The sequence below is a fragment of the Coturnix japonica genome, unplaced genomic scaffold, assembly GCF_054131305.1.
Source record: "Coturnix japonica strain WE unplaced genomic scaffold, WE-NBRP24 Scf039, whole genome shotgun sequence".
NCBI lineage: Eukaryota > Metazoa > Chordata > Aves > Galliformes > Phasianidae > Coturnix > Coturnix japonica.
Genome location: NW_028188942.1, coordinates 3,479,064 through 3,619,188, shown reverse-complemented (window position 1 = coordinate 3,619,188; position 140,125 = coordinate 3,479,064). Strand labels below are relative to the sequence as shown.

Below are 140,125 nucleotides of genomic sequence, written 5' to 3'. Positions count from 1 at the left end.
GGGGGGTTAATGACGGGGGGGGGCAGCTATAGGGAACGCAACGCAACTAATCTAAGCCCCCCCCCCCCCCACATTAACACCCCATTGTGTGTGGGGGTGGTGGGGGTGGGGCACACAATAACCCCCCCAAAGGCCAAACAGCCCCAACCCCCCCCTCAAAGCCGCTGCCTTACGCTGTGCCCCCCCTGCATGAAGGGGCCCCCCCCATTGATACAGCCCCCCCCAATCCCATCTATAGTTGAGAGCTATGCTTTTTGTAACCCCCCCCTTTTAAAGCCCCCCCCCCCCCAAAGTTGTGCACGTTGTGCTGCCCCCCATGAGCCCCCGACCCCCCCCCTTAAAAGATGGGGTGTGGGGGGGTGGTCTCGGACCCCCCCTCCTTTAAACGATGGGGGGGGGGGGGATTGTCACTGCCCCCCCCCACCAAAATGGACACCCCCCTTTTAAGGGATGGGGGGGGGGTGAAGGTGGTCTCGGCCCCCCCCCCATTAAAACGGACCCCCCACCCCTTTAAAGAATGGGTGGGGGTCAGTTACGGGCCCCCCCCCGGCGCTGTGTGTGTATGTGGCCCCCTCCCCGTTTTGCCCCCCCCCGTGTCGGAGTGTGCTGGGAAAGGATCTCTGTGTGGAGATTGCTTCTACTAGAGGTAGTTCTATAAGACTGTTCTATAGAGCTGTGCAGGGGCTGTAAATCTGTCTGCAGAGGCTGATGATCAGTTCCAAGTGTCTGCAGTCAATGCGCGTGGACAGAGCCCGTCTCTGGAATTCCCAGGGAGCGTGCACCTTGGTAAGCACAAAAACCCCATGAGCAGCTGTGTTGGTTCCCTGAAGATGCTTCCTTTGACTTTAAGGATAGCAGTGCATTAACACACCAAAGGCTTTCCTTTATTCCTAGTTCTCCTATCTCCTATCAACCTCCAGCTACCACTAAAGTGATACAAGTTCTGTTTCTGTGACAGAGACATGAATATCCTTATCTTTTGATATCTCACATGTGCAAGAGGCAGAACTTTCTGTAACAGATCTTAAGCATAGAAGTGCTTCTTCCAGCACTCATGCAAAGGGAGAAGTAGAAATGTCCCTATGATTTAATCTTCCATTTCTAATTGAGATACCAGACTTGCATCTCAAGAGCATTAAGACATCCATGTTGTTCTTCCTCAGAACCAGTCCTGGCTGTGAAATCCCCCCTAACAACTGGTGAACCTGGAGGGGATGCCATGTTTACTATTGACCTTACAACAATGTGTTGCGGCACTTGGTACCTCAATGGTAAAGTCTTACAGGAAAGTGAGACCTGCATCATCAAGAGAACCCAAACTACTCCCAGCCTAATCATAAAGTAGGTCACCAAGAACGATGATGGAGCAGAAGTGAAATTTGTTGCCAAAAATGTTGATGTCAGCACCAAGATGAGAGTGAGAGGTATTTGCTTTGATCCTTCTCCTTTCCTCTTACAGTCAAGGCAGAGTTGCTGTGATCTGATGATTAGAACTGGGGCTGCAGGCATTCACTGACTGTACCAAATACCTGAAACTGCATCCCATGGACTGACGTGAGTCCTGGTAATGACCTAAACATGATAGCACTGAGTGTAGGGTAAGCCAGTCTACCCAGCTGCTTGGTATCTGAACCAGATTGCTTCATGCCAGCTGATGAATGTCTGCAGTTCACAGCTACTGGCCAGTGCATTCAGTCACCATGTTTACCACTGCATCACCATAGAGCAGTATTTTCAGCTCCAGGTTCAGATAGCCTTTCTGATTGCACTGGAATAGTTTAGAAGTAGGGGAGCAATCATTCCAATAATATCTCTATCAATCAGCTTTGCATGACAAAATATTACAAATAAACATTCATTATGGGAGGACTTGTTTGTCATTGGGTGGAAACCTCTGCAGAAGCATGTTTAGAGCATTATTAATCAGTAGAAGGAGATGTTTGGTTGATTTTTACTTAGTAAATCCGGCAAGAAGACCAAATGAAATATCTTGAATTGCTCAGCACTGACACAATGATGAGTGCAGGAACAGAAGGTGATACTTTTTTAGAGATCTTGCAGCAAATATTGACCACGTTAGCCTGATATAAATTGAAATAACGAGGCCTTTGCTCCTGACAGGTGCTGCAGTGAGATTTACCAATAAGAGCAAAGATGTAGAAAAGATCTCCGCTCGGCTGCATGTGGAGGCCAAACTGCAGGCTGAGCTTTCAGACACAGGCGCTACTGTGGAGTGGATGAAGGATGGGAAGGAGCTCGAGGCCAGTGAAAAATATGAACTGCACATTGTGGGGAAGAAACACACCCTGAAAATTCACAGCGTCTCAATGGATGATGCTGGAAGTTGTCAGTGCATCTGTGAGGGGGATAAAATGCTCTATCAGCTTTCAGTGAAAGGTATGTGACAGTCTGGGCTGTCCTCTTCCTGCCCAGGGCCAGCAGACTGCATTCACCTGACTCCCCAACAGTCCAGCTGTTGTCAGACAGCATCTGGGGTGTTTTCAGTGGCTGTTTTGACTTGAACTGGCCAATCTGCTTTGTAGAGCCATTTGATTTCTGTGTTCTGTCCTGTGATTCGTCCCTAAGATATAGAGGAAATCAAGGGAAAGATAGGAAAAAGAGCATCCCAGCCTTCCTGCTCTTCTGTCAGGGTGGCCACAAGAGATGATGTCAAGAGCTCTTTTTGTAGCAGTGATCCAAAATGTAGAAAACACCTGTGAAGAGTCACAGGAACTAAATTGATGGAGAGCAGAACTTCCTGCCAAGGCTTGTCAGCTAGTCTTAATTTTGCTTTTCTTCTCTCTCTTTGTCATGTTAGCATGATATTTCATACTGGCAGGTCTGTCCACAGAATTAACTGGCACAGGCTGCCCAGGGAGGTGGTGGGATCCCTGGAGGTGTTCAGGAGCTGTCGAGATGTGGCCCTGATGGATGTTATCAGGGGGCATGGTGGGGTGGGTTGGGGTTGGAATCAAAGGAGGACCCCCATGTATTTCATCAGGAAGCACTACTGGTAATAAGAACTTTGGAGCAAATCCTGGTAGGGCCACACTCAGCTGGTCCAGTCCAGAGGCTGTTTCTCCTTACTGCAGTATCTGCAGTGAAAACCAGCAGCTGCTTTTGTGTGGCTGGGCTCACATCCAGCAGTGGTGAGGGAACTACAATGATAAGAGACAGTTCCTGAAAAAATGAATGAAATTGGACTGTATGATAGGATGGAGTTAAATGTATTGACAGGATCTCAGTCATCCCAGTGTCCATCAGCTGGCTCTCGAGCTCCTAAATACAGGCATTCTGTAGAACGTTGTTGAATTTGTATTATACATGCGTGTTCTTGGAACTGCAGAACAAATGCATGCATAATCCAGACTTTGATTTTAGCAGCTCTGACTGCGCTGTCTCAACAGACCCAACTCAGTTGTGTGCGCTGTTTTGAAATGATATGTTAACAAGAAGTTGGAAAACAAGCTCAATTACCCTCAGTAAAATAGGACCGTGGACTTAGGCTTAAACTTTTGGCTAAGACAGTGGTGAGATTTTGAATCTTTGAAGTCAATTATTCCACTGTGTGTTAATAAGGGCCAGTTTTATCATCTAACTTTTGCACTCCAATTAATTTCCATAAAGGAATTCTGTTTTTCTTTTCAGTCCTAAGTGATATCTCCATCTTTTAGGCTCGATTTGTTTGCCAGGGGGTTACAGTGCAGTAATAGATACCCCCTCCATTGATTTCCTTCTAGTTTGCTTGTTCCAATTCTTTCCTCAGTTTTCCTATTTTAGACATTTTCTTGAAGCCTTGGGCTTCTTCCTTTGGCTCTGTCCCCTGTACAGTGTATGTCCTTCAACTTGTGGAGATAAGGTAATCTGGTACATGGTTTATAAAAGCTGCCAATTTGCCAGCTTCTGAATTAGAATCTAGCAATTAGAACTAGGACTAAACGTACACGTTTGATCTTATGATAAATGAATGCCTCATGGTCACCAATGTCCCTGCAGTTCTTTACCATCATATGTATTTTGAGTGTCCATATTTTGTTTCAGCACTGGCAGACTTCATAATCAAAGAGACAACTGGAGGAGTAATCAGGGCCGTTGCTGGAAAACAAGCTGAATTTGTTTCTGAGACCTCTGAAGCCAGTGTCATGGTGAAGTGGTACAAAAATGGCAAAGAAATCACGACCAGTAAGAAATTCACAATGGAAGATAAAGGGAAATTGCATAAGCTCGTGGCTTCAGCTGTAACGAAAGAAGACGAGGGAACATCTGCAAAATTGGAGATGACACTCTGATTTTTGATTGGAAAGTCTCAGGTAAGTTTGTGAGGCAAACATGGGATCACAATCCATGTAAAGCACTTCAGACTTAATTCATTTTATTTGTCCAGCCCTGTGGGTTTCCAGTATTTAGGACAAAGATTGCATAGCTCTATTGAAGCAATTCTGATCTTACTGTTGTCCCTATGCAAATCCACAGGATGAGCAAATAATGTAACTGTGTTGTGATGAATTCAGGACAGCCTTAGCTCCAACTGACGCTGGAGTCACGACTTGAGCCCTCACATCTGGGCTTCATTCTTCCAGTTCATGAATTGCCTCAGCGCTTACATCATCTTTAAACCTCTGACTGAAATGGTCTTAAGTTCTTAGCATTGGAATCCTGTCTCCTCTTTAGACAAATTAAACTCCATATTTGGAGAGTTCAGTGTCTCCTGCTGTACCCGAAGGATGCTGTGATCTCTGAGGTGTCTCCCTGAGGTGCTGTAGGCACAGCCATTAGCTCATAGTACAAGTAAAGCACTGTCAGGTCAAGCCTGGAGGAGTAATGCTTGTCACTGACCTGTTCCTGTTCAGGGTGGAGCTGGAGGGTAAAATAACACAAGAAATTGTCATTGAAATTCAATATCAGTGAAATTCAGCTGGCTGCATTCACAGAACCTGGCATTGAGATCTGTTTTCTGTTTTATATCTTGAGCCTATTTTCCATAACCCAGTCCTCATTTATGAACTGAAGCTCTACTGAAAGCCTTTCGCTGTGTATGCTCATGCTGCAGTACAGCGCTTGTGACCTCTAACAGCATATTCACGTTCCTCTGATCACAGGATCCTTAAGGTTGATTAAGACCCTCTAGTCCGACTGCTCACCCATCACCACCATGATGCTCACCATCAGCTTAGCTAAAAACTCAGCAGAGATGATAGATCAAGCACAACACTGGATTTGGGATGGCTAGAGATTCCTAAGATATTGAAGGATTGCTTGCAGGTGGTATTGGCTCAGGTATTCACCCTGCATCCCACCTCCTGTTCTGTTTGGTTGAGAATCATGCATTCTGCAATTTCACTTTGTAATTCAAAGACCCTGGCTTTATCTGTTGAAAAACTGATCTAAAACAAGCCAAGAAGACTCCGTTGGAACTGGTTGATGCAGAACAAAGGCATCCCCAAAGGACAAGTTGCACTGTTTGATGAACATTATCGGATAAGAGCTAAGCTAAGATTTAAAAAGTTCTGGGGCTGTCTCTGAGCATCAAATACAGAGGAAGCCTGCATGATTCCCTGAGAATGGATACCTCCTACTTTGGTGTAGGGTTAAGGGAACACTAGCAGTAACTCCTATCACAAAATGTCACATGGCTCAGACAAAAAAGCCATCAAGAGGGCTTAATTAGGAGCACCAAATGGTCGCAAGATGGTCTTAGGGCAGGGAAGTAATCTATCTATGTGACATTGATTGGTGCTATTACTTCTTCACAGCTTGACTCTAGAGGGACTGTTCTTCTTTGGTCACCTAGTTTTAAAACAATAGATGTCTCCTGTCTATTACAATTTTTAACGAATTATTTGTTCACTGATGCCATAAATGTGCCTGGCATAGCAATTGGCCTTGTTATATTCAGCGACTGAAAGCAACAGTTGTTGCTGTAAGAAATGCAATGCTAAGCTAGGTCTGCCTGTAGCTGACAGCCATCAGCTTGCTCCTCAGGCAGGTTCTGTCTGGATGGAATGAAGGGCATGAAATACTGATGTGCTCATCAAACGCTGCTTGTTAGCTTAGAGATAAAGTGTTGAATAGGTTTGTTCATGTATTGCAAACACGTTACTTAGCTACCTTCATTTTAGATTCAGAAGAACATGTGCAGAATACAGAATTGATAAAAAGAAATAAGAACTGTCTGCATAGAACTTACTCTTTCCTTACACAGGAGAATCAAGCAGATGTTTGTATGTGAGTACCTCCAGAGGTGAAACTCGATCACCCAAATGTAATGAGCAGAGACATTACAATCAGTTCTAACTTCATGTATCTTAATGCTGTGCTGAATAAGCCTGAGTCAGGATGTAAACCACTTTCTCTTTTTTTCTTCAGATGAAGCCATTAATTCTGTCAACAAGCCCAAAACGACTCCAGAAATATCAGTCAGTCCTTCTGAAGACCTGGAGCTGGTGTGTGAGGTGTCAGCTGCAAGCGGAGCTGTCGTATGGAAGAAAGATCAAACAGAGGTGAAGCAGGACCAGAGGACAACCATCATCTCCCAGGGGACGCACCTCAAGCTCATGATCAAAAATGTGACCCTGAAAGACCAAGGGAGCTACAGCTGTGAAACAAAAGATGACAAAGCAACATTCCAAGGGAAAGTCAGAGGTGAGAAAATGTTTGGAATCCTGGAGATAAAGGAATGCTTCATTTGGTGTGTCTTGCATTTGGAGGATCAACTTACAGCCTCTCTGGTGCAAAACACTTTGGCTATAGGACTTTCTTTGTCATCTAGTGTTATAGCAACACTTTTCTACATGTGCTTTTCCATCGAGGAATGAATTACTGCAACAAACCATAGGCAAGGAGGGTAACTTGTGCAGCTCTTGTAGTCAGCTGGTGTCTGCAGGGTTACAGTGCAAGAGCACACCAGGCATGCAAGGAGTGAGAAAAGGGGAGGTGTTTGAAGAGATCTGGTTACAAAATTTGAGTGACACAATTAGGTGGAAAATGCCACTAATCAGACTCATAAATGGCCTGGGTTGCAAAGCCCCACAGTGCTCATCCAGTTCCAACCCCCTTCTTCCTATGTGCAGGGTTGCCAAGCAGCAGCCCAGGCTGCCCAGAACCACATCCAGCCTGGCCTTGAATGCCTGCAGGGATGGAGCATCCACAGTCTCCTTGGGCAACCTGTTCTAGAGGGCCGTTCCCTTCTGATTTACTGGAAATGTAGAGAGACATGAGAAGAAAAAAAGATAAGGGAGGAGGTTCAGCAGTGCATGCAGGTGTTCTAAATCTCATGTCCAAATCTGCTATCAGACTGCGAAATGTTTAGCTTTGTGATATGATGTGATATGATATGATATGATATGATATGAAATGATATGCTTATCATTTCCCAAGGCAAAATAGAGGGGAAAGTATTTTCTTGTCTTAATGAGGCATCATGATGGTCCCTGTGAAGGGCAAGTATAGTGAAAATGGGGAACTGGAGTTAGCTCTGCAGCAGACTACAGCAAAATGGTGTGACTGTTGTGATGTCCCTGCAGAGAAAGAAGACGTGTTTACAAACAAGGACAAGGTACAAAAGGAGGTGAAGGCTGTACTGACTCAAAATGCCACGCTGAGCTGCGAGGTGGCCCAGGAGAAGACGGAGGTGAAGTGGTACAAGGAGGGGAAACTGATCACCTCGAGCAAGAAGTTCAAGGTGGAGTCAGAGGGCAAACAGCGTCGGCTGGTGGTGAGCCAGGTGGAGAAGAAAGATGCAGGGGAGTACAGCTGCGAGGCTGCTGGCCAGAAACTCACCTTCAAGATTCATGTAACTGGTAGGAAACACATTTTGGTTGATATTCTTTGATTATTCCATAGTCTGGCTGTGGAAACGTCTGTGTGAATGTGTCCTCTTGATTCTGCCATGAAACTGTTTTGGGGAGGATGAAAAGAAATGCTTACAAACGTGCAGCTAAAATGATTATTTGTTTTTAATAGTGTTTCATCCAGCTCTTCCCCTACGACTACTTTTAGAATGAGCTGTCCATAGATGTCCAACTGTGATTTGTACAATGTGCAACACTGCTCTACCAGTTGATATTTCAACAGTAGTAGTTACAGATCTCTACTGTGGCTGCACTGAGAAGGTTTGGTTGTCGGTGTCCTAAGAACTTTTAGTCAGAGGCATTGCACTTGCCTTTGGTTTGTTGAATCCCACGTTGACGACCATTCGTTCCATGTTCTGTAAATGTAATGATCAGTCGTGAATCCATTGATACCTTTCTAATTGTACATTTCTCATTAGTCTGAGAGTTTAGCACGGAGGCAGATCTCTCAGTCCAACTGCAGTAGAGATTGCTCTGGTGTCAGTATATTTTGCACAAGATCTGGTAAATTTTAACTTAGACTCCAGATAGCCATGGGCACATCAGCTGCATTCTGAGTGACCATTAGTGAGCTGGCTGATGACGAGGGTTTGTCTTCTGTTTTATTTGTAGCTGCACTCTACAGGTTTTTGCTCATAAGTCATCTTGTTCTCTGTTAACTTTACAGTTCTCATCTTGTATTCTGAGCTGATTAGGACAGGGAATCTGTTTTCTCCTCTTCTTTCTTATGGCAGTGAACACATTGGAGCTTAATCCTGGTCAAGGTTTGGCATTTGATCAGCTATGTGGAGGAGCAACTGTACTGGGAGTCTACTGCCTTTCTGCTCACACAGACCTGGTGTCCTTGCAGGGCATAGCTTGCGTTCTGTTCCCTTGTAAAGGTCACAGTCTTTGCTTTCTCCGTCTTGGGGCATTCTGCTCCTTCAGTCCCTGGTGTGCAATATATCTCTGCTCCTGTAGTAGACAGTTTTGCTGCTGCCTGTGGTGTAGACTCTAAACTATTAGCTCTTACTGTTCCCACACCACGTGGATGTGATTCTGGGGCCTTTGGATCTGTTCCGTGAGTTGTGTCGCTCATGCTTTTGGCTCAGGAAACTGGCAGTTTCAGCAAATAGTGGATTACAGAAAGGGTAGATTTGGGAGGTATCTGTCAGAGCAAATGAAACATGAACGTTGACAGAAAGACTATGGCAACAGCTGGAATCAACCAAGTTAATCCTCAGCAGCCAAAGCCAGCCCACGTCTTATTGCAGAGGTGTAGGGAGAAAACCCAGAAATGTAGTGCTTTTACACTTGAATTTTGCTAGCTGAGGGCTATTATTAGCTGTTTGCCTCAGAAACCAAAGGTTTTCTGTTCTCTTTCAGACCGGATGAGCTCATGGCTGCACAGGGTAATGTAATACCTCCTCCTCTGCCATACATGGAGAGTGCTTGCTTAGCTACCGTTTCTCACGTGTACCACTGTAACATGACGTGCAGGTCCAGCCCTCACTGCAGAATGATGTGGTGTGAAAGTCAGGAGGGATTATGAGTACTCTTGGAGTGGTTGGCTCTTTCACTACAGAAATCCTCATCTTACTAGCTTCTCCCAAAGTGCAATGGCTTTCTGAGTCTTAATTTGTCCTCTTACCATTGCACTCAGAAAGCTTTTCAGGGTTCCTCTACCCCAGGGTTCCACTGGTAGCACAGAACAATCCCATTTTAAGGACATGTTGAATGTTAGGTGCTGAGTGTTGAGCATTATGGGATGCAGATTAAACCTTCTTGCTTAAAAGAAACAAGTGCTGCACACCTTGGAAACCTATAGAAAACTAGAGTAAAAAGGGCTGATTCTGCCATCTAATTATCTCAGTATTTGTGGTGCATGCTGAAATCCTTATTTGAAGTGGGCCAAAGCTCCATTGCATTTGTGAGAAGTTTTGCATCACCTGGTTGGTCTAGGCCATGTTTGTTGTCTTGCTAATAAGCAAGCCTTCTGATCTTCATCAAATCATTGTGGTTGGAAAAGACCACAAAGATCCCCACATCCAGCCTCACCCCATCCCACCATGCACACTGCCCACGTCCCTCAGTGCCACATCTCCATGGTTATTGAACACTCCCAGGGATGGTGACCCCACCACCTCCCTGCAAAGCTGTGCCACCACATCACCATTCCTCTTCAGAAGAAGTTTTTCTTAACATCCAACTTGAACCTTCTCTGAAAATCATCAGTCAAAACAGGGGCTGTTGAAGATGGGCGGAGAGAATGATGCTTCTGCAGTCAATACAAGCAGGGAGGTCAAATGTAGAGTGTATCAACTGCATTCTTGCATTGGCTTGCTGCCCTGCTCCCTCGCCTTCAGTGGACTGCAGTGCTGGTGGTAGAGCTGTGGTGTGAATCCTGGGATTGCACATACTGCAACGGTCAGCAGCACAGGAACTTGAGCTGAACTTACCCTCCTGGGCAGCTGCTGCCACTCAGAATTCAGACAGCATGCAGAGGAGAAAGTCATGAAGGAAGGGAAAGGGATGGCAGCAGAAGGCTTCACAGAGTGACAGCGGGGAGGAAGGAGATAGGGGACAGGTCCTGGAAGGGTTTGCCATGACTGCTGGGGAGCAGGAGCCTTCCCGGTCACCTGAGCTGGGTATGCCTGAATATGCTTGCATGAATGATCTGAATGAGTGGTCTTCCATGTCTCCACTGCAAATAAAAGGCAATGTCAATGGAAGCCCATTTATTTAGGGTTTATCTGTTCTCCCACGCCTCAAATAGGAACTAGCATGAATGCTCTCAGCAACCAGTTGTTGGTAAAAGGAGAATCAGATAAAACAGTCATTAAAGTAATCAATAAAAGATTCAATGTATCAATCGATCCCACTTAGCAAAGCGATTAACTGAATCACCTTAACTGAAGTGTGTATGCCTAACTAATTATACTTGCTATCTTTCTGATGCTAACTCCATTTGTTGACACAAAGGGTAAGGTGGGCTTTAAACACTTTATTCTATATGTGTTAGGTATTAAGAGGAGATGACCTCAGCCAGTTCTCTGAAGAATCAGAGGTTGCTGAGAGTAGAAAACCATGCTTTATGCATAAAACCGAGCTACAAAACCTAATGTAGGCCAAATATTCACCATATTAAGGGCTATATCATTACCATAGTGTAGAGTCAAAAGATGGTTTTCTGCTCTTAAATTTCTATGGTTTCCTGATTTTGAGGTCTTCATAACTGAGCTGTACTTGGCTGATATCCAGTGTAGAGTGCAGCAATATCAAAAAGACACACAGATGAAGATCTGTCATTGTCTTCATTAGAAGAAAACTGAAAATTAGGAGTCCTAGCTGATAGTAAAGACTACCCAGAGGGATGGGATGACCACAGGGACTGTGCTGAGGATGCATTATAATGTGTGATAAACACTGTGAAGCAGTGTTGCTCCAGGAAATGGTCCAATACAACATAGAAGCAACTTTTAATGTCTTCTAGTCACAAGCTGTTCATATCTAATATATATTTTACCCAATGTTTTCCAGTTCCAGAAGCAGAGGATGCCTTTATCAACAAGCAGAAGGTGCAGAAGGAGGTGAAGGCTGCACCAACAGAAAATGCCACGCTGAGCTGCGAGGTGGCCCAGGAGAAGACGGAGGTGAAGTGGTACAAGGAGGGGAAACTGATCACCTCGAGCAAGAAGTTCAGGGTGGAGTCAGAGGGCAAACAGCGTCGGCTGGTGGTGAGCCAGGTGGAGAAGAAAGATGCAGGGGAGTACAGCTGCGAGGCTGCTGGCCAGAAACTCACCTTCAAGATTCATGTCACAGGTGAGAGAAATTGTTTCGACTGTATTGAAGCCCCCAACAAAGAAGGAAGGGAAGGTTAAGTGGTTTGACACATTCAACCCCAGCATTCAGTGATGTAGACGGTGCTTAAATTCTGTTTAATTCGTGTACTTTCTGTTTGCCTTCCGAAGCTATGAACACAGAGGACTTGGGTAGCCTCAGCTTAAGACAGGCTGGAAATAATTTGGGAATTTCCCTGGGGATCTCAAGTAGATGCAATGATAGCAAAATGAGAAGTCAATAATTACAGGGGAAATTAAAGGTTATTAAAGATATCTTCAGGGCACAAGCACACCCCTGCAAATGCTTCTTCCTAAATAGTCTCAGAGACAGCATTTGGTCACAATGCTAGACGGCGGCACTGGTGGTTTCTATTAAATTAAAGAAACCTTCAACTAAAAAGGTTTTCCCGTATTTTCTTTTGTTTTCTTCTCTATAGCAGGTACAAAAGAAATGCTTAAAAATAGAAAGCCTTCAAGCTGGTGCTTTTCTTTCCAGAAATGGAGGAAGACAGGTGTTCATTTATTAGGAGAGTCTGATAAGAAAGTGGAACAAGGCTTTTTACCAGGGTCTATAGCAACATAAGAAGGGGCAATGGTTTCAAAAGTGAAGAGGGTAGACTCAGTTTGGACATGAGAAAAGTTCTTTATGATGAGGGTGGTGATACACTGGAACAGATTGTCCAGTGAAGGTTGTGGGTGAGTCATCATTGGAGTGTCCAAGGCCAGGCTGGATGGGGACCCTGGGCAGCCTCATTTAGTGAATGATGTCCCTGACCACGGCAAGAGGTTGGACTGGATGATCTTTAAAGCTTCCTTCTATACCCAAACCGTTCTATGATTCCATAGGGGAAACCATTTTATTACTGCCTCTGAAAACTCAGGAGATATTAGAACTGTTTTCAGAAATAAGTAGGTGAGAAAAATACATTTCCTCACTATGACTTAATCACAAACAGAATTTAACCTTGACCCTCACCTGGCTTTTGCTGGCAAAGCAACTTACAGCTGTCAGCTTGTTTGGACAATTTAATGCCTGTCCCCTTGTATGAAACAGACTTTTCAATGACTGCGTATGCTGGTGTGCTGCTGGACAGTGGGGAAAGGGGTGTTTTTTAATTTTTGAAGATTTTGGAACATGATACTGGTGGAAATGAAAACAAGTTTAGGGCTATCTAAGCTGTTTTGGTCTGGCAGGGAGGAAGTTCTTCACTGGCAATTGATATAGTTCAGATGTTGGCATTCAGTTCTGGATGGGAGATCACAATGTGAACCACTGATTGATCAGCTGAGGCAAGTGTGGGGTCAGCTGTGGGAGCACAGGTGAAAGTTATGTAGCTGTGCTCCCTGGAGGGGTGGAGTTCAACTCCACCTCCTCTGAGACCTCATTTAAGGGCTGACCCTCACTGAGGCAGCATCTCTTGGAGATCGCTCACCAGGGAGGATCACCTCAGCTCTGGTGAGTTCCCTTTTCCTTATATCTTCTGTATTTCTACCATTTTGCTTGTAATTGTTATCCTTGTTAGTACCAGCATAGTTACTGCCAATACATTTGGCGAGCCAGCCAGGAGCCACTGACTGGTGGCTCCTGGTAAGGGGTGTCTGGTAAGACAGGTGTTGTCTGAAATACAGCAGAGATCACTAAGGTAAAATCTAGTCTCTATTATACTGTGATCCAGGTGCAGTAGTCTGTGCTGAGGTTTTTCCCCTATACTTGATTGCCTGGGTTTGTAGCAAGTATGTGGTTTTAGTATGGCACAAAGACCTGTTTCAGTCTGTCTGTAGAATAATAATTACTGATATATGTACAGTGGAAGCAATATTCAAGATATTATTCAAATCTCTCCTGTGCCTGAGATCCCAAACTGTAATTCTTGTTCACCGAAACATTTGACTAAGATAAGTATGTGCAGTGAGGCTGGAGTGCATGTTCTACGTGCAACCTTTCATGGCAGGAGAAGCAGGAACTTCTCCTAGTAGTACACTGCCTGTTTACTATGCCTTTATGTTGGAGGCTGCATCTGGATAGGTGAGTCTGCTACTCACAGTAAGAGACCTGGTAGAGCTGACTATTGCCAGAGCTCAAAGTAAGATAGATATCTGCAAATCACACACAAAGAACAAAGGACTGCGTTGGTGAGCATATTTCCTTTGTGCCTTTGACAGTCACAGTTGTGGCAATGGTAGAGGCCATGAGGAGTCTGTTCAGGAAGCCAGGAGTACTGTTCTGGGTCATGAAAAGGCAGCCAGTGGTTTGACTATCACATGTTTATGTGTTTTGATGTTTCACAGTGGGTCTTAAGCAAAAGGAACTCAGGTTTTGGTTGCCTGCAGGTCAGATGTTCTTTAGGGTTCAGTATGTTTGCATAGTGACTTGCAACCATGGGACTGGTGTTCAAGGACCCTCTTGGTTCCTTCAGTTCCTAGGTTCTTTCTTGCCTAGATTTGACACTTAGTTTCAACAGAAGAGCTGATATTCTCTAGTGAAGGCTATTAGTTTGGGCACAAGTGGTAACCTAAACCTGTTCCAACCTGTACATACAAACCTGCAAGATGGTCTCATTTCAGTCCTTCTGTTTTTCTTTTCTTCCCTCAGAGCTAAAACCTGTGTTTATAAACCAGGAGAAGGTGCAGAAAGAGGTGAGTGCTGCCCTGGCAGCAAGTGCCTCCCTCAGCTGTGAAGTAGCACAGGATCCAACCGAAGTAAAATGGTACAAGGATGGAAGACTGCTTGCCTCCTCCAGAAAGTTCAGAATGGAATCTGTGGGCAAAACACGGCGTCTGGTTGTGGAGCAGCTGGAGAAGAAAGATGGTGGAGAATACATCTGCGAGGCTGCTGGCCAGAAGATGACCTTCGAGCTGGAAACAACTGGTGAGCATTCAGAAATTCTCAGCCAGGATTTTGTAGCCTTGTTGTGAACTGGGTTTTAGGGTGAAATCTCAGTTTTCTTTGCACCTGACAGTGTGAGAATTTGCTCTGGCCCTTTGTGTACCTCCCCGGTGCTCAGCTGTTCCTTCCCTTACTTGGGGATAACATCATTTATTCAAGGTGATGTCCAAACGGGCTTGTTAACAGTCCTCCACAGTGCTTTAAGCTGTCATATGTCAGCCAGAATTTATGCATGTTCTATAGCCATTCCTACATGTTGAAAACACTGCACTGTGCTTAAGCTTCAGCATATGTTCCAGTAAGTACAGTTCCATTAATTCTAGGAAATTGGGTGAATTAAGCATAGATCTGAAGGCTGCCTTTGCCCAGTGCAGAGATGGAAGGACTAATGTAGTTTTGACTTGATATTTTCCCTTCTAGGATGGGAAGGAGCTCTGTCAAAGTAAAAAGGTGGGCATTACTTCCCAGGGAAATAAGAGAAGTCTCATTATTCACAGGCGGTGAACTCTCATTTTCTCTCTCAGTCTGCAACCAGGCTGGGTTGCTGTTTCAGTACTGGCTGTTTTATGCAGGAACTCTGCTCCTGAGGTTAATCCAAGTTGTATCCAGGCCCTTCAGAAGGAAAGGGAAATAGCAGCACAGAAATATGGTCTGATTCTGACATAAATAAGTGCAGACCTGGAGAGTTAAAAGGGATTGTGTGATGTTCAAGGGACTTTGAAGCAAAGATGTCCCCTAGGTAAGATTTGTGGCTGACAATCCCCATACATTGTGGGCACACAAGCTAAGGAGAGACTAGTGATGAGCATGCAGAGAAGCCAATGGTTCAGACAGGTTTGTAGTGACACGACATTGTAGAGTTCTGTCTAGTTCTCCTTGGCATAGTTTGGAAAATGAAGATGAGGTGATGGTGGTAACCAATATGGCTTCATCAAGGTCAAGCCATGCCTGACAAACTTGGTGGCCTTTCATGATGGAGTAACAGCATCAGTGGATAATGGGAGAGCAACTGACATCATCTACTTGGACTTGTGCAGAGCATTTGATCCCGTCCTGCATGACATCCTGGTCACCAAACTGGAGAAAAATGGTTTTGATGGATGGACCAGTTGCAGGATAGGGAACTGTCTGGATGGTCACACTCAGAGAGCTGCAGTCAATAGCTCAGTGTCCAGATAGAGGGTGGTGTTGGGACCAGTGTTATTTAACATTTTTGTAGGCAACATGGACAGTGGAATCAAATGAAGCCTCAGCAAGTTTGCAGATGACACCAAGCTGAGCGGTGCTGTTGATGTGCTAGAGGGAAGGGATGCTACCCAGAGGGACCTGGACAGGCTGGAGAGGTGGGCCCTTGGCAGCCTCATGAACTTGAGTGTGGCCAAGTACAAGGCCCTGCACCTGGGTCAGGGCAATCCCAAGCACAGGCACAGGCTTAGAGGAGAATGATTTGAGAGAAGCCTTGACCCTGAGGAGAAGAGTTGGTGTGGAGGGAGATGTCCCTGCCTATAGCAGGGGGACTGGAACTAAATGACCTTAAAGATTCAGTCAGTTCTATTGTTTTTCTACCCTTAATTTTGCTTGAAAGGTTTTAGAATAAATGAGGTTCTGGTTTCCATGAAAACTGTTTGCAGGGAGCTCCATTGTAGCTAGTAAGTCTATCTTTAAGTTCAAGGGCAATAATGCATTGACTGTGTTGAAAAGGGAAATGACTCAGGAATGGATGATGGTTTAGAATAAAACATAATCCTACTTATTTTCTATGCAAATATGTGTAAGGAAAAGATGCTGCACTCAGTTCTGGAAATACCCTGACAAATATATCTCTACTGTTTCACAGCTGGAGATATCAAGATTGTTAAACCACTGGAAGATGTGGAAGTGAATGAATATGGGAGTGCATCTTTTGTCTGTGAGATTTCACACGATGAGGTTCAGAGCCAGTGGTACAAAGATGACAACAAGCTGAAGGCTGATGACAACATTAGAATGCAGCAAGATGGTAGGGTGTAAGAGGGGGATCTTTCTCCTGAGTGGGGGGTGGGTTGGAGATCAAGCATATAAGACATCTGAAATGAAGAGGGTTCAGAAGCGAGTTCCCCTTTTGTTTTGGGACTGAGGTTTAGGTGGAACAAGTGACATGGTGGGATGCTTAGTGTGGGAAGTGTGATGCTATCCCACCATCCCACACTGCTGGGAGCAGGTAGGAAATGAGTGCAGTTATTTCCAAAGTGTGGGTGAACAGGGCAGTCAGTTCACCTCTCCAAAGAGGTTTTGTCTGACAGTGAGTGTGATCCTTCTGTATCAGGTACTTTGAAGGTGACGACAGCCACATTCGGTCAGTCCTTGTAGAAGCCATGTTTAGATTACGCTTTGGTGGGGATGTGGACGTGGGGGAATGGGTGGTTTCATTGACATGAGAGAACAGGCAGTGATGCTGTGAAACCAGATGGATGATGCTCAGCCTGGCCATGTGCCTCAGAGCTCTTTGCTCATGGAAGCCAAGTGTAGTTGTGGGTTTGCTCTCAAGAGCACAGTTTGGTAGGGATGAGTTGGTGGCTGGACTAGATGACCTTAGTGGTCTTTTCCAGCCTTAGTGACTCTGTGGTTCTCTGCTTCAGGAAAGAGCTACTCGCTGACTTACACACGTGTCCATGTCAAGGATGCAGCAGAAATAAAATCTGTAGCAGAAAAGGCAGAATCTCGTGCCCATCTTACAGTTAAAGGTAATTATGCTTCTGATGACGATTTTGATTAAATTATCTTATGTTATAAACGAGCTAACATCCTTTGCTTTAATGTCAAGGAAGTTAAACACCACCAGGACCTTTCACAGAAATAAAAACTCCTACCTACCTACCTTTCTGCCCACAAAATATCCAGCTTCTCTTTTGGAATTTACTTTTGCAAAGAAAGACCGATTATTTTCTTAGGAGGTTGATTTTCTATGTTTAGACTTCAGATTTGTGTTTGAACGTTGAGGGATAAAAAACATAGCTTGACCTTTTCTTCATTTTCTCCTGCTGTTTGAAAAGAACACAGGGTTTTGGTTTTTTTTTTAATATATACAATGTTAGGGTATATATATGATGTTAAGTGTGGTAAAGAAAAGGGAGACATTTGAGTTAGCACACTACTCAAGAGTTCAGTCCCCAGCTTTGCCACTGTTACCATTATAAGGGCAAGAAAATCCTGGAAAATGAATTTCTCCTAAGTAGAGTCATTACATTTGAGCTACAGAGACCTTTACTAGGTGAAAACTTGTTGTTCAGAGCTAAGTTGCTGTATTTAACCAAAGTAATTATCAATGTCCGTGTTTCAATGAACCTCTTTTCCATTTCGTAATGCGAGGAGTTTGATATCGGGATGGGAAGGTCATGGTTTGATTTAGATGTTGGACTGGGAATCAGAAGATCTGGGCTCTTTTCAGATTGTCAGTCTTATTGTCTGACTTCTTAACAACATTCTTTTCTTTCTATTATTTTTTAATGATGTTTCAAGGCATTCTGAGCTGATAGGTGTAGTGTTCATGTGCAGTAATGCTGACGTGAGTAAGTGGGGTGATAATGTAAGGGTTTTTTACATTCCTTCTAAATCTCTGCTTTCTCTTGTTCCATCCTTCTTAAAGAGCAATCCATTCATCTAGTAAAGGAGCTGTGTGATGACTATGTGACTGAGACTGAAAAAGCCAAATTTGAATGCGAGATATCCATTCCTTCTGTGAAACCTCCCAAGTGGTATTCCTACGTGGGGAAGTCTTACAGGCTGGCAGAAACTTGATTATGCAGCAAGAAGGCACCATCCACCAGCTGACCATACCGAAAACCACCACTGATATGACAAGCACCATTCAGTTCTCAATTGGCAAATCCAAATCCACAGCCAATCTGCTTGTCAGAGGTAACATATCCAGGCTTGGTTTACATCATGAAGATGAAGAATTAATTAACGTACAGCCTTCCTTCACTGGGGTCTTTGAAATATTGTGTGTGTGTCTGGAGGGTCTGCTCCATTTCCAGTTCAAAGTCGTTGGACACTAAATGAGACAGCTGCATCTCAGTAAAAGATCTGTATGAATAGTTGTGATGTGCTTACTATTCAGATCTACAGAGCTGAGGTTTTGTCCTTGGCTATACCAAAGAAGTCAAATCAGGTGAAATTAATTGTATTTCTGAACTAGACAAGTTTAAGTTTGGTAGCACCTAAATTTGATGCAGTTTGTCATTGATTTCACCTGAAAGAAACTTCCAGGCTTTTTATCTGCTGTTGTCCCCAGCATAAGAGTCTCCATTCACACCCTAAAGTACTTGTTATATTTTCAACTCACTCTTATTTGAATAAAAGCCTCAACAATTGGGAGCAATTTAATAAGCACAGAACAAGAGCTGGACCTTGCATTTGGTAGATAATATACAGTATTACTTTATAGAAATGTAGTCAATGGCATTCCCTATAGACAATCGTTTGTTTTATTTTTAGAGTCGTTCAAAGAACCATTGTGAACTTGACATTAATTGGAGTGGAATACACGCAAGAGACTTTCCTCTTCTTCCAATTGTCCTCATCCTTTCTTCTCTTCCACCCCTGCTTTTCAGATTACCATATAGAAATCACCAGGAAGTTGGAGGACAAGACAGCTTTGGAACATCATTCTGTCATCCTGTCCTGTGACTTCAGGCCTTCTCCAAAGGTTGTGAAATGGTTCAAGGGCCACACACTCATCAAGCCCTCTGAGAAGTACAAGATCAAGAGGGATAAGCATTCAGCAGAGCTCCTGATTCTGAAGCTGAAGCCCGATGATGCTGGTGTGTACAAGTGCAAGGCAGGAATTGCAGAGACTGAGGCCACGCTGACAGCTGAAGGTATGAGCAGGGAGGGTGGCCTCTTCCATGTCCTATTTCACCTCTGATTTCTCTTCTCTTGGTTGATTTCTGCCGTTCTCTCCTGCTAACTTTATAAATGTATTATCTTCACTGAGAAGATTACACAAAGATCATCTAGTCCAACCATTCTACCACATCCCAGTATGATTTATAGTAACAGTGGTAACAGTTCACCTTGTTTCCCCACAGCCCGCAATGTAGAAGTAACGAAGCACCTGCAGGATGTGGAAATTGAAGAAGAGAGCTCTGCTGTCTTCTCCTGCGAGCTGTCCCATAATGACGAGGACGTGGAATGGTTCCTGAATGGCAACCTCCTTTACACCAACAATTACAAGGACATCAAGAACGTTGGCAATTGCTGCACACTGACAATGAAGCAGGTTAAGCCTGAGGATGCTGGCACAGTGACAGTGAAGTCAGACAAGGTGTCAGAAAGCGCACCTGAAGGTGATAGGTGGGTCTGATCACACCCCTCCTGGATGTAAGAGATGCTAAGGAGCTCCAGTTCATTCTATTGTGCAGCAGTCCTGCTTCTAAAGCTCACCTCTCTGGGGTGACAAGTCATCAGAGGCTTTCTTCCAGTGGAAGGTTCCATTGCAGCAGATATCAACGAAGGAGGATGGTTTTGGTGTCCTGCCAAAGCATTCCATTGCTTTTTATCATCATTTTACTTAACACAAGAAGAGTTACAAGAGCAATTTCTTTTACTGCTTCAGTAACATGCAGTGTCAATGCTGTTGTCTCCAAGGATTTATGACTGCAGGGAGAGATCATTCAGTGTGTGTTTTGCCTCTGGGATGACTAATGACCAGGCTGTGAGCAACCTGATCTAGCTGTGAATGTCCCTTTTTATTGCAGGGGAGCTGGGCTAGATGGCCTTTAAGGGTCTCTTCCAATTCTAAGGGTACTGTGATTCTAATCTGCTCTCCCCAGCAATTAAGCTCTTTTACTCTGTGCGCTCAGAGTTTGAAGGATTTCCTCTTTCTCCTTTCTTTTGCATTTGGTGGAAGTTTTTTCCCTAGTATAAACATCTGATGTGTGAAGTAGAAGATAGATAAAAGGAGTCAATAAAACAGGAAAATCAAAAGTGTTCAGCAGCTTATCCTCTTAATCCTGTGGCCTGCTGTATGAGCTCTGCTCCATGTGAGGGCAATGCCAGCTCTCCAGCTTTAGAAGAGCTGCATCCCAATTACTTCATATGATATCAGTCCCACCCACGGCAATGCAGGCTGTCCCTCCTATTCCCTGTATTCTCCTACTGATTAGTTCAGAATTCCATAAAGTGCATTCAGTCAACACACATGAAACCAATTTATGTTCTATATTGGTGTCGTCAGTGCTGGTAAAGATTTATTGATCCCTCTTTAAAAATCTGAAAGCAACTGGAAATGTCTCAACTTCTGTATCACATTGTTCTGTTTTGCCCTTTTAATTGCAGAGAAGTCTGCTGTCTTCGTGAAGTCCTTGGATGATGTTTTTGGTGAGGAGTGGGGTGTGATTAAATTGGAATGCGAAGTCTATAAAGAGAAGGTCAAACCAGTGTGGAAGAAGGACGGTGTTGTGCTCACTTCTGGCAACAAGTATGGGCTGGTACAGTCTGGGAAGACCCTATATCCCCTTATCCATGACTTCGAGAAGTCAGATGCAGGTTTCTATACCTGTGATATTGGCACTGATGTTGCCAAATCAAAGGTCGGCATTCAGGGTAAGTACTGTGGAAAGTAAAGGAGTGCTGAAAGCACATTCAGTGTGGTCACTATGTCTTACACCTATTCCCCCACGAGCCTTAATAGTTTCTACAATAGAAGTGTATTACTGCAATTTAGCACAGTGATGTCTGGAAAATTCCCATTGCTTTTGATGTAAATGTATCTCATTTTGCCATGAAAATCACCAAACACATCAAGAATGTCCTGGAAATATTTCCTTTCTAAACATCCCTAAAATGGAGAAATGGTTTGAACACCAGTAGGGGTAGGATGGTAACAAATTAGCTAATAGAAACATTTAATTTCTTGTCATAGGCAAAACCCTTTTTCTCACGCAGCATCCTAGAGTTGTCCTCTCTGTTAGGTTGTTCCCTCTGTAGCTCATTGAATCTTCATTCTGCTCCATGGACTGAGCTGCTCGCCTTGTAGTTCTTCCAGAGCAAAGACAAGAGATTCACGTCTCTTTTTTTTTTATAGCTTTCTGGTAATTCTGAGTGGAGATGTCTTAGAGAATACATCAGTGAGGAACGCAGCCATGTTCTGCAAATCCTGAGTTAAAACACCAGTACTGCTACTCATGTCAGTCACAAATGCCTTTTCTCCATATAAACCTCATACTAACGTATCTCTTACCTTCCAGAGCTGAATAGTGGCATTACCAAACGGCTGAAAACCTCTGAAATCCAGGAGGGAGAAGATTGTACTTTTGAATGCATTCTGTCCCATGAAAGCATTGATGAGTTCAACTGGACACTGAATGGAAGCAGAGTGGAAAATGGTAGGCGATCTAAAGCTTCTAACGTGAGTCGGAAATATACTCTCATTATCAAAAGTGTGACTCCTACTGACGCTGGGGAAGTCGTTTTTACTGCCCGTGGTCTAACCTCCAAAGCCTCTCTGTCTGTGAAAGGTAATGAGATGGGAGAGATTCTGGGGTCTGATTCCTTCAACTGTCTTCTGATAAGATTGTCGTGAGAGCTAACTCATAATATGGTTAAAGTGAATAGCAACCTTCTACTTGAACCTCGAAGCACTGAGAATTTCTCTTAAAAATAAGTAAAAGGACAAAACATTTTACACAAATGTGAGAACTACCCAAAGCACTGGGGTAGTGTTGGAAATGGGCATCTCACTACAGCTTGTTCCATTAACAGTAAATCAGGAATGATCTGTTGAGGGAACTGTGGGAGCAAATATCCTCTAAGTATAAGCTGAAGGGATGGCCTTCACATCATCTAGCTGTACAACAAATTCCTATCTAGAGCATGTGCATCTGAGAGCATCATCCGAGGCTCCCAGTGTGATGAGTGGAGAGAAGAAAGAGGCAGTTTTCAGACATGGTTCATCATCCTCAATTGGGTAGATTTAAGAGAGAATTAATGGTGCCTGGAATTCTATTGTCTGTACTTTGCAGATTACTGCTGGCTGTAGGATGGCGTCTGTTGCAAGTGCCTCTCTAACTTATCTCCAGCATGTAGATGCATGTATTTTGAGAGAGGCATCCTACCCTAAGTGTATGTTACTCAAAAAGCATGTTTTCTTCCAGGAAAACCTACTGAGGTTTCAAAACAGCTGGAGGATAAGACAGCAGCAGCAGGGCAGGACATCAGCCTGAGCTGTGAGCTGTCAAAACCGGATTTGAACATCAGGTGGTACAAGGATGGCAAAGCAATCAGAAAAAGCCAGAAGTACGACTTGCAGCAGGAGGGAACTGGGGCCATTCTGATCATCCATGACTCTACTGCCAAGGACAGTGGGGAGTACCCCTGTGAGACAGAGGACTCTGAAACAAAAGCCAGGGTCACTGTGCAAGGTGAGTTGAAAAGCACGCTGGGGATGGCATGTAGAGAAGTCAAGGTAAATATCTGCAGCCTGTGGGTGATGTTTTTCTCTTCTGTTTCCTTGAGCAGGATCAATTCTTAGTTTTCAGAAAATACGGTGGATTAAAATCTTTTCCTTAAAATAATCTGGAAACCGAATGATTCTCCAGTGTGATGTGGATCTGGGCAGCCTGGTCTAGTGGTTGGTGGCCCCTTGACAGGGGGTTTAAAACTAGAAGCTCTTTCAGGTCCTTTCCTACTCAGGCCACTCTATGATTCTGTGATCATTCTATGGTTCTATGATCTTGGTTGTTAGTGAGCCAAGAAAAGATGTCAATCTGAATTAGTCTCTATTGAATATGTGTAATCAAAACTATATGCAGTTTATCAGATGATATCCTACCAGCGCATGTATAATGGTATTGAACTTTCCAGATATCTACTGGAATTATCAAACCTATGTAAATGGGTGGACTCTGTGGTCTTCTTAGACTCTTTGCATCTCTATGTGATATTCTGAAATGAGGGCAAAGGAGATTCAGGACACCTCTGTATGCTTGGGACTTGTTGTGGTAACAAATCCCTTTGTCCTACACCCTCATCCTTTTTTTTTTCCTTCCAGAAAAACCTAATTACTTTATCAAGGAACTTTCAGATGTGAAAATTGAAGAAAGTGGAAGTGCACTTTTTACATGTCAGAGCGAGAAAGCCGCATCCTTCGTCATATGGAGGAAAGGCATTGCTGAGCTCAGGCCTGGCAGGAAATACAAGAGGGCACAGAAAGGACGAGACCTGCAGCTGTGCATAAAAAATCTGGAGAAAAGTGACAGTGACGTGTACACCTGTGACATTGGTGATGCCCAGTCCACAGCCAAGCTGGTTGTACAAGGTATGTGTGAGAGCCATATGACTGCGCATCCTGTTTCTCCACTACCAAGACATTATCCTGGTAGAATTTGTACATTTATGGCAGGTCTTTGGGGCTGCAGCTGTCTGGCCTGAATAGCGGTTCACAAGCCATGCACAGAGCAAGCTGCACGGAAAGGGAAAGAACTACCGACTAGAGCAGTGCTATTGAGAACTTTATGTATCATTTAAAAACCAAAAATGCTGATGTACGGTGAGGCTGGTGACCCAGAAATCAGTGTGAACTTTCTATCTCTGACCTTTCTGAGTTAAAAATAGTCCTCCAGAGTTCTAGGCAAAAATTCCCTTATGCTGCATTCTGGGTAGTTGTCACGGTTTAAACAAAAATCTACCTGTGTCCATGACAGGGGGCCACAGGCAAGCGAGGTGCTAGAAGGAGCTGAACCTCTGTCCCAACTACTTCAGAAGCAGCCCAAACCCCCTCGTACATGGCTAAGATCTCCTTCTCAGTTGGAGTGTAGCACTCCTCAGACCCTTTATATGCTCAACTCCAAAGTCCCGGGGGTTGGCCTTGGGTTTCTCCTAAAGCTCTTTGCCACAAACTCCAAGTGGGACCTTTCTCTCCAGCAGCAGTGTAGAGGATGTTCTTTACATCCTGTCCTGTCCGTACTGGCCCCAAGGCCACGGCACGGGCTATCTCTTGTTTTCTCTGCTCAAAAGCCTGCTGCTGCTCAGGACCCCATGAGAAATTATTCTTCTTCCGTGTTACCTGATAGAGGGGCTTACTATGTGGCTGTAGTTTGGGACATGCATTCTCCAAAAGCCCACTACTCCCAGAAAAGATTGGGTCTCTGTCTTGTTGGTGGGAGGAGACATAGCAGTGATTTTTTCAATCACATCTGCTGGGATGTGTCGATGCCCATCTTGCCGTTTTACACTTAAGAACTGGATTTCCTGGGCAGACCCCTTCACCTTGCTGCGCTTAATGGCAAAACCAGCTTGCAAAAGAATTTGGATTATCTGTTTTCTTTTCTTGACAATCTCTGCTGCTGTATGGCCCCATACGACAATGTCATCAATATACTGCAAGTGTTCGGGAGCAGTAAAATTATTCATGCTTTATATGATGTTATGATGTGGAATACTGATAGCAAAATTACAAAATTATTAAACCATGACACCCTGGTATTTTTCTTTTTTTTTTCTTAAATATTTTCCTTTTTACTATTTAAATGTTATGGGCACATCTTGTAGAAACACAAGGCTGTTTACAAAGAAGTGCATGCTGTGTTCCTGTATGATGAGCAAGATACATCTATTCTTCATCTAGCAGGAATAGTTGCTGAGCCTTAAGAACAGTTTCAGAAAGCTTTGGGAATTTGGGCATTTTCCTTGTTTCTGCAACACAAAATGAAAATTTACGCTGTATTACAAAGAAAAGGGGAGTCCGAACTTGTACGTTAAATTTGAAGGAGATCAATCTGGGGTAATATTTAAAAAAAAAAAAAAAAGGGAGCGTGGTCATCAAATACTATAAAATATATTAGCTGTTACTAGAATGCCACTTATCTTCCCCCCATACGAATCACTGTCGTGTTGTATGTGAATTTGTGAGGTGGGTTTTGAAGCTGAAATTAAAAACTTCTTGTATGGCTGTCTTCATAGTGGCTATCCAGACTATCTGTAGAAATAACAGCTATTATGTAGTCAGCTATTCACCAGTTTTAACTGATTATAAATTACGTTTCAGGGTGGAGAACATAGCATAGTGCCTGACACCTGTGTTGATCCTGAGGGCATTCTTGATTCTGTGCATTATGATGTCATGGATATTAAAGAGCAAGCTGAGGCAGCACATAGTTCCATTGTATCCCTGGGGGACCCGAAGGAAGATACTGGCTGGTTTGAAAAGCAGCTGGAGAAAACTAACTTTGAACTGATGGAGACCAATGAAGAGCTAACAGAGAAAAACACCAAACTACTTAAAACTGAAGAAGAGCTGATGCAGAAGAACAAAGGTGAGTTATGCGATGTGAAAGGTAGAAGACAGAAATAGTTCATTAATCTAAAAGAGAAATAACCAGTTTGAGTAGGAATTAGAGGAGATGTTCTACCTTTGGAACCATAGCCTGTAGATAAGTGATAGTTTGTTCCTTGTGTATATTCAGGTTCAGCAATTCCACGGTTTTTGGTTATTTCTTTTCTTTTTTCCCCCCTCTCCTTTAAACTGCAACTAGCAGCTTTACGCTTTCATAAGTATGGGGTTAAATATATCTTATATATCTATATCTTGATTTTTACTTTTATATTGCAATCTCTACTCTTCTTTGTCTTGTTGATGCAATGTTTTCGTTCCAAGAAATATAGAAAACTTTTGAATCACTCCCAATAAGTGAAGACCACATGCAAATTAATTAATCTGTTCAAAAGCTACCTAAACATTAGAATATCTGGAAAAATTGATTACTTAATAAACTATCTATTGGCTACTTATGTAATACAATCTTTTCTGTGTGTTACAGACTTTGAAATGCAGATGATTAAATTGGATGAGTCTGATGAGCAACTTAAAGAAGCAACTGAGGTAACTTTATCAAGAAGATGTTGTGTAAAATTGTTTTAATACCAACTTGTGGTAGATTAAAATGCTATTCCAGTAGGCTCCATTAATAGATTTCTTACCGAGCTTAGCTTAACTGAATTTGCCTTTAATGCATTGTGTAATTCAGCTACTTAACACTCCATTAGAAACTGATGACTGAATTTTTTTTATTTTTTATTTCCAAGAAAATGAATGCACAAAATGAAAGGATTCGAGAGCTAATGGACATCGTGGTGCAGAAAGATGACATTATGACAGAGCTACAAGACTTAAAATCTCATTTAGAGGAAAAAGTAAAAGATTATGTGAGTTTTACACATCTCCATATCCTTATACAAAAAAAGAAAAACACTAATTCTATGCTTGTAATCAACACATTTTTGGAAAACTGATTTTCTGTATGTAGCTGGTACTCTCTTGAAATTGTAAACAATTCAAATTTATCTGAAGGTAGTTGTTGTTAACACAAACAACAAAAATATCAGTGTGTTCCACTAACTCCTGCCTCACACTCCTACATCAGAGGAAGAGCAACAGTAAAAGTATGTTGAGTAGAGTTGGAAGTACGAGTATGAATGGTCAGGATATCTCCACATTCTATGCAGTCCATAAAACTTTATCCTGACTAATGTACTGCGAGCTACTGAATATGTGAAGACTAGCTTGATTAAGTATGTGTGCATACCACTTCTGGTGGTTTTTGTTCATTTTTTGATGTTTGGTAGCCTGAAGTAGCTCTGAAAACATTTATAGTTAATTCTGTCACTCAGATCTCTAACCTTGTAAGCTTAGCAACTTGACCCTTCTTAGTCTTTGACTGTCTGCATCACTACAACTTAGTATTTCCATGGTATTAAAGCTGACTGTGATGAGTAGTCATGTCCTCGCCTATTACTTCTTCCAAGAACAAGGCTCCAACTCTATCTGTGAGATTGTGTGGCCTGAACACTTCTGAGGCTTTTCTTTTCATAAGTTACTAAAGATGAATAATCAGTCCTTGGCAGTGCCAGCATGGCTTAACAATCGTCATCTTGTAAGTAAGGAAGCTTCACTTGTGGTCAAGGACACAATCTAAAATATGCGTGACAGAGCTGACTAAGCTTTAAGGTTGGATTCTATCTGTCACGATGAAAGTGATTTTAGCAGCTTAGCAGAAGTGTGATGTGATGAACTTGTATGAGAGCTGACCATTTGCTCTTTGACCATGTTTGTAATTTTGTTGACTTCTTGGAAACAGGAAATTCTTTGATAAACTGGTAAACGCTTGATTGTGTGCAAGTCTTTTACTTTGTAACCTGCTAGGCTCTTGCTTTCCCTTGTATACTCTACCAAGTATTGCACTTGTCATTATCTGAAGGTGTACTTGTTGTGTCTGCTATTGAAATTTGTAACTGATGTCTATAGAGTCACTGGGTAAATATTTTAGCTGTATGGTTTTGTGTAAATATTTGCCTACAGAAGATTACTGAGACTTAAGTGCTCCTTTTGTTAAGCTTCAATGTAACTGATCTTATATCAATACAGGAAAAGACTGCCTACCATTTAACTACCATTAAAGCAGAACCGGCAGAAGAGAACACTAATAAAGGAACTGAAAGCAGCCAATTTTCAGTGCTTTCAGTTAAAGCACTGAAACAAGAGAAAACTGAGTTGGAAGTGGGAAGAAAGCGCAGTACTGATGAAGATAAGCCTACTGTGGAAGAGCCACCTCCAAAGAAAGGTACAGTTTCTTCCATCGTTGAACAGGGTGTTTTCCAAAACAATAAATTGCTTCCTATTCCGGATAGGAAGCAAAAGGCTGTGAAGCGCGTACCTTATGGTATAAGGAGAAAAGCCACTGTGTTAAACTGTAAATAGAAGTAACTGTTATGTAAATATCCCTTTTTCAGAAGGTCCTATGCTGTTCATTTTTGAATGCTTAAGAATAAAAGTTTTTTGCACTATTTTTTTCCTTTTTGCTGCTTTTTCCTCATCTGTTGATGCACTTGCAGATTTGGTAATAGTTTTAAAGCAGTTTCTTTAGGATTGTTTCAACTGCTGTTGCTGATCTTCTGAGTAGCATCAGTTGTTCAAGTGCTTTTGTTTGTTTGTTTGTTTGTTTTGCTTTTCCTGAAGCAACTATCAAAATTGTTGACGACCTGCTAATTGCTCGCTCATGGACAATATTTGAGCAAAATGGTTTGGATAAGCTCTGATGCATTTAACTTCACTTCTGGGCACAGCTGAGCATCAGTGTTCCTAGAATTACGGAAGGCATATACAATGTAGAAGGGAAAATCTAAAACTTAGCTGTAGTCCCTTCCTTTCTTGTATTCCTCTTGCAAAATATGTGCAAGGGAGAAAGTCAAGGCCTTCTTTGGATGAGATGCTGTTCTTGGATGATTTGTCCCTGCTGCCTTTATTTGGCATAAATATTGAATCCTAATGTGACCACTGAATGGCATCACATATAAGCATCTTACCAGAGACTGAGGGAGGGATGTGGACTCCTCCATACTCCAAATAGTAGTGGGTTTGTTATAATCATATGACCAAAGCTCTCATTTAAAAATTAATGACAGCAATGCTCCACATAGGAATTAAAATGGGTAGCTGATAGTCACAATGTCAGCATGAAGTTTTCTGTTAAGAAGTACTGAGTATTTAATCATGTTAAAATTTTCTTCTATTTGTGAGTATTAATAGCATCCAATTTCAAAAACTGCTTAATATATATTCTTTAGCTGTGTTAAATATACACAGTAGAACAATGAGCACAGGTATGTTGTGCTGGTTCTTTTGTAGAATTAGTTATATAAGTAGCACGAGCAAAAGTGTTTTAGGAGATGCTAGGTTATCTCAGCTTCAAGTTCAGGGTATTTACACCATTCTCTGAGCTTTTAGGTCTTGTTTCCTATGCTCTGTAATAATGCTTTTTCCCTACTTCCTGTGTAAGGAGCTTCTAGACTGAACATTACACATCTTCTCCCTAGTCTTATTTATCTTGCTTTAGTGCTTGCTTGTTGTTTTCAGCATAAAGTGTTTAGATTACTTATAAATCATATTCCCCTCACTAGTGTTGCTGGGAGCAGCAATCAAAACCAAAACCTGGTTTGGGGTGGAATATGCCACTGCTGTTTCTTCAGTATGACTTTTAAATCAGTTGAGGGCTGTATATAAAACTCGTTAGATGAGTTAAGAGGCTGTTTCCATGCAGTACATGTGAATCTGTATGTAATGTAGGCTGCACGTGGGCGCTATAAAATTCTGCATTTCTGTAGTTGTAGTAATAAAAGGACTGTACAAGAATCACCATGGAATATATTGTTGTGGTGACACAATCCCTAGTAAGTCTTGACTTATATTTATTTTTTTTAATACTTAAAGTATGCATATTATGGAATGGACGTAACTGGATTCTAAAGCAATGATGAAATACAGCAGAAGTTGCTTTTGATAGAAAGAAAATGCTTGTGATTTTAGCTAATTGCTCACCAGTTAAAGAAAAAAACAGCCCCAAGCTAATGGAATATTTATGGAAACTTGAATCTGCAAATTTGTACAACTTTATGAGTGAACTTTATATGCAAAAGAGTAAGTGTGGACAGAAGTAGGAATCCTCATATTTTGTTTAGAGATCAACTGAATAAGAGAGACAGATATCAACACTTAAGTGATCAACTTGTCCAGGGTTTTATCTTTCTTTTGAAAGTAAGAGGACTGTGAGTTTGAATGAGATTTCTTAGAGAACTGTTTATCTACCATTTAGATGTAGATGGAGTGATTCCTGGCTGCCTTATAGGGATTGCTGAAGCACGGAAGATAGAAAGAATACAGCTGTGAATTATCTATCTCATTCCCATGTTTCTTAAATCTAATTAGAATTTCTACTGGTGTGGAGTGGAAGGTTTGAGTAGTGCCATGGTAAAAGTGTTCTTCCAGACTGAAAACCTTTTGCTGTTAATTCTGTATAGAAATCTGAGGCACCTGATTACGTGTTCAGAGGACTTTAATTCCTTCACTAGTATCAAATACTATGTGATGTGAGGGCATGGCTTGCATATTACGACAGTGTTTCACTTAGAAGTTGCTACTTGGTGTTGTGAACTGCTATGTAATAATGATTTTAATCAATCTGAGCTACATTCCTTTTCCCTTTTTTTGTTTGTTTGTTTTACAGTAGTTGTAAATGAGAGAAAGAAAAAGAACACTGTAGAGCAAAAGAAAATTGAACACATGAAACAAAAGTGCTCCACGTACCGAAAGGAAGTACTAGCACTGAGGGAAAGAACTGAAATCTTGGAACGTCATTTAGCTGTGCTTGAAGAACAATGCAGAGGAGAAAAAAATAAAAAAGAAGATTTCAGTAAGCAGGTAACAAGCCTGCGTATTGAGCTTTCTTTTTCTGAAGAAACAGCTGATGCCCTCCGTGAACAAATTCTGCAGGGTCAAGCTGACTATCGGGAAATTGCTTCTGAACTGGATGAACAGAAATCTATAAATATGACACTAGAAGACAAAAATGCGCAACTAACTAACAACATAGAAGTTGCCAAAGAATATATAATTGATAAAGTGTCACAAGTAAAAGAAATGCGGACCAAATTAGATGAATTATACAAATGTCACTTAGAGTTTCACGCCATCGGTACTGACTTTGTCAGTGTAAAGGATTCCTCAGACTCTGAAAAAGATGAGACAGGGACATCTCAAATTAGTTCTGCATGCATTCAGTCACAGACTACTTCCATCTCAGATCTTGTGCAGGACCTCTCCTTTAACTATAGTCTTGAAAGGATTTGGGAAGTATGCAGAAGTATTGTTGATGTTTCCTCACAAAAAAGTCAGCACATCAAAGCACTGCTTCAAGACAATGAAAACCTAAAGGCGGGAGTGAATAATGCTGAATATCATAATCATCAACTTGTAATGAAGCTATGTGAGATTACAACTCCCACTAGTCAGGAAGATGATCTTGTGAATCAGTTACATGAGGAAATAGAAAAGAAAACTCAGGAGTTTGAAGAAAAGACTGCAGAAGATCAGAGAGTGATTGCACAATTTCAGGAGGAAGTTGCCAACTGTGAGGTAAAAATAAGAGAGCTTGAATATCGCCTGGAGGCTTCCAAGACAATGGAAGACAATGTGTCAAAACTCAATGAATAACTTAAAGAAAAAGAATCTATTATTGTTAATCTAGAGACAGTTACAGCAACTCTGCAGGAGAAGTCTGCTAATGCAGACAAAAAAGTTGAAGAGTTAAGTAGCAAAGAAGCAAATCTGATTCAAGAAGTTCTGCAGCTTAAAAACAGCTTGGAGCAGATGAAACATTCTCTTCGGGAAAAGGAAAAGAGTGAAATGGAGAAAGTGCAACGTATAGAATCGTAAGTAACCACTGAGTTAACTTAGAGCCCTTTGAGAATGAACTAGAGTTAAAAATAGTTAATGGGAACATCCCTTCGACTTAATGCATTTGCATGCTTATCAATGGCCAAACTACTACTTTAGGATGCTTTGGTATGCTACTTGAGTTCCAAGGGAAAACAGGAGTGTGCAAGGAAATAAAGAATAATATGGGGATTTCTGGTGGTTTTGTTGTACATCCCTCAGAATAGCATCTGAATAATTTATTGCTTCAGCATCTGATTATGAGAAGCAAGCTGAAATTCAAATGTAATTGTTTAAATCTTGTCACTGGTCTAGATAGATTTAAGAGTCTATTTACAAATAGAAACCAACAGGCAGGGCATGGATTAAGCTGTAATTGCTGTTTCCATGAGATGTGTAACAGTAATGTTCTTTGTCTCTTTATTTTTAACATAAGGCTAGAAAATATTCTTTCTGAGAGTTCTGCCCTTGTACTGAATTTGAAAAAAGATTTGCAGAGGAAAGAAGAAGAGTATGCAGATCAAAAAGACAAACATTCTGATGCCGAGAAACAAATTCAGCAACTACAAAGCGAGGTTTGTAGTCAACTGAGATATTTTTTTCTGTAAGATTATGCTTGGCTTTCTGCTGTTAAAACTTCTCAAACTTTAACTATGAAGCTGGAAATTTCACACTAGTGTGGCTAGCAGCAAATCTTAGGTAAAGTTGCCATTGAAGCTCTAGAGGGAACCAGAAGTTAAAACATGGTTTCGCATAGATAATGAACAGAGGAAAGTAAATTTGGTTAGTAGTCTGGAATAAGGTTTGTGAAGAGAATAGCTAATCTGCCTCTGGAGGGGACTTGTTATTATCTCTAAGTTACTGGTGACTTGCCATTGGTATCCGTGGTAACTCCAAAGCCTAAAACCTAAGTCTTGTGAAAAAACGCTGATAACTGGGAAGAAGAATGCTATTTACTTGAAGAGAAATAGACTAATTTCCAGAGGCTCTTTAATATAAGCATGTATATTTTTTTTCTTCAATTTCAGCTTCAGTGATGTTAATAGTTAAAATTTAATTATTAAACAAGAAGATATCTTAAAACCCATTTTGCAGGATCTTAGTCTGAAAGTTTATTGGGTGTGCTTGGGGTGGAAAATTGAAGCTTAAAAATGAATTCATGTCTTCCTTGGTAACCTTGCACTTGCTGTCATTTTCCTACTCAGCACTTGTTTGTGAATTCCTCTTTATTTAACAAAGAAGTATTTGGCCAGGTTGGATTACAGAAGTCTTTTAATGAACCGTGAGCTGTGCTTACATTACAGGTGTCCATGATGCGTTCTGTGGAGGAATCCCTCAGGAACAAGATGGAAGAACTTGAAAGGATTAATAACCAGTTTAAGGATGAGCTGGATTATAAAGACTTCTATATCCAACAACTTAAGCAGGTATTTTTCTTGCTCTTAATTTTTATTAAATGAATGATGCAGGTTTTCCAAGCAACAGGAAAAAGGTCAAAAAAAAAAAAAAAAATTGGAGCAAAATGAAAGTGGCCAACTGAAATTAGCGGTAGACCATGAAAGATATTCAAATAATTAGTCACTACAGAGCACTGGCAGATTGCTTTAAATACAATAATCTGCATAGTAAATACATATGTAATACATGCATGTAACCTGATCTTGTTGAGTGACATCACGATATGTTAATTGAAATGTCTTACCATAAACTCTTTTTATCAGCTTGAGTCCTTATTTATGCTTTATGAAAAGCTTATTAATTCTAGGCTGTCTTAAAGATTCTGCTTGTTTCTACTGTGTATGCTTTTCTTTCAACATGAAATATAGGAGTTGGAGGAAAAGGACCATAATATTCAAAAGTGGCGTGAGGAGAGAGATCAGTTAGTAGAAGCTTTGGAAGAACAGCTCAAAACTTTGGCTTCTATTGCCATACAAAAAGAGACAGAAATAGCAGAACTGAGACAATCTGCCTTAAAGGATTCAAGCAAGGTCAGCTCTCCTTTCCTCCTACCTGATTAGCTACCCATAAATTCTGTAAGACTCCTGTACCTGCTCTTTGTATTTTTGGTGTGCTTCTGTTCTTGAACACTGTCGTATTGACATGTGCAACTAACCAAAAAAAGCACCAGCTTTTATTTTTGTTCTTCAGAAACAGAATTTATGTTAATTACTAAAATTTCAATTTTTTCAGTAGTTCAGATAAGCAGATGTCAGTTTGATGCTTATGATCCTACAATCATACTGGACATCTGTAGCTTTTTCCGATAATTCACAGCATTTCCGGATCCCAAGCTAGGCTCAATACTCAGACAGTAGTTCTGTCTCAGGTTTCTTACTTTCTTTGCTTTCTCTGAGGTAGTATCTACAATGGCATGAAAAGACAGAAGGGGACGTGGAGAGAGATTAAGGGAAGCATCAAAAAGCAGAGGGGGGATGATCTCTGGAAGTTGCATTTCTGATTTCAACATCCAGCTTTTAATCAGGATAGCCAATATAAGCCGTAGCATAGAATTTCAGAAGCTAAACAGAAGACTAAATGAGTTGTGCTCTTTTGAGAATGTTTGGATTCACTTTCTCTGAGAAGAAAGATGTTCTCATAGCAAAACTTCCCCTACAACTGCCGACTTTCTCACAGTACCGAGGATTTGGGAACAAATAAAAGCTCGGGTTATTATATCTTAAGGGAGATGAAGGCTGAAGCACATAAGTAAAATAGAAGAATCAAAATATATTGTATTACAACTTCCCAGGCAATTCTGTGACTACTGCACTTGTAACAGTGACCATACAAATCCGTGAAATGTTACTGTTCTTGAATAGTTAAGTGTTCTAGCCTGCAATTCTAAAACTGATGCTACTAAGTAATTGCAATACTGCTTTGTGTGTGTTAATTCCTTTTGCCAATCCCACAACTCAGCAGTTTTTACTGTTTATTAGGATAATGCAACTGTGATAGAAGAGTTAAGAAAAGAACTGGCTGACAAAGATGACTTTATAAAGGAATTAAAACAACGCATTAACCACAGTAGCCCTCAGACTTTGCCAGAAATACCTTTACTTGAAGAAAGACAAAGTAGAAGGAATGACTCTGTAAATGAAAAGGTATGATTATATTTATAGAAAGTCAGTACTTAACATCTTGTTAACCCCTTTTTGTTCTTCTGTTTTCCTAGGAGATACTGGAGCTGGAATCATTTTTCTTAGCATATAGTCCTTTAACTACATATTCAGTGATGAGTACTTGTTGGTTCTTTTTGTCTTCCACTCAAACATGAGCTCTCATCTTCTCAAAAATATTTTATTTACTAGAACACCATCTCTCTGTGTACATTATGGAACTTTTCCATGCAGTTTTCCATGTATTCGTATGTGGATGCTGAAGATTAGGCAGAGGTTTAGCCTTTGGTGTTCTAACATAGCAGCTGTGAGCGTGCAGAGTATGGGGGGAATGGATGACAAAACGACCAGCATTACAGATTTTGTCCCTAACTAATGTCTCGCTTTCTCTCTTTTGGAGGCAGAATACTGCCTGAGACTTTTAGTGAGACCCAGTAGGGTGTATCTGAAGATCACACAATGAATAGATGTTACTACCTTCCCACACTTGTGCTGTGTTTCAGCTTACGTGTTCATGTGGCGTCTGAGCTTGAGGTTTTACACTGTAACTTTAGAAAACTCGAGATATTTTGGAGGTCTAATGCATAGCCTAATCTTTACTCCTTTTAAATATTTACAGCCTAGGAAACAATAAAGCAAAACAAAAACTGGAGAAAGTATTCCATTAAGATGCAAAGCTGAAGACAATTATTTGTCACGTCGATGTACTAGGAGCCTCACTTCATTAAATGAATCTGAGGTTAGTATGAAACTTCAGATCTGAAAATGTTGTGATTGTATTGCTTTTGATAAGGAATGAGTAGGAAAAGATCTCATGTTCTCTAAACAATTCCCAAGTTTTAATTTATTTATCCCTTTCAAGGTGATCAGATCACCTGTTTTTATAGCCTTTGATAGGAATAAAAGCTGTTGAAACAATTGTGTGATGAATTTTTGTCAGGTGCTGTTGAAAACTCTCCTCATGTTAATGCTTATGAAGTGGCTCATGATTAGATAAGTTACTTGGAAAAAATTCATGGAGCCACTGAAACAGGCGCAGCAAATTGAACTTATTTTCTTCCTCTGCAGGATTTCTGGATATTGTTTTGTTAGCAGATGATGTTAATCATTCCTATATAAGTTTTTAATTGCTAACTTTCATAAAATAGCAGTTACATATATTTTAAAAACAAAGTATTTATTAACCAACTTAATTCTTGGAAATACAGTGGGTGGTGATACTCCATTCAGATTCTTAGCAGAGCCTGATAAAGTGGCTCTGACTACTTTTTGTCTTTCTACAATTAAAAAAAGCATTAAAAACAAGCATTAAAAAATGCTATTTCTACCTCAGTAAAGTAGTTGAAGAATTTAATTAATGAACTGCTTTAATGAACAAAACTAATAGCCAAGCTCAGTGATAATGGTTTAAGAGAAGGGAATTTCTCTTAACTCCATTGTGTATTTTCTTTGAAACCTGTAGACATAAATCAGCTTTTTAGACATCATGAGATGTCTAATACTGATATCTTAATGTCCTGTTTTTATAATTGAATGCTTATTTATTATTTGATTTACAGTGGAATAGTTACCACTAGCAAATACTTCCCTACTATTAGCAAAAGTGTTTAAAGTGTTCACTTTTGTGACATCAGTTGTTCTTTCCAAAAGAATCATGGCTGAAACTTGTCTTATTTTCCCAGGATTTTGTGAAAAGTGAGAACACGAAAAATACAAAATCTGTCATGGCTTTTAATTCACCCTCTGCAAGTGACGAGAAAATGGTTGTTTTTTGTTCTAGTTTTGAAGCTAGCTTGGGACTTCCTGTAATTGTGTGGTCACACGAAAGAAGCAGTGTCTTATCCTTATGTGTATACCTGAATGGGAATCTTACATGCTTATGAGCTCTTCCTATTAAATTCCATAAGCTAACCAAAGGGCAAGTCAGTCTGTCCCCAGAGCGTGTAATGGCTGTACTGTGTAATGATTTGGAGGGAAGGATATTGCACACTGAATAGTTGGGAAGAGAAGCTTTAGTGTATTATCGTGTGCTTTTGTAAGTGAAGCCCTTGTATTAAACTAAGGTTCGTATCATTAATATGCATGGCAGTTATTAAAAACAGATGTTCACATGTGATAGCAGTATCCTTGGCATGGTCAGAGTATGAGTAGTAGATTTTTCCCATCTGTTGTCTTCTGTTTTGTATGTTTGTTTATTTTATGTAATTAGAACAGCTTATGTAAGAAACAACTCCACAGCTTGGGAGCTACTTTTAAAGAAACTACTGCCTTATTAAGAAACTTTAAGAAACGTATGCCTTGAAATAGCTGAGATTTTGACAACTCCCTAAAGGGTATAAAATTTTCTACATTACTTGCCATTGTGGTATCATCAGCATAATGAACAGAGGTGTCAGTAGTAAAGCTCAAAATGTCAACTTAAAATAACGTTGAACTAAAATGAAGTTTAAACAATGCTCTTGTTTCACATGTTCACATCTCTGTTGAACAGAAATCCGGAAAAGACTACTTCCTGAGAAAGCGAGTACGTGCTTCAAGACTGACTAAAAAGAAGGATGAAACACTGCAAAAAGTTGGAGATTTTATTCAAAGCTCTCCTTCTATTATACACTCTAAAGGTTGGTGTAGAATAAGTTTTATTCCATGTTTTCTAGACATTGTAGAATGGCTTGTTTCTGCTGTAGGCTATTAATGTATGTGTTCTTAGACTTGTCTGCCATGTTAAGTTGTCCTTTGATTTATGAAGTAAATGCATTTATTCGTCTCTTCAGAGATTCATTATTACATTTGTGAAAACCTACAAGTATACAGAGAAAGTTGGTTCTGTCTTGTGCTTCTGTCAGCACGAAAGTTAGGCCTGTTGTTTAACTCCTGCTGAAGTTTCTGACTTCCAGCGACTTCTGAGCCATGATTGTCTTTCATACTCCATTTTAATGTGTGGTTAAAGTTGCCGTACCTGAACCTATAAACAGTTTCAGCTATAGAAGCAATAAAGAACCTCGATGAACAAATACAATTTCTGAGTATTTTCACTTAAATTTTACGTGTCATTTATAAACCAAGTTTGTTATGAAGCTTTTTTTGCATTCAGTGATTTAAAGACTCACAAAACCAGTAAGTTGATTGGTTTATGTATCAAAACAAATTTCTTCTAGCCAAGAAGCTGATGTCAGCAGTAAGTTCTCCTAAATCAAACGAACCTGAAAGTCTCGAAGAAGGAGAGACCAAGCCAAAACGATGCAAAAGGAAGCTGTATTCCACTGTCGTTTCTGGCCCTCTAGATATACCTGCTTCTTCGGTAAGTGATTATACTGTAGTCTTAGCTTAAAATAAACTACTAAGGAGTCCAAACAGACTGGAGGTTTCATCTATTTGCAAGAGGAGGTTGAAAGTACTGAGGTATTTCTTTATTCTACCAATTCATTCTTGTTGGTCTTCCTGCTGTTCTGTTTTAGTTTGTCCTCAAAAATCTCTGTGTTTGGCTGGCTTACAGTTTACTAAGTAGGTGATGTAGCAATCACGGAGATGTCTTCTAATTTGGAATCATAGATAATTTCAGTGTGTTGGAGTGGGATTATTCTACTACACGCTTTTCTAGAGCACAACTTAGACAGCTTTTTAGGTATGCTTAAACTATGATCTCCTGTCTAAGACAACTTGCAGAGGATCTGATGTGCCAGTTTCATGACTCTGTCGGCAGCTATTGTGCTAAGAACATTCTTGCTCTGTTGGAACTGCATCTTTTAATTATATTAGAGTCCTTTTTCTGTTCAGCATAGTGATCATTTGCCCATACTGTAATATCCCTCTGAATTTTTTGATGATTTGACGAATGATAGGAGCAGAAACCAAAATGTTATATTTTTTTTGTTAGAGGATGAAGAAGATGAGAATTTCTTTTCTCACTGTAGTTCTGAGAACATGGAACTGAACCGAGAACTGAAATTCTGGGCAAGTCATAGCTACAGGGATTGAGGCTAAAAATGTTTTCTGAACGCTTCATGTTTCACAAAACAAGTACTATAATACTCTTTTGAAAACAAGTATTTCAAGATGAAAGCTGCCTTCAGGCTTTCCTCAGATGTGTGTGCTTTTTTAAGATAAACAGGATTTTGTACATTCTCCATATTTGTTCCTTGTGATTAAGCTGCATTAAAATGATCTCGGTATCCCATAGTTTTCTGAATAAAATATAATAAGCAAATGCCATTCTGAAATCCATTTAGGGGAAGAAATATGTTTGCGTGGGTCAAGAAGAGCTTGTCAGTCTTGTGTGAAAAGATGAGTAACTTTTGAAATGTTTTCTTCAGGAATCTGAGGAACAAAAGAAGGAAAGTGATCATCTGATCATCAAGCGACGGCTGAGATCCAGAACAGCTAAAAAACCTTGAAGAAGCGTGTTTGTTCCCCTTTCTCAGGACATACTTTTATCGTATTATTAAAACTGGTTGTTAATAAACAGTAACAGTTACTCCGTTGTGTTCTTAAATTTGTATATAGGTGTACAGTGTCTCTCTGACAGTTTCAAACTGACTCCATTGAGGCTCAAATAAATACAAGCTTTCTTAAGCTGTGTTTGGATTTTATTGTGGTTAAGGGTTTATTTATTTTTGTCTTGCCTCCCCTGTATAGGAACAGTATCTCTAGGACTGATTGCTATTTACCCATTGTGCAGTAATAACTGTACTTGTTCAGGATGGCCTGGCTTGCTTTTTTCACGTGACTGGTGTACTTAGCAGAACTCTGGCAGAGAGAAGAGCATGAATACACATTAATATTTATGTATACTTAATTTTTGGGCCTTTTTAAAGAATTTTCTTTGGAGAGAAGATGGTACCAATTCCTCTGTGTGGAAGAAAGGTGCTTTCCCTCACTTGTGCAAATTCAGCTTTAAATTAATAAACTTAGAAAAATAAACCCAATACATTTGGGGGGAATTCTAATATCCCAAATACTGTTCTCCCCCTCAGTGAGCTTCAAACCTTTAGATGCTGTTGGATGAATTAGCTGAAAGGTTCTCAGCTGGCAGTATGTCCTTGTGTTGTCTCCTAGTCCAATAGTTCCTATAGATTCAATTGCTCAGGAGGTAAAAACATTGATGAAAGCCAACTTGGGTGAATATTTGAGAGTTTGATGTGAGTGAATTGCCTTAAAAGCAGCTGGTGATAGAACAATATACTGATTGTATTTAAAAAAACCCACAATCGTACTATTTGTTGCTGTGCCGAAAAGCTTTCTCCTTGCTTGTAGGCTTGTGAGATCCAGGTTTGCAGAAAACAATCTGTGAAAAATCGTGGGAATCATGTGGTTTTATGCTCAGCAATCTCATTAAAAACTTGAACTGACTTTTAGAAGCTTTTCTCCATGGTGTTAGCTGGACAAATCTGCATGTGGATGTCAACATGGAGGCTTTTATTGACCTGGAGTAGAAAACAGCATTCGTACCTACCAGGTGAGATGGGCAGCTACTGCACAGGTACACAGAAGAAACTGATGGAAGCATAAGTACTTGAAATCACCCTCCCTCCTATTTATTGACCTATGTATGTGAATGCCGTGCATGAATGCCTCATAGCCAGATGTCAAAATGGAACAATGCTGCCTGAAGTGGTTGGTGACAATATGGAAGACGGTTCTGATTAGCTGCAGTTTGCAAATTACTTGCAAATATTTCATATCCAGAGACTGCAATTTATCAGCCATGCGATATTGGAGGCAAAGTCATTGCAGGGGATGGGAGTGATCTACTTGTTCCAGAAGCTGTTAATAGAGCTCTCGTTGCTACTGGGTACATCATGATATACACTTAATTACACTACTTTTCAAATGGTATTTTTATTATGAGAACAGCCTCATTGCTGCCTGCTGCTGCATGGGAAAAGTAGTTGCACACTTGGTATAATTATATGTGGTTCTCTGCTGCAAAACTGACCTTTTACAAAATGTCACATGTGGTGTTTGGTGAGTCTCAGGCTTGCCTAATTTCTGTGCATTTTCGTAAGGCACAGCAAGTGCAGAAAACAGGTTGCTTTGTTTAGGGAAAAGAAAAACCAACCACAAATGTTTAGCTGACTTGCGGAATCAAACTCTATAATCCAGAGATGGGTTGTAAAGCAGGTATGTTTATTCCAGCGTTGCGCAGCGCCGGGTGCAAGGGGGATAGCTCCTCCAAACCTGCACACTGACTTGTAAAGCCGTGATACAGAAAGCAGGCAGAAGAAACATCCTTCAAATCCAGAAGGTAAACTCCACCTATTCATTCCTTAACTGGGTTAATAAAGTGCATGGATTTGCCACCACTGAGTGTATGCATTCAACAATTCTATTACTTGCCTTCAAGTGTTGTACCAAACTACAGCACTTGCTATCAAAAATTTTTGCAAAATTGGAGTCCAAACTCCAGAAAGTCTTCTATCCTTCTACAGTTATGTATCCTTATAGGGTACCACTTTACCCTGACTGGGCAATCTCTTGCTTTTAACTTCTATTCAGGGCTTCATGTTTGGCCCTGATGCCCACACCCCTAAGTGCATCATGTTTGATATTGCTGTGACTCCTGGGGTACAACATTGTTTTTCCCCATTTGTGCTAATGTCAGACTTAGAGTTTTTAAACAGTCAATATTGTTGGACCCTTAGCTTCAGCTTTATTAAATTCCTTGCCAGAGCAACCTGGCAGGTACAAGAATTTCTGTATTCCTACTTAGTTTATATTTAATTAATCCAAAAAAAACGTAAACCTTTTCTTGTTGGGCAGTAGCTTCTATTACTGTTACAAAACCATCTATGAGTAGTAAGAAGCACCCATATCCACCAGAAAATAAATCTCTTTATCCTGCTTCCCTAGATGCAATTTCCCGTTGCAGTTTGCACACTGCTTTCCTTTCAGTGGGGCGGAGCCCTCCCTGGGCACTTCAAGCCCCCACTCCCCCACCTCTCCCTGAGGGGATCTCTGGGTCCTATGGTCCTATTCTGGCACCACAACAGTAACAGCTGTTATTATCACCAATTCCCTTACTATCTGTTTGTCAATCAGTTTTGTTTTGTTTTCATATCGTTCACCTCTTTTCAGTCCTGACATCCCTGTTATACCTTGCCAGTCCTTCCTCCTCCAGCCTGTGTCTGTCCCAAACTTTCTCACTTTCCAAACTCTCATCATTACATAAACTACTAACATCCTATTTCAGTTTCACCTCCTTCTCTCCAGGTGTCCAGTGCTAACACTGGGATTTCAGGTTTCCTACATCTCTGCACATGAAGGCTATTCTCACTTCCATTGCCCCCTCCTCCCCACCTCCCCCCTTTGCTGCTTACAGCAACAGTCTCTGTACCCGGCTCTCTCTCACTCCAAGAGTTCTTGCAAGGGGGGGGAAACAATACAGGGGGTTGCTCTCATACCAGCACACATAAACTCACTTTCTCTTTAACTCTTTTTCCTTTGTACACGATTTCTCTATTTGTACCTTCAGTTACACTTCCACACACCCTCAATTATACTTCTGTATACCAATAGCAATTACACTTTCTTATACCATCAAAGCAGTTTGTCCCATTCCCTTCAAAACCCACATATCAAACAGTACAATTTTTCAGTTTCCACAAACTAAAATTCCACAATCTTCCACAAACTAAACAATTACCCTTCAGGTATTGAAAGGCTGCAATGAGGTCACCCCGCAACCTTCTCTTCTCCAGGCTGAACAAACCCAACTCCCTCAGCCTGTCCTCATAGGGGAGGTGCTCCAGCCCCATGATCATCTTTGTGGCCCTCCTCTGGACCCTTTCCAAAATCTCCATGTCTTTCTTGTACTGAGGGCTCCACACCTGGACACAGTACAACAGATGGGGCCTCACAAGAGCAGAGTAGAGAGGGACAATCACCTCCGTATCCCTGCTGACCACCCCTCTCCTGATGGAGCCCAGGATCCCATTTGCTTTCCGGGCTGCCAGAGTGCACTGCTGGCTCATGTTGAATCTTTCTTCCATCAGGACTCCCAGGTCCTTCTCTGCCGAGCTGCTCTCCAGGACAACTCCTCCCAGCCTGTACAGGTGCCTGGGGTTCTTCCGGCCCAAGTGCAAAACCTTGCACTTTGCCGTGTTAAACCTCATTAGGTTCACCTGAGCCCAGCTTTCCAGCCTGTCGAGGTCCCTCTGAATGGCATCCCTTCCTTCCACCGTATCAACCGCACCACTCAGATTGGTGTCGTCAGCAAACTTGCTGAGGGTGCACTCAATTCCCTCATCGATGTCATTAATATAGATGTTAAGGAGCACCAGTCCCAAGACAGACCCATGAGGGACACCGCTAGTTAGGGCCTCCACCTGGACATAGAGCCATTGACCACCACCCTCTGTCTGCGGTCTTTCAACCAATTGCTTATCCATCGAGTTGTCCACCCATCAAATCTACTTCCCTCCAATTTGGAGATGAGGATGTGGTGGGAGACCATGTCAAAGGCCTTGCTCAGGTCAGGTAACTGACATCAGTCACCTTCCCTTTGTCCACCAACATTGTCACTCTTTCATAGAAGGCCACAATATTAGGTAAGTATGACCTTCCCCTGCTGAAGCCATGCTGGCTGTCTCGGATCACATGCTCATTCTTTATGTGAATTTTATGTGAATCCATGCATGTTGTCCAGCAGGATCTGTTTCATGATCTTCCCAGGCACAGAGGTGAGACTCACCAGCCTGTAGTTCCTTGGGTCCTCCCTGCTCCCCTTCTTATATATGGGAGTGACGTGACCCATCCAGCTGCAGCTCAGCACAATGCTGCCATGCCATGTGCAGGGTGCCTTCCATCCAGCTGCAGCTCAGCCCAGTGCTGCCATGACTAGTGCAGGGTGCCCTCATTCTGCAGATCAACCCAATGCTGCCTTGCCATTTGCCACGTTCCCACCCTCTGCAGCCCAGCCAATGCTGCCATGCCATGTGCAGGGTGCCCCCCATTCAGCTGCATCTAGACCGAATGCAGCAATAACTTGTGCAAGGTGACTTCGGTCTGCAGCTCAGACAAATGCTGCCATACCATATTCAATGTACCATCCAGATGCAGCTGAACCCAATGCTGCCATGACTTGTGCAGGATGCCCTCCATCCATCTGCATCTCAGTCCAATGCTGTCAAACCATGCGTAGGGCACACTCCAGATGCAGCTCAACTCAATGCTGCCATGCCATGTGCAAGTTGCATTGCAGCTGCAGCTCAACAAAAATGTGCCATGTCATGTGAAGGGTACCCTCCAGATACAGGTCAACCCAATGCTGCCATGCCATGTGTAGGGTGCACTCCAGCTGCAGCTCAAACCAATGCTGCCATGCCATTGGCATGGTGCCCTCCTTCCAGCTGCAGATCAACCCAATAGTGCCATGTCATGTGCAGGGTGATCTCCATCCAGATGCAGCAAAACCCAATGCTGCCATGCCATATGCTAGGTGCCCTCCAGATGCTGCTCAACCCAATATTGTCATGCCATGGGCATTGTGAACTCCATTCAGATGCAGCTCAAACTAAGGCTGCCATGACATGTTCAGGGTGCCCTCCAGATTCAGGTCAACACAATGCTGCCATAAATAGTGCAGGGTGCCATGCACATGCAGCTCAATCCAATGCTGCCATGCCATGCGCAGGGTGCCCTCCATCCAGCTGCAGCTCGGCGTAATGCTACCATGCTGTGTGCAGGGTTCCCGCCCTTTGCAGCTCAACCCAATGCTGCCGTGCCATATGTATGGTGCCATTAAGCTGCAGCTCAATCCAATGCTGCTATGCCATGTGCAGGGTGCCCTCCGGATGTTGCTCAACCTACTGTTACCATGCCATGGACATTATGAACTCCACCCAGATGCAGCTCAAACCAGGGCTTTTATGCCATGTGCAGGGTGCCTTCCATCAAGCTGCAGGTCAGTCCAATGCTGCCATGCCAAGCGAAGGGTGCCCTCCAGATACAGGTCAACACAATGCTGCCGTGACTAGAGCAGGGTGCCCTCCCTTTGAAGCTCAATCCAATGCTGCCATAGCATGTGCAGGGTGCCCTACCTCTGCAGATTAACCCAATACTGCCATGGCATGTACAGGGTGCCCTCCGTCTGCAGCAAAACCAATGATGCCATGTCATTTGCAGGGTGCCCTCCATCCAGCTGCAGCTCAACCAAACGCTCCCATGCCATGTGCAGGGAGCCCTCCAGTGGCAGAACAACCCAATGCTGCCATGCCATGTGCAGGGTGCCTTCCATCCAGCTGCAGCTCAATCCAATGCTTCCATGCCACGTTCAGGGTACCCTCCCTCCTTCTACAGCTCAACTCAATGCTACCAGGCCATGTGCAGGGTGTCCTCCAGATGCAGCTCAATCAAATGCTTCCATGCCATGGGCAGGGAGCCCTCAATTCAGCTGCAGCTCAACCCAATGCTGCAATGACTTGTGCCAGGTGGCCTCCATCCAGCTGCAGCTCTACCCAATGCTGCCATGCCATGTGAAGTGTGCCCTCAAACCAGCTGATGCTCAACCCAATGCTGCTACGCCATGTGAAGGGTGCCCTCCCATTGTAGCTCAACCCAATGCTGCCATGCCTTGTGCCGGGTGACCTCCATCCAGCTGCAGCTCAGCCCAATGCTGCCATGCCATGTGCAGGGTGCTCTCCATCTGCAGCTCAACCCAATGCTTTCATGCCATGTTCAGGGTGCCCTCCCTCCTTCTACAGCTCAACCCAATGCTACCAGGCCATGTGCAGGGTGTCCTCCAGATGCAGCTCAATCAAATGCTGCCATGCCATGTGCAGGGTGCCCTCCCTTTCCAGCTCAGACAAATTCTGCCATGCCATGTGCAGGGCACCCTCCATCCAACTGCAGCTCAATCCAGTGCTGCCATGCCATGGGCAGGGAGCCCTCAATCCAGATGCAGTTCTAACCAATGTTGCCATGCCATGTGCCGAGTGCCCTCCATCCAGCTACAGCTCAACCCAATGATGGAATGCCATGTCTAGGATGCCCTCCATCGAGATGCAGCTCAAACCAATGCTGCCATGCCATGCGTAGGGTGAACTCCAGCTGCAGCTCAACCCAATGCTGCCATGCAATGGGCAGGTAGACCTCAATTCAGGTTCAGCCCAACCCAATGCTGCCATGCCATGCGCAGTGTGCCCTCTAGGTGCAGCTCTTAGCAGTGATGCCATTCCATGTGCAGGATGCCCTCCATCCAGCAGTTCTTCATAAAGCTGCCATGCCATGTTCAGGGTGCCATAGATCCAGCTGATGCTCGACCCAATGCTGTCATGCCATGTGCAGGGTGCCCTCCAGCTGCAGCTCCACCCAATGCTGCTTTGCCATATGCAGGGTGCCACACCCAGGTGCATCTCATCCCAATGCTGCCATGCCATGTGCGGGGTGCCCTCCATCCAGCTTCAGCTCAGCCTAAGGCTGCCATGCCATGTGCACTGTGCCCTCCAGTTGCAGCTCAACCCAATGCTGCCATTTCTTGTGTAGGATTCCCTCCATCAACATGCAGCTCAACCCAATGCTGCCATGCCATGTGCAGGGTGACCTCCCTTTGGAGCTCAACCCAATGCTACTATGCCATGTGCAGGGTGAACTCCATGCAGCTGCTGCTCAGCCTAATACTGCTATGCCATTTGCAGGGTGCCTTCCAGTTGCAGCTCTGCCCAATGATGCCATGCCATGTGCAGGGTGCCCTACCTCTGCACCTCAACCCAATGCTGCCGTGCCATGTGCAGGGTGCTCTCCAGATGCTGCTCAACCTACTGTTTCCATTCCATGGTCATTGTGAACTGCATCCAGATGCAGCTCAAACCAAGGCTATTATGCCATGTGCAAGTTGCCCTCCATCCAGCAGTTCTTCCTAAAGCTGCCATGCCATGTTCAGGGTGCCATCGATGCAGCTCAAGCTCAACCCAATGCTGCCATGTGATGGGCAGGGTGCCCTCCAGGTGCAGCTCAATCCAATGCTGCTATGCCATGTGCAGGGTGCCCTCCATCCAGATGCAGCTCAACCCAATGCTGCCATGCGATGGGCACTGTGCCTTCCAGCTGCAGGTCAACCCAATGCTGCCATAACTAGTGCAGGATGTCATGCACATGCAGCTCAATCCAATGCTGCCATGCCATTGGTAGGGTGCCATCCTTCAAGTGGCAACTCAGCCTAATACTGCCATGCCATGGGCAGGGTGCCCTCCCATTGCAGCTCAACCCAATGCTGCCATGCCATGTGCAGGGTACCCTCCATCCAGCTGCAGCTCGTCATAATGCTGCCATGCCGTGTGCAGGGTGCCTGCCTTCTGCACCTCAACCCAGTGCTGTCATGCCATGTGCAGGTTGCCGTCCATCAACATGCAGCTCAACCCAAAGCTGCCATGCCATGTGCAGGGTGCCCTCCAGATGCTGCTCAACCTACTGTTGCCATGCCATGGACATCATGAACTTCATCCAGATGCAGCTCAAACCAAGGCTTTTATGCCATGTGCAGGGTGCCTTCCATCAAGCTGCAGGTCAGTCTAATGCTGCCATACCATGTGCAGTGTGCCCTCCCTTCTGCAGCTCAACTCAATGTTGCCATGCCATATTCAGGGTGCTTTCCAGCTGCAGCTCAACTCAAAACTGCCATGCTGTGGGTAGGCTGCCCTCCTGAAGCTCAACAAAATGCTGCCATGCCATGTGCAGGGTGCCCTCCATCCAGCTAAATCTCAGCCCAATGATGCTGTTACAGTGTGCTTTAAATAGTGGTAGCTATCTAGTACAAAGACTACTTTGGTCTCTTGTGTGTGTGATAAAAGCAGAGATGAGACAAACGTCCCATTTCTTCTGCAAAGGCTCAAGATAGAAAGGTATAAAAAAAAATTTGTATAAAAATATAACTGCAGATTTCCCCTTCTTAGAAGGACCTCCCACTGACTATATCATTATCCGTCTCATGTAGGATATTGGATTCAGGATCTATAGCAGTGAGCTGTGTTAGTATTGAATCTCATTTGATGTAATAAACCTTCCTTCTCCCTTACCCGCTTGGTCTTTCCAGTCCTTTTCATATGGTTGTAGCCCCCCCATAGTTCTGACCATAGAAGGATGCATAATTCACTGCCCTCTCTGTGGCAACATGGGGACCTACATGTGCTATAGGAAATGCAGATGTTTGTTTTGCAAATACAGCTCCTTCTTCCCCCCCCATTATGCATGTATGTCATATGGCCCATTTTATATGTTTGCTATTTGCTTGCTGTTGTTCTCCATAGGTGGACCCATTTACAGTGAACTTTTTCATCAATAAATATTTCTATTGAGCAGACTTAAGATCTGGAATTATTTCAGGGTTTTTTTAGTGTACGAAATACAGGTTTGGAAATAAGCTCTCTCAAAATGGGAGGGAAGAAAACGGGGGAAAGGATTTAATCTGTAGTGGAAAAGTGCATCACGAATGGTTGTCAGTGGACATTTTCAAGGCTGTAGGAAAAGGAGGACGTTAAAGCAGAGAGTAGAGTTTCAAATCTTGCAGAATTAACTGTGTAGCAAAATCAGTGCTTCAGGAAGAGGGAGCTTTCAGAACCTGTCTTTAATTTTCACATGGGAGCTTTTCTTGCAGGATGCGATGAGGGCTGGCGTGTCTCTTGGAATGTATACGGATAGCAAACTCGGTGTCTATGGGCTCCAATTTCCCCAAAAGAATTTAAATAAACCTTTCTCAAGCCAATCCGAGCTAACAGTACAGTAAGAAAATGTGCTCTGTGTCTATATGGAGCTTGGAAAAAATGGAATTTTTCTCTGATGTGTCAGGCAAAGCTGGCTTCAGTGAGTGTGCATATGTGAGATTTTGCTTCAAGAACTGGAAAAGACTGAGGCTTGACTGCAGGCAGTAGGCAAACCAGCAACCCTTTTCAGTTTGTTTTAAGCATATGATGTGTGTAGGTCTGAAGGATATTAAGTTGATAAGAATTTTATGGCAATGGGGTGCCTGGTGAGTTCTGGGTTCTAGCTGCAGAAAGAGCTGTATTGTGAATGCAACTCCCAGTTTTACAGCAGAGGCTCCATGAGATCAAGCCAAAAGGAATGTCCTCACCAGAAGCCAATTAAAGCCTGTTGTAACGAGGAGATCCAAAGATATTATATTAATCTGTAAAGGATGGTAACTAATGGAGCAACTTGAAGATAATATGCCGTGGCCATGGGAATTAGGGCAGCCAAATCCTCTACATCAATGCCATCAATATACACCAAGAGAGGTTCTAAAATTCACCTGCCTCTGCTGTAGGTTACCGACTCAGAGGAAGCAATGAAAACTTGGATCCCAGTAATTTCCAGCACAGTTTTTCAGACCATTGAAGTACTATTATTCCTACTCGAGGAGGTTTGTGGTCAAAAGCACCAAATCCCATCCCCAAACACAGTAATTGTATTTTGAGTGCCTCCTTCAGTCTCTTATCAATCCCTTTGCCTTCATAAGGGGTGTGCATTTCTTGATCCTGAAAGATGCAGTGTCTCCTAAAGCACTGCCCAGCTGTGCCAGGCAGTGGGAAAGGTGAGAACTGTTGTTTTGAATTGTAAAATCACCCTATTCATAATGCATGAAAGGACCTGTGCCACCGCACAGTGTTTCAGTCCTCCTGCAGCTCTGGAAAATTGGACAACTTCATAGTCTTTTATGAAAATATAATGTATCTTTGCTGCCTTTTGAGTAGTAAATTATGAATTTGAAAGTGACAAATATTAGCAAGCTGCCTTTATTGCTAACAAAACCAAAAGAGAAAAGGAGTCTGCAGAGCCTTTGGCAGAATGTTTAATAACTTTTGTGATTACTGTTTCCCAGAGGTGATGTGTATAATATGTACTTTTCCTCTTTCATTTTATCAAAACACTTATGCTGGAGACCACTGTTGTGTCTCTGCATTCCTGAACTTCTTTGTCAATTAGGGGTTATAGAGGTTTGAGCAAGCACAGTAAAAGCAAAGCTGTGAAGGCTTCAGCATCCTTTAAAAGAGAGTTGCACTACTTCAGCTTGGCCCAAAATTATGTAAATAAGCAGTAAGGTGCTGAAAGTCTGCAGTAGTAGAGCAGCTGTGACAGAAACATTTTGCAGATGGATGGTGAATAATAGTAGATCATGCCAAAACAGACTCCATCTTCGGGGTATTCAGGTAGAAGAAAATTCATTTTCGCTGATGGCTTTGGTATCTTGACATAGAGACATTCATAGGATTTTATATACAAATTGATTGTTGAATAAAATTTCAAGAGATAGCATTCTTAACTTCAAGTATAAAAGCAATATTTTTGGACTTAGCACACAGAGTGCAGTTGTAGTTGATGTGAAGGAAGAACAGAGGATGGGCAGCAGCATGTGTGCTCCTGGGACAAGCACTCAAGGAGCTCGCCAAGGCTGTGGTTCTCAAGTCAGTGATAACAGGATGAGGTTGCAAGATACATTTAGGATGATATCATGCAAACAAGGAACATTTCTTTTGAATGAAAACACCAGAGCTGGAGTGAAAGCTGAGTTCCCACTGAACTAAGGAATGGGTCCCACAGCTTCTAGACTGAATTACATCTATTTCTTTGCATCTGTTTTTGTAAATGCAGAAAGAACTGCTCAGAATGGTTTAACATCAAGGAACCAATGCTGCAGACTGTTATCCATGCTTGGATGAATGCTGGTCAAGGATGCGGATCAAATCACCAGCAACCATCTACTCTGCAAGGCCAAAGCCAACCATAAAGAACAGCTGCGCTATGGAGAAAAGGAGGAGTTTTCATCCTTTCATCAAGCTATCGGTTACAGAACACAAATGCAATTAAAGTAAGTATTAAAAGAGTGATCCTAACTTTTGGCATTGGTAAATAGCTCAGCTAAAGCAGTGCACATTTGCTGTTATTACGTAGGTTTGCCACGAGGTGGGTTCTAGACAGCATCTGGATCCAAAACTGGTTGGTTCCTTGTAACAAAGCTCAAGCTACAGTCAGACAAACGTATTGAAACCTAGTATGAGCTTTGCTGCCTGCAGTTTGGGGTGGGCTGTCTCCAGCTTCACTTCTCTTTAATATATGGAAAAGTATTCAAACTCTGAGTGTTGCTTTGAGGGTAATCTTCACCATTCCTAAAGACATCTCAAGTGCATTGAAGCACCTACACTTCCTGGTCTCCAGCTTGCTCCCTCTTTACTCTCATCCTGGCTTCTCTCCAGTCATGGCTTTGTACTGCACTTCATAGCCCCTCCGAGTGAGAAAATGTATTCTAGCTTCCATCCTAAATCTGACTTCATCACCCTTTTTTTCCCCCTAAACTTCAGTTTTTTTCTGTTTTGGTTCTTGGGTTCCCTTAAACATATAGGAAGATAAGTGGAACATGTTGTCAGTCTAAATGTTTTCTGCTCTTGGGTAGTAAGGTGATACAGTTTTGCCCACTGACAACTTTTCTTATTGGTAACCTCATAGTTTGTGTAATCAGAAAGCATAGTATTAGCTTCACAGACTGAAAGCAGAGAACAGATGCCTGAGAAAGGGAGGTGGAAAGTCACTTGAACTGTTTTTATTACCGGCTGTAGAAAGCCCAGGAAGGTTCCAAATTTGGAGATGGGAAGTAAGACATGATGCTATTTTTATTTGCCTGCTGTCCTGAGAATAGAACAACCAGTGGAATGATGCCCCAAAGTCATTTCTGGTACAGATGTACTTATGTTGTTAAGATCTACTAAAAGCCTGGATTTTCAGTGCTTAAATTCAATTGAAAATATGCCTAGGGACTCAAACTGCACAGACTTGCTGAGAAGTTTGTTTTGAGGGAACTTCTTCGTGGGATGCTCTCTCATGGAGCAACCCCCAAAATATCTCATAATTTTAGGGCAAGGAATTGCTCTAAGTCATCACAGAAGTTCTTCGGCAGCACAGTTTGGTGCTGGTGATAAAATACACGTAGCTTTTTCATCTTGAAATATTTGGTATTTTAAAAAAGAAGACAGTGTTATTTACTTCCCCCTTTGTCCCCCCCAATGGATGGTGTTGCTTATGTGCTGTTGGCAGATGGGATGTGGATCATTTTAATTAGATTTTATTGGACTGTTATACGGCCCATAATTGTGATCATTACTCATTTTCACTGTGGTTCAGACAGATCCTCTATTTAGACATGATGATATTTTGATGAGACAAGCCCCATGTAACTTGTTATGTTCGGGGCCAGTAGCCAAAGCAGTGGAATTGGGTGTTTTCACACCATAAAAATTAGAGTAGATTAATAAAGGACATAATGGTCAATTTGTGTTTCTAATTGTGCTCAGACTGCGTATGCTATGAGCAGAGTGTCTCCTTGGGCTGCTGGGTTCTGCTGCAGGCTTTTGCAGCCAAAGGAAGGGAGATGTGGCAAGGGGACAGGGGTTAGAAGCAAGGTCTGAGCTGCGAATGGATCCATGATCCAACAGATGCTTTTGTGAGGCTGTGTCCTTTTCTCAGATAGGACTGTCTGCTTACCTCCACCCCATGGTCTCCTTATTGCTTGGTGATCAGAATCAGCTTTCATCTCCTGGCTATCCAGAAGCACAACTGGCATTTTGGATGTAATACTTCTGGAGTATGGAGCTGCCTCTCCTTTTGTGCCCTAAGGAACGCTGGTCATACATTGGCAGGGATCATGGTTCAAGGATGTTGCCAGAAATACTTGGAAGAAAGATGTAGGTTTTGACATCTTCTGACCTCAACTACACTGTGTTTGCAGATGTTTGTGTTGGAGAGTTGAAAGTATTGGGGACTGTGGGCTTTGGGGTGCAATATTAGCAGCTGCTGATGCACAGATGTTAACTGAACTGCAAATATCTCCATCCCAGTAACAAAATGGTGAATATAGTTCAGTAAAGCAATCAGCCACCTCCCTCCAGCTGCCTGGTTTGTGTGTAGAGCCTTTCTCTACTTTTACTTTATCTGTCTCCTCCTCCTTTTAAACAGGGGATGAAACAAAGCAGAATATTCCAACAAATGGATACAGCTGACTTAAAGATCACTTTATTAGCCATTATGCTCTTGTTTATGGTCACTGATTGTCTTACGCTTGAAAAATAAGTAGTGCTCCAAATAAAATGCTTCCTGTGAAGAGTCAGTTAGAAACTCAGTCGCTTCGTTCTGCCTAGTGGTAAATATTCTAATTTATTAATAAAATGCCTTTTTTTTCCTTCTTGGAATTGGATGAGCTCACCCTAGAACACTGTTTTTCTCTTTCGTTTAGTTCTAATAGACTCCAAATCAGTGTTACTGCATAGGATGAGAGAACCTTTCCTAACAAGAGAATAATAGTCACTAAATTCTGGTGTGAATTTTCACAGAATGAAAGCGTACTAAAATGGATGAAACATCATGTTTCATTTTCTCATGCTGATTTTTCAAGTGAATAATTGTGAGCCATGATTAATGTCACCCCAGAAATCTGGCATGCTTATTTGTGAACATATTAATGAGTCTAGTTTTATTATTATTCAACCAACTCTAATGCCTCAGTGTGAGCCTTACATTTCCCAGTGTTTCTATCCTTATCCTTACAGAACTTTTTTTCTTCTCATTGGTTTTGCAATCCAGATTTTAAAGGCAGTAACTTTTGGCTTTTCAGGACGTTTAACAGTCCCCTTTGTGCTGATGGTGCTATGGCAGAAACTGCTTTCCTTGTGCCATTTAATCTTAATGTAGATATGTGGGATAGGCAAAATAATTACACTAAGAGCGCTGGATGAATCTTTTATTTGGTTCTTAAATGCTCGGATAAAGAACATTACTCATTAAAACTGAATCTGTTGGGTGGAAAATTCATGCACATTTTCGCTGCAAACCAACCAGGAAGCCTTTCCGAGTTGAATGTTTTAGGGAGTGAAACATGCATTGGTTTTGCCCTTTGGTGTGTATACAGTTTGAATAGACAGTGATGTTTTTGTTCTCTTATCTCAAATACATGTTGGGAATCGGAAAGGTAGAGCAAAGGGGAACAAAGGTGATGTAAAAATACAAAATAATTAGTCACACTCTATGGAGATGCGAACTTTGGATTCTTCAGCTTGGAAAAGGAATCTCTGCTGTGATAGAAGTGAATAAAAGCCTGAGCTGCCAGGAGGAAACATGTAGGGAGAACCTGATCATTGCGTTTCTCACAAGAGAAAATGAAAGATATCATAATGATTTATCAGGTTGCAAATTTAATATAAACAAAAGATGATACTTTTTCATATGACATATGGTTACATTAAGGAGCTGTTTGCCATGCAGTAATGGGAGATGGAAGTTTGCCTGGGTTCCGGTATCCTGATACATGGGAATAATGTTATCACTAGATACTGAATATGTTGTTACGTATCTTGCTAAGGCTGCTTGACTTGCTCCTACTTTTTGTTTTTCCCAGGCTGGCTGCTCGTTGGAGGAAGGTCACAGAATCAGATGGGCTTTTAGCTGCCCCATTTCTGTCATTAATTGTAATGATTTCAGGAGGGATGTGAAAAGGATTCCCCAAGGCCTGACATCTCATTGATTTCCCCATCAGTGTACCAAAGGGTCCAAGAAGCAGTTATCTTGGAGGTTAACACCTTCAGGACTGCACTTCCTGCCATCTGGATGAGTTTGTTCCAGCAAAGCCCCGCTGAGATCTTTGAGAAATACTTGCATGCAAGTTGCTGCAAAATCTGAGTTCATTTCTGCATTGCCAAGGATGAAAAGGGGAGCATGTCTCAGAATGGCAGAGAGGAAGGTAAGGAAGAGGGGACTGTCAGCAGCAAGAAAAGTCCTGCTTTACCTACCGAGAACAAATCGGACTAGGAAATATCTGGCAGAGTTCACAATAATTCAGACATTGTCCCAGACCTTAATTGCTGGCACAGGCAACCGTGTCCCTGGTAGGAGGGAGGTGGATCATGTCTGTGTGCTCCATCTGCTGCCTGCAGAGACGGGAACATTCCAGGCCAGGTGTTGCTGAGCATTGCTCTTGTCTAGCAGCAAGATAAGTTTAATTAAAGGGCTAATTATTCCCATTCTGGAACGGACCTATTCGTTGTACTTCATTCAAGGCTTGCATTAATTAACCACGAAAGGCATCTTCCATTCCTTTTCCTTTCTTTCTTTTCCCTGGTAGCAGTTTTTATCTTAATCATGGAGCCAGGAGAACCATCACTAGGATGGATAAGGATATACACACAGTGTCGGTAACCTGAATATAATCTCTGAATATTCCATGACTCTGTAATGTCTGTCATGCTGGGATTGAGCCCTGGTGCTGATGAACTGCCTGGGGCACTGTGTTGCAAATGCATTCTTTCACAAGCTAAAGCAAAGCAGAGAAAACCATATAATGAATTCCAGTCATGTAACATTATGGACTAAGCAGAAGTGCTACTCCTTTACTAGGATAGTTGTAAGAAGACATTTTTGAAACCACATAGCTCAAATGATAGCAGCCACCAGCCAAAACCCCAAAATATTTCTGCATATGAAACAGGCGCATGTGGAATACATGGAAAAGCTACGGACTGGTTTATAAACTATATTTGTAGAAAGACCATGAAATTGGAAAGTGATAGCATTGCAAAATATACTGCGAATATAGTTTTGTCAGAAAAACTAGAGGGAGGATTTGGATCTGAGTGTTGATCAGAAGAGCCACAGTGTGGGCAATTCTGCACAGCAATCTCTTCTCATATTTAATGCCATGGAAGGGAACAAGGGACATTCAGTGTCCTTTGTGAACAGACAGGATCTGCTCATTGACTCCGCTGTTTGTCCTTTTCCCCTTACACAAGAGGAAAACTTGCAAGTACCCAAATTTTTTGCTAACTACTGAGGACAAAAGGGGATAAAAATAATCTGCAATCTCTTGAAACCTATGCAAGCTATCTAGGATATACAGCACTGTGACAGGGCATAACTAAGCTCTGAGATCTCCTATCTAAGTTTTCAATGTAAATACGTCTAACATGCATCCCATAAGTACAATTGAAGGCTGGAGAGAGATAAAACCCCAAACCACAATTAAACATTTTTGCACCACGGGAAGACTGAAAGATGTAAAATGGTGGCAGTGGGGCTCAGACTTGGCAGTATTTATGTGAGGAGACATTGATTTGTTTCAGCTTGTGTTTTGAAAATACGGTGTTTCAGCAGAGGTTTATTGTTGATGCATTTGTTGTGAAACCAAAGAAAACGTACATGAAGTTCTTGTCAAAACCATCATGGGAAGGAAAAGGGCAGCCAAAAGTGGAGGAATGGGCGTTCAGGGGCTTGTCAGAGAAGTCAGATGTATTTGAATGTATGGGTCCGAGATAATCCACCCAAAGGTGAATTTCAGACCCGTGGGTTTGAAGGAACAAGGTGAGAATCTGAAAAATCAGCATGGGTTTATTAAGGGCAAATCATGCTTGAGCAGCACAGCTGCCTTTGGTTAAGAAATAACTGAATGGGTATAGCACAGGACAAAGCGGCCCATCTTATTTATGGAACTAAAACCATAGCCTAGTGCTGGCAACAGTATGGAGCAGCAGGTGGGATCAGAGGGCCCTTCCAACCATCATTTCCTAGATTTTTTGGGTTGCTGAGCTGAAGCAAACGAGGAGCTGTGAAAACATTTGTATGACTTGGTATGGTACTCAGCTATTCAGTGCCATGAGGAGCTATTAGTTTTGGGAAGAGTTCTAGTATATACATTTCTGTAAGAAGAGAGGTTTGTTCCAAACATTCATAGGAAAAACCAACCTTCTTTAATAGAATGCGGTCAGAGAAAGAGTTTATAATCAGGAAAGAAACCTGGCCTGTCATGGGTCAGCAAGGACCAAAAGCTAGGAACCCAGATTATTTATATTACCAGTGTCTTAAAATAATTTAAACTTCAGTCAGTTTTCAAAGCTTCCAAAAACATTAATCCACAACAATGTAGAACTCAGAGATCTCCAGCTTTCATTTCCACAGCCTGTGCCACTCAGGCTGAGCTGGGTGCAGAGAGGCCAGGGTGTGAGCAGGATGGATAAATGCTGCCCTTATCCACGCATCAGATCCTGCATGTAGAAATCCTTTGTATTCGTTATTCATGAATGCAATATGGCATGAGGATCCATGATCTTTATGGACAATGAATTCTGAACTCCCTGGGAGAGGAGAATATTTGCCTGTAGAAACCCGAGTCCAAGAACTGAACGTGCCCAGCTGGGGAAAGCACACACAGAAATAGTCTCTTGTTTCTGGCTGCAGCTCATACAGGCAGATCGCTTATTTACCTCATCTAAATATTTGACCTTTATGCTTTTTGGAAATTGTATTTTTTTTTCTTTTTCTTCTTAATTATGTGGAAGGAGCACCTCCTTTCAGTGCCCTGATGGACTTCTCTATAAATAGCCCCTCACATCCCAGAACTTCACAATGAAACCTGCAGCAAAGTCAGCATCCTGAGGACTTTTTAAGCCTGAGATGGGAACCACGTGGAGTTTAATCATTAATCACCAGCCTTTAATTAACAGCTCTGGGCTTTGAACAAAAGGTGCTTGCTGCAAGGCTGCTGAGGGGCCCTGAGCTCTTCTGTGCGCTTTCATTTGAGGGACCCAGTGGCATTCCTAAAGGGGGCTGTTGGAGTAACCTTCTCCTTGTGGGAAGGGGTCACGCTTCCCAAGAAGAGCAGATGTTTGTGGCCCAATCTCCATTTTCACAACTGCCCTGCTGGCAGGCTGGAGCTCTGAGATGGCTCAGTGCAGGGATGCTACCAGTTCCCTAAGCCCTACTTTGCTCTGGAAAGGACTTGAGCATCTCCAGAGCCTTGTTGCCTCCATCAGGTGAGGTGGGCTTTAACCAAAGGAAAGAGGAAAGTTGCTCCAGGCTTGGAAAATTTTATAGGGGAGTGTTCAAAATTGAGCACTTGGGAGAGAAAGAAAACATTGCTATAAAAGTTGACTCAGCCAATATTTTCTACATTCTTGCTGCTGTGATTGAAGATATTTGTTTTTAATATAGGTTTCTCCCATTTGTAGTCTGGCTTTCCTGTAGTAAAAACTAAAGGGCAGATCCTCAGCTGATATAAATTGGCTCCACTGAAGTTAATGGAGCCATGCTGGTTTGTACCAGCTGAGGGATCTTGCTTGTGCTGCAGTGCTCCATACCCCCATTATCCTGCCATGATTACGATACTAATTCAGTAAAATGGCTTCACAGTGTAATAAAACCAACCCAGAGCATGGAAGATGAAAGGACTCCCTTCTCCATTTGACCTGGTATTTTTCAACAGAATGTTTTCCCTTATTTTCTCTTTTGTTAGGAAATGCTCTAAACTTTTTTTCTTGCTTTCTTGCTTTTTGGCTTCAGCACGAAGGCTGTGTGTGTGCAGAAAGCATGTGGCACATGCAGTGGTGTGATGGGTCAGGGCACAGTGAGCCTCGTGCAAGGGAACGAATTGGTTCTTCAAAGGGCAGGGCTGATCCTGCAGAGCAGCTAAAGCCCTGAGCTAACCTTGACTCCTGAAAAATGGGAGTTATCATACTCCAGGGCAGAGCATTGATCATTTTACTCATTCTCTGCCCTGTGTAGTTTTTCTTGATCTGCCTGTGGTGGAAGACGCAGCCCAAGAAGCTCAATAAAGCTGCATCCACTTCTGTCACAGGGGAAAAAGACATGTTGGTGGCTTTCCTCCTTGTGATCAGCTCTTCAGCCATAGCAGAAAGGTGAGCAGTGGGGAGCAGGACGAGCTGTGCTATCTGGTTGCTTGGAGCTGTTGAAAACCGAAGGGAATAAAGAGACACAGAGATCTGAATAAAGGCAGACAGATGCATGGCTGGATCCCTAGGATGAAATGTTTTGTTTGCCACAGCGCAGCTGAACTGCACAGAGGTTTTGTTCTGAACCAGGAGGGAGTTTCACAGGGATGTTGCTAAATGGAGGCAGTAAATTTAACTTTAAAGGGCCGTGAATGGAGGCTTTTGGCTAAAAGCTGAAGTGCTGTTACTTTTTACTGGGCCTGTTTAACTCCACTTGGAACAGGACAGTGTGTTTGACTTATAAGGCTCCTGGAAGGCTTGGCCTGTGGGTCCTGCTCCTGGCAGAGTAGCAACGAGCCATAAAGGTGAGTGTGTGCCAGCCTGGCCCTTCTGTGCTAAAGGAAATACAAACAGATCTCACCTGTGGCTTAGGGAGAGCTGTGGGTGTAAGTGCTGGGAGCAGGGCTGTGCCATGGCAGCACAGTTTTAACTGTCTGAATAGCTAAAGGGTTCGAAGGCAGTCAAAATGTCCAATGTCCAGAATTGGCAGGTTTGCTTGAATCCTGCTCCCAGACCTGTGCTAATCCTCTAATATCATCGTAGTAATCCTGATTCAAAGAAGGGTTTTCTTACCAGCTCATCATTTCAAAACAGTCTGAGCCTTCTTGTAGTATTATCCAATTTAAAACTGTTTAAACCTTCTGCTTCTTTTAGGGAAAAACATGCGTTTTGCACCAAAGTCTGCTCAGAAGCAGCAAAACCTCTCATGCTCATATCTACTAGTGTCTCGTTGCAAGCAATTTTAAAACATGCCCCGTGTTTGGATTGTGTTTGAGACTCGGTTATTTGTTGTGGGTTTAGCAGACTGCAATCACCCACTTAAGGTGGAACTTGGCCACCTTCATTCCTTTCCTCCCAATGCTAAGGAAGCATCCAAAATTCTTGTATTTGGCACAGGTTGGCAGTGGATGCTGTCCCAGACTGAGAGGACCATTCCTCATGTTGTGCGGTTGTGGTCTGAGTGTCTTGGCAGTGGGAAGCTCTGTTTACCAAGAGAGATGGACCCAAGCTGCCTGGCTGAGGGGACAGGAGCATGCACACAGGCCTTACCTGTGGGGTAAGTGCACCCTTTTCTTGCATTAATTGGAGAAAAGAATTAATGATCTGGAAAGCTCTGCAGAACACAGGTGTCTGTGTCCTTAACCAAGCATTGGTGGCCAAGTGATGGCTGTGCAGAGCCCAAGGAGCCTCTGTGCCCCCAGTGATTGAGCACTGTTCCTGAGAAGGGGAGGCAGAGCTGGAGCAGTGGGTGCGGGCAGCCATCACTAGACCTAATCAGGCAAGGAAAAGCTTTGGAGCATATGGACCCCAATGTGTGGTCCAAGTACAACAGCTTGGTGAGTGTCCTGCAGGGAGACTTTTACTAGCGCTGCAACAATAATTCATCACTGCCTGAAGGCTTGATGGGTCTGGTACTCCTTGTCTTAATTGACCTTGGCTGGAGACTTGCGTTTCAGTCCAGCTTAGTCACAAAGGACTTGGTCTGTACCTGGGCCTTAAAGAGGATATTTATCAGAAAAATCATATGATTAATGGAACTGAGTGATGTTCGCTTGAGAGTGGATGGGAATTGAATTAACAGAGTAGGGATTTTGGCAGGTGTGAAGTGCTGAGACCGATGATGTCTGGGGGACAGAGCACCCCAAGCCCCACTGTTGTGCAGCCATAGGCTGGGAGCTCAGGGTGGGGGGCTGAGAGAAACACAGTGCCAGAGTCTGGGCTTGTATGTGGGTAACACATGGTGTGCAGCTTGTTAAGCCCTCACACCACAGTGCCCAAATTGCCATTGCTGCCAGCCCTCTCAGAAAGGGCAAGGATAAAAAGGAAGCTGATACCCCCAAGTAAATGGTGATGGAGGGGGAAGAACAAGTGAAGAAATAATCAGAAAACTCCCAAAGCTTACTTTCTTGCCTGCTTCTTTTTCCCCACTCTTCTTTCTTTTTCCCTCCATGTCAACACCAAACAAGACAGGACTAAAATTAATGGGGAAAGCAGCAATTAGCAAATTAGGTTAGCGGTGTGTTGCAGTGTGCCATGGCTGCCAGGTGTGAGGGGCTCTGGCAGTATATTTATTAATGGCTATCAGAAAAGTGACACTTTGATGAATGAAGCTGGGTAATCAGCACCCTCCGACAGCGAGCACTGAGAAGTCTCAACATGCTAAACTGCAAAATCAAACCTTTTTTAACCCCCATACAAAAATACAACAACAGAAATCGCTGCAAGAGGAGTGTGTTTTTCCATCAGGGGCTGGAATTCATGTTCTCCCCTAAATACCTCCTTTCTGTAACTTGCTGGGAGGAGTTGTCAGCATGGAAGGTTTTCCCTTTCCTTCAAATATGGGCCTCAAGAGTTTATAAATGCAGGCAACTTAAAAGTATGTTTTGTTTTGGGTATATATGGCAACCCTATTAAAGGCAAGGGTCCTGTGCTCGTGCTTTTTGGCCTTTGCCCTTTAAACATGATGGTATCAGTAATCTACAGACTGAGATGGTGTGTTAGGTATCGTTTTCTCTTGACTGGTGGTCAGCACTTCTCCTCATTAGTGCCACTGATGTGTGATGTCCAGGAGCCCACGCTGCCTACAGGAAGAGAGAAAATGCAACAATATGTAAGGTTAAATGTGTCTGATGAAACTTCACCTGCAGCACTGTTGCATACTGAAGTTTCCACTCTTGATAACCTCAGCTGTGGGCATCTCCCTTCTGATGAATGTGTGTGTGCTGTGGGACATCAGCTGCCATGCTCCCAAGTGAGCATGGCTATATGGTATAATGGCAGGGTGCATTGCCGGTCACTTGGTGAATGGGAATTCAGAATTACTGGCCAACGAGATGTGAGTTTAGAAGTTCTCTTCAGGAAAAAAAGACCACAACAGAACTGTACTGAAGTTGTTGAGGAGATCAGCCCAGCTGCTGGGATAGCGTCTGGATTAAAGATTGCTCTGCAAAATGCTGCACTATGTGAAATATTTCTTCCAAGTTTTCAGGCTTTGCATTGCACGCCGGAGGTAAGTTCTGTGCACTGCTTTGATAGCTCAGCACAGGGTTGCTCAAATCCCCCAATTCCATAGAGAAATTGAATACCTTTCTACAAAATCTTGGTTCTGGGTTTGGCCAGCTAAAAGGACTGTGTAAGTTTTGATTAAAAACATGAGAATCAATGTAAGTCATATCCCAGGCATTCATCTGGTCTTCTAGTTTTAAATGAAGCTGAGTGATCTGTGTGGAGTTACTTGCCAGGATCCGTGGGCTTGTTAAGTTTGAATTGGCACTTGTAGCAGATCTGAAATTATTCTCTTATGCTTTAATAATTGTATTTAGTTTCCTAATTTGGCCGCTGAGTTCATCAGAAGATAATTGAACTTTTAAAAACATAATCTGATCGGGCTGTAGGAAATACTTTAAAATAAACTTCTTCTGAGACTTTGATCTGTTTTCACGCCCTCTCTCACAAAAGCAGCCTGTCTGCAGGGCTCCAACCTGCTGAGGTGCGTGTTCCTAAACCAGGCAGTTCTTGAGCAGAACCGGGTTGCTCCCTGTATGCAAAGGAAGCCAGCAGCTCCCTGCCAAGACAAACTCTGGCTGCATGGACTGCTCCTGGGTGCAGCCACCTGCCTGCATGCTCTGCCTGGGTGCAAAAATCCCCTTGTAAATGATTCCAGGGAGCAAGAGAAATGGCTCTCAAGTCACTTCAGTTTTTTGATACAACTAAAATTGTTACTTAAAGGTCAGAGTATTGTTTTCTTGTGCACTGAGAAGGGGATCAGTTGCCTTGCATGGAGCTGTGGGCTCAGTTCTCCTGGGCAGTTTGGGTTCCTTGCGAGCTGTGGTTTCAAGTGATGTGAGCTTTCCTGCCTTCTGCTGTTGGCTTCCGTTGAACAGGCATGTTTTCCCTTTTTGGTGAGATTTAACCCAATTCCTGAAGTTCTTATAAGCAGTTCCTGAGTTTTGGGGGTAATGGAGTGTGGTTCTCCAGTTTCAGTGATAGCATGTAGAAGTTTATGGGCCCACTGCAGGCCTGTAAACTCAGGTTTTCCAGGTCCTACATTAGCACATTAACTACTGGGCTGTTTTTCCTGCTCACCTACCTGACTTCCTTCCTGTTTTAAAAAGGATTTGCTGCTTTTCATGTTCTCCATTTTATGAATTTGCAAAGACTTCTGTCATTGTATAAGCATGCACCAAACAGTTTATTTTCACTTACTTCAGTGCTTATGGTTTATATTTACTTCCCATTGACTTGCTCAGGACTCAGCCCAGGGAAGACCTCTGACTTTCCTCTTGGTCTATGACATGGCTGGGAGGCTCCCAGCCCAGCAAGCAATCACTGCACCAAAGCTCAAGGAGTAAGCAAATATGAATGATTGTCCAGGCTGAGCTTGTCTTGGTTTTTAAAGGGGAAACTCTGCTTGAAGTTCCCTCTGTGTGTGCCAGGAGGGTGAAATCACCCACTGCTCACTGTGGCTCTGCTGCACAAATGGTCTCTGGGCACCTGCAGTGCTGCCCCTCACAGCTCTGTCCATCCCCTCCATATAGACACAAAGGTTTGTCCATGACTTGTTCCACCTGCACAAGCTATTTTCTGATTCCTTGTCACTGTCAGCTCAGTAGCGCTGTCATTTTCCAGATACGTGGTGTATAATTAATGAGAATGTCATTTCCAGATTGTTTCAAAAACTAGACTGAGCATCTGAGAAATTATTTCACTCAGTGCCTTAAGATAGCTTGTTCATTCAGAAAGCTATCTTGGCTGCTTGATTTGAGGGGAGTTGTGGAGGGAAGCAGCTGTGCTTATATTATTAAGGACTGCCAGCTTTGAACTCTTCATGCAGATGCAAAGCATGGGTTCACGTGCTGCCAACCAGGCAGCTGGGTGACAGGGCAGGGGAGGGATGTGCCCAAATTGCATCAGCCCTGGCCATGACAGCCTCACGTCTGTGTGTTGTGAGGATGGTCTCCTTGTGGTGGTCTCTGGGGGCAGCAGTTGCATGCTGCAGGGCTGGAGGGATAGGAGGACACATTGTAAGTTGGCTTTGTCCACTCACTGCCCCTGGGGGCTCACCAGGCTGGGCAGAGATGTTGGCCGGGATATAAGTATTTTATTAGATCTATTATTTCTTTCATGGGGGCAATAAGTCTGCTTTATGTGAGACCTCGAGTGACTGTATGGAGCACAGAGATTGGTTTTAGCCACCTTTGCTCCCCAGGACATTGCTGTCCAAAGCACTGGAAGACTGTGCCCAGGTGCAGGCTCCAGTGATGCATGGCATATAGCCATGGCAAGGGCATCTCCCTTGGGTTCTTACTAAGAGCTGCGTTTGGGGCTCATTTAGGGTTATTCTCTGCCATTTTTCTCCTGAGCAAACATCTCCAACTGTCTCCACTGAGGCTTATATTGCTCTATACTTTAATTTTATTTTGCTGTTTGTAAAATGAGGGGTGAAGGGAAGGACTTTGTCAGCAAATGCTTCTTTGCCTCCTTCCTGCCTCAGTGGGTTAAAGCAGCATTCCCCCAGCTGATAATGCCTTCAGGCATTCCAGCAATGCTTTGCTATGAGCTCTGCAATGCCCCTCATGTCCTACAGGCTGGCCAAGGCTTTGCCTCCGTGTGCTGGGGTGGGTTTGTGTTTCTACGTTTTATATGTTTAATTTTTATATATTTGAAAGTAATTATTGGAAAACAATGAAGTGATTGCTTCCATCAATTTTCTGTGGTTATTTTATTCCCAATAATCTTCAGGTGCCTCTTGAATGGGTGAGATTTGCACAGAGCTAAGCGTGTGCATGTGTCCGTGTCTTCTGTGATATACGGAGCTCTGGTGCTGCAGCTGCCATTAGTGTTAATGGGCTAAAAACCCCCCACATCAAGCTGAGAATACACTCCTGCTAATTGTGTACCAGCAGTCCCCTGAGACCTCTGTGAGAATGATGCATCCGAGGATAGGCGCTTCCAATGGTAGGTTGCTTTGGGATAAATAAATAAGGGGCAAAAGTTAGACGCTGGGTCAGTGCCAGCATTATAACACAGGGAAATCGGCTAACGGCCATGCCAACCTTTATCCTCTTGGTCCTGGCCTGGTCCACTGCTGCACGGTACCATCTTCTGAGCCATACATCACTACTCAGCCTCACCTTGATGTATGATGCCCATAGATCCTTATAGCGGGAGTGCACTCTGATGTATTGCGCCAATACATCATGGACAGGGATCGCCCAGGTGATGTATTAGTGCCCTGAGAATGTATTACTCAAACGCTGGTATTGTTCAGGGATAAAGCCAAGCCAAGGAGTGGATTCAATTTAATTACAGCGCAGATGATAGTCCAGAGCCAGCAGCACTTTGATGCTGAGATGCTGGCACCCTGTGGAAATATGAGTTGCGACTCTGGTGCTGTTGAGTCACATCGCAGTGTGCCATGAGAGGAGGTGCCGTATTTTAAGGGAATGGTCATTTTTCAGAGAAATATAGGTGGACCATTTCAAGAACTCCATGGAGAGCAATGTGGCTGCGTGTAAGAACTCCTGAGCAGCAGAGAAGGGACGTGGTGGTGCAGGTGAGACACGGGGACCTTTCTGGAAGGCTCTGAATCCAACCTGCTTGCAAATATTTCTGTTGTTTTTGGCAGAATGACATGATGAGAAATTTGGAGAGATGATTCTGTAGTTTCCTTGGATTGTCTTATATAGATGCCATAAAAAAAACACCTGGAGAAAAAACACTCAGGCCATTAAAAGCAGCCCTGATTATTAAGGGTGGGAAAACCACCTAATGATGCAGTCAAAAAAAGATGGAGAGCCAGGAGGAGCAAGATGGCAGCAGTATTTGGCTCATGTTCATCGTTCTATATCTATAAATGAGTGCATTTTCTAACAAAGGTAAATACAGTTTTGCAGATGAGACGCTTTCAGCACAAACAGATGAAGTGACTTGTGCAAGGTCACATAGTGAGCTGGTGGCAGGGCCTGGAAGAGAATCCAACTGATCTGACTCAGTTCTCCTCCGACATCCCTAATTTTGGATGCAGAATGGAGAAGGCTTAGTCTGCTGCACAGGAACAGTGGATGCTCCCAAGAAAGTGAGTTCCTTGCAGAGCTCCTCAGTTGTCCTTCCCTGCCATAGCCATACCTGCAGGTAAAGCAGCACAAATAGTTTTCTGTTAGTTGGCTGCTTAAAATACAAGAGAGAGGCAGTATTATTCAGGAATTCATACTCCTTCTTGCAGCTCCTGAGCTTTCTGAATTTGGAGAAGAGCATGTGGTGATTCTGAGTGTGTTCACAGAATCACAGAATGGGCTGGGGTTGAAAAGGCCCAAAATGCTCATCTAGTTTTAACCCCCCTGCTATGTGCAGGGTCGCCAAGCACCAGACCAGGCTGCCCAGAGCCACATCCAGCCTGGCCTTGATTGCCACAACCTCCTTGGGTTCCTTCAGGGCTCATCCTTATCGTGCTCCAGGACACACACCAATGTCCCTATCTATGTGTGACCTAGGAAGCTGTTGAGTCCTTCTCTGTTGTGTGGCCTCCTCCTGTGACTGGTTCATCACCACTTGTCAGCAGAGCCTGTGGTTCACAGTCATCCCTATCGCCCTGTGATAACCATAGTAAACATTTCTATAAATAGAATTTTCTCCTGTCCAAGTCATCTTGCTTACTCAGCTGTTTTATTTTTAATAGAAAGGCATGTTGATGCTAAGCAGATTTTTTTTTTCTTCTTCTTCTTCAAATCCCTATTAAACATAAAAAGATGCTGTGTCTGAATAAAAAGAAAAGGTGCCCCTTAGATATTTTTAAAGCTTCCAAAAATAGTCTCAAGTCTGTGACAAAGATTATTGAGTGGGAATATTGCGGACAGTGGTTCTGCAATGGAGACAGTCATGGCTCCATGCGCTTTTGGCTGGGAGCTACAAGGAGGGAGACTCGTAGGACAAAGACCTCAAAAGGAATGAGTTTACTGAGGGGCTGCTCTTTAGATGGTGAAACCACAGCACTGCACAAGTAGTTCTGCTGGTGATCTCATGTCTCTTTTCCCTTCTGGGTTTGCAACTGCCCTTTGAGGCTGGCATCTCATTGCTGGAATTCAGTCTTTGCTGGAGACCTGCAGCCCCACTGCGAGAAGCACCGCTGTGCAGTACAGGGGTGACAAGGGAAGGCAGTGAGTTCTCTGTCTGGAATTTCTGAGTATAAAGGCAGAAGGAAAAGGGACTGCTGATTTTTGCCTTGTAAGCACAATTGATGTTTGACTTGAAAAAAGTATAACTTGGGTTATTGTTTCTGCCGCTGCACCCTCCGGTCAGAGCACTGCCATATAAGCAGTTGGTTCAGAGCAAGAGGGGAGGCTGAAACTTGGAGAAGAAAGAAGCACATGGGAGTGGAGCTGTCCCAGCAGGGTTCCCAATGCTTTCTTTCTCTCCCATCGTGAAGGCTTTTGTTTCCTTACTTGTGGCAAATGCCAAATCTACCGCTTGTGCTTTAATGCCTGGTGAGAGGGGAGAGGTCTCCAGAGAAACCATGAAAATGGGGAAAGATAAACTGGTGATTATTGAAATGACAAAATATTGCATTGGTGAATGCTGAATGGCTTATATGGAGAAGAGAGCGTTGCAGAATGGAGGGAGCTCTTCTATTGTTTGCACTTAGGAAAAAAAAATAAAGGGATAGTTAATATTCGCCTGCGTTGATCACACAGTGAGTAGTTTGCTGTGCCAAAGCAGCCTGCATCAGTGCTCAGGGTTAGTGCTTATTGCAGGTGAACTGCCCATGCAAATGGTGGGTAGTTTGGAGGAGCACAGGTAGTTTTCATCCTGTATGGGCAGACACGAAGGTTGGTTCTGGTGGGCTTTGTTGGCCCTCAAAGCAGAAAAGGAAAAAAATGGGACTGAGCAGTGGATAAGGATTTGAGGCTCAGTTCTTATTTCTCCTGTAAATACCCTGTATCCCCTCAATAAAACTGATTTATGGCTTTTAGCCATGGTTCCTCACCTGTAAAATTGGGAAAAATGCTTCTTTTGTGCCCCATTTATTTACATGGTCATCTCTTCCTATCTAACACCGCGCTTGGTGCAGCGGGGCCTCGTTCCTTTCTCAGCACTCCATGCGGAATTTATATTGCAGCGATCCTTGTAACTATCAGCAAAAGAAAATTACTGCAGACAGGCCTGAGGTGCCGGTGCTTCAACTCTGCTCTGATAGTGCTGCTGGCTTTGGTTTGGTGGCTGTCCCCTGCCCGTGGCTCTCAGCCTGTACCCACAGCTGTCAGTGTGAATGACAGATTAACAAATGCACAGTGGCTTTGTTCCTCACTGTGCTGCCCCAGTGCCACGCTGGGTCTGCAGTGCAGAGGGATGCATGGCATTGTCTCACCCACTAACACTCTGTCTGGCAACTGGCAAAAGCAATGCTTTTCACCCGTTGCAATGGGTGTGCAGTAGAAAATGAAGACCGTAGGGATGTGAGGGTCTTGTTTAATTTGTTTTATTTCTTAATCCAAGAGTAAGAGAATGCAAAACTTCCAAGCTGAAAGGCTTTGTGCTCTGCTTGCTCCAGGAGATATTAGTGAGGGATCAGCTGGGTTCACCAGACTCCACAAGGTACCTTTGTTTATGGATGAGGCCGTGCAGTTGGGGATCAGAGGTTGTGCATAGCTGCTGTAGAGCACGCTGGGCTGCGAAAAGTTGGGCACCAGAGATTAATTTCTTGGTTTCTTAGAGCCAAGGTTTAATAGCAGACCTGGGGAGGACAGTGATTGAGCTCACAACCAGCAGAACCTATAGTTCAGGTCAAGTGAAAGGAAGGAGCTAAGGGACTCAGCATGCTGCTTGCAGGGGGAATTCTAATGGCTTCATGGTATGGGGTCTGCACAAGGCATACAGGAGCTAGTGCCCGGGCTGCCCCATGAAGCCTGCACAGCCCCGACCCCCCGCTCACTGCCCTGCTCACAGCTGAGCATGGCAAGAATAAATCTGGAAGGGAACAAGAAGAGATGGCGGCAGCAGCATGGTGGTGGGTGGGTGGCCGTGTGGTACCCAGAGTGCTGGAAGAGTCGCTGCCCATCACAGCCGAGCAGCGGCTCGAGCGGGAGAGCATGAAGAGGCTGGCCCAGGAGGAGCGGCAGCGGGCGGCCCAGCAGATGAAGATCGGCCCCGTGCAGTTCCTGGTGCAGCGGGAGGTAGACATGGCCATAGCTGACATGTACGGCTACCTGTAACCCTGAGCTCCTCGCCGGCCCCGCAGCACCAGGCAGCAGCAGCAGCATTCCACAGGCACCAGCAGCAGCCCCATCCCTCCCCTCTAGAAAAGAGCCATCCTCCAAAGCCATCATTGCAGTGGGATGGGACACTGTCTGGGCACTCAATTGTTGTGGGATAGCAGTTTTAGGAATAGCGTTGTTTCTGTTACTCATTGTTTTCTATGATTTGTCATTAAATGCTTTGTGTTCCCTTTGCCATATCTCTCTGCCTGCAGTCATTTGTGCCATGTCACAGCCCCCCAGCTCCCATGGAGGGGAGAGGCAGGAGCAGCCGGGCCTGCTGTGCAGTGTACAGATAGCCATAAAGATACCTCACATGGCATCGTGGCTCCTCTGCCTTGTTTGGGGCCAGGCAGTTTTGTCCTCACTCAGCCAAGCCTGGACACCCAGAGCAGCATTTTCTGGCTGGTGGCCAGTCACAAGTGGTGTCCCCAAGGGCTCAGCTCCCATTGAACACCTTGATCAGGGATCTCGGTCAGGGCATTGAGTGCACCTTCAATAAGTTCACGGACAGCACCGAGCTGGGAGGGCGTGCTGATCTGCTGGAGGGGAGAAAGGTGCTGCAGACGGAGCTGGAGAGACTGCGTTGATTCCATGGTTGGGCTGCAGTTGGACTGCAGGACCTCGAAACTATTTTCCAACCTGAGCCATTCTAGGATTCCATGATCCCATGTGCATTCCAAGTCCATTCCATAACCAGACCCTACCTCATATCTAGCCAATTTCCCAAAATCCCATCCCATATCCATCGCATATCCATATCCCCACATCCCAATCCCAAATCTCACAGCCAAATCCCACATCCAACGCCCCAATCCCGCATTTCAATCCCACGTCCTAAGTCCCAATCCCAATTCCAAATCTCACTCCCAATCCCTCATCCCAAATCCATGTCCCACCCGTCAATCTTAATCCCCCATCCCTAATGCCAATCCCAATCCCGATCCCACATCCCATCCCCTGTAACGACAGAACGCACCCGGAGCCCCTCCCACACCGCCGCTCTGCCCCGCCCCCGTCTCTCATTGGTCAGCGGCAGCGCCACCGGGTCCGATTGGCTGAAGTGGGATGGATGTAGGAGTAGATCTTGGGGTATATGGGGTTGTAGTGGGCTGTGTGGGGATACCAAGGGATATGAGGAAATGGGTGGCTGTGAGGGGAATGTGGGTTCTGCCGGTGGCTGTAGGGGGATCTGGGGATGTAGGTAGCTGAACTGGGAATATAGGAAGTTGTAGGGGGGCTATCGGGAGAGAACTGTATTGGACTAGAATATAACTGTTTTGTGGTCTTGGATCTGAACTGTGTTTTCTCCTGGGGTTTCAGGTCCAGGTAATGTTTAGTAACGACTTTGGAGAAGGTTTCAGCATCCAGTCTCCTGCTCAGGAGGAAAGAAGGAGGTTTCTGGAGGACTTCCTGACGAGTGGAGCTGAAGCTCCCCTTCCAAGAAGGCAGCAGGTGAGGCCGTGGTGCATCTCAGCCTTTCCTCAGTGCAAGGTAGCAGCGATTCAGGCTGTGCTTTGCACTGATTCTCCAGCAGCACTTGTGCTTGTATCTGAGCAGCAGGGCCAGGAGGGAACAGAATACCAAGAAGAGCTGGGCCGAACAAGACGTGTCAGCTTCCTCGCTGAAGAAGGAGGAGAAGAGGAAGCCCAGCGTGAGGGTGGAGCTTGCAGCCAAGAGCCACCATCTTCCTCAAGGGCTGCACCCAATGATGCCCGACGCAGACCATCTGGCCTGCGACTTGGTGAAGCTTCTCAGGCAGAGAGTCTGGAAGATCAGGGATGTGCGGGAATAAGCCAAGGAAACAGCAGCAGCAACATCTCGTGTCGAGCCCAGCCTGCCTGAGGAGCCCTCTGTTGTCAGATCTGGGTTGCTGCCACCCATAAAGGAAGGAACGGGGTCTCCCACCGAAGAGATGGCGGCAGCAGCATCTCATGCTGAGTCCAGCCTGCCCAAGGAGTCCCCCACCATCAGATCTCTCCGTGCCTCCGCGCATGGGGAACAGAGGGGACTCACACAGTGTGTAACACCGAAAGTACAAGTTTAATGCCGTGCCACAAACCCTATATACTAGTACATGTGACCACCCCTATCAGATACCCATGACCTCCCTGACTCCACCCCTGGTGCACGCAGGTACCACCTACCCAATACGCAACATCTCCCTTCTCAGAGAAATAGAGGGCCCCATATGCAGACTGGACCTGGGCCATCAGGAAGTCTGCTGCCTTCCTGGCATCGGGTCAGGGACATAACGAGGAAACTCCCAAAGCTGCTTAGGTCCACTGATTATTTTGCACTATTCATAGTTCAGGTGAGCAGTGATGAAATTCCTTAGAGAACCCTACAAACTATGAAAAGAGATTTGAGGAATTTAGGCCATTTAGTTCAAAGAGTGGGAGCTCAAGTGACTGTTTGTTCTATACCTTCAGGGCCGGTGAGGGACGTGGAGCAGTCTTGGAAAGCACAAGCAATGAATAATTGGATCAGAGGCTGGTGTTGAGCCAGAAACTTTGGGTTCTTTGATCACAGGGCAGTTTACTTGGCCACTGGCCTGTTATCCATGAATGGAATCCAACTATCTCAAATGGGGAAACGAATCCTTGCACAGAAGACAGCAGGGCTTATCGAAAGAGCTTTAAACTAGCTATGATGGGGGAGGGGACAAAACAGGGCTCACCAGGGATGAGCCTAGGGGAATGCTGCTTGAGCTGGGAGTGAGGCAGATGCCGCAGCTGAAGTGCGTCTACACCAATGCATACAGCTTGGCTAACAAGCAGGAGGAACTGGAAGCAACTGTGCATCTGGCAAACCATGACCTAGTTGCTATTACTGATCCATGGTGGTACCACTGCCATGACTAGTGTGCTGTGATGGATGGTTACAAGCTCTTCAGAAGGGATAGATGAGGAAGAAAGGGTGGTGGTGTGGCCCTTTATATTAGAGTTTTGATGTTATAGAGCTTGGGTTTCAGAATGATAAAGACGAGTGCATGTGGGTAAGGATCAGGGGGAAGGCCTGTAGGGGTGACATCTTGCTGAAGGTCTGTTATAGACCACCTTATCAGGATGAATCGATGGGTGAGGCGTTCTATGAGCATCTCACTATAGTCACACGATAGCCAGCACTCATTTGCTTGGGAGACTTCAACTTCCCTGATATATGCTGGTGCACATATATATATATATATATATAATATAAGAAAGATCAGAGGAAGCAGTCCAAGAGGTTTCTAGATTGTATGGAAGATAGCTTCCTTACGCAGCTGGTACAAGAGCCTAGCAGGGACAGCAGTGATGCAGACACTCGCTGAGGTCACAACCGTTGCCGGGTGGGAGTGTTTGTGCCACAGCTGGTGAGCAGAGCTGGTGCTCTGGTGTCTGCACGCAGACTGAGCTCTGGGCCCTCCTTGGAGCTGATCACCCTGTGAGAGCCCGTCTGAAGCAGCAGTGTGGCGTGTGCGTGATCTGGTCACAGCTTGGGCTGAGCAGGCCCAGCAGGTGAGCTGGGTTTGGTGCTGGGTGGCTGCCGGGAGGTGTCTCAGCAGAAAAGCTGTGCTGGGGAGGAGTTCCCAGCTCCAGCGGTGCCCCTCAGCACGGCTGTTTGCAGAAATGGGTTCTTGTTGAGATTCCATCCCGTGTTACGGTGAGGATGATGAAATGTCATTCCTCCCCTGGAAAACTGCTGCCGGGACCCCAGCTTCATGTCAGACATGACAAAGGAAGGAGAGCGAGGCCTTCCCCGAGAGCAACTTGTGCCTCACTGCCCCACAGATGGCTGGGTGCAGAAGAAAGCTGGGAAAATGCTTCTTCCTGACAGTTTTTCACTTGTCGCAACTTTCTGCAAGGTTCCTGTCCAAAAGGAGATTTTTGGGGTTCGAGGCAGTCTTAGGAAGAGTGAAGCCAGCTCTTTCCAAGAGCGGGGCACATTCCTGTGGAGAGATCCCCGGGAGCTTCAGCTTCCTCTGAGATTTCACCAGCCATGTCTCAGCCAGGAGATGACTGCTATTTCTATTTCTGCTCTGTGAGTGGAAAGGTATGGCTGGGTTTCTTTGTTTGGTTCTTCTTCCTTTGTCTCACTTTTAAGGGAAGGGACGGAGTGGGAGGAGCCCTACTGGTCCTTTGTGCCCTCAATAAGCGGTGGGGTTCTGTGCTCACTGCTGACAGCCTGGGCTAATGGCAGGAACGTGGCTCAGGCTGTTTTCCCTTAGTGATAAATAATGTCTCAGCACTCTGATATCCCATCTCTGGCACCATCTAGAACCTCTCTGCAAACTGTGGCTGCACGTTCCCTCCAATGTTTCTTCCTTTCTCTCTTCAGAAGCAGCCAGCAGGCTGCCAGAGATCCAGCGTCGCCTTTCAGAGCCCAGAGGGACGTGATGGGGACGGCCCGTCCTTACTGCCAGGCAAAAGTGAGTGTCCTCAGCCCTCTGTCATGAAGTGTGGAGGGATTTGACTGTTACTTCTGGGCGGGGGCAGTGCTGCAGGGGATGTCCTGTGTGCCCCGGTGGCGCAGTGGCAGGAATGCCGCTTTGCAACACGAGGGCCCGGGTTCGAATCCCCCTGGGACTGTTCTCACAGTGTGTTCTTGGGGTCTTAATCCCTGGGCTTGACAGTTACCTTTGCCGTCCTGATCTGTAATGGGAACCCAACGTCCACCAGAGATCTCTTGGTACAGGTTGAACATGATATGGGAGAGCTGGCATTGAGCCTTTGGCATTTTCTTGCTTTTCCCAGCAGTGGTGACAAGCTCGGATGTGCTGGAGGACATCACGGGCAATCCGGGTTTGCTCTCTTGGATCAATGGTGAGTTTGGGAGCTGCAGAACCCACAGGTGTGCGTTTGCACAGAGTGTGTGTGAGAAGTCCCCCAAACGGTGATCATCCTGCATTTTCAGATGTGGCAAGAGCTGCTGAGTTCCCCCACAAGAAGCCCAGCAGCCCTGCCCCAGGACATTTCATCGCTGAGCTCCCTGACAACCCCTGGGAAAGCACAGAGCTCAGCATGGAGGCACAGGCTGCCAGCAGGATCCCCAGCGACCCCTTCTGGGGGCTTCCACCATCCCCTGGGTTCCTGTCTGAGCTGCAGTGTGGGTTGTCACAGTTGCAGCCTGTCGTGCCACCAGCGAGTGCCCAGCTCAGTCCGCTGCCAACCACACTGGCTGTCACCACACCTCCCTCAGCCCAACCCACACAGCCCATCAAGGAGGTGCAGCCAAGGCAGCCCCAGGTGCTTCATGCTCCCTTGCCACCGTCACCAGGCTCTACTATCTGCTGCGTGGCAGATAAGAAAAAGAGGGGCAGCACCAAGCGGGCCAAACACCCTGCGCCTGCTGGCACCCCCGAGAAAGGGGAGAGTTCCCAGAAGGAGCAGCCCACCAGCAGCGCTCCAACCAAGAAAAGGAAGCTGCTGCCGTGCAAGGAAAGGAAAGAAAGAAAAGGCTGTAAACGCCCTCCTCGAGTGAAGCTGCCTGGGACCAGCACAGGAGGCAGCAGCAGCAGGCAAAAGGGCACTGCCAGCGAGCTGCACGCGCACCTGTGTGAATCCATCCAGGCCGTGCACCCGCTGGGGCAGAGAGTGACTGCGGTGGGGCCGGTGCGCCAGCCACCCTCTGTGCAGCCCCAACCCACACCCAGTGGCGGCCCTGCTGCCCTCCAGCTCCAAGACACAGGCCCAGACAAGGCAGTGCCGGAACCTCCAGGCAGCACGGCGCGAAAGGAGGATGCAGCCAAGAAGACAGTGCAGAGCTGCCTGCGCCCATCACCACGGAGGAGCTCATTCCTGCAGAGGGACCCACTGCCACAGCTGCACCAGCAGCAGCCTCGGCCACAGCGCCCCGTGGACTTTGTGCCCTGCGTGGGGCCTTGGGTGGGTGGCCGTGCGGTACCCAGAGTGCTGGAAGAGTCGCTGCCCATCACAGCCGAGCAGCGGCTCGAGCGGGAGAGCATGAAGAGGCTGGCCCAGAAGGAGCGGCAGCGGGCGGCCCAGCAGATGAAGATCGGCCCCGTGCAGTTCCTGGTGCAGCGGGAGGTAGACATGGCCATAGCTGACATGTACGGCTACCTGTAACCCTGAGCTCCTCGCCGGCCCCGCAGCACCAGGCAGCAGCAGCAGCATTCCACGGGCACCAGCAGCAGCCCCATCCCTCCCCTCCAGAAAAGAGCCATCCTCCAAAGCCATCATTGCAGTGGGATGGGACACTGTCTGGGCACTCAATTGTTGTGGGATAGCAGTTTTAGGAATAGCGTTGTTTCTGTTACTCATTGTTTTCTATGATTTGTCATTAAATGCTTTGTGTTCCCTTTGCCATATCTCTCTGCCTGCAGTCATTTGTGCCATGTCACAGCCCCCCAGCTCCCATGGAGGGGAGAGGCAGGAGCAGCCGGGCCTGCTGTGCAGTGTACAGACAGCCATAAAGATACCTCACATGGCATTGTGGCTTCGCTGCCTTGTTTGGGGCCAGGCAGTTTTGTCCTCACTCAGCCAAGCCTGGACACCCAGAGCAGCATTTTCTGGCTTAGTCCAGCCTGCCCAAGGAGTCCCCCACCATCAGATCTGGGCATGGGGTGCCTAGAACAGTCAGAGCTCCACTGGCGGCTGCAAAACAGCTGCTGAGTCTCATTTGGGTCATTGAGACGCATTTGTGTCATTCCTGCATGCCACCTCCTTGAAGAAAAGCAAAGGAACAAGGTGAAAGAGTGAGGACTCTTCGAAAACCCCTTGCCTTGTTAGGAGCAATACCATATAGATGGAAGTGTTTGAGGCAAGGGATAAAGACTGTCATGGCTTAGTAATATTTGCTCTTGCTATTCTACATCACAACATCATACTTAATATAAACATATACATGCAAATAAACTATAAGCAAAACAGAATATGCACACTGGTCTCTATACAAATATATACACAGAATTACATATACACAGAGTTACCGACTGCACTGCCCTAGCATCAAATGCCCTTGCAGTACACAGTGAACATCCCCCCTAACCCTATCCCTATCCCTATCCCTAACCCTAACCAAGCCTAACCCTAACCCTAACCCTAACCCTAACCCTAACCCTAACCCTAACCCTAACCCTAACCCTAACCCTAACCCTAACCCCAACCCTAACCCTAATAAGGGACACATCTTCATTTCCCCAAGGATCCACTCTGATGTCCCTAAGGATCCCTTGGTGTCCCTAAGGGGCTCGATGGCAATTAAGCTTGCGAACTGGGTGGCATTTCCAGGGTCTCACGTGTAGACAGAGGTATTGGCACATGCCAAGATCAGTCCTACACCCTCTGAAAGCAGATGTTGATAGCGGAAATAGATAGATTCCTTTTTAAACGGGACTTGGAGCCTGAGAAAAAGAAATGGACTCATATAGAGAAAGGTATCCAATTTTTGAGAGAAAATGCTCTGGTGGAAATGCTATACAGCCCCCACTTCATCTGTAATGACCCAAACCAATTACATGATCCTGAGACAGTCCGTGTTCCATGACAAATGTGGCGTGACTTTACAAGGGCTGCTCCAGAAAAACATGCCAGTGTACTTGCATTAGTATATGACAAAGAGGAAAGGGGAAACCTTGTGAATGAACTGATTGGTAGACTTCATGAGCTTGAATTATTTATAAGCGCTACAGAAGTTAATCTTTATACTTCAGCCATTGTCAAGATAATTGAAAGGTTAGACAAAGTGGAGGGAACACAAAGTGATATTATAGATAAATTGGCTAACTTGCCTGATGTAGATGAATCCACGGTGGTACCAGATGATGGAGACCAGGATTCCCACGATCGCCTATTGAGAAAGTTAAACAACATGAGTTCCTCCTGATCCATATCATCGAAAATCTCAACCATAAAAAAGGGAAGTCCTCGTATTCAAGCAAATGAGAACAATAAGACCATGCATTTTGTTTTGTTGTATTTCCTGTGTAATCATGGGGAGGATATGAAGAAGTGGTGTAATTCACCCATTTCTGCACTTCAGGCACGAGTGAAAGAATTACAATGCAAAACATCCACCAAGGTGAACTCTTCCAAAAGGGGGAAAGTTCCAGTTGCTGCAAGCCACCAAGGTAACCAATAGAGGGGCCCTGCCCCCTGCCAGGGCGGGGAAAGGGACAATAGAGTATACTGGGCTGTGTGGATTAGATGGCCTGGCACATCTCAACCACAGAAATATAAAGCCTTGATGGACACTGGTGCACAATGCACCCTAATGACCTCAAGTCACCAAGGGACACAACCAATATATATCCATGGAGTGACTGGGGGTTCCCAAGAATTGACTATTTTGGAGGCCGAAATAAGCCTCACGGGTAAAAACTGGCAGAGACACCCTATTGTGACTGGTCCAGAGGCTCCATGTATTTTGGGTATCGATTACCTTAGGATGGGATATTTTAAGGAGCCCAAGGGGTATTGATGGGCCTTTGGGATAGCTGCTGTTAACACAAACGGTGTTAAGCAGCTGTCAGCTTTACCTGATCTGTCAGATGATCCTTCTATTGTGGGGTTGCTCCAGGTAAAAGACCAAGAGGTACCAATTGCCACCAAAGTGGTGCACCGACAGCAGAACTGCACCAATAGGGACACATTGCTTCCCATTCACAAGCTAATTTGCCAGTTAGAGAATCACAGATTGATTAGCAAAACTCACTCGCCTTTTAACAGCCCCATATGGCCAGTGCGTAAAGCCAATGGAGAATGGAGGCTGACAGTGGATTACCGCGGCCTGAATGAAGTCACACCTCCATTGAGTGCTGCTGTGCCAGACATGCTAGAACTCCAGTATGAACTGGAGTCAAAAGAAGCTAGGTGGTATGCCACCATTGACATTGCTAATGCCTTCTTTTCCATCCCTAGTGTGCCCGGTGTGCGTGCCCCGGTGGCGCAGTGGTAGGAATGCCACGTTGTAACACCGGAGGCCCGGGTTCGAATCTCCTGTGGTGCAAGTGGTAGATGTGCCGCTCTGCTACACAGGGGGCTCAGATCCCGGGGGTTGGACTCGATGATCTCTCAGGTCCCTTCCAACTCGCACGAGACTATGATACTATGATCCCAGTGGCTGCAAAATGTTTGCTTTTACCTGGAGAGGAGTTCAGTATACCTGGAACCGTTTTCCCCAAGGGTGGAAGCACAGCCCAACCATTTGCCATGGGTTGATCCAAGCTGTTTTGTAACAGGGTAATGCTCCCGAACACTTGCAGTATATTGATGATATTGTCGTGTGGGGCCATACAGCAGCAGAGGTTTTCAAGAAAGGAAAACAGATAATCCAAATTCTTTTGCAAGCTGGTTTTGCCATTAAGCGCAGCAAGGTGAAGGGGCCTGCCCAGGAAATCCAGTTCTTAGGTGTAAAACGGCAAGATGGGCATCGACACATCCCAGCAGATGTGACTGACAAAATCACTGCTATGTCTCCGCCCACCAACAAGACAGAGACCCAATCTTTTCTGGGAGTAGTGGGCTTTTGGAGAATGCATGTCCCAAACTACAGCCACATAGTGAGCCCCCTCTATCAGGTAACGTGGAAGAAGAATAATTTCTCATGGGGTCCTAAGCAGCAGCAGGCTTTTGAGCAGATAAAACAAGAGATAGCCCATGCCGTGGCCTTGGGGCCAGTACGGACGGGACAGGATGTGAAAAACATAATCTACACTGCTGCTGGAGAAAAAGGTCCCACTTGGAGTTTGTGGCAAAGAGCTTCAGGAGAGACCCAAGGCCGTCCCCTGGGATTTTGGAGTTGAGCATATAAAGGGTCTGAGGAGCGCTATGCTTAAACTGAGAAGGAGATCTTAGCCGTGTATGAGGGGGTTCGGGCTGCTTCTGAAGTAGCTGGGACTGAGGTTCAGCTCCTTCTAGCACCTCGCTTGCCTGTGGCCCCCCTGTCACGAACACAGGTAAATTTTTGTTTAAACCGTGACAACTACCCAGAATGCTGCATCAGGGAATTTTTGCCTAGAACTTTAGAGAACTATTTTTAACTCAGAAAGGTCAGAGATAGAAAGTTCACACTGATTTCTGGGTCACCAGCCTCACCGTACATCAGCATTTTTGGTTTTTAAATGATACATAAAGTTCTCAATGGCACTGCTCTAGTTGGTAGTTCTTTCCCTTTCCATGCAGCTCGCTCTGTGCATGGCTTGTGAACCGCTATTCAGGCCAGACAGCTGCAGCCCCAAAGACCTGCCATAAATGTACAAATTCTACCAGGATAATGTCTTGGGAGTGGAGAAACAGGATGCGCAGTCATATGGCTCTCACACATACCTTGTACAACCAGCTTGGATCTGGACTGGGCATCACCAATGTCACAGGTGTACACGTCACTGTCACTTTTCTCCAGATTTCTTATGCTCAGCTGCAGGTCTCGTCCTTTCTGTGCCATCTCGTATTTCCTGCCAGGCCTGAGCTCAGCAATGCCTTTCCTCCATATGACGGTGTATGAGCATTTCTCGCACTGAAATGAAAAAATTGTAGTTCCGCTTTCTTCAGTTTTCAGATCTGAAAGTTCCTTGATAAAGTAATTAGGTTTTTCTGGAAGGAAAAGAGGGGGATGAGGGTGTGGGACAAAGGGATTTGTTACCCCAACAAGTCTCAAGCATACAGAGGTGTCCTGAATCTCCTTTGCCCTCACTTCTAGAACATCACATAGAGATGCAAAGAGTCTAAGAAGACCACAGAGTCCACCCATTTACATCGGCTTGATCATTCCAGAAGATATCTGGAAAGTTTAATACTATTATACATGCGCTGGTAGGATCTCATCTGATCAACTGCATATAGTTTAGATTACACATATTCAATATAGACTAATTCAGATTGCCATATTTTCTTGGCTCACTAACACCCAAGATCATAGAATCATAGAATGATCACAGAATCATAGAATGGCCTGGGTTGAAAAGGACCTCAAAGATCATCTAGTTTTAAAGCCCCTGCCAAGGGGTCACCAACCACCAGACCAGGCTGCCCAGATCCACATCACACTGGAGAATCATTCAGTTTCCAGATTATTTTAAGGAAAAGATTTTAATCCATCATATTTTCTGAAAACTAAGAACTGATCCCGCTCAAGGAAACAGAAGAGAAAAACATCACCCACAGGCTGCAGATATTTACCTCGACTTCTCTACATGCCATCCCCAGTGTGCTTTTCAACTCACCTTGCAGTAACCCTGGCTTTTGTTTCAGAGTCCTCTGTCTCACAGGTGTACTCCCTGCTGTCCTTGGCAGTAGAGTCATGGATGATCAGAATGGCCCCAGTTCCCTCCTGCTGCAAGTCGTACTTCTGGCTTTTTCTGATTGCTTTGCCATCCTTGTACCAACTGATGTTCACATCTGTTTCGACAGCTCACAGCTTAGGCTGATGTCCTGCCCTGCTGCTGCTGTCGTATCCTCCAGCTGTTTTGTAACCACAGTAGCTTTTTCTGGAAGAAAACATGCTTTTTAAGTAACACACACACGGTAGGATGCCTCTCTCAAAATACACGCATCCACATGCTGGAGATAAGTTAGAGAGGCACTTGCAACAGACGCCATCCTACAGCCAGCAGTAATCTGCAAAGTACAGACAATAGAATTCAAGGCACCATTTATTCTCTCTTAAATCTACCCAATTGAGGATGATGAACCATGACTGAAAACTGCCTCTTTCTTCTCTCCACTCATCACACTGGGAGCCTTGGATGATGCTCTCAGATGCACATGTTCTAGATAGGAATTTGTTGTACAGCTAGATGATGTGAAGGCCATCCCTTCAGCTTATACTTAGAGGATATTTGCTCCCACAGTTCCCTCAACAGATCATTCCTGATTTACTGGTAATGGAACAAGCTGTAGTGAGATGCCCATTTCCAACACTACCCCAGTGCTTTGGGTAGTTCTCACATTTGTGTCAAATGGTTCCTCCTTTTACTTATTTTTAAGAGAAATTCTCAGTGCTTCAAGGTTCAAGTAGAAGGTTGCTATTCACTTTAACCATATTATGAGTTAGCTCTCACGACAATCTTATCAGAAGACAGTTGAAGGAATCAGACCCCAGAATCTCTCCCATCTCATTACCTTTCACAGACAGAGAGGCTTTGGAGGTTAGACCACGGGCAGTAAAAACGACTTCCCCAGCGTCAGTAGGAGTCACACTTTTGATAATGAGAGTATATTTCCGACTCACGTTAGAAGTTTTAAATCGCCTACCATTTTCCACTCTGCTTCCATTCAGTGTCCACTTGAACTCATCAATGCTTTCATGGGACAGAATGCATTCAAAAGTGCAATCTTCTACCTCCTGGATTTCATTGTTTTTCAGCCGTTTGCTAATGCCAATATTCAGCTCTGGAAGATAAGAGATAGGTTAGTATGAGGTTTAGATGGAGAAAAGGCATTTGTGACTGACGTGAGTAGCAGGACTGGTGTTTTAACTCAGGATTTGCAGAACATGGCTGCGTTCCTCACTCATGTATTCTCTAAGACATTCTCCACTCAGAATTACCAGAAAGCTATAAAAAAAAGAGACGTGAATCTCTTGGCTTTGCTCTGGAAGAACTACAAGGAGAGCAGCTCAGTCCATGGAGCACAATGAAGATTCAATGAGCTACAGAGGGAAAAACCTAACAGAGAGGACAACTCTAGGATGCTGCGTGAGAAAAAGGGTTTTGCCTATGACAAGAAATTAACTGCTTCATTAGCTCTTTTGTTACCATCCTACCCCTACTGGTGTTCAAACCATTTCTCCATTTTAGGGATGTTTAGAAAGGAAACATTTCCAGGACATTCTTGACATGTTTGGTGATTTTCATGGCAAAAGGAGATACATTTACATCAAAAGCAATGGGAATTTACCAGACATCACTGCGCTACATTGCAGTAATACACTTCTATTGTAGAAACTATTAAGGCTCGTGGGGGAATAGGTGTAAGACATAGTGACCACACTGAATGTGCTTTCAGCACTCCTTTACTTTCCACAGTACTTACCCTGAACGCTGACCTTTGACTTGGCAACATCAGTGCCAATATCACAGGTATAGAAACCTGCATCTGGCTTCTCGAGGTCATGGAGAAGGAGACATAGGGTCTTCCCAGACTGTACCAGCTCATACTTGTTGCCAGAAGTGAGCACATCACCGTCCTTTTTCCTCACTGGTTTGACCTTCTCTTTAGAGACTTCACATTCCAATTTAATCACACCCCGCTCCTCACCAAAAACATCATCCAAGGACTTCATGAAGACAGCAGGCTTCTCTGCAATTAAACAGCCAAAACAGAACAACGTGATACAGAAGTTGAGACATTTCCAGTTGCTTTCAGCTTTTTAAGGAGAGATCAATAAATCTTTACCAGTACTGACAACACCAATATAGAACCTAAAGCGGTTTCATGTCTCTTGACAGAATGCGCTTTAAGGAATTCTGAACTAATCAGTAGGAGAATACAGGGAACAGGAGGGACAGCCTGCATTGCTGTGGGTGGGACTGATATCATATGAAGTTATTGGGATGCAGCTCTTCTAAAGCTGGAGAGCTGGCATTGCCCTCACATGGAGCAGAGCTCATACAGCAGGCCACAGGATTAAGAGGATAAGCTGCTGAACACTTTTGATTTTCCTGTATTATTGACTCCTTTTATCTGTCTTCTGTTTCACACATCAGATGTTTATACTGGGGAAAAAACATCCACCAAATGCAAAGGAAAGGAGAAAGAGGAAATCCTTCAAACTCTGAGCGCATAGAATAAAAGAGCTTAATTGCTGGGGAGAGCAGATTAGAATCACAGTATCCTTAGAATTGGAAGAGACCCTTAAAGGCCATCTGGCCCAGCTCCCCTGCAATAAACAGGGACATTCACAGCTAGATCAGGTTGTTCACAGCCTGGTCATTAGTCATTCCAGAGGCAAAACACACACTGAATGATCTCTCCCAGCAGTCATAAATCCTTGGGGCAACAGCATTGACACTGCATGTTACTGAAGCAGTAAAAGAAATTGCTCTTGTAACTCTCCTTGTGTTAAGTAAAACGATGATAAAAAGCAATGGAATGCTTTGGCAGGACACCAAAACCATCCTCCTTCGTTGATATCTGCTGCAATGGAACCTTCCACTGGAAGAAAGCCCCTGATGACTTGTCACCCCAGAGAGGTGAGCTTTAGAAGCAGGACTGCTGCACAACAGAATGAACTGGAGCTCCTTAGCATCTCTTACATCCAGGAGGGCTGTGATCAGACCCACCTCTCACCTTCAGGCGCGCGCCTTCTGACACCTTGTCTGACTTCACTGTCACTGTGCCAGCATACTCAGGCTTAACCTGCTTCATTGTCAGTGTGCAGCAATTGCCAGCGTTCTTGATTTCATTGTAATTGTTGGTGTAAAGGAGGTTGCCATTCAGGAACCATTCCACGTCCTCGTCATCATGGGACAGCTCGCAGGAGAAGACAGCAGAGCTCTCTTCTTCAATTTCCACATCCTGCAGGTGCTTCCTTACTTCTACATTGCGGGCTGTGGGGAAACAAGGTGAACTGTTACCACTGTTACTATAAAGCATACTGGGATGTGGTAGAATGGCTGGACTAGATAATCTTTGTGTAATCTTCTCAGTGAAGATTATACATTTATAAAGTTAGCAGGAGAGAACGGCAGAAATCAACCAAGAGAAGAGAAATCAGAGGTGAAATAGGACATGGAAGAGGCCACCCTCCCTGCTCATACCTTCAGCTGTCAGCGTGGCCTCAGTCTCTGCAATTCCCGCCTTGCACTTGTACACACCAGCATCATCGGGCTTCAGCATCAGAATCTTGAGCTCTGCTGAATGCTTATCCCTCTTGATCTTGTATTTCTCAGAGGGCTCTATGGGTGTGTGGCCCTTGAAACATTTCACAACCTTTGAGAAGGCCTGAAGTCACAGGACAGGATGACAGAATGATGTTCCAAAGCTGTCTTGTCCTCCAACTTCCTGGTGATTTGTATATGGTAATCTGCAAAACAGGGGTGGAAGAGAAGAAAGGATGAGGACAATTGGAAGAAGAGGAAAGTCTCTTGTGTGTATTCCATCCCAATTAATTTCATCTTCGCAATGGTTGTTTGAACCACTCTAAAGATAAAACAAACGATTGCCTATAGGGAATGCCATTGACTACATTTCTATAAAGTAATACTGTATATTATCTACCAAATGCAAGGTCCAGCTCTTGTTCTGTGCTTATTAAACTGCTCCCAGTTAAGGCTTTTATTCAAATAAGAGTGAGTTGAAAATATAACAAGTACTTTAGGATGTGAATGGAGACTCTTACGCTGCAACGGGAAAACAGCTGATAAAAAGCCTGGAAGTTTCTTTCAGATGAAATCAATGACAAACTGCATCAAATTTAGGTGCTACCAAACTTAAACTTGTCTACTTCAGAAATACAATTAATTTCACCTGATTTGACTTCTTTGGAATAGCCAAGGACAAAACCACAGCTCTTTAGATCTGAATAGTAAGCACATCACAACTATTCAAACACATATTTTACTGAGATGCAGCTGTCTCATTTAGTGTCCAACGACTTTGAACTGGAAATGGAGCAGACCCTCCAGACACACACACAATATTTCAACGACCCCAGTGAAGGAAGACTGTATGTTAATTAATTCTTCATCTTCATGATGTAAACCAAGCCAGGATATGTTACCTCTAACAAGCAGATTGGCTGTGGATTTGGATCTGCCAATTGAGAACTGAATGGTGCCTGTCATATCAGTGGTGGTTTTCAGTATGGTCAGCCGGTGGATGGTGCCTTCTTGCTGCATAATCAAGGTTATGCCAGCCTGTAAGACTTCCCCACGTAGATACCACTTGGGAAGTTTCACAGAAGGAATGGATATCTCGCATTCAAATTTGGCTTTTTCAGTCTCAGTCACATAGTCATCACACAGCTCCTTTACTAGATTAATGGATTGCTCTTTAAGAAGGATGGAACAAGAGAAAGCAGAGATTTAGAAGGAATGTAAAAAACCCTTACATTATCACCCTACTTACTCACGTCAGCATTACTGCACATGAACACTACACCTATCAGCTCAAAATACCTTAAAACATCAGTAAAAAAATAGTAGAAACAAAGGAATGTTGTTATGAAGTCAGACAATAAGACTGACAACCTGAAGAGAGCCCAGATCTTCTGATTCCCAGTCCAACATCCAAATCAAACCATGACCTTCCCATCCCGATATCAAACTCCTCGCATTACGAAGTGGAATAGAGGTTCAATGAAACACGGACATTGATAATTACTTTGGTTAAATACAGCAACTTAGCTCTGAACAACAAGTTTTCTCCTAGTAAAGGTCCCTGTAGCTCAAATGTAATGGCTCTACTTAGGATAAATTCATTTTCCAGGATGTTCTTGCCCTTATAATTGTAACAAGAAAAATATCGGTGGACTTTGGGAAAACAAAAAACCCTCTGAATTTAAATATTCATTTAATTTGCATTTTGTTTTCAAAGTAAGCGAGAATGGCTTTTGTATAAATCTATCTGCATTCCACTGCCTTTATTTTATTTTATTATTATTACTATTTTTACCTTCAACAAAGAAATGAGCACTGCTTTTATCATCAAAAACATCACAAGTGTATGTATCCTCATCTTCATAATTCGCATCGTTGATGATGAGTTTCTGATACACGCCATCGCTCAAAATTTCATATTTGTCACTGGGATGAATTTCAAGATCCTTTTTGTACCATTTCACTTTAGCATTGGCACGAGACACCTGGCACTCCAGGAATCCCCGATGCTTTTCAAGTGCAATCTTATCTTGCAGAGGCTTCACAGTTCTCTCAGGCAGCTCTAAAAAGAGGAAAACAAACAAACAAATATATGTGTGTATGTATGTATGTATGTATATACACACATTATATATATACATACGTATATATACACATTATATATATACATATGTATATATATACATATGTATATTATCTATATATATATTGATCAATATATTTTATATATATATATATGTTATATATATATATAATGATCAGCACAGTTTCTGTGAGAAAGGCTAACTCAGTAGTGATAGTTCTTCTATGAATGATTACTTAGATGGTGACGCTTTGTTAAGCACTTGATCTAACGCACAGCAAATAAAGAGCTAATTAAAAGAAGACCTGTTATCCCTATTTTACCACTTGGATGGCTAAATTTCAGAGGTAAGGAGTAATTTTCTCAGCACTGTACAGCAGTGAAGTGGCAAAGCTGGGGACTGAACTCTTGAGTAGTGTGCTAACTCAAATGTCTCCCTTTTCTTCATCACACTTAACATCATATATATACCCTAACATTGTATATTAAAAAAAACCAACCCTGTGCTCTTTTCCTGTGCCTAATACAACTCCTCCAATCTCTGTGCTCTGCCAGGAGGGACATGTCTAAATAGGGTGGCAGATACACGCAGGAGATAAATATTTCCACTTCCCTCAGCCAACACTGCTCTGAATTTCTATGGGACACGTCGTTGGATGAAAAGGCATTTGACAAAGAAGGAAAAGAAAAAGTTTAGTCTGCTGTGTCATTCTCTTGGTAGCCAGAATAACTAACCCTCGCCAGTGTTAGTTCAAAGAATAGGCAGATTTTATCTCCTGACATGAGCAGTAATTCAAAGAAGCTCGTATATGATCCTGTATCCTGCATATTCACTGCAGGCAGGCAAAGACATTATGAGATAAGGGAGATCTACACATCACTCGTTATGAACACCTCATAAAGATAAAACCACACACAAGGGGAGAGTTTATGAAGAGGACTACTCTTGGACTGCTTTCCAAGAGGCATCAATTAGTAACTCCCTTCGCTCATTTTTCACACTACTCTACAGTGTCCTCCTGAGCCCCCTTACTCCTGTTGCCAACTGCTGATGCAGGGAATCCTGAGGAACCAAGGATTCATAGTTGTTCCATCAGTAGTCCTTGGTCAGCTCTCCCTCCCTGCCCCTTCTGTTTTGATCCCACTAACCAAATTTTAGTTAGTCTGAAAAGAGGATGGAAACCTCCGCAGCAATTAGTTTCTAAATATCTTGCAATGGGCAGCTTGTAGGAGCCCCATCTCAATGCCCACAGCACAGGAGGCAGGACTGCTTAGCCCATGCACTAGTGCATTTACCAGCACAGATGTAAGCCCAGATCTATGCACACCAAATCCAGGCTCTCAGTTTGCACAAGGAGGCATCCATGGAGCTGAAGTATTAGGCAGATATTGTGGTGGGGCAGCAGTTATTGAGACGCCAGACAGAAAGGACACAGATAACGTGGCAACTCAGCTTTACCATTATGACTGCTGATGGAACATCTAATTTCACTGCTCAAAAGAGAACTTCCATATAACTGGAAAGGATGAAATTCACAGGGGAAACCACACACAGACACACACAAAAGCAATACAAAGGAGATGAAGGATGGTTCACATACTGGTGATTCACTCTGAGACGCAAGCAAATGAAAGAGTATCCCCAACCATTTGCCTCCCCAAATGCTAAATACATAAACACTCCTTGCAGTGATAGCTCTGCCAGACGTGAGTCATACACTGTAAAACCTTACAGGGTCTATCAGTTTAACTTCAGAAATTCATTACACCACCAAAAACAGACCATCGTGTCCAGGCTGGTCCATTTCAGCTCTTCAAACCTGTCGGTAAAACTGCCTGAGAGCTGAAATGCTTACCAGCAAAAGCTAAAAACTGTAAATCAAATGTAATAAGCTGGCTTTGTCTACTGTATAGAAATGATGCCTGAAAAAAGAAAAGAAAAAAAAAAAAAAAAAAGAACCTAAACCAGAACAAATGGAATGGCTGCATAAAACAGCCAGTACTGAAACTGCAACGCAACCTGGTTGCAGACTGAGAGAGAAAATGAGAGTTCACCAAAGTCATGGGACAGGACACATGTTCATGTTCATGCTAACACTGAACCCAAGTGGCCACATGAGGACAGCATCTAGTAGGAAATCAGAAAAAAGCATCCTTTCAGAAGTCCCTTTGGCAGGTGGCATTTACCAGGGCACAGCAGACCCGTGTGTTCAGTAACCAGTCTGATGCTTCAGAGCCTGGTGATGAGCTACAAACTGGGGTTTAACCAGTACAACACAAGGAGGGAAAATCTGTCTTGAGCATAAAGAAGAAAGAGAAAGGTATCCAAAAGGACTAACGAAGAAATGCTCAAACTGCCCAGGAAGCATTTTTTCCTGTGGTGCAAAACACAGTTTATTTGCTCATTCAGGTAAACATACCACGAACCTTTAGGGTAGCTGATGTCTTGTCTTCAGCTGCTTGGCACGTGCATGTTCCCTGATCTTCATATTCACACTTGTGAAAAATGAGACTTCTCTTATTTCCCTGGGAAGTAATGCCCACTTTTTTACTTTGATGGAGCTCCTTCCCATCCTACAAGGGAAAATATCAAGTCAGATCTCCATGAGTCCTTCCATCTCTGCACTGAGCAAAGGGAGCCTTCAGATCTATGCTTAATTCACCCACTCCCCTAGAATTAATGGAACTGTGCTTACTGGAACATATGTTGAAGCTTAAGCACAGTGCAGTGTTTTCAACATGTAGGAATGGCTATAGAACATGCAGAAATTCTGGCTGACCTATGACAGCTTAAAGCACTGCGGAGGACTGTTAACAAGCTCGTTTGGACATCACCTTGAATAAATGACATTATCCCCAAGTAAGGGAAGGAACAGCTGAGCACCGGGGAGGTACAGAAAGTGCCAGAGCAAATTCTCACACTGTCACGTGCAAAGAAAACTGAAATTTCACCCTAAAAGCAAGTTCACAACAAGGCTACAAAATCCTGGCTGAGAATTTCTGTGTTAGAGTTGAAGCTCAAGACTGTGCTCCAACCAACAATATTTTGTGCAGCAAGACCTCAGGAGTTCACATGAAACCCAAAACAAACTTCCATTTCAACTTGATAAATGAACTCAGGACATAATATCAAAGAGGGCTGATCTGGGCAAGTAAAAGAGCATAAAGAAAAGAGAGCAGTGCAAAAGCTATCAAGCAAAAGCTCAGACTTGCATCCCTTGGAAGTGAAATTAAAGGCTCTCATTCATTTCCAGAGAAGTCAGAAAGGAAAATACCATTACATGCCATACCTTGAACCACTTGACGTCTACCTTGGGCCTGGACAGCTCACACTCAAATGTGACCTTGTCCTTCTGAGTGATGCTAATGTCTGCCAATGGTTTGCTGATTTTCACAGGCAGTTCTGAGAAGGAGAAAGAAGGATGTGGATTTAGTTGGGAATTAGGTCTCTAGGAGCATCTGGCATAAGGAATAATGAAAGGCAGTGCCTACTCTCCATGCTTACTAGAACATGTCATTAACAACAAAAAAACCTATTGTTTTGAGCACATTATCATTACTTGTGCTAGGGACAATCATGTTACAACAATCCTCTTGATATCTGAGGGATACTCTGGTGGCAATGGCCCAGTGCATAACATTCTTTGCAGCTGGAAGGAAAGCTGGTTCTGCTGTTCAAGTCATCTGGGACAGGAGCAGATAATCACACCTTGCACCAACCAATACCTGTCACAGTGAGCCTCCCCGATGAATTAATGCCTTCTGCTTTAAAGGAAATGAGTCCTGCATCTTCAAGGGTCACAGAAGAAAGTGTCAAGGAATGTTTCTTCCCCTGGACACCCATCGTGATATTTGGTGCAGGCTTCAGCCATACGCCGTCCTTCTGCCAAGTCCCTTCCACATCCTCATTGGACACCTCCACCGAAAAGGTGACAGTTCCCTTCTCAGGGAATTCCAGGGGCTGCAGACCTTTCACCAGCTTCATCTGCCGCACTGAAAGACAATGGGGAGAGGTTGGAGATTTCACACCAGCATCTGAGAAATAGAATCATCAAAGGAATCAGAGAAAGGTTTAGGTTGGAAGGGACCTTTGAGATCATCCAGTTCCAAACCCCCTGCTGTAGGCAGGGATGCTTCCCTCTACACCAGATTGCACAAAGCCCCATCCAGCCTGGCCTTGAATGCTTGAATAGCATCAGGACTTCCAAAACAAGTTACTTCCCTCTTCCTCTCCCAGGTACACTATCTGCCAATTAAGCAACAGCCTTTGCAAAGAAGAAATCTTGTTCATAACCAGGTCCATGGGTGCTCTTAAATCGATCCTTCCAGATGGAAAAAAGATTTCAGGTGGTCTCCTAGATTTTACCCCTTTTTGTGTTGCACACAAGACTGAAAAAAAAAATTACTTTTGCAAAGTTCTTCTTGTCATAAGGAAACAAACATTTGGGGAATGGCAGAACGAGGTAAAATTTACCTTCACGTCATTTGAAATTTCACTCTCATGTTCTTGGTGTGGTTTCTCCTATAATTATTTGGACTAATTAAGCTTTTCCCTGATGAAAGCCTAGAAGTATATCACAAGAAGGACCAACTTACCCATGACCTTTTATTTGTCTTACTCAAGCATCTCCTCCTGACCAGAACTGACAATAAAATATTCAGCCAGACTACAGGTTTGAGCATCTGAGTTGTTTCTAGGATCTCCTGCAAACTTAAGCTTGGAACACACACTTGTCTTTTGAATAAGTGTCTCTTATAGTGCACTAAAACAACAGGTTTTCACATGGCTATTCCTCATTTACCTTGCTCTGAAATCATTCTCAAACCATGAGGGATCAGTCCAGGAAGAAGGAGAGGAGAGGGGAAGTGAAAGGGGAAGTCCACGGTTCTCTAATATCAGGCTTCTTAGCCTAAAGCTCAACAGCAAATAGCAGTCCACTTCCCCACATTGCTAGACTCCGAGCATTTAAAGAACATCAGCTTACCTCATTATGAGCTCTAACACAGCCAAAGAAATTAATATATTCAAATATTCTCTTGAGTGATGAGAAATATGGAGCATAACTTCAGACTTCTGCTGTTAAACTCTCACTTCTATCATAAACCAGGGCAAGAGTTCAATGCTGTTTTAGATGGAGGACACATATTTTAAATAACTCGTCTCATTAAGGCTTGGATTCCCTACTACAATTAGCTAAATTCCAGTTTGGATCATGCTTCACCTTGGATCACTTAGGGCTTCAGCCACTTAATGGAACTAACTCAGTTAAAGGTCAGGGGTAAAATAAAAACTCTCTTGGACTAGCAGAGAGATTTGCAATGGAGTAACTGAAGTAAGGATGGGAGACTGAAGGTGTTGGGGAAGACATCCAGGCTTTAGCTACAGGGCATGCATGCAGAATCACAAAACAAAGGCCAGTCAGAGAAATCAGAGCTTCGTGAGAATTAAGGTGAGGTTGTTTCTACATGCCCACCCTATCTGCCACTGTAAAACCTGCCAGTGAAAAAAAGGAAAGCTACATATAGGTGGGGAGAATTGTTGGTGAAATTATTTGTGATATTTTTGCTAATAATATGCTCAAAATCCTGGAGCAAGACTTCAAGTTAAGCAACTCAGTCTGTGTAAGTAGACTTACAGAAGGGAACCATAAAGCTTATGGAAGGGAACTGTCAAGCTAATCCACAGCTAAAACAGAGTAGAGACGAATTGCAGGACCTTGTTTACTTTGCAGAAGTGTGAGCTTTAACCACTGCTGAGCTCCTAGTACAAAAGTCTGAACCAATGCAACAAACCAACCCGTCCATGTTGTACGACAGAATGTACTGACACCACCAGAACACAAAATTCTATGGCTGAAAATACCCGCAAAAATCATCCAGCCCTTCTCCATTGCTCCAGGACATGCTCAGCTCTTTGTGCCCCAGATATTTCACTAACCTTTCCTGAAACCCACAGTGAAGGCTTCAAAGCCCCTCCAAATGACTTATCCACTCATCCAACCATTAAAAAGCTTTTTTGTTGTAGAACTTGCATCTTTGTTATTGCAATTGAAGTCCATTATTTCTGCACAGAGAACAGATTGTTTGCTTCCACTTTCTAAGAGCCTTTTATGTACTCAAAGCCTGCTATCAAGCCTTTCAGTACCTGTTGATGACCTACACAGCAGCAATTGGTGGCAGGGGCTTTGTAGACAAAAATCAGATAGACCTTCAATTCTGTCCTTGTCCATTCCGTAGCAAACATGACAAAAGGATGCAGGAAATAGGACAGAAGTACAGGGCTACAGCTGAGACACCGTTAGCTTACTTGAAAGGAAAGCATCCATAGATAGATGCACTGTTGTGTTTTTATTTTTATTTTTTCATTTAACTCTGACTGCTTATAAAAAGATGCTTTGAAAGACATGCTTTGTAGAGAAGAACAGATGGATAAGCAGGGAATAGGTTGCTAATAGCCTTACAGATGAAGAAAAACAGACTGCACCAGAGTGAGAAATTCCAGAGGAGAATCAGCTAAGAGCTTATGTCAATGACATGGCTGAGGGCTGCTGGGAAGACCGCCCTCTCTTTCACCTTATTTCAAGCATTACAATGGTGTCCAAGCCCAGGGCTGTGTCTCCCTGCCCCCATGGCATGTAGGGCTGGCAGTAGCCACTGTGATAATAGAGAAGACCTGAATCCAAGTTCAAATCACATCCAGTGTCTTTACAGACCTTGCAATCATTCCACTTACTTTCCACACTGATCTTGGCTTGCCTCTTGTCATCAGGACTCTTGCAGCAGTAAAAGCCCCTGTCTGCAAAGGAGATGTCCTTAACTATCAAGATATGCTTTGTTCCCTCAGCTTTGATCTCTGTTTTTTCACTGGCCTTCAATACAATGCTGTTCCTCATCCACTTGACTTCTGCAGGCTTGCTCAGCTCTACCTCCAGGGTCACTGTGTCTCTCTCCAACAGTTTTAGGCTCCAGTTTCTTCTTGAATGAGACTGAGGCCTCTGATCAATGTGAAGAAATAACAGTAAGAACACAGAGAATCCACAAAACAGTTTTTTTATAAAGAATTTAAATGGTGGTTCCAGTGCCAGTGCATTCAGGGGAACCCTACTTAAGGAAGCAAAATTCCATATCGTCACCATAACCAGAGGAAAGGCAATATGAAACCCACAAACCACAGCACCAGTGACAGCCTATCAATGGGGCATTACAGCCCCTTACCTCGGACTCTGAGATTGGCTGTGCTTTCTACGCCCTCAGCACTGGCAGAGATTTCAGCTGCATCTTCTAGTGTCAGATCGGTGATGGTGAGGCTGTGGTTGGTGTCCTTCTGTGAGATCACGAGTTTCTTACTGGCTTCAGTCTTGACACCATTCCTGAACCAGGTGACCACAGCATCACTGGGAGAAACAGTGCACTTGAACACAGCCTCTTTGCCTTCTTCAGAAGCCATGTGGTTGAGGCTCGTAACAAATTTCACCACCCTGGGAGCTGATGGAGAAGAAGAAACCACTTAGGAGCACATAAAAGATGTGTCCCTAAGTGTATGAGCTCGTTTATGTTTGAGCACCTTCAAAGAGCCAACAGAGTCAATGATTTTATTGGAAGCATAAGATTTTATGACTCGCAGGCAGTGATCACCATAACTCACACTCACATCCCCTGTCTGTAGAGGAGATCCTCCTTGCATCTACAAAGATGCAAGAAGAAAAGAGGCAAAGAAGGGGTAAAAAAAATCCCATCTTACATTTGGGATGCTTAATTCCAGCCTTGAAGGCTGATTTGCCCACTTAACTGCTGTGCTCTTCAGAAGCAGTTGTTCCACAGTTATTTTGAGAGAAAGAAATTTTGTACTTGGCTCTTAACACAGAGAACAGCATAAACACACAAATGAACTCAGCTTTGCAGTGTTGTAATGGCTGATGAGGGAAGCCAAGGATCCTTCCACACTGTCAGCCTTCATTTCCAGAGACATACCTTTGGGGGTGATGCTAATGCTGCTCTTGTCATCTCTGGACTCACAGAAGTACTCTCCCTCGTCCTCAGCCTGGATCCCTCTTATTGCCAGAGTTCTTCTGACCCCTTCCTCATCAATCTGGAAACGTTTGGCGGGTTTGATCTCAACTGCATTCCTGCACCACACCACCTTCCCTTTGGCATGGCTCACTTCCTCTTCCTCTAAGCCACATAAACAGCTGCTTAGTACTCCCAAAGCGAATGCTCACCAGTTGATTCCAACTTGAAGGTCATCTTCTGGCCAGCAGCCTTGCAGATGTATTCTCCAGCATCTTTCTTCTCCAGCTGCTCCACAACCAGACGCCGTGTTTTGCCCACAGATTCCATTCTGAACTTTCTGGAGGAGGCAAGCAGTCTTCCATCCTTGTACCATTTTACTTCGCTTGGATCCTGTGCTACTTCACAGCTGAGGGAGGCACTTGCTGTCAGGGCAGCACTCACCTCTTTCTGCACCTTCTCCTGGTTTATAAACACAGGTTTTGGCTCTGAGGGAAGAAAAGAAAAAGTATTGACTGAGGGACTGACATGTGAGCATCTTGCAGGTCTTTATATACCGGTTGGAACAGGTTTAGGTTACCACTTGTGCCCAAACTAATAGCCTTCACTAGAGAATATCAGCTCTTCTGTTGAAACTAAGTGTCAAATCTAGGCAAGAAAGAACCTAGGAACTGAAGGAACCAAGAGGGTCCTTGAACACCAGTCCCATGGTTGCAAGTCACTATGCAAACATATTGAACCCAAAAGAACATCTGTCCTGCAGGCAACCAAAACCTGAGTTCCTTTTACTTAAGACCCACTGTGAAACATCAAAACACATAAACATGTGATAGTCAAACCACTGGCTGCCTTTTCATGACCCAGAACAGTACTCCTGGCTTCCTGAACAGACTCCTCATGGCCTCTACCATTGCCACAACTGTGACTGTCAAAGGCACAAAGGAAATATGCTCACCAACGCAGTCCTTTGTTCTTTGTGTGTGATTTCCAGATATCTATCTTACTTTGAGCTCTGGGAATAGTCAGCTCTACCAGGTCTCTTACTGGGAGTAGCAGACTCACCTATCCAGATGCAGCCTCCAACATAAAGGCATAGTAAAAAGGCAGTGTACTACTAGGAGAAGTTCCTGCTTCTCCTGCCATGAAAGGCTGCACGTAGAACATGCACTCCAGCCTCACTGCACATACTTATCTTAGTCAAATGTTTCGGTGAACAGGAATTACAGTTTGGGATCTCAGGCACAGGAGAGATTTGAATAATATCTTGAATATTGCTTCCATTGTACATATATCAGTAATTATTATTCTACAGACAGACTGAAACAGCACTTTGTGCGAGACTAAAACCAAATACTTTCTACAAACCCAGGCAATCAAGTATAGGGAAAAATCCTCAGCACAGACTACTGCAACTGGATCACTGTATAATAGAAACTAGATTTTACTTTACTGTTCTCTGCTGTATTTCATACAACACCTGTCTTACCTGTGACATGAATCTTGAAGGTGAGTTTCTGGCCAGCAGCCTCGCAGCTGTACTCCCCTGCATCTTTCTTCTCCACCTGGCTCACCACCAGCCGACGCTGTTTGCCCTCTGACTCCACCTTGAACATCTTGCTCCAGGTGATCAGTTTCCCCTCCTTGTACCACTTCACCTCCATCTTCTCCTGGGCCACCTCGCAGCTCAGCGTGGCATTTTCTGTTGGTGCAGCCTTCACCTCCTTCTGCACCTTCTGCTTGTTGATAAAGGCATCCTCTGCTTCTGGAACTGGAAAACATTGGGTAAAATAGACATTAGATATGAACAGCTTGTGACTGAAAGATATTTAAAGCTGCTTCTGTGTCGTATTGGGCCATTTCCCGGAGCAACACTGCTTTACAGTGTTTATCACAAATTCTAATGCATCCTCATTACAGTCCATATGGTCATCCCATCCCTCTAGGTAGTCTTTACTATCAGCTGGGACTCCTAATTTTCAGATTTCTTCGAATGAAGACAATGACAGATCTATATATATAGATATATATATACCACACCTACACCCCCAAATCTGCTACAACTCCATATTCTCCCCATATTTGCCCCCGACAGCCCCCAGTAGCCCCATATCACCCTAAGGCCCCCACAACCCTCTATCTCTCCATACACCACCCCTTCAAGCCCCATACCTGCCCATATCCTCCAATAGCTCCCCACAACCCCTACACACCCTCAGAGCCCCCTAGAGCCCCTAGTCCTCCTATGGCCCACCACAGCCCCATATGCCCCCTAGATTCCCCCTCAACTCCCTTTACAGCCCCTGCACAGCTCTATAGAACAGTCTGATAGAACTACCTCTAGTAGAAGCAATCTCCACACAGAGATCCTTTCCCAGTGGCACTCAGCCCTTCAGTGGGGTCTAAGAGAGCTGCAGCCAGACTCAAACACAACTGCTCACACAGCTCAGCTGCCTTCACCTGTGCTCCTGACGCTGACACATTGCAGCCCCACATCCCCCTCTGCCCCCCCCACATGATAGCACTGAGTGTAGGGTAAGCCAATCTACCCAGCTGCTTGGTATCTGAACCAGATTGCTTCATGCCAGCTGATGAATGTCTGCAGTTCACAGCTCTTGGCCAGTGCATTCAGTCAGCAGGTTTACCACTGCATCACCATAGAGCAGTACTTTCAGCTCCAGGTTCAGACAGCCTTTCTGATTGCACTGGAATAGTTTAGAAGTAGGGGAGCAATCATTCCAATAATATCTGTATCAATCAGCTTTGCATGACCAAATAGAACAGATAAACATTCATTATGGGAGGAGCTGTTTGTCATTGGGTGGAAACCTCTGCAGAAGCATGTTTAGAGCATTCTTAATCAGTAGAAGGAGATGTTTGGTTGATTTTTACTTAGTAAATCCGGCAAGAAGACCAAATGAAATATCTTGAATTGCTCAGCACTGACACAATGATGAGTGCAGGAACAGAAGGTGATACTTTTTCAGAGATGTTGCAGCAAACATTGACCACGTTAGCCTGATCTAAATTGAAATAATGAGGCCTTTGCTCCTGACAGGTGCTGCAGTGAGATTTACCAATAAGAGCAAAGATGTAGAAAAGATCTCCGCTCGGCTGCATGAGGAAGCCAAACTGCAGGCTGAGCTTTCAGACACAGGCGCTACTGTGGAGTGGATGAAGGATGGGAAGGAGCTCAAGGCCAGTGAAAATTATGAACTGCAAATTGTGGGGAAGAAACACACCCTGAAAATTCACAACATCTCAATGGATGATGCTGCAAGTTGTCAGTGCATCTGTGAGGGGGATAAAATGCTCTATCAGCTTTCACTGAAAGGTATGTGACAGTCTGGGCTGTCCTCTTCCTGCCCAGGGCCAGCAGACTGCATTCACCTGACTCCCCGACAGTCCAGCTGTTGTCAGACAGCATCTGGGGTGTTTTCAGTGGCTGTTTTGACTTGAACTGGCCAATCTGCTTTGTAGAGCCATTTGATTTCTGTGTTCAGTCCTGTGATTTGTCCCTAAGATATAGAGGAAATCAAGGGAAAGATAGGAAAAAGAGCATCCCAGCCTTCCTGCTCTTCTCTCAGGGTGGCCACGAGAGATGATGTCAACATCTCTTTTTGTAGCAGTGATCCCAAATGTAGAAGAGACCTGTGAAGAGTCACAGGGATGTTTACTTAGCTGTCATTCCATGGTGGGCTTTTTCTTACACAGATGTAGAGAGAAACTGAACTTTCCCACGCAGGTCTCTGTTTTGCTGCAGTGTGTAGGTCTGATCTCTGAGATCCACACGCTGGGCCTTGATTGCAATAAATGAGAGCCCTTTGTTTGCTCCAGTGGAAGACTTTCCATTTCTGCAGTACCCTCTGCAGAAGACACAAATGCAAATGCACCTTCTTCCCAGCAACAATTGCCTTGTTCTTTTTTACACTGAGTATGCATGAGGCTCTTCATCATATTCTTCTGGCTTGTCACCCTTGTTGATCCATGGAGAAACAACAAAGCCCTAGAGTAGTGTATGCACTTTGGCATTGGAGAGCTTACTTAATTGCTTCTTCTCAAAGAACAAACTCCAGAGAGGCATGGAGACAGCTCCAAAGAGAATTGAATAATGGGTATAAATTTAAGGAGAGCAGAACACCCTGCCAAGGCTTGTCAGCTAGTCTTAATTTTGCTTTTCTTCTCTTTCTTTGTCACGATAGCATAATATTTCATACTGGCAGTTCTGCCCACAGAATTAACTGGCACAGGCTGCCCGGGGAGGTGGTGGGATCCCTGGAGGTGTTCAGGACCAGTTCTTGGGACCAGTGCTTTTTTACATGGTTATCAGTGACACCAATGATGCAATGGAGTGCACCCTCTGCTGTTTGCTGAGTGGTGCGGCTGATGCAGTGGAAGGAAGGGATGCCATTCAGAGGGAGCTCAACTGAGAGGTTGGCCTAGGTGAATCTAATGAGGTGGAACACAGCAAAGTGCAAGTATTGCACTTGGGCTGGAGGAATCCCAGGCATCTGTACAGCCTGGGAGGAGCAGTCCTTAAGAGAAGCCCCGCAGAGAAGGACCTGGGGGTCCTGGTGGATGAAAAACAGAACGTGAGCCATCAGCGTGCTCTTGCAGCTCAGAGAGCAAATGGTCCCCTGGGCTCCATCAGAAGAGGGGATGGCCAGCAGGGACAGGGAGGCGATTGATCTTCATGATCCTTGAGGTCCCTTCCAACCCGGGCCATTCTATGATTCTGTGATTACACTCGCTGTCAGAAATAACGGCAGCTGTACAGAAGCTGGATATATTGTGGGACAGTTCTTGTAACCAGCTGATTTTAAGACCCTGCCAGAGTTGAGAGTCTAAATTGCATGTCAGAAGAAAACTGGGAAAGTGGTTATTGCTCATTCTTTTTCATTTGCTGATTCTTTCTTTAGGGATCCTTTTCCAAATGAGATTCTGGTGCTGGAAGCAGTTGAAGAAAGAACCTAAGCAGCTCTTGCCAAGAGTGCTTGAAGTCCCTGTGGAGAGAAGCAAAGAACTTGGGCTTCCTCTGGGATGCTCCCCACCATGTCTCAGGAAGGAGACAACTGCTGTTCCACTTTCTGCTTTGTGTGTGGAAAGGTACGTCTGGGTTTCTTCTGCTTGTTTTTTCTTTCTTTTTCTGGCTTTGAAGGAGAAGGGGTGGAGCAAGGGGAGACCCACTGGTCATTTGTTACCTCAAGAACAGGATGGATTCTGCATTGACTGTGAAAAACCTGGGCTAGTAGCATGGGCATGTTTCAGGCTGGACTCTTCTTTGGCTGCTTGGTTTCCTTTTGGCTACAGGGAGACAGCTGTCTAAAGGTGTGTTTTCAAACCCACTCTCCAAAACCATGTTTCACTGTTGCAGGTGGTTCAGTGTGCTCTTGCAGTGCAGATGCTGTAGTTTGCTGTAGAATCTGAATGGTTTCTGTTCCTAGGGGAGGACTGGGAGGAGGTAGTGAGAAGAGAATTCAATGCCTAAGGGGAGGGGAGATCGGGGATTGGTGGGAGAGGGAGCCAATAGGAGGGAGAGAGAAGTTGGGCGCAGGGTGATGGTAACATCCCTGTGTGACGTCATAATGCTCCTTTGTGACATCATAATGCTCCTTTGTGACGTCATAATGCCCCTTTGTGACATCATAATGCCCCTTTGTGACATCATAACGCCCCTTTGTGGCGTCACAATGCCTCTTTGTGACATCACAATGCCCCTTTGTGACATCATAATGCTTCTTTGTGACATCACAATGCTTCTTTGTGATGTCATAATGCTCCTTTGTGATATCACAATGCCCCTTTGTGATGACATAATGTCTCCCCTTTGTGACGTCACAATGCCCATTTGTGACATCATAATGCTTCTTTGTGATGTCATAATGCCCTTTGTGATTTCATAATGCTCCTTTGTGATATCACAATGCCCCTTTTATGATGTCACAATACCCCTTTGTGATGTCATAATGCCTCTTTGTGACATCATAACGATCCTTTGTGACGTCATAATACCCCTTTGTGACATCATAATGCTTATTTGTGATGTCATAATGCCCCTTTTTGACATCATAATGCCCCTTTGTTACATCATAATGCCCCTTTGTGACATCATAATGCTTATTTGTGACATCATAATGCCCCTTTGTGACATCATATCACCCCTTTGTGATGTCATACTACCCCATATGAAGTCCAGGCAGAGTCAAAACTTATGGACCTGCACGAGGATCACTTTCAAGACAGTGGCTCTGTTGCTTCAAGCTTATTTGCTTCGTCCTCTCTATTACCAAGTATCAACAACCTCTTGCATGATTCAACTTGCAAACGTTTGACACTAACCCTTGTGTTTCTGTGCCTTCCTAGATAATTCGAGCCCTTGTCAACCCCAAAGATCCAAACCAAGTAGTGATGTGCAGTGTGTTTATTGAATAAAGTCACTCTCATGCTCAATCATCGCCTTGGCTGCATTCCGAGTCTTCATTCACAGGGATTGGGATGAATGCAACAAACAGCAAGGCAGCTCAGCTTGCAATGCTATGGCTGTGGGGTTCGTGCAGGCAGAGCTCTGGGTTCCCATTTTGCCTGGCTTTGGGATGTCAGCAGCAAGATCTCTACCATTTTGTATGGCAGCAAATAATCTCTAGCATCCAGGTTGCTGCTCATGATAATCCCAGTCTTCCTGGCTGTCGCTTTGTGATACCTTTCAAAGCCTTTTGATACTCTTTGATGCCTTGGCTGCTCCCTAACACCTCTGTCCTCCTGCCATGTTGACTCATGTCTCCCACTTTGAAGCTGGCTTTGCAGATCATCTCCAGCCCTGTCATCATCACGCTGCAGCAGGAGGTGCTCACCTGGCCCAGTGTCTGGCAGTTCTGCTTGTTCTGCAGATGAGCAGCTGCCTCCTCATCTCTTCAGCTACAGTAGTTTTTCTCAGGGCAGTTAGATGCAGTCACGCTCCTCTGGATTTGGTGTGTTAAATCCATGCTGCATGGCAGCAGTCAGTGCAATACAAAGGTGTTCTGTGTGCCACAGCATTTCTCCAGGGGCTGCCAAAGGTAGAAGCACAACACAGCACCATCCTTCTGACAGTAATGTCTGTGAGTGTTAGACATGTGAGCACTGCATCATCCCCAGCGTGTCAGTGCTTTTCCACACCAACCTGACTCTCACACTCTGCACTGAATGTAACTCTGCTCTTGTGGAGACAAATGCTTTCTGTCACATCCTCCATCCCTGCAACCATTTGCCGGTAGGCAGCTCTTGCAGAAGAATCAAGCAGCAGAACCTTTTGCTCACCCTACAGCATGCAAATGCTATGAAAGCAGAAATAACCTGGCGTGCTCTGGGTCTGCAAGGCTGCACAGATGGGAGAGGTAGATTGTGTTTTTGCAGTGGAAGTTTCCAGTATTTTCAGTACATAGTGTAGGCCCTAACTGAATGTATAACCCTCTTGTAAAACAGCTGTATAAGTAGTTTTTCCACCAAGAAAGTTGCTGAACAGAGTTAAGTTCAGACTGGGGGCATTCTGACATGGGTAGAATTAAGACAAGCACAAGATAAATACGCAGGGTGGGTAGAGCCCAGCACAGCACAGAATGAATGTACTGACTGTTGGAAACATTGCCCTTCTCTCTCCGCAGAAAAGTACAAGGCAAACCTAAAAACAAGAGGTTGGTAATTGACCTTCTATGGAAATGAATCCTAGCAACAGTCTGGAGGAGTGTGTGAGCCTGAGATGCTCAACCAATGAGAGCCATGAGAGCATCACCTGCATTGGGTTTAGGGCATAGAACAGAATTAATGTCACTGACTGGTGTGCAATTTCTCCCTTGCCAACAGGGGATGTGCACGCAGTATTGCAGTAATGAATAAGCACTGCTGCTATCGCTGCCAGCTTTGCCTAACTAGAAATCTTTGACTTTGAGAGTTTCTCACACAAGGGGAGAGGGTAAGAAAGTAAAGAGGCACAGAAAACTAAGGGAAACTGCTCTTCTTTATCTTACCTATAAAAATTGATACAATTGATGCTGTCGTGCATTTTTTTTTTAATTATTTTTATTTTTTTTTTTGCCAATGTCAGTTAGATTGTTTTAAAATATCCACACACCAAAATCTGACTACCAAGCAAATTTAATGAAAATGAAATGAAGGTGAGTTAGCGGAAAGCACAAGGCCATATTATATTAGGCTCTAGGAAATTTACAGGCAGTCACTGCACGAAGAGGTAGATCTGAGTTGCACATTATATGATTCCCACAAAGATTAATGAAATCTGAAGCTTTCAATATATTTCCCCTATAATCAAAAGAGAACGGATCCCCAGGGTCTGTCCCGCAGACGTTCTTTCCGTGGTCTCTGCTGCCACCTGCTTGCCAATACACGGAACTGCCACTGTTGGGCGTTTGGTGCCGCAGGAAGCACAACGCAGATCTGAGTTCTGACCGGTCTACGCAGCAAATCCGCCAATCTTTATTGTGATAAGCCCTCCACATGGCATTGCACACGCACTCGAACACGCAGCAGGCATAGATTTCTCCTAACTCCTCGAGGAGCAGGCAAGCAGAACAACTGAGCACTGCAGCACTGCCACCCCCATCATAGAGATGTGTGTTAGATCTTTTACCCACCCCTGGCTTTTTTGGCTACAAGGGCACACTGCTGGCTCATGGTCAATCTGTCGTCCACCAGGACACCCAGGTCCCTCTCAGCAGAGCTCCTCTCCAGCAGCTCTTCTTTCTGCTTACACAAGGAAGATAGTCTTGTCAATGCAGAGAAATGAATCACAGAATCACAGAATGACCCGGGTTGGAAGGGACCCCAAGGATCATGAAGCTCCAGCCCCCCTGCCTGGAAGGGCCACCAAACTTCCATGTTTACTAATGAAATAAATGAAATAAATGACAAAATTTCCTTTCAGAGAGTTGCATTCACACCTTGACTTAGGTTTGTACAGCCAGTTGCTGACTTGTTTCTTTTTGTAAATCTGTTGATGCACGCACAAAAAATGGATCAGAGCACGGGGTCTTATCTGGAGATGGGAAAACAATTGGATAAACAGAAAATTGTTATTTGCAAGTTTTGCAGATCTGTAAGTGGCTTTTCAAGAGATTGTACCACTTCTGCACATTGATTGTCTGACAGTTTCCCTATGATTTTACTTAAAAATGAAGAAGCAATGAAAAGCTCTGTGCTCTGTGGGTGTGCATGGCTGGCTCTGCCCTTCTCATAGAGGAGAAAATCAACATTTTCACCCCTGGTTCCTACACTTAGATAAAATCCCCTCCACTTACCTGCAATTTTCCTATGTGTGGAAACAGCCTGACCTCAGATGGGGTGAAGCAGCTTCTATTTGTCCTTTCTCATTATTGAGGAAATAATCTGTATTCTTGGTATCACATCATTCACATGAATACTGTGTCTGAACTCCACTTGTACCTGCCAAAGATCCTGCTACCTTCTCAGCTCAGTGAAGATTTGGCCTGCTATCTGCCCTGAATTGTAATGCCAAGTATTGGCTTTTATTTAGTTTTTTGTTAGGAAAAATGGTAAATTTCTCAACCAATATGCTACTCAAGTATCCCCTGTATAGCCCTGAACCATGACCCATGTAGGGGTGTTAGAGTATTGTGAAGTTATGAAACAGCAGAGGTAGACAATAATAGTGCTGACATTGCTATTTAGTAGTTAATCAGTTAAAATGTATAGTTTAACCATAAGACAGATGGAATGGACTGGTCTAGCCCGGATGGCTCGGATGAAAGAAGATAATGAGTTTTTGGACAAGTTCAAAAGAAGAGTAACACGTGAAGCATGAAGCCTGGGCCTAGGATGAAACACGAGAAAGAAGAACTGAAGATGTATTGATTAATCACGAGAAATGAATAACATAAATGATGTAATGTTTACCTAATCATATAAATATAGGACGTTTGTAAAGCTTAAGGGTCATTCACTAGGAGTGACCCAAGCTCTGTATGCATGTTTCACCTGAGCACTGAGCTTGTTAATAAAATCAACCCTGGAGTACCCACGAGTTCGAGTCTCGACCTGGTTCCTTTCTGCAACAACAGCAGATTTCCTTTTGACTTATACTTCTTTCCATGTGTGCTCTACTCATGCATGGCCAGTGCAGGATATAGAGTCCAGATGGAAAACTTGCTTACAGAATGCCTAATTAAGGTATATAGAGAAAAAGTGTTTCCTTAACATTAATCCACTCTATCTTAAGTCCTATACCTAATTGAACTATTCTGTACCTAATTGAAATATTTTCTGAGACTCTACCTATATATTTACAGGAAAATCATTGGCTGCACTCCCCCAACATCAAATTCCCTTGTGGTACACATTGAACATTCCCATTTTTGTCCATCACCCACCATGTGCACCCAGGTCCCTGGGCAAAGACAGTACCCCGGAGAGGTTTGCCCTTTCCAGACGCTGGAAGGACCCAAACCGTCTTTCCCAACACGCTCTTTATGTGTACTACAGGAACCTTATCTCCCTCCACGGTACGTAGGGAGCTGGATTGGTTAGGACCATTGCGATTACTAGATCCTCGAGTGTTGACCAACCAGGTGGCTTCTGCTAAATGGTTCTCCCAATTTTTATACGTTCCGCCACCCATTGCTTTCAACATAGTTTTCAACAACCCATTGAATCATTCAATCTTACCAGAAGCTGGTGCATGATAGGGAATATGGTAAATCCACTCAATGCCATGATTTTTGGCCCAAGTGGTTACAAGGGAATTCTTGAAATGAGTCCCATTATCAGATTCAATTCTTTCTGGAGTGCCATGCCGCCACAGGATTTGCTTTTCCAACCCTAATATGGTGTTTCGGGCGGTAGCATGGGGTACTGCGTATGTTTCGAGCCACCCAGTGGTTGCCTCCACCATGGTGAGTACATAACGCTTACCATTGCGAGATCGTGGCAAGGTGATATAATCAACCTGCCATGCCTCTCCATATTTATACTTTTGCCATCGCCCTTCCCCCCAAAGAGGTTTCATCCTCTTGGCTTGTTTAATTATGGCGCATGTTTCACAATCATGAATAACTTGAGCAATAGCGTCCATAGTTAAGTCCACCCCTCGGTCTCTGGCCCACTTATATGTTGCATCCCTTCCTTGATGACCTGAAGTCTCATGGGCCCACCGAGCCAGGAATAATTCACCCTTGTTCTGCCAGTCCAAGTCTATTTGAGCCACCTCAATTTTGGCAGCTCGATCAACCTGATGGTTATTTTTATGTTCTTCAGTAGCCTTACTTTTAGGCACATGAGCATCTACATGGCGCACCTTTACAACAATGTTCCTTATTCGGGCAGCAATGTCTTTCCACAGTTCAGCAGCCCAAACAGGTTTACCCTTTCGTTGCCAATTATCATCCTCCCACTGTTGCAACCACCCCCATAAGGCATTTGCCACCATCCATGAATCAGTATAAAGATGAAGCATTGGCCACCTCTCCCGTTCAGCCACATCTAAAGCCAGCTGAACAGCCTTTACCTCTGCAAATTGACTTGATTCTCCTTTACCTTCAGTGGCCTCTGCAACTTGTCGTGTGGGGCTCCATACAGCAGCTTTCCATCTGCGATGCTTCCCTACAATACGACATGATCCGTCTGTGAATAGGGCAAATTTCTTTTCGTTTTCTGGTAGCTCATTGTATGGTGGTGCCTCTTTAGCACGTGATACCTCTTCTGTAGGTGGTGTTTCAATTTTTTTACTCTCAGGCCAGTCCATGATCACTTCTAGAATTCCAGGACGGCTGAGTTTTCCTATTCGAGCTCGCTGAGTAATTAATGAAGTCCACTTACTCCAAGTGGCATCAGTAGCATGATGGGTGGAGGGAACCTGTCCTTTAAACATCCAGTTAATTACTGGCAAGCGAGGTGCTAGAAGAAGCTGAACCTCTGTCCCAACTACTTCAGAAGCAGCCCGAACCCCCTCATACACGGCTAAGATCTCCTTCTCAGTCGGAGTGTAGCGCTCCTCAGACCCTTTATATGCTCGACTCCAAAATCCTAGGGGTCGACCTCGGGTCTCTCCTGAGGCTCTTTGCCACAAACTCCAGGTGGGACCTTTCTCTCCAGCAGCAGTGTAGAGGATGTTCTTCACATCCTGTCCCGTCCGTACTGGCCCCAAGGCCACGGCACGGGCTATTTCTTGTTTTATCTGCTCAAAAGCCTGCTGCTGCTCAGGACCCCATGAGAAATTATTCTTCTTCCGTGTTACCTGATAGAGAGGGCTCACTATGTGGCTGTAGTTTGGGACATGCATTCTCCAAAAGCCCACTACTCCCAGAAAAGATTGGGTCTCTGTTTTATTTGTGGGCGGAGACATAGCAGTGATTTTGTCAATCACATCTGCTGGGATGTGACGACGTCCATCTTGCCATTTTATGCCTAAGAACTGGATTTCCTGGGCAGGCCCCTTCACCTTGCTGCGCTTAATGGCAAAACCAGCTTTCAAAAGAATTTGGATTATCTGTTTCCCTTTCTTGGAAACCTCTGCTGCTGTATGGCCCCACACTACAATGTCATCAATATACTGCAAGTGTTCAGGAGCATTACCCTGTTCCAAAACAGCTTGGATTAATCCATGGCAAATTGTTGGGCTGTGCTTCCACCCCTGGGGTAAACGGTTCCAGGTATACTGAATACCTCTCCAGGTAAAAGCAAACTGTGGCCTACATTTTGCAGCCAATGGGATGGAGAAGAAAGCATTAGCAATATCAATGGTGGCATACCACCTAGCTTCTTTTGACTCCAGTTCATATTGGAGTTCTAACATGTCTGGTACAACAGCACTTAATGGAGGTGTAACTTCATTCAGGCCACGGTAATCTACCGTCAGCCTCCATTCCCCACTGGTTTTACGCACTGGCCATATGGGGCTGTTAAAAGGCGAGTGCGTTTTGCTAATCACTCCCTGATTTTCTAATTGGCGAATTAGCTTGTGAATGGGGAGCAATGAGTCCCTATTGGTGCGGTACTGCCGTCTGTGAACCACTTTGGTGGCAATTGGTACCTCTTGGTCTTTTACCTGGAGCAACCCCACAGCAGAAGGATCATCTGACAGACCAGGTAAAGTTGACAGCTGCTTAACACCATTTGTGTTTACAGCAGCTATCCCAAAGGCCCATCGATACCCCTTGGGATCCTTGAAATATCCCATCCTAAGGTAATCGATTCCCAGTATACATGGAGCCTCTGGACCAGTCACAATAGGGTGCATTCGCCAGTTTTTACCAGTGAGGCTTATTTCGGCCTCCAACATAGTCAATTCTTGGGAACCCCCAGTCACTCCATGGATATAAATTGGTTGTGTCCCTTGGTGACTTGAGGGCATTAGGGTGCATTGTGCACCAGTGTCCACCAAGGCTTTATATTTCTGTGGTTGAGATGTGCCAGGCCACTTAATCCACACAGTCCAGTATACTCTGTTGTCCCTTTCCCCCCCCTGGCTGGGGGCAGGGCCCCTCTATTGTTTACCTCGTTGACTTGCAGCAACTGGAACTCTCCCCTTCTTGGAAGAGTTCACCTTGGTAGTTGTTTCACCTTGTAATTCTTTCACTCGTGCCTGAAGTGCAGAAGTGGATGAATTACACCACTTCTTCATGTCCTCCCCATGACTACAGAGGAAAAGCAACAAGGCAAGATGTGTAGTCTCATTGTTGATTCGAGGTGACTTATCATCGTCATTTGCTTGAATACGAGGACGTCTCTTTTTAATGGTTGAGATTTTCGATGATACAGGTCGAGAGGAACTCATGTTGTTTAGCTTCCTCAAGAGGCGATTGTGGAAATCCTGGTTTCCATCATCTTGTACCACCGTGGATTCATCTACATCAGGCACATTAGCCAATTTGTCAATAATATCATTTTGTGTTCCCTCCACTTCGTTTAACCTTTCCACAATTTTGACAATGGCTGAAGTATACAGATTAACTTCTGTGGCACTTATAAATAATTCAAGTTCCTGAAGTCTGCCAATTAGTTCATTCACAAAGGGTTTCCTGTCCCCTTTGCCATATACTAATGCAAGTGCACTGGCATGCTTTTCTGGAGCTGCTTTTGTAAAGTCACGCCACATTTGTCGTGGAACGCGGACTGCTTCAGGATCATGTAATTGGTCTGGATCGTTACGATTGAACTCGCGGCTGTATAGCATTTCCACCAGAGCATTTTCTCTCAAAAATTGGATACCTTTCTCAATATCAGTCCATTTCTTTCTCTCAGGCTCCAAGTCCCTTTTAAAGGGGAATCTATCTCTTACCGCTATCAACATCCGCTTCCAGAGGGTGTAGGACCAATTTTGGCATGTGCCAATACCTCTGTCCACACGTGGGTCCCTGGAAATGCTACCCAGTTGGCGAGCTTCATTGCCATCGAGCCATGCACTGTTGGCACCATTGTCCCAGCAGCGAAGTAACCAAGTGACCATATTTTCTTTTGGCTGACGTGTGTAATCCTTTCTTAGATCTCGAATTTCACTCAGTTTAAAAGATCGATCAATAATGGTCGTAATACTTTGCTCACCTTTTGCTCTATCAAGAGTCCCAGGTGTTGATGGTGGCAACTGTGTTGATGAGGCTGCCCCATCTACAAGTTTGGTCTTGAGAAATTCTCGTAAAGAAAAACTAGCTTTTGGCTCCTCTTCTGACTCTGACCCTGACCCTGACGCTTGTGTTATTTCCTCCAGGTAACCCTCCTTCTTTTTCCTCTCTCCTAACTTTCTCTGCTCCTCTAACTTCTTCTGCTCCTCTATCATCTTCTGCTCCTCTATCATCTTTTTATACCCCTCTAACATCCTCTGCTCCTCCAACTTCTTCTGGTCTTCTGACTTCCCCCGCTCTCCCGAGTCCCCTGAGTCTCCTGAGTCCTGCTCTCCTAACTCCCTCCGCTCTTCTAACTCCTTCTGCATTTTCTCTAACTGAGTTGAAACTTGTTTTGTCTTTCGCCCTCTTACAGGGGCAACCAACATTGTATCTGGTGTCCCAGATGGTTGGTCCAATTGGACTACCTGTGCCCCCGGTGGCTGGTCAGATTGGACTACATGTGCCCCCAATGGCTGGCCAAATTGGACTACATGTGCCCCTGGTAGTTGGTTAAATACATTCAACTCACCCTGGAGGGCACATAGCTGGTCTCGGAGAGCGTTCCGCTCAAACTGGACAGCACCAAGCTCAGTCTGGAGGCTGTTGTAGTTGGACTGGAGAGTGTTGTACCCGAACCGGAGGACGTTATGCTCGGCCTGGAGGGCAGTGTGCTCAGTCTGGAGAGTGTTGAGCTTGGTCTGGAGGGCATTGTGCTCGGTCTGAAGAGCGTTATGCTCGGACTGGAGGGCATTATGCTCGGACTGAAGAGTGTTGTGCTCGGTCCGGAGGGCATTGTGCTCAGTCTGAAGAGTATTATGCTCGGACCGGAGGGCATTATGCACAGACTGAAGAGTGTTGTGCTCGGACTGGAGGGTGTCGCAGTTGGATTGGAAGGCATCATGCTTGGCCTGGAGGGTGCCGCACTCAGACTGGACGGCGTCATACTTGGACTGGAGAGTGTTGTGCTCGGTCTGGAGGGCATTGTGCTCGGTCCGGAGGGCATCGCGCTCAATCTGGAGAGTGTTGTACTCGGACCGGAGGGCGCTGTGCTTGGACTGGAGAGTGTCGTGCTCGGACCGGAGGGCGCTGTGCTCGGACTGGAGAGTGTCGTGCTCAGACCGGAGGGCGCTGTGCTCGGACTGGAGAGTGTCGTGCTCGGACCGGAGGGCATCGCGCTCAGTCTGGAGAGTGTCATGCTCGGACCGGAGGGCGCCGTGCTCGGACTGGAGAGTGTCGTGCTCGGACCGGAGGGCGCCGTGCTCGGACTGGAGAGTGTCGTGCTCGGACCGGAGGGTGCTGTGCTCGGACTGGAGAGTGTCGTGCTCGGACCGGAGGGCGCCGTGCTCGGACTGGAGAGTGTTGAGTTGGGATTGCAGGGAGATTTTCTCATCCCAAAGTTTTTCTGCGTCAGCTCTAAGATTCTCTTTCTCGTACCAGATTGAGTCTCGTTGGTACAGGAGATCTTTTCTCTCAGCTTCAAAAGCTTTTTCTCTCTCTACCTTCTCATCCCAAAGTTTTTCTGCGTCAGCTCTAAGACTCTCCTTCTCGTACCAGATTGAGTCTCGTTGGTACAGGAGATCTTTTCTCTCAGCTTCAAAAACTTTTTCTCTCTCTACCTTCTCAGTCCAAAGTTTTTCTGCCTCAGCTCTAAGACTCTCCTTCTCGGCCCTGAGACTCTCTCTCTCAGCTTCAAAAACTTCCCTCTCAGGAATGGTATTGACTAAGGCCCGATAAGCATTAGCTAGGCCCAAAATCATTTGTGCCTCCTGAGATCTGCCTGAGCCACAACATTCCTGCCTCAAATATGCAATCAAACTCTCAGGATTCTTCAAGTGTTCAGGAGTGAAGCTCCATAACACTGAAGATGTCTGTCCTTTGAGAATCTCTTCAATTCCCTGCCACTCAGTATTCTCTGGTTCTAGGGAAGACTTCCTCCGGATGTTATAAATCCAGATACTGAGTGAGATTATTACAATAATCAACAGTAAGATCAGGGAGATTAAGAGTGTGGCCCACTGATCATTCAAGAACTGCATAAAGGATTCATAGAAAGAAAGAGGAGCACGCTTAAAAATCACCATTTCTGTATAATTAGTTGCATTAGTTGCTCCCTCTGGAGCTGTATACAGATACGAAGTGAGCATTGCTAACCATGCTTTCAATCCATTATCCAATTGTATAGCTCCATAAGAAAAAGTGGCCAGCTTAAACATGACCCAATATGTTCGGAGCGTCTCAAAAAAGGAACCAATGGCACACAGTCCCTGGTAAAACAAATTTAGTAGAGAAAACATTTTTTTTTTTTTTCCTCCAATAGAGAGAAAAAAGTAAAAGAAAACAAAGCTCAGCAGTGTTTATAAAATATACCGGAGTATTGGCAGTCCGCCTGGACTTTCAAGGTCAAGCTCGCAGGTGCAGAATCGCAAACACGAGATAGCTCCTTAACAGGGAAAAAACTCGTAGCTCTGTTAAAAGCTAAAAGAGCAACAGAAGAAAACACAGAAAAAAAATCGCAACTCAATTCCCCCCCAGCATCTCCACCAAAATCTGTCACGGTTTGAACTAAAAATCCACCTGCGCCCGTGACAGGGGCCGTGGGCCCCGGAGGGGCCCTAGGCCGAAAGGAAAAAAATTAATTAGGAAAAGAAAACAGCGGCAACGATCTAAGGAGGCACACTTATTTACTAAATACTATATCGAAATACAGGATAACACAATATAATACAATATAATTGAAAATTGAGCTAACGAATCAAGCAAAATAGGAGAGAGAATGAGTCCCGTAACCGAGAGGCCTACTGTGAATCTAGGCGAACGGCTGAAGGCTCCCACACACTCCCCTGAACGCCAGAACTCGAAAGACGTCAGTCTGTTCTGCGACAGAGTTAATATAGAGTCCAGGTCCCGTGACCTATCGTGTTGTTCCCTGGGAGATGTAGTCTTCTTCTGTAAGTTGCAGATTCAGTAAAATTATTCATGCTTAATATGATGTTATGATGTGGAATACTGATAGTAAAAATTACAAAATTATTAAACCAGGACAGCTGGACCTTGCATTTGGTAGATAATATACAGTATTACTTTATAGAAATGTAGTCAATGGCATTCCCTATAGACAATCGTTTTTTTTATCTTTAGAGTGGTTCAAAAAACCATTGTGAACATGAGATTAATTGAAATGGAGCAGACGCAAGAGACTTTCCTCTTCTTCCAATTGTCCTCATCCTTTCTTCTCTTCCAGCCCTGCTTTGCAGATTACCATATACAAATCACCAGGAAGCTGGAGGACAAGACAGCTTTGGAACATCATTCTGTCATCCTGTCCTGTGACTTCAGGCCTTCTCCAAAGCTTGTGAAATGGTTCAAGGGCCACACACCCATCGTGCCCTCTGACAAGTACAAGATCAAGAGGGATAAGCATTCAGCAGAGCTCAAGATTCTGAAGCTGAAGCCCAATGATGCTGGTGTGTACAAGTGCAAGGCAGGAATTGCAGAGACTGAAACCACGCTGACAGCTGAAGGTAAGAGCAGGGGGGTGGTCTCTTACATGTCCTATTTCACCTCAGATTTCTCTTCTCTTGGTTGATTTCTGCCGTTCTCTCCTGCTAACTTTATAAATGTATAATCTTCACTGAGAATACTACACAAAGATCGTCTAGTCCAACCATTCTACCACATCCCAGTATGATTTATAGTAACAGTGGTAACAGTTAACCTTGTTTCCCCACAGCCCGCAATGTAGAAGTAACGAAGCACTTGCAGGATGTAGAAATTGAAGAAGAGAGCTCTGCTGTCTTCTCCTGCGAGCTGTCCCATGATGACGAGGACGTGGAATGGTTTCTGAATGGCAACCTCCTTTACACCAACAATTACAAGGACATCAAGAACGTTGGCAATTGCTGCAAACTGACAATGAAGCAGGTTAAGCCTGAGGATGCTGGCACAGTGACAGTGAAGTCAGACAAGGTGTCAGAAAGCGCACCTGAAGGTGAGAGGTGGGTCTGATCACACCCCTCCTGGATGTAAGAGATGCTAAGGAGCCCCAGTTCATTCTATTGTGCAGCAGTCCTGCTTCTAATGCTCACCTCTCTGGGGTGACAAGACATCAGGGGCTTTCTTCCAGTGGAAGGTTCCATTGCAGCAGATATCAACGAAGGAGGATGGTTTTGGTGTCCTGCCAAAGCATTCCATTGCTTTTTATCATCATTTTACTTAACACAAGAAGAGTTACAAGAGCAATTTCTTTTACTGCTTCAGTAACATGCAGTGTCAATGCTGTTGTCTCCAAGTATTTATGACTGCAGGGAGAGCTCATTCAGTGTGTGTTTTGCCTCTGGAATGACTAATGACCAGGCTGTGAGTAACCTGATCTAGCTGTGAATGTCCCTGTTTATTGCAGGGGAGCTGGGCTAGATGGCCTTTAAGGGTCTCTTCCAATTCTAAGGATACTGTGATTCTAATCTGATCTCCCCAGCAATTAAGCTCTTTTACTCTATGCACTCCAGAGTTTGAAGGATTTCATTTTTCTCCTTTCTTTTGCATTTGGTGGGTGTTTTTTCCCCATTATAAACATCTGATGTGTGAAATAGAAGATAGATAAAAGGAGTCAATAAAACAGGAAAATCAAAATTGTTCAGCAGCTTATCCTCTTAATCCTGAGGCCTGCTGTATGAGTACGTGAGGGCAATGCCGGCTCTCCAGCTTTAGAAGAGCTGCATCCCAATTACTTCATATGATATCAGTCCCACCCACCGGCAATGCAGGCTGTCCCTCCTGTTCCCTGTATTCTCCTCCTGATTAGTTCAGAATTCCATAAAGCGCATTCAGTCAACGGACATGAAATCGCTTTAGGTTCTATACTGGTGTCGTCAGTACTGGTAAAGATTTATTGATCCCTATTTAAAAATCTGAACACAACTGGAAATGTCTCAACTTCTGTATCACGTTGTTCTGTTTTGCCTGTTTAATTGCAGAGAAGCCTGCTGTCTTCATGAAGTCCTTGGATGATGTTTTTGTTGAGGAGCGGGGTGTGATTAAATTGGAATGCGAAGTCTCTAAAGAGAAGGTCAAACCAGTGAGGAAAAAGGACGGTGTTGTGCTCTCTTCTGGCAACAAGTATGAGCTGGTACAGTCTGGGAAGACCCTATGTCCCCTTATCCATGACCTCGAGAAGTCAGATGCAGGTTTCTATACCTGTGATATTGGCACTGATGTTGCCAAGTCAAATGTCGGCATTCAGGGTAAGTACTGTGGAAAGTGAAGGAGTGCTGAAAGCACATTCAGTGTGGTCACTATGTCTTACACATATTCCCCCACGAGCCTTAATAGTTTCTACAATAGAAGTGTATTACTGCAATTTAGCGCAGTGATGTCTGGAAAATTCCCATTGCTTTTGATGTAAATGTGTCTCATTTTGCCATGAAAATCACCAAACACATCAAGAATGTCCTGGAAATATTTCCTTTCTAAACATCCCTAAAATGGAGAAATGGTTTGAACACCAGTAGGGTAGGATGGTAACAAATTAGCTAATAGAAACATTTGATTTCTTGTCATAGGCAAAACCCTTTTTCTCACACAGCATCCTAGAGTTGTCCTCTCTGTTAGGTTTTTCCCTCTGTGGCTCATTGAATCTTCATTCTGCTCCATGGGCTGAGCTGCTCTCCTTGTAGTTCTTCCAGAGCAAAGACAAGAGATTCACGTCTCTTTTTTTTAATAGCTTTCTGGTAATTCTGAGTGGAGAATGTCTTAGAGAATACATCAGTGAGGAACGTAGCCATGTTCTGCAAATCCTGAGTTAAAACACCAGTGCTGCTACTCATGTCAGTCACAAATGCCTTTTCTCCATATAAACCTCATACTAACCTATCTCTTTCCTTCTAGAGCTGAATAGTGGCATTACCAAACGGCTGAAAAACACTGAAATCCAGGAGGGAGAAGATTGTACTTTTGAATGCATTCCGTCCCATGAAAGCATTGATGAGTTCAACTGGACACTGAATGGAAGCAGAGTGGAAAGTGGTGGGTGATTTAAAGCTTCTAACGTGAGTCAGAAATAGGCTCTCCTTATCAAAAGTGTGACTCCTACTGACGCTGGGGAAGTCGTTTTTACTGCCCGTGGTCTAACCTCCAAAGCCTCTCTGTGAAAGGCAATGAGATGGGAGAGATTCTGGGGTCTGATTCCTTCAACTGTCTTCTGATAAGATTGTCGTGAGAGCTAACTCATAATATGGTTAAAGTGAATAGCAACCTTCTACTTGAACCTTGAAGCACTGAGAATTTCTCTTAAAAATAAGTAAAAGGAGGAAACATTTTACACAAATGTGAGAACTACCCAAAGCACTGGGGTAGTGTTGGAAATGGGCATCTCACTACAGCTTGTTCCATTAACAGTAAATCAGGAATGCTCTGTTGAGGGAACTGTGGGAGCAAATATCCTCTAAGTATAAGCTGAAGGGATGGCCTTCACACCATCTAGCTGTACAACAAATTCCTATCTAGAGCATGTGCATCTGAGAGCATCATCCGAGGCTCCCAGTGTGATGAGTGGAGAGAAGAAAGAGGCAGTTTTCAGACATGGTTCATCATCCTCAATGGGGTAGATTTAAGAGAGAATAAATGCTGCCTGGAATTCTATTGTCTGTACTTTGCAGATTACTGCTGGCTGTAGGATGGCGTCTGTTGCAAGTGCCTCTCTAACTTATCTCCAGCATGTAGATGCATGTATTTTGAGAGAGGCATCCTACCCTAAGTGTATGTTACTCAAAAAGCAATGTTTTCTTCCAGGAAAACCTACTGAGGTTTCAAAACAGCTGGAGGATAAGACAGCAGCAGCAGGGCAGGACATCAGCCTGAGCTGTGAGCTGTCAAAACCGGATTTGAACATCAGGTGGTACAAGGATGGCAAAGCAATCAGAAAAAGCCAGAAGTATGACTTGCAGCAGGAGGGAAGTGGGGCCATTCTGATCATCCATGACTCTACTGCCAAGGACAGTGGGGAGTACCCCTGTGAGACAGAGGACTCTGAAACAAAAGCCAGGGTCACTGTGCAAGGTGAGTTGAAAAGCACACTGGGGATGGCATGTAGAGAAGTCGAGGTAAATATCTGCAGCCTGTGGGTGATGTTTTTCTCTTCTGTTTCCTTGAGCAGGATCAATTCTTAGTTTTCAGAAAATATGATGGATTAAAGTCTTTTCCTTAAAATAATCTGGAAACTGAATGATTCTCCAGTGTGATGTGGATCTGGGCAGCCTGGTCTGGTGGTTGGTGACCCCTTGGCAGGGGGTTTGAAACTAGATGATCTTTGAGGTCCTTTTCTACTCAGGCCACTCTATGATTCTGTGATCATTCTATGATTCTATGATCTTGGGTGTTAGTGAGCCACGAAAAGATGGCAATCTGAATTAGTCTATATTGAATATGTGTAATCAAAACTATATGCAGTTTATCAGATGAGATCCTACCAGCGCATGTATAATGGTATTGAACTTTGCAGATATCTACTGGAATTATCAAACCTATGTAAATGGGTGGACTCTGTGGTCTTCTTAGACTCTTTGCATCTCTATGTGATATTCTGAAATGAGGGCAAAGGAGATTCAGGACACCTCTGTATGCTTGGGACTTGTTGGGGTAACAAATCCCTTTGTCCTACACCCTCATACTTTTTTTTTTTTCCTTCCAGAAAAACCTAATTACTTTATCAAGGAACTTTCAGATGTGAAAATTGAAGAAAGTAGAAGTGCACTTTTTACATGTCAGAGCGAGAAAGCCGCATCCTTCGTCATATGGAGGAAAGGCATTGCTGTGCTCAGGCCTGGCAGGAAATACAAGAGGGCACAGAAAGGACGAGACCTGCAGCTGAGCATAAAAAATCTGGAGAAAAGTGACAGTGATGTGTACACCTGTGACATTGGTGATGCCCAGTCCAGAGCCAAGCTGGTTGTACAAGGTATGTGTGAGAGCCATATGACTGCGCATCCTGTTTCTCCACTACCAAGACATTATCCTGGTAGAATTTGTACATTTATGGCAGGTCTTTGGGGCTGCAGCTGTCTGGCCTGAATAGCAGTTCACAAGCCATGCACAGAGCAAGCTGCACGGAAAGGGAAAGAACTACCGACTAGAGCAGTGCCATTGAGAACTTTATGTATCATTTAAAAACCAAAAATGCTGATGTACGGTGAGGCTGGTGACCCAGAAATCAGTGTGAACTTTCTATCTCTGACCTTTCTGAGTTAAAAATAGTCCTCCAGAGTTCTAGGCAAAAATTCCCTTATGCTGCATTCTGGGTAGTTGTCACGGTTTAAACAAAAATCTGTGTCCGTGACAGGGGGGCCACAGGCAAGCGAGGTGCTAGAAGGAGCTGAACCTCTGTCCCAACTACTTCAGAAGCAGCCCAAACCCCCTCGTACACGGCTAAGATTTTCTCAGTTGGAGTGTAGCACTCCTCAGACCCTTTATATGCTCGACTCCAAAGTCCCGGGGGTTGGCCTTGGGTTTCTCCTGAGGCTCTTTGCCACAAACTCCAAGTGGGACCTTTCTCTCCAGCAGCAGTGTAGAGGATGTTCTTTACATCCTGTCCTGTCCGTACTGGCCCCAAGGCCACGGCACGGGCTATTTCTTGTTTTCTCTGCTCAAAAGCCTGCTGCTGCTTAGGACCCCATGAGAACTTATTCTTCTTCCACGTTACCTGATAGAGGGGGCTTACTATGTGGCTGTAGTTTGGGACATGCATTCTCCAAAAGCCCACTACTCCCAGAAAAGATTGGGTCTCTGTCTTGGTGGTGGGAGGAGACATAGCAGTGATTTTTTCAATCACATCTGCTGGGATGTGTCGATGCCCATCTTGCCATTTTACACTTAAGAACTGGATTTCCTGGGCAGACCCCTTCACCTTGCTGCGCTTAATGGCAAAACCAGCTTGCAAAAGAATTTGGATTATCTGTTTTCTTTTCTTGAAAATCTCTGCTGCTGTATGGCCCCACACGACAATATCATCGATATACTGCAAGTGTTCGGGAGCAGTAAAATTATTCATGCCTTATATGATGTTATGATGTGGAATACTGATAGCAAAATTACAAAATTATTAAACCATGACACCCTGGTATTTTTCTTTTTTTTTTTTCTTAAATATTTTCCTTTTTTTTTTATTAAATATTTTCCTTTTTACTATTTAAATGTTATGGGCACATCTTATAGAAACACAAGGCTGTTTACAAAGAAGTGCATGCTGTGTTGCTGTATGATGAGCAAGATACATCTATTCTTCATCTAGCAGGAATAGTTGCTGAGCCTTAAGAACAGTTTCAGAAAGCTTTGGGAATTTGGGCGTTTTCCTTGTTTCTGCAACACAAAATGAAAATTTACGCTGTATACAAAGAAAAGGGGAGTCCGAACTTGTACATTAAATTTGAAGGAGATCAATCTGGGGTAATATTTAAAAAAAAAAAAAAAAAAAAAAAAAAGGGAGTGTGGTCATCAAATACTATAAAATATATTAGCTGTTACTAGAATGCCACTTATCTTCCCCCCATACGAATCACTGTCGTGTTGTATGTGAATTTGTGAGGTGGGTTTTGAAGCTGAAATTAAAAACTTCTTGTATGGCTGTCTTCATAGTGGCTATCCAGACTATCTGTAGAAATAACAGCTATTATGAAGTCAGCTATTCACCAGTTTTAACTGATTATAAATTACGTTTCAGCGTGGAGAACATAGCATAGTGCCTGACACCTGTGTTGATCCTGAGGGCATTCTTGATTCTGTGCATTATGATGTCATGGATATTAAAGAGCAAGCTGAGGCAGCACATAGTTCCATTGTATCCCTGGGGGACCCGAAGGAAGATACTGGCTGGTTTGAAAAGCAGCTGGAGAAAACTAACTTTGAACTGATGGAGACCAAAGAAGAGCTAACAGAGAAAAACACCAAACTACTTAAAACTGAAGAAGAGCTGATGCAGAAGAACAAAGGTGAGTTATGCGATGTGAAAGGTAGAAGACAGAAATAGTTCATTAATCTAAAAGAGAAATAACCAGTCTGAGTAGGAATTAGAGGAGATGTTCTACCTTTGGAACCATAGCCTGTAGATAAGTGATAGTTTGTTCCTTGTGTATATTCAGGTTCAGCAATTCCACGGGTTTTGGTTATTTCTTTTCTTTTTCCCCCCCTCTCCTTTAAACTGCAACTAGCAGCTTTACGCTTTCGTAAGTATGGGGTTAAATGTCTATATCTTGATTTTTACTTTTATATTGTAATCTCTACTCTTCTTTATGTCTTGTTGATGCAATGTTTTTGTTCCAAGAAATTTAGAAAACTTTTGAATCACTCCCAATAAGTGAAGACCACATGCAAATTAATTAATCTGTTCAAAAGCTACCTAAACATTAGAATATCTGGAAAAATTGTTTACTTAATAAACTATCTATTGGCTACTTATGTAATACAACCTTTTCTGTGTGTTACAGACTTTGAAATGCAGGTGATTAAATTGGATGAGTCTGTTGAGCAACTTAAAGAAGCAACTGAGGTAACTTTATCAAGAAGATGTTGTGTAAAATTGTTTTAATACCAACTTGTGGTAGCTTAAAATGCTATGAATGCTCAGGATATCTCCGCGTTCTATGCAGTCCATAAAACTTTATCCTGACTAATGTACTGCGAGCTACTGAATATGTGAAGACTAGCTTGATTAAGTATGTGTGCATACCACTTCTGGTGGTTTTTGTTCATTTTTTGATGTTTGGTAGCCTGAAGTAGCTCTGAAAACATTTATAGTTAATTCTGTCACTCAGATCTCTAACCTTGTAAGCTTAGCAACTTGACCCTTCTTAGTCTTTGACTGTCTGCATCACTGCAACTTAGTATTTCCATGGTATTAAAGCTGACTGTGATGAGTAGTCATGTCCTCACCTATTACTTCTTCCAAGAACAAGGCTCCAACTCTATCTGTGAGATTGTGTGGCCTGAACACTTCTGAAGCTTTTCTTTTCATAAGTTACTAAAGATGAATAATCAGTCCTTGGCAGTGCCAGCATGGCTTAACAATCGTCATCTTGTAAGTAAGGAAGCTTCACTTGTGGTCAAGGACACAATCTAAAATATGCGTGACAGAGCTGACTAAGCTTTAAGGTTGGATTATATCTGTCACGATGAAAGTGATTTTAGCAGCTTAGCAGAAGTGTGATGTGATGAACTTGTATGAGAGCTGACCATTTGCTCTTTGACCATGTTTGTAATTTTGTTGACTTCTTGGAAACAGGAAATTCTTTGATAAACTGGTAAACTCTTGATTGTGTGCAAGTCTTTTACTTTGTAACCTGCTAGGCTCTTGCTTTCCCTTGTATACTCTACCAAGTATTGCACTTGTCATTATCTGAAGGTGTACTTGTTGTGTCTGCTATTGAAATTTGTAACTGATGTCTATAGAGTCACTGGGTAAATATATTAGCTGTATGGTTTTGTGTAAATATTTGCCTACAGAAAATTACTGAGACTTAAGTGCTCCTTTTGTTAAGCTTCAATGTAACTGATCTTATATCAATACAGGAAAAGACTGCCTACCATTTAACTACCATTAAAGCAGAACCGGCAGAAGAGAACACTAATAAAGGAACTGAAAGCAGCCAATTTTCAGTGCTTTCAGTTAAAGCACTGAAACAAGAGAAAACTGAGTTGGAAGTGGGAAGAAAGCGCAGTACTGATGAAGATAAGCCTACTGTGGAAGAGCCACCTCCAAAGAAAGGTATAGTTTCTTCCATCCTTGAACAGGGTGTCTTCCAAAACAATAAATTGCTTCCTATTCCGGATAGGAAGCAAAAGGCTGTGAAGCGCGTACCTTATGGTATAAGGAGAAAAGCCACTGTGTTAAACTGTAAATAGAAGTAACTGTTATGTAAATATCCCTTTTTCAGAAGGTCCTATGCTGTTCATTTTTGAATGCTTAAGAATAAAAGTTTTTTGCACTATTTTTTTCCTTTTTGCTGCTTTTTCCTCATCTGTTGATGCACTTGCAGATTTGGTAATAGTTTTAAAGCAGTTTCTTTAGGATTGTTTCAACTGCTGTTGCTGATCTTCTGAGTAGCATCAGCTGTTCAAGTGCTTTTTTTTGTTTGTTTGTTTGTTTTGTTTTTCCTGAAGCAACTATCAAAATTGTTGACGACCTGCTAATTGCTCGCTCATGGGCAATATTTGAGCAAAATGGTTTGGATAAGCTCTGATGCATTTAACTTCACTTCTGGGCACAGCTGAGCATCAGTGTTCCTAGAATTACGGAAGGCATATACAATGTAGAAGGGAAAAATCTAAAACTTAGCTGTAGTCCCTTCCTTTCTTGTATTCCTCTTGCAAAATATGTGCAAGGGAGAAAGTCAAGGCCTTCTTTGGATGAGATGCTGTTCTTGGATGATTTGTCCCTGCTGCCTTTATTTGGCATAAATATTGAATCCTAATGTGACCACTGAATGGCATCACATATAAGCATCTTACCAGAGACTGAGGGAGGGATGTGGACTCCTCCATACTCCAAATAGTAGTGGGTTTGTTATAATCATATGACCAAAGCTCTCATTTAAAAATTAATGACAGCAATGCTCCACATAGGAATTAAAATGGGTAGCTGATAGTCACAATGTCAGCATGAAGTTTTCTGTTAAGAAGTACTGAGTATTCAATCATGTTAAAATTTTCTTCTATTTGTGAGTATTAATAGCGTCCAATTTCAAAAACCGCTTAATATATATTCTTTAGCTGTGTTAAATATACACAGTAGAACAGTGAGCACAGGTATGTTGTGCTGGTTCTTTTGTAGAATTAGTTATATAAGTAGCACGAGCAAAAGTGTTTTAGGAGATGCTAGGTTATCTCAGCTTCAAGTTCAGGGTATTTACACCATTCTCTGAGCTTTTAGGTCTTGTTTCCTATGCTCTGTAATAATGCTTTTTCCCTACTTCCTGTGTAAGGAGCTTCTAGACTGAACATTACACATCTTCTCCCTAGTCTTATTTATCTTGCTTTAGTGCTTGCTTGTTGTTTTCAGCATAAAGTGTTTAGATTACTTATAAATCATATTCCCCTCACTAGTGTTGCTGGGAGCAGCAGTCAAAACCCAAAACCTGGTTTGGGGTGGAATACGCCACTGCTGTTTCTTCAGTATGACTTTTAAATCAGTTGAGGGCTGTATATAAAACTCCTTAGATGAGTTAAGAGGCTGTTTCCATGCAGTACATGTGAATCTGTATGTAATGCAGGCTGCACGTGGGCACTATAAAATTCTGCATTTCTGTAGTTGTAGTAATAAAAGGACTGTACAAGAATCACCATGGAATATATTGTTGTGGTGACACAATCCCTAGTAAGTCTTGACTTATATTTATTTTTTTTAATACTTAAAGTATGCATATTATGGAATGGACATAACTGGATTCTAAAGCAATGATGAAATACAGCAGAAGTCGCTTTTGATAGAAAGAAAATGCATGTGATTTTAGCTAATTGCTCACCAGTTAAAGAAAAAAACAGCCTCAAGCTAATGGAATATTTATGGAAACTTGAATCTGCAAATTCGTACAACTTTATGCGTGAACTTTATATGCAAAAGAGTAAGTGTGGACAGAAGTAGGAATTCTCATATTTTGTTTAGAGATCAACTGAATAAGAGAGACAGATATCAACACTTAAGTGATCAACTTGTCCAGGGTTTTATCTTTCTTTTGAAAGTAAGAGGACTGTGAGTTGGAATGAAATTTCTTAGAGAACTGTTTATCTACCATTTAGATGTAGATGGAGTGATTCCTGGCTGCCTTATAGGGATTGCTGAAGCAGGGAAGATAGAAAGAATATAGCTGTGAATTATCTATCTCGTTCCCATGTTTCTTAGATCTAATAAGATTTTCTACTGGTGTGGAGTGGAAGGTTTGAGTAGTGCCATGGTAAAAGTGTTCTTCCAGACTGAAAACCTTTTGCTCTTAATTCTGTATAGAAATCTGAGGCACCTGATTACGTGTCCAGAGAACTTTAATTCCTTCACTAGTATCAAATACTATGTGATGTGAGGGCATGGCTTGCATATTACGACAGTTTTTCACTTAGAAGTTGCTACTTGGTGTTGTGAACTGCTATGTAATAATGATTTTAATCAATCTGAGCTACATTCCTTTTCCCTTTTTTTTGTTTGTTTGTTTGTTTGTTTTACAGTAGTTGTAAATGAGAGAAAGAAAAAGAACACTGTAGAGCAAAAGACAATTGAACACATGAAACAAAAGTGCTCCGCGTACCGAAAGGAAGTACTAGCACTGAGGGAAAGAACTGAAATCTTGGAACATCATTTAACTGTGCTTGAAGAACAATGCAGAAGAGAAAAAAATAAAAAAGAAGATTTCAGTAAGCAGGTAACAAGCCTGCGTATTGAGCTTTCTTTTTCTGAAGAAACAGCTGATGTCCTCTGTGAACAAATTCTGCAGGGTCAAGTTGACTATCGGGAAATTGCTTCTGAACTGGATGAACAGAAATCTATAAATATGACACTAGAAGACAAAAATGCCCAACTAACTAACAACATAGAAGTTGCCAAAGAATATATAATTGATAAAGTGTCACAAGTAAAAGAAATGCGGACCAAATTAGATGAATTATACAAATGTCACTTAGAGTTTCACGCCATCGGTACTGACTTTGTCAGTGTAAAGGATTCCTCAGACTGTGAAAAAGATGAGCCAGGGACATCTCAAATTAGTTCTGCATGCATTCAGTCACAGACTTCTTCCATCTCAGATCTTGTGCAGGACCTCTCCTTTAACTATAGTCTTGAAAGGATTTGGGAAGTATGCAGAAGTATTGTTGATGTTTCCTCACAAAAAAGTCAGCACATCAAAGCACTGCTTCAAGACAATGAAAACCTAAAGGCGGGACTGAATAATGCTGAAAATCATAATCGTCAACTTGTAATGAAGCTATGTGAGATTACAACTCCCACTAGTCAGGAAGATGATCTTGTGAATCAGTTACATGAGGAAATAGAAAAGAAAACTCAGGAGTTTGAAGAAAAGACTGCAGAAGATCAGAGAGTGATTGCACAATTTCAGGAGGAAGTTGCCAACTGTGAGGTAAAAATAAGAGAGCTTGAATATCGCCTGGAGGCTTCCAAGACAATGGAAGACAATGTGTCAAAACTCAATGAATTACTTAAAGAAAAAGAATCTATTATTCTTAATCTGGAGACAGTTACAGCAACTCTGCAGGAGAAGTCTGCAAATGCAGACAAAAATTTTGAAGAGTTAATTAGCAATGAAGCAAATCTGATTCAAGAAGTTATGCAGCTGAAAAACAGCTTGGAGCAGATGAAACATTCTCTTCGGGAAAAGGAAAAGAGTGAAATGGAGAAAGTGCAACGTATAGAATCGTAAGTAACCACTGAGTTAACTTAGAGCCCTTTGAGAATGAACTAGAGTTAAAAATAGTTAATGGGAACATCCCTTTGACTTAATGCATCTGCATGCTTATCAATGGCCAAACTACTACTTTAGGAAGCTTTGGTATGCTACTTGAGTTCCAAGGGAAAACAGGAGTGTGCAAGGAAATAAAGAATAATATGGGGATTTCTGGTGGTTTTGTTGTCCATCCCTCAGAATAGCATCTGAATAATTTATTGCTTCAGCATCTGATTATGAGAAGCAAGCTGAAATTCAAAAGTAATTGTTTAAATCTTGTCACTGGTCTAGATAGATTTAAGAGTCTATTTACAAATAGAAACCAACAGGCAGGGCATGGATTAAGCTGTAATTGCTATTTCCATGAGATGTGTAACAGTAATGTTCTTTGTCTCTTTATTTTTAACATAAGGCTAGAAAATATTCTTTCTGAGAGTTCTGCCCTTGTACTGAATTTGAAAAAAGATTTGCAGAGGAAAGAAGAAGAGTATGCAGATCTAAAAGACAAACATTCTGATGCCGAGAAACAAATTCAGCAACTACAAAGCGAGGTTTGTAGTCAACTGAGCTATTTTTTTCTGTAAGATTATGCTTGGCTTTCTGCTGTTAAAACTTCTCAAACTTTAACTATGAAGCTGGAAATTTCACACTAGTGTGGCTAGCAGCAAATCTTAGGTAAAGTTGCCATTGAAGCTCTAGAGGGGACCAGAAGTTAAAACATGGTTTCACATAGATAATGAACAGAGGAAAGTAAAGTTGGTTAGTAGTCTGGAATAAGGTTTGTGAAGAGAATAGCTAATCTGCCTCTGGAGGGGACTTGTTATTATCTCTAAGTTACTGGTGACTTGCCATTGGTATCCGTGGTAACTCCTAAGCCTAAAACCTAAGTCTTGTGAAAAAACGCTGATAACTGGGAAGAAGAATGCTATTTACTTGAAGAGAAATAGACTAATTTCCAGAGGCTCTTTAATATAAGCATGTATATTTTTTTTCTTCAATTTCAGCTTCAGTGATGTTAATAGTTAAAATTTAATTATTAAACAAGAAGATATCTTAAAACCCATTTTGCAGGATCTTAGTCTGAAAGTTTATTGGGTGTGCTTGGGGTGGAAAATTGAAGCTTAAAAATGAATTCATGTCTTCCTTGGTAACCTTGCACTTGCTGTCGTTTTCCTACTCAGCACTTGTTTGTGAATTCCTCTTTATTTAACAAAGAAGTATTTGGCCAGGTTGGATTACAGAACTCTTTTAATGAACCGTGAGCTGTGCTTACATTACAGGTGTCCACGATGCGTTCTGTGGAGGAATCCCTCAGGAACAAGATGGAAGAACTTGAAAGGATTAATAACCAGTTTAAGGATGAGCTGGATTATAAAGACTTCTATATCCAACAAATTAAGCAAATATTTTACTTGCTCTTAATTTTTATTAAATGAATGATGCAGGTTTTCCAAGCAGCAGGAAAAAGGTCAAAAAAAAAAAAAATTGGAGCAAAATGAAAGTGGCCAACTGAAATTAGTGGTAGACCATGAAAGATATTCAAATAATTAGTCACTACAGAGCACTGGCAGATTGTTTTCAATACAATAATCTGCATAGTAAATACATATGTAATACATGCATATAACCTGATCTTGTTGAGTGACATCATGATATGTTAATTGAAATGTCTTACCATAAATTCTTTTTATCAGCTTGAGTCCTTATTTATGCTTTATGAAAAGCTTATTAATTCTAGGCTGTCTTAAAGATTCTGCTTGTTTTTACTGTGTATGCTTTTCTTTCAACATGAAATATAGGAGCTGGTGGAAACTGAGAGGATGGAAGATATCTCCAAAGACTATGACCAACTATGTGACGGTCAGCCATTATTTGTGTGTGTGTGTGTGTGTGTGTGGAATATCCGTGTAAATGTTGTCACATTGCTAATGACTTTGAGTCTTCTGTGTTTCGATTTTAAAACATATCTGCATGTATTTGTATGTAAATATTTCAATGGAGATGCTCTATTTCTTTTAAAAGTGCTTTTGGTCATGGGAGAATCTTGATTTGAGAATAATGGGAGCTAGTAGGGAGTTCATCTGTAAATTTTCAAACCTTCAGATCTGTGTGCAAGGGATAGAACAATTGAAGTTATGCGGATGGCATTAGAAGAACAAGAGGAAGTGCAGCTTGAACAAGAAGAAATGCTTCAAGCTCAGTTAGAAGAGAACCAAAAATTAGCTTCAGGTAATCTTTCCAGGGAAAGGGAGCAGGGATGCAAAAGGGGTTTAGACGTACTGTGATAGCCACTTCCATTTTCATGTGACTGTTACTTAGGCATTAACGTTCCATAGTAAACAACAACTCTCTTGTAGTTAAAGGCTTCTGTTATTTCTTTATGTCTGTAGCAGATAAAACCGAAGCTGCTTTAGTAAAAAGTCATTGGTGTGGTATTTCAAATATATATTTGAAATGATATGCTATCTAACCTCATTTTGTGTATTGAGTAGAACTGATTGCATGGAAACACAAATACAGTGAACTGGAATACCAGAGCAATGGTGACTGGCAGCAAAAGAACAACGAAAGTGATGAGGCAAATTTGAATGAAAACAGTACAGAATTAATAAAGCTGCAAAAAGAGCTGGAGGTAACTTAACTTCAAAGTTGTAACTTGATAAAGTAAACTGTTATATTGATTACAGAAACTTCCTGTAAAAGCTGCAGTGCAACATGCAATAGGGACCAGGTGCAGCTTTTTTGTGGTACGTTAAGAATGGCATCACTGATGCCCCCATAGTATAGGAAGTGTAGCCTTCCCTACATTATGCTGCCATGAGCAGTGCTTCTTTTGCTGGCCTCTGAACAGTTAGTTGTCTTATCCCATCTGATGTTATTTTTTGTTGTTGTTTGTTTGTTTTTTTAAATAAAAGTAGTGGGCTGGCAGTGGGAGTTTTCTAAGTGAGTATACAATAGGTTCCATCCACTCTGTTAGTGGAATGGTTCTGAGCTTCTTTCCTCCTTCACCTTGAGTAAGCTTATTCATGATATATTTTTTTAATGCACAGAGCCAATTCACTTTTTCAAGAAGAGGGGAAAGTTGAACATTCATTGCTTCATTCTATACCACGTCAATGTCCTATAAGCAGAGTATACTTATACAACTGTTGTTTGCAAGAAAGGAATACTAACTCAAAGCAAATTGTAACTTACGGTGTATTTGTCAAAACTGTTTTCTGTTAGTTTCTTGGGCAACTAATATAAGCTATCGAAATCATCATCTAACTTTATCACCAGGAAGCCTTTTTTGTTGGGCTGCGGGTCTACTAATTTTCCTTGGTTAAAAGACTTTTATTTTTTCCAAGCAGTTTCTCAGGTGCTCTGTCCTATATATGAGAATGTCTGCCAGTAGGTTTGATAGGAAAGGAGACTACTCCTACAGTGTAAACTATGTTGCTTTTCTTTGTCTTTCAACCCTAATGGAGCTGCAAGTTTTTCTACAACTGCTGCAAGGCAGCGTAAAGTGTTAGAAGTTTTTAAGTTAAAAGAGTTTTTCTTATACTGACTTTTGGTGTAAGTTCTGTAAAGCTTGTGTGAACATTTATAAAGAAAAAGAGATGTTTTATGGAAGCTCTGCAGTCTGAATAAGAAATACTGGAAATGATTATTTTTTAATGGAAAAGAACTAATGATTATCCAATACCTGCCTTTGGGAATATTCTGTAGTAAAAACTGCTAATGTTTCTGTTATCTTGCAGAAACAAGTCGATTTAATGATGACCTGGCTTTTAAGACTTTTATTCCTTAATGACTCACTATTTCATTTTTGGTTTCTTTGAAATAGGAAAGTGAGACTAAGTATCAAACTGATAGAAAAAAGTGGCTGGAGGAGAAAGAAGAGCTCCTAAATCAGATAAAAGAAGCTGAGAATCTTCGCTACAAAGAAATGAAACAATTTGCTGAGGACCGACAACATTATGGAAAGCAACAAGCAGGAATCGTAAGTTATGAGGTCCTGGCAGAGTTGTCTGGTGCCTGTAGTTTGGAGACAACTACATACCAAGTATTAACAGTAAGGGTGCATAAGAGCAGCTTGTCCAAGTCCCCTTGCTTTCTTATGCGCCAAAGCCCATATGAGAACTGCTTGATTTGGAAAAGGAAGGAATGGGGGGGCCACAAAAAGAAAGATCTTTCATAAGTGCATAATGAAATGTCACGTATGTGGGACATCAATAAGAAAATTACAGTTGAAAAATAGATCACTATTTAATGAGGCTAAGAAAGTACTTTGTACAATAGCTTTTGTTTGTTCTCTTTTCTGCAAAGCAGAAGGCCTTTAAGCCTTTATAAGGAAGAAAAGGCAATTGAGTTTCTAAAGAAACCCCACAAACTTCTCTCCAGATACTGAATAAAAATACTTGGTCAAACGGCCACAGTTTTGCTCCTTTATCACTTTCCAAATAGTGACTGATAAAGTCACTTGAGTTACTTGAGCTGTTTGCTGGGCTCTTGTCATGTAACTTCTTAAACATGTGAATCTGTACATTCTGCAAAGCTTTTTTTACATCTGGAAGTAGTTAGTCCCGACTTTCTGGACCTGCAAGCAGCATAGAAGGATGTGAGGAGCTTAGTATTAGTATCACTTTGTGACTTTATTTTCCTAAAGCTCATTAGTAATCATTAAATGAGCAAATTGAAGTGGAGGTTCTAAAATAATACTAATATTTTTTCACAAGGAGAGTAATGTAGGTTGTCTAATAGAAGCATGGTTTTGCTTCTGTAGGTTTGTAGTGCAACTAGTTCTAGAGCTCCTGTGGATCTTGAAGAGATCATACATTTACTAAGTCTGTAAAACGGTGCTAACTACCAAAGTGTTAGAACAGTTCAGTGTGTAGTAGGTGATGTTCACTGTTCATCTGTTCTTCTTTTAGGAAAGACTTGTTGCCCAGTTGGAGGAAAAGGACCGTAATCTTCAAAAGTGGCGTGAGGAGAGAGATCAGTTAGTAGAAGCTTTGGAAAAACAGCTCAAAACTTTGGCTTCTAATGTCATACAAAAAGAGACAGAAATATCAGAACTGAGACAATCTGCCTTAAAGGATTCAAGCAAGGTCAGCTCTCCTTTCCTCCTACCTGATTAGCTACCCATAAATTCTGTAAAACTCCTGTACCTGCTCTTTGTATTCTGGGTGTGGTTCTGTTCTTGAACACTGTCGTATTGACATGTGCAACTAACCAAAAAAAGCACCAGCTTTTATTTTTGTTCTTCAGAAACAGAATTTCTGTTAATTACTAAAATTTCAATTTTTTCAGTAGTTCAGATAAGCAGATGTCAGTTGGATGCTTATGATCCTACAATCAGACTGGACATCTGTAGCTTTTTCTGATAATTCACAGCATTTCCGGATCCCAAGCTAGGCTCAATACTCAGACAGTAGTTCTGTCTCAGGTTTCTTACTTTCTTTGCTTTCTCTGAGGTAGTATCTACAATGGCTTGAAAAGACAGAAGGGGACGTCGAGAGAGATTAAGGGAAGCATCAAAAAGCAGAGGGGGGATGATCTCTGGAAGTTGCATTTCTTATTTCAACATCCAGCTTTTAATCAGGATAGCCAATCTAAGCCGTAGCATAGAATTTCAGAAGCTAAACAGAAGACTAAATGAGTTGTGCTCTTTTGAGAATGTTTGGATTCACTTTCTCTGAGAAGAAAGATGTTCTCATAGCAAAACTTCCCCTACAACTGCCGACTTTTTCACAGTACCGAGGATTTGGGAACAAATAAAAGCTCGGGTTATTATATCTTAAGGGAGATGAAGGCTGAAGCACATAAGTAAAATAGAAGAATCAAAATATATTGTATTACAACTTCCCAGGCAATTCTGTGACTACTGCACTTGTAACAGTGACCGTACAAATCCGTGAAATGTTACTGTTCTTGAATAGTTAAGTGTTCTAGCCTGCAATTCTAAAACTGATGCTACTAAGTAATTGCAATACTGCTTGTGTGTGTTAATTCCCTTTGCCAATCCCACAACTCAGCAGTTTTTACTGTTTATTAGGATAATGCAACTGTGATAGAAGAGTTAAGAAAAGAACTGGCTGACAAAGATGACTTTATAAAGGAATTAAAACAACGCATTAACCACAGTAGCCCTCAGTGTTTGCCAGAAATACCTTTACTTGAAGAAAGACAAAGTAGAAGGAATGACTCTGTAAATGAAAAGGTATGATTATATTTATAGAAAGTCAGTACTTAACATCTTGTTAACCCCTTTTTGTTCTTCTGTTTTCCTAGGAGATACTGGAGCTGGAATCATTTTTCTTAGCATATAGTCCTTTAACTACATATTCAGTGATGAGTACTTGTTGGTTCTTTTTGTCTTCCACTCAAGCATGAGCTCTCATCTTCTCAAAAATATTTTATTTACTAGAACACCATCTCTCTGTGTACATTATGGAACTTTTCCATGCAGTTTTCCATGTATTCGTATGTGGATGCTGAAGATTAGGCAGAGGTTTAGCCTTTGGTGTTCTAACATAGCAGCTGTGAGCGTGCAGAGTATGGGGGGAATGGATGACAAAACGACCAGCGTTACAGATTTTGTCCCTAAATAATGTCTCGCTTTCTCTCTTTTGGAGGCAGAATACTGCCTGAGACTGTTAGTGAGACCCAGTAGGGTGTATCTGAAGATCACACAATGAATAGATGTTACTACCTTCCCACACTTGTGCTGTGTTTCAGCTTACGTGTTCATGTGGCGTCTGAGCTTGAGGTTTTACACTGTAACTTTAGAAAACTCGAGATATTTTGGAGGTCTAATGCATAGCCTAATCTTTACTCCTTTTAAATATTTACAGCCTAGGAAACAACAAAGCAAAACTAAAACTGGAGAAAGTATTCCATTAAGATGCAAGGCTGAAGACAATTATTTGTCACGTCGATGTACTAGGAGCCTCACTTCATTAAATGAATCTGAGGTTAGTATGAAACTTCAGATCTGAAAATGTTGTGATTGTATTGCTTTTGATAAGGAATGAGTAGGAAAAGATCTCATGTTCTCTAAACAATTCCCAAGTTTTAATTTATTTATCCCTTTCAAGGTGATCAGATCACCTGTTTTTATAGCCTTTGATAGGAATAAAAGCTGTTGAAACAATTGTGTGATGAATTTTTGTCAGGTGCTGTTGAAAACTCTCCTCATGTTAATGCTTATGAAGTGGCTCATGATTAGATAAGTTACTTGGAAAAAATTCATGGAGCCACTGAAACGGGCACAGCAAATTGAACTTATTTTCTTCCTCTGCGGGATTTCTGAATATTGTTTTGTTAGCAGATGATGTTAATCATTCCTATATAAGTTTTTAATTGCTAACTTTCATAACATAGCAGTTACATATATTTTAAAAACAAAGTATTTATTAACCAACTTAATTCTTGGAAATACAGTGGGTGGTGATACTCCATTCAGATTCTTAGCAGAGCCTGATAAAGTGGCTCTGACTACTTTTTGACTTTCTACAATAAAAAAAAGCATTAAAAACAAGCATTAAAAAATGCTATTTCTACCTCAGTAAAGTAGTTGAAGAATTTAATCAATGAACTGCTTTAATGAACAAAACTAATAGCCAAGCTCAGTGATAATGGTTTAAGAGAAGGGAATTTCTCTTATCTTCATTGTGTATTTTCTTTGAAACCTGTAGACATAAATCAGCTTTTTAGACATCATGAGATGTCTAATACTGATATCTTCATGTCCTGTTTTTATAATTGAATGCTTATTTATTATTTGATTTACAGTGGAATAGTTACCACTAGCAAATACTTCCCTACTATTAGCAAAAGTGTTTAAAGTGTTCACTTTTGTGACATCAATTGTTCTTTCCAAAAGAATCATGGCTGAAACTTGTCTTATTTTCCCAGGATTTTGTGAAAAGTGAGAACACGAAAAATACAAAATCTGTCATGGCTTTTAATTCACCCTCTGCAAGTGACGAGAAAATGGTTGGTTTTTGTTCTAGTTTTGAAGCTAGCTTGGGACTTCCTGTAATTGTGTGGTCACACGAAAGAAGCAGTGTCTTATCCTTATGTGTATACCTGAATGGGAATCTTACATGCTTATGAGCTCTTCCTATTAAATTCCATAAGCTAACCAAAGGGCAAGTCAGTCTGTCCCCAGAGCGTGTAATGGCTGTACTGTGTAATGATTTGGAGGGAAGGATATTGCACACTGAATAGTTGGGAAGAGAAGCTTTAGTGTATTATCGTGTGCTTTTGTAAGTGAAGCCCTTGTATTAAACTAAGGTTCATATCATTAATATGCATGGCAGTTATTAAAAACAGATGTTCACATGTGATAGCAGTATCCTTGGCATGGTCAGAGTATGAGTAGTAGATTTTCCCATCTGTTGTCTTCTGTTTTGTATGTTTGTTTATTTTATGTAATTAGAACAGCTTATGTAAGAAACAACTCCACAGCTTGGGAGCTACTTTTAAAGAAACTACTGCCTTATTAAGAAACTTTAAGAAACGTATGCCTTGAAATAGCTGAGATTTTGACAACTCCCTAAAGGGTATAAAATTGTCTGCATTACTTGCCGTTGTGGTATCATCAGCATAATGAACAGAGGTGTCAGTAGTAAAGCTCAAAATGTCAACTTAAAATAACGTTGAACTAAAATGAAGTTTAAACAATGCTCTTGTTTCACATGTTCACATCTCTGTTGAACAGAAATCCGGAAAAGACTACTTCCTGAGAAAGCGAGTACATGCTTCAAGACTGACTAAGAAGGATGAAACACTGCAAAAAGTTGGAGATTTTATTCAAAGCTCTCCTTCTATTATACACTCTAAAGGTTGGTGTAGAATAAGTTTTATTCCATGTTTTCTAGACATTGTAGAATGGCTTGTTTCTGCTGTAGGCTATTAATGTATGTGTTCTTAGAGAACTTGTCTGCCATGTTAAGTTGTCCTTTGATTTATGAAGTAAATGCATTTATTCGTCTCTTCAGAGATTCATTATTACATTTGTGAAAACCTACAAGTATACAGAGAAAGTTGGTTCTGTCTTGTGCTTCTGTCAGCACGAAAGTTAGGCCTGTTGTTTAACTCCTGCTGAAGTTTCTGACTTCCAGCGACTTCTGAGCCATGAAGTCTTTAAGCTGCTTTAAGTTGCCATATCTGAAGCTATAAACTGTTTCAGCTATAGAAATAATAAAGAACCTTGATGAACAAATACAATTTCTGAGTATTTTCACTTAAATTTTACGTGTCATTTATAAACCAAGTTTGTTACGAAGCTTTTTTTGCATTCAGTGATTTAAAGACTCACAAAACCAGTAAGTTGATTGGTTTATGTATCAAAACAAATTTCTTCTAGCCAAGAAGCTGATGTCAGCAGTAAGTTCTCCTAAATCAAACGAACCTGAAAGTCTCGAAGAAGGAGAGACCAAGCCAAAACGATGCAAAAGGAAGCTGTATTCAACTGTCGTTTCTGGCCCTCTAGATATACCTGCTTCTTCGGTAAGCGATTATACTGTAGTCTTGGCTTAAAATAAACTACTAAGGAGTCCAAACAGACTGGAGGTTTCATCTATTTGCAGGAGAAGGTTGAAAGTACTGAGGTATTTCTTTATTCTACCAAGTCATCCTTGTTGGTCTTCCTGCTGTTCTGTTTTATTTTGTCCTCAAAGATCTCTGTGTTTGGCTGGCTTACAGTTTACTAAGTAGGTGATGTAGCAATCACGGAGATGTCTTATAATTTGGAATCATAGATAATTTCAGTGTGTTGGAGTGGGATTATTCTACTACACGCTTTTCTAGAGCACAACTTAGACAGCTTTTTAGGTATGCTTAAACTATGATCTCCTGTCTAAGCCAACTTGCAAAGGATCTGATGTGCCAGTTTCATGACTCTGTCGGCAGCTATTGTGCTAAGAACATTCTTGCTCTGTTGGAACTGCATCTTTTAATTATATTAGAGTCCTTTTTCTGTTCAGCAAAGTGATCATTTGCCCATACTGTAATATCCCTCTGAATTTTTTGATGATTTGACGAATGATAGGGGCAGAAACCAAAATGTTATATTTTTTTTGTTAGAGGATGAAGAAGATGAGACAGTTTCTTCTCTCACTGTAGTTCTGAGAACATGGAACTGAACCGAGAACTGAAATTCTGGGCAAGTCATAGCTACAGGGATTGAGGCTAAAAATGTTTTCTGAAAGCTTCATGTTTCACAAAACAAGTATTATAATACTCTTTTGAAAACAAGTATTTCAAAATGAAAGCTGCCTTCAGGCTTTCCTCAGATGTGTGTGCTTTTTTAAGATAAACAGGATTTTGTACATTCTCCATATTTGTTCCTTGTGATTAAGCTGCATTAAAATGATCTCGGTATCCCGTAGTTTTCTGAATAAAATATAATAAGCAAATGCCATTCTGAAATCCATTTAGGGGAAGAAATATGTTTGCGTGGGTCAAGAAGAGCTTGTCAGTCTTGTGCGAAAAGATGAGTAACTTTTGAAATGTTTTCTTCAGGAATCTGAGGAACAAAAGAAGGAAAGTGATCATCTGATCATCAAGCGACGGCTGAGATCCAGAACAGCTAAAAAACCTTGAAGAAGCATGTTTGTTCCCCTTTCTCAGGACATACTTTTATCGTATTATTAAAACTGGTTGTTAATAAACAGTAACAGTTACTCCGTTGTGTTCTTAAATTTGTATATAGGTGTACAGTGTCTCTCTGACAGTTTCAAACTGACTCCATTGAGGCTGAAATAAATACAAGCTTTCTTAAGCTGTGTTTGGATTTTATTGTGGTTAAGGGTTTATTTATTTTTGTCTTGCCTCCCCTGTATAGGAACAGTATCTCTAGGTCTGATTGCTATTTACCCATTGTGCAGTAATAACTGTACTTGTTCAGGATGGCCTGGCTTGCTTTTTTCACGTGACTGCTGTACTTAGCAGAACTCTGGCAGAGAGAAGAGCATGAATACACATTAATATTTATGTATACTTAATTTTTGGGCCTTTTTAAAGAATTTTCTTTGGAGAGACGATGGTGCCAATTCCTCAGTGTGGAAGAAAGGTGCTTTCCCTCACTTGTGCAAATTCAGCTTTAAATTAATAAACTTAGAAAAATAAACCCAATACATTTGGGGGGAATTCTAATATCCCAAATACTGTTCTCCCCCTCAGTGAGCTTTGAACCTTTAGATGCTGTTGGATGAATTAGCTGAAAGGTTCTCAGCTGGCAGTATGTCCTTGTGTTGTCTCCAAGTCCAACAGTTCCTATAGATTCAATTGCTCAGGAGGTAAAAACATGGATGAAAGCCGACTTGGGTGAATATTTGAGAGTTTGATGGGAGTGAATTGCCTTAAAAGCAGCTGGTGATAGAACAATATACTGATTGTATTTAAAAAAACCCACAATCGTACTATCTGTTGCTGTGCCGATAAGCTTTCTCCTTGCTTGTAGGCTTGTGAGATCCAGGTTTGCAGAAAACAATCTGTGAACAATCATGGGAATCATGTGGTTTTATGCTCAGCAATCTCATTAAAAACTTGAACTGACTTTTAGAAGCTTTTCTCCATGGTGTTAGCTGGACAAATCTGCATGTGGATGTCAACATGGAGGCTTTTATTGACCTGGACTAGAAAACAGCATTCGTACCTACCAGGTGAGATGGGCAGCTACTGCACAGGTACACAGAAGAAACTGATGGAAGCATAAGTACTTGAAATCACCCTCCCTCCTATTTATTGACCTATATATGTGAATGCCGTGCATGAATGCCTCATAGCCAGATGTCAAAATGGAACAATGCTGCCTGAAGTGGTTGGTGACAATATGGAAGACGGTTCTGATTAGCTGCAGTTTGCAAATTACTTGCAAATATTTCATATCCAGAAGACTGCAATTTATCAGCCATGCAATATTGGAGGCAAAGTCATTGCAGGGGATGGGAGTGATCTACTTGTTCCAGAAGCTGTTAATAGAGCTCTCATTGCTACTGGGTACATCATGATATACACTTAATTACACTACTTTTCAAATGGTATTTTTATTATGAGAACAGCCTCATTGCTGCCTGCTGCTGCATGGGAAAAGTAGTTGCACACTTGGTATAATTATATGTGGTTCTCTGCTGCAAAACTGACCTTTTACAAAACGTCACATGTGGTGTTTGGCAAGTCTCAGGCTTGCCTAATTTCTGTGCATTTTCGTAAGGCACAGCAAGTGCAGAAAACAGGTCGCTTTGTTTAGGGAAAAGAAAAACCAACCACAAATGTTTAGCTGACTTGCGGAATCAAACTCTATAATCCAGAGATGGGTTGTAAAGCAGGTATGTTTATTCCAGCGTTGCGCAGCTCCGGGTGCAAGGGGGATAGCTCCTCCAAACTTGCACACCGACTTGTAAAGCCGTGATACAGAAAGCAGGCAGAAGAAACATCCTTCAAATCCAGAAGGTAAACTCCACCTATTCATTCCTTAACTGGGTTAATAAAGTGCATGGATTTGCCACCACTGAGTGTATGCATTCAACAATTCTACTACTTGCCTTCAAGTGTTGTACCAAACTACAGCACTTGCTATCAAAAATTTTTGCAAAATTGGAGTCCAAACTCCAGAAAGTCTTCTATCCTTCTACAGTTCTGTATCCTTATAGGGTACCACTTTACCCTGACTGGGCAATCTCTTGCTTTTAACTTCTATTCAGGGCTTCATGTTTGGCCCTGATGCCCACACCCCTAAGTGCATCATGTTTGATATTGCTGTGACTCCTGGGGTACAACATTGTTTTTCCCCATTTGTGCTAATGTCAGACTTACAGTTTTGTCACGGGTTACTTAGATTTACCTATGCCCGTGACAGGGGAAGCCACCCCACGCCCCCCCCCCCGGGGCCTGGAAAGGAGGGGGAAAAGGGGAGTGGGATAAAACAGCGACAATCTAAGGAGGAAAAACTTATTTTACTAAATATGATATCGAAATACAAGATAACACAATATAATATAATTAAGGCTAACAAAATCGAACGAAACAGAGAGAGAGAGAGTCTCCGAAAACCGAGAGGCCTACTGTGAACTCTAGGCGACACGGCTGGAACGCTTCCCACTCTCCGAGAAGTTCGAGAGAAGAAGGAGGGCACTCCAGCCTGGGAACGAGATTATATAGAGTCCTGGTCCCGTGACTTATTGTTACTCCTGTTGTTCTCTGGGATATGTAGTCTTCTTCTGTGGACTGCACATTCAACAGAAGTATCCATACTTGACATGATGTTATGATGTGGAATACTGATAGCAAAATTACAAAATTACAAAACCATGACATTCCACCCCTTATTCTACATTATTACATCATGGTTAATATATACATATATATACATATACATGTATGTAAAATTGTGATAGCTAAATAGTAGAATTGCATGTAACATAACTAAATGTACAACTATAATAACTAAAATACACTACACATGCAAACATATATATATATATATAGATACATAAAATTATTGACTGCACTCCCCCAGCATCAAATTCCCTTGTGGCACACATTGAACATCCCCATCCTTCTGCATTACCCACCAAGTGCACCCAGGTCCCTGGGCAAAGACAGTTCCACGGATAGGTTTGCCCTTTCCAGAAGCTGGAAGGACCCAAACAGCTTTTCCCAACATGTTCTTTACATGTATAACAGGGACCTTATCTCCTTCTACAGTGTGTAGGGGGCTAGATTGACTAGGACCATCACGATTGACAGATCCTCTAGTATTGACCAGCCAAGTGGCTTCTGCCAGATTCTTCTCCCAGTGCTTAAATGTTCCACCACCCATTGCTTTCAACATAGTTTTCAACAACCCATTATATCGTTCAATTTTACCAGAAGCTGGTGCATGGTAGGGAATATGATAAATCCACTCAATGCCATGATCTTTGGCCCAAGTATTTATAAGAGAATTTTTGAAATGTGTCCCATTATCAGATTCAATTCTTTCTGGGGTGCCATGCCGCCACAGGACTTGTTTCTCAAGACCTAATATGGTGTTTCGAGCAGTTGCATGGGGTACTGCGTATGTTTCAAGCCACCCAGTGGTTGCCTCTACCATAGTGAGTACATAACACTTACCACTGCGAGATCGTGGCAAGGTGATATAATCAACCTGCCACGCCTCCCCATATTTATACTTTTGCCATCGCCCTTCCTCCCAGAGAGGTTTCATCCTTCTGGCTTGTTTAATTATGGCACATGTTTCACAATCATGAATAACCTGCGCAATAGCGTCCATGGTTAAGTCCACCCCTCGGTCTCTGGCCCACTTATATGTTGCGTCTCTTCCTTGATGGCCTGAGGTCTCATGAGCCCATCGAGCTAGAAATAATTCGCCCTTATTCTGCCAATCCAAGTCGATTTGAGCCACCTCAATTCTAGCAGCTTTATCTACCTGATGGTTGTTTTGTTGTTCTTCAGTAGCCCGACTTTTGGGCACATGTGCATCCACATGACGCACCTTTACAACCATATTCTTTGTTCGGGAAGCAATGTCCTTCCATAGTTCAGCGGCCCAAACAGATTTTCCCCTCCGTTGCCAGTTATTTTGTTCCCACCGCTGTAACCACCCCCATAAGGCATTTGCCACCATCCATGAGTCAGTATAAAGATACAGCATTGGCCACCTCTCCCGTTCAGCAACATCTAAGGCCAGCTGGACAGCTTTTACCTCTGCAAACTGACTTGATTCTCCCTTACCTTCAGTGGCCTCTGCAACCTGTCGTGTGGGGCTCCACACAGCAGCTTTCCATTTGCGATGCTTCCCTACAATGCGACATGATCCGTCAGTGAATAGGGCATATTTCTTTTCATTTTCTGGTAATTCGTTGTATGGTGGGGCCTCTTTAGCACGTGATACCTCTTCTGCTGGTGATGTTCCAAACTTTTTATCTTCAGGCCAGTCCATGATTACCTCTAGGATTCCTGGACGATTGAGGTTTCCCATTCGCGCTCGCTGTGTAATCAGCGTAATCCACTTGCTCCAGGTGACATCGGTAGCATGATGGGTGGAGGGAACCTGTCCTTTGAACATCCAGTTCAGCACTGGCAGTCGAGGTGCCAAAAGGAGCTGTGTTTCAGTCCCGACTACTTCGGAAGCAGCCCGAACCCCCTCATACGCGGCTAAGATCTCCTTCTCAGTTGGAGTGTAGCACTCTTCAGACCCCTTATATGATCGACTCCAGAATCCCAGGGGTCGGCCTCGGGTCTCTCCTGAGGCTCTTTGCCACAAACTCCAAGTAGGGCCTTTCTCTCCAGCAGCAGTGTAGAGGATGTTCTTTACATCCTGTCCAGTCCGTACTGGCCCCAGGGCTACAGCACGGGCTATCTCTTGTTTAATCTGTTCAAAAGCCTGCTGCTGCTCAGGGCCCCATGCAAAATCATTCTTCTTCCGCGTTACCTGATAAAGGGGGCTTACAATGAGGCTGTAGTTTGGAATGTGCATCCTCCAAAAGCCTACTGCACCCAGGAAAGATTGTGTCTCTTTCTTGCTAGTTGGTGGAGACATGGCAGTGATTTTGTCGATCACTGTTGGGATGTGATGACATCCATCCTGCCACTTTATACCTAAGAACTGAATTTCCTGGGCAGGTCCTTTTACTTTGCTTCGCTTAATAGCAAAGCCAGCTTGTAGAAGAATCCGGATTATCTGCTCTCCTTTTGTGAAAACTTCTTCTGCTGTATCGCCCCACACAACAATGTCATCAATGTACTGCAGGTGTTCAGGAGCACCACCCTGTTCCAGTACAGTTTGGACCAACCCATGGCAAATGGTTGGGCTGTGTTTCCACCCCTGGGGCAAACGGTTCCAAGTATACTGAATGCCCCTCCAGGTGAAGGCAAACTGTGGCTTGCATTCTGCGGCCAAAGGAATAGAAAAGAAGGCATTGGCAATGTCAATGGTGGCATACCATTTGGCTGCTTTTGACTCCAGCTCGTACTGGAGTTCCAACATGTCCGGCACAGCAGCGCTCAATGGGGGTGTGACCTCATTCAGGCCACGGTAGTCTACTGTCAGCCTCCATTCTCCACTGGCTTTACGCACTGGCCATATGGGACTGTTAAAAGGTGAGTGAGTTTTACTGATCACTCCCTGATTCTCCAACTGGCGAATCAAATCATGAATGGGGAGCAAGGAATCCCTGTTGGTGCGATACTGCCGTCTGTGCACTGTCTTTGTAGCAACCGGTACCTGCTGCTCTTTTACTCGTAGCAGCCCCACAACAGACGGGTCCTCTGACAGGCCAGGCAAAACAGACAGCTGCTTAATGTTGTCCATGTCTACAGCAGCTATCCCAAA

The 140,125-nt window shown here is 43.3% G+C and overlaps 8 protein-coding genes, 2 long non-coding RNA genes and 1 pseudogene across 15 annotated transcripts; 9 read left to right on the top strand and 2 right to left on the bottom strand.

The window, feature by feature from the left end:
- The first annotated feature begins 4,217 nt into the window (after window positions 1-4,217).
- On the top strand, window positions 4,218-7,831 carry LOC146753283 (obscurin-like protein 1). Its single transcript, XM_085530833.1, has 3 exons — window positions 4,218-4,310; window positions 6,367-6,642; window positions 7,524-7,831. The coding sequence occupies exons 2-3, from the start codon at window positions 6,555-6,557 to the stop codon at window positions 7,829-7,831; spliced, it is 396 nt and encodes a 131-aa protein (XP_085386959.1). The 5' UTR covers window positions 4,218-4,310; window positions 6,367-6,554.
- Window positions 7,832-25,595: 17,764 nt separating this feature from the next.
- Window positions 25,596-31,581, top strand: LOC146753282 (kinesin-like protein KIF20B). Its single transcript, XM_085530927.1, has 5 exons — window positions 25,596-25,852; window positions 26,357-26,418; window positions 26,622-26,741; window positions 27,961-28,156; window positions 30,596-31,581. The coding sequence occupies exons 1-5, from the start codon at window positions 25,660-25,662 to the stop codon at window positions 31,579-31,581; spliced, it is 1,557 nt and encodes a 518-aa protein (XP_085387053.1). The 5' UTR covers window positions 25,596-25,659.
- Window positions 31,582-31,716: 135 nt separating this feature from the next.
- Window positions 31,717-39,458, top strand: LOC146753281 (kinesin-like protein KIF20B). Of its 2 annotated transcripts, XM_085530928.1 has the most exons (9): window positions 31,717-31,799; window positions 32,240-32,378; window positions 33,108-33,230; window positions 33,630-33,791; window positions 34,740-34,904; window positions 35,539-35,658; window positions 37,411-37,537; window positions 38,075-38,217; window positions 39,230-39,458. In XM_085530928.1, exons 1-6 carry the CDS (start codon window positions 31,738-31,740, stop codon window positions 35,551-35,553), a joined length of 666 nt encoding a protein of 221 aa, XP_085387054.1. In that variant the 5' UTR covers window positions 31,717-31,737; the 3' UTR covers window positions 35,554-35,658; window positions 37,411-37,537; window positions 38,075-38,217; window positions 39,230-39,458. The 2 variants fall into 2 exon arrangements, with proteins under 2 accessions (XP_085387054.1, XP_085387055.1); XM_085530929.1 differs by lacking the exons at window positions 31,717-31,799; window positions 32,240-32,378; window positions 33,108-33,230; ... (1 more) ...; window positions 34,740-34,904; window positions 35,539-35,658 and adding an exon at window positions 36,465-36,682 and having other exon boundaries at window positions 39,230-39,454.
- An 18,606-nt stretch (window positions 39,459-58,064) lies between these two features.
- On the top strand, window positions 58,065-59,655 carry LOC146753280 (uncharacterized). Its single transcript, XR_014940240.1, has 3 exons — window positions 58,065-58,123; window positions 58,437-58,570; window positions 59,561-59,655. It is a non-coding gene; the product is annotated as an uncharacterized LOC146753280 (long non-coding RNA).
- Window positions 59,656-70,782: 11,127 nt separating this feature from the next.
- On the top strand, window positions 70,783-75,223 carry LOC146753279 (uncharacterized). 2 transcript variants are annotated; one of them, XM_085530921.1, is made up of 5 exons: window positions 70,783-72,413; window positions 72,761-72,948; window positions 73,234-73,324; window positions 73,653-73,718; window positions 73,810-75,223. In XM_085530921.1, exons 2-5 carry the CDS (start codon window positions 72,895-72,897, stop codon window positions 74,979-74,981), a joined length of 1,383 nt encoding a protein of 460 aa, XP_085387047.1. In that variant the 5' UTR covers window positions 70,783-72,413; window positions 72,761-72,894; the 3' UTR covers window positions 74,982-75,223. The 2 variants fall into 2 exon arrangements, with proteins under 2 accessions (XP_085387047.1, XP_085387046.1); XM_085530920.1 differs by having other exon boundaries at window positions 70,783-72,948.
- A 5,687-nt stretch (window positions 75,224-80,910) lies between these two features.
- On the bottom strand, window positions 80,911-90,132 carry LOC146753278 (obscurin-like). Its single transcript, XM_085530832.1, has 8 exons — window positions 89,484-90,132; window positions 89,048-89,160; window positions 88,178-88,331; window positions 85,470-85,736; window positions 84,559-84,846; window positions 83,138-83,404; window positions 81,888-82,154; window positions 80,911-81,245 (listed from the first exon to the last, which is right to left on the bottom strand). Exons 1-8 carry the CDS (start codon window positions 89,740-89,742, stop codon window positions 80,911-80,913), a joined length of 1,950 nt encoding a protein of 649 aa, XP_085386958.1. The 5' UTR covers window positions 89,743-90,132.
- A 2,194-nt stretch (window positions 90,133-92,326) lies between these two features.
- Window positions 92,327-95,686, bottom strand: LOC146753277 (obscurin-like; annotated as a pseudogene).
- Window positions 95,687-103,506: 7,820 nt separating this feature from the next.
- Window positions 103,507-115,049, top strand: LOC146753276 (myosin-binding protein C, fast-type-like). The gene is made up of 5 exons (XM_085530831.1): window positions 103,507-103,557; window positions 111,717-111,888; window positions 112,098-112,362; window positions 113,341-113,607; window positions 114,251-115,049. The coding sequence occupies exons 1-4, from the start codon at window positions 103,507-103,509 to the stop codon at window positions 113,372-113,374; spliced, it is 522 nt and encodes a 173-aa protein (XP_085386957.1). The 3' UTR covers window positions 113,375-113,607; window positions 114,251-115,049.
- A 113-nt stretch (window positions 115,050-115,162) lies between these two features.
- LOC146753275 (uncharacterized) lies at window positions 115,163-118,338 on the top strand. Its single transcript, XR_014940237.1, has 3 exons — window positions 115,163-115,420; window positions 116,052-116,318; window positions 118,077-118,338. It is a non-coding gene; the product is annotated as an uncharacterized LOC146753275 (long non-coding RNA).
- A 480-nt stretch (window positions 118,339-118,818) lies between these two features.
- On the top strand, window positions 118,819-123,774 carry LOC146753274 (kinesin-like protein KIF20B). The gene is made up of 3 exons (XM_085530830.1): window positions 118,819-118,901; window positions 119,921-120,116; window positions 122,567-123,774. The coding sequence occupies exons 1-3, from the start codon at window positions 118,848-118,850 to the stop codon at window positions 123,772-123,774; spliced, it is 1,458 nt and encodes a 485-aa protein (XP_085386956.1). The 5' UTR covers window positions 118,819-118,847.
- A 1,294-nt stretch (window positions 123,775-125,068) lies between these two features.
- On the top strand, window positions 125,069-133,494 carry LOC146753273 (kinesin-like protein KIF20B). 4 transcript variants are annotated; one of them, XM_085530953.1, is made up of 10 exons: window positions 125,071-125,658; window positions 125,902-126,027; window positions 126,291-126,430; window positions 127,625-127,780; window positions 128,712-128,888; window positions 129,836-130,000; window positions 130,635-130,754; window positions 131,698-131,778; window positions 132,506-132,629; window positions 133,154-133,469. In XM_085530953.1, exons 1-10 carry the CDS (start codon window positions 125,619-125,621, stop codon window positions 133,324-133,326), a joined length of 1,302 nt encoding a protein of 433 aa, XP_085387079.1. In that variant the 5' UTR covers window positions 125,071-125,618; the 3' UTR covers window positions 133,327-133,469. The 4 variants fall into 4 exon arrangements, with proteins under 4 accessions (XP_085387081.1, XP_085387079.1, XP_085387080.1 ...); XM_085530955.1 differs by lacking the exon at window positions 125,902-126,027 and having other exon boundaries at window positions 125,069-125,658; window positions 133,154-133,494; XM_085530954.1 differs by lacking the exon at window positions 131,698-131,778 and having other exon boundaries at window positions 133,154-133,466.
- Window positions 133,495-140,125: the final 6,631 nt, after the last annotated feature.

What these genes read in the sequence shown, in the direction of transcription:
- LOC146753281 (XM_085530928.1), top strand. Translation starts at nt 31,738, where the DNA reads ATGAAACATTCTCTTCGGGAAAAGGAAAAGAGTGAAATGGAGAAAGTG. An exon ending in AAAGTGCAACGTATAGAATC is followed by an intron (nt 31,800 to 32,239) that starts GTAAGTAACCAC and finishes TTTTAACATAAG; the next exon opens with GCTAGAAAATATTCTTTCTG. An exon ending in TTCAGCAACTACAAAGCGAG is followed by an intron (nt 32,379 to 33,107) that starts GTTTGTAGTCAA and finishes CTTACATTACAG; the next exon opens with GTGTCCATGATGCGTTCTGT.
- LOC146753276 (XM_085530831.1), top strand. Translation starts at nt 103,507, where the DNA reads ATGGCTCGGATGAAAGAAGATAATGAGTTTTTGGACAAGTTCAAAAGA. An exon ending in AACCACGCTGACAGCTGAAG is followed by an intron (nt 111,889 to 112,097) that starts GTAAGAGCAGGG and finishes GTTTCCCCACAG; the next exon opens with CCCGCAATGTAGAAGTAACG. An exon ending in AGCGCACCTGAAGGTGAGAG is followed by an intron (nt 112,363 to 113,340) that starts GTGGGTCTGATC and finishes GTTTAATTGCAG; the next exon opens with AGAAGCCTGCTGTCTTCATG.
- LOC146753274 (XM_085530830.1), top strand. Translation starts at nt 118,848, where the DNA reads ATGCAGGTGATTAAATTGGATGAGTCTGTTGAGCAACTTAAAGAAGCA. An exon ending in AACTTAAAGAAGCAACTGAG is followed by an intron (nt 118,902 to 119,920) that starts GTAACTTTATCA and finishes ATATCAATACAG; the next exon opens with GAAAAGACTGCCTACCATTT. An exon ending in AGAGCCACCTCCAAAGAAAG is followed by an intron (nt 120,117 to 122,566) that starts GTATAGTTTCTT and finishes TTTGTTTTACAG; the next exon opens with TAGTTGTAAATGAGAGAAAG.
- LOC146753273 (XM_085530953.1), top strand. Translation starts at nt 125,619, where the DNA reads ATGGAAGATATCTCCAAAGACTATGACCAACTATGTGACG. An exon ending in AGCTGCAAAAAGAGCTGGAG is followed by an intron (nt 126,431 to 127,624) that starts GTAACTTAACTT and finishes TCTTTGAAATAG; the next exon opens with GAAAGTGAGACTAAGTATCA. An exon ending in CTTCATTAAATGAATCTGAG is followed by an intron (nt 130,755 to 131,697) that starts GTTAGTATGAAA and finishes TTATTTTCCCAG; the next exon opens with GATTTTGTGAAAAGTGAGAA.
- LOC146753279 (XM_085530921.1), top strand. Translation starts at nt 72,895, where the DNA reads ATGTCTCAGCCAGGAGATGACTGCTATTTCTATTTCTGCTCTGTGAGT. An exon ending in TCTGCTCTGTGAGTGGAAAG is followed by an intron (nt 72,949 to 73,233) that starts GTATGGCTGGGT and finishes TTCTCTCTTCAG; the next exon opens with AAGCAGCCAGCAGGCTGCCA. An exon ending in GTCCTTACTGCCAGGCAAAA is followed by an intron (nt 73,325 to 73,652) that starts GTGAGTGTCCTC and finishes TTTTCCCAGCAG; the next exon opens with TGGTGACAAGCTCGGATGTG.
- LOC146753282 (XM_085530927.1), top strand. Translation starts at nt 25,660, where the DNA reads ATGGATATTAAAGAGCAAGCTGAGGCAGCACATAGTTCCATTGTATCC. An exon ending in GCTGATGCAGAAGAACAAAG is followed by an intron (nt 25,853 to 26,356) that starts GTGAGTTATGCG and finishes TGTGTGTTACAG; the next exon opens with ACTTTGAAATGCAGATGATT. An exon ending in AGAGCCACCTCCAAAGAAAG is followed by an intron (nt 28,157 to 30,595) that starts GTACAGTTTCTT and finishes TTTGTTTTACAG; the next exon opens with TAGTTGTAAATGAGAGAAAG.
- LOC146753283 (XM_085530833.1), top strand. Translation starts at nt 6,555, where the DNA reads ATGATCAAAAATGTGACCCTGAAAGACCAAGGGAGCTACAGCTGTGAA. An exon ending in ATTCCAAGGGAAAGTCAGAG is followed by an intron (nt 6,643 to 7,523) that starts GTGAGAAAATGT and finishes ATGTCCCTGCAG; the next exon opens with AGAAAGAAGACGTGTTTACA.
- LOC146753278 (XM_085530832.1), bottom strand. Translation starts at nt 89,742, where the DNA reads ATGAAGCTGGTGAAAGGTCTGCAGCCCCTGGAATTCCCTGAGAAGGGA. An exon ending in GGGGAGGCTCACTGTGACAG is followed by an intron (nt 89,161 to 89,483) that starts GTATTGGTTGGT and finishes TCTCCTTCTCAG; the next exon opens with AACTGCCTGTGAAAATCAGC. An exon ending in AGGTAACATATCCTGGCTTG is followed by an intron (nt 83,405 to 84,558) that starts GTTTACATCATG and finishes GTTTCCCCACAG; the next exon opens with CCCGCAATGTAGAAGTAAGG.